This window comes from Dipteris shenzhenensis, chromosome 10, assembly GCF_047967505.1.
Source record: "Dipteris shenzhenensis isolate YYH24624 ecotype China chromosome 10, Dip_SZ_1.0, whole genome shotgun sequence".
NCBI lineage: Eukaryota > Viridiplantae > Streptophyta > Polypodiopsida > Gleicheniales > Dipteridaceae > Dipteris > Dipteris shenzhenensis.
This window is the reverse complement of record NC_141605.1, coordinates 3603623-3747801: the sequence shown is the minus strand read 5'-3', so window position 1 is coordinate 3747801 and position 144179 is coordinate 3603623. Positions and strand designations below refer to the sequence as shown.

General features: G+C 45.2%; 3 protein-coding genes across 7 annotated transcripts in view; 1 reads left to right on the top strand and 2 right to left on the bottom strand.

Annotated features, from left to right (window-relative positions):
• LOC147897277 (Rab5-interacting family protein) overlaps positions 1 to 237 on the top strand; it is an 18280-nt gene extending 18043 nt beyond the window's left edge. For 3 of the 4 annotated variants that reach the window (XM_087380592.1, XM_087380593.1, XM_087380594.1), the window contains exon 6: positions 1 to 237. This exon is cut by the window's left edge and continues 243 nt beyond it. The gene's annotated coding sequence lies outside the window, so the exon portion shown is untranslated. The other variant, XM_087380595.1, reaches the window with a different exon arrangement.
• Positions 238 to 25635: 25398 nt separating this feature from the next.
• Positions 25636 to 51878, bottom strand: LOC147897276 (putative calcium-binding protein CML21). Of its 2 annotated transcripts, none has more exons than XM_087380363.1 (5): positions 51680 to 51878; positions 34030 to 34268; positions 26674 to 26873; positions 26382 to 26562; positions 25636 to 26232 (listed from the first exon to the last, which is right to left on the bottom strand). In XM_087380363.1, exons 2-5 carry the CDS (start codon positions 34217 to 34219, stop codon positions 26126 to 26128), a joined length of 678 nt encoding a protein of 225 aa, XP_087236489.1. In that variant the 5' UTR covers positions 34220 to 34268; positions 51680 to 51878; the 3' UTR covers positions 25636 to 26125. The 2 variants fall into 2 exon arrangements, with proteins under 2 accessions (XP_087236489.1, XP_087236490.1); XM_087380364.1 differs by having other exon boundaries at positions 25641 to 26232; positions 26382 to 26556; positions 51680 to 51875.
• Positions 51879 to 71882: 20004 nt separating this feature from the next.
• LOC147897275 (RING/U-box superfamily protein) lies at positions 71883 to 143848 on the bottom strand. The gene is made up of 16 exons (XM_087380590.1): positions 143498 to 143848; positions 119657 to 119807; positions 97942 to 98039; positions 97763 to 97839; positions 97618 to 97668; positions 93031 to 93122; positions 92786 to 92903; positions 92053 to 92139; positions 91701 to 91815; positions 73617 to 73715; positions 73403 to 73509; positions 73252 to 73317; positions 73056 to 73143; positions 72904 to 72961; positions 72762 to 72825; positions 71883 to 72525 (listed from the first exon to the last, which is right to left on the bottom strand). Exons 1-16 carry the CDS (start codon positions 143625 to 143627, stop codon positions 72391 to 72393), a joined length of 1536 nt encoding a protein of 511 aa, XP_087236716.1. The 5' UTR covers positions 143628 to 143848; the 3' UTR covers positions 71883 to 72390.
• Between the last annotated feature and the right edge of the window lie 331 nt (positions 143849 to 144179).

Here is a 144179-nt window from a genome sequence, read left to right as displayed (position 1 = left end):
TTTCTACCAAGATACTCGTACATGAGAAATCAGGCAGGATGGCTTTTTTTTTTTTTTTTGGGGGGGGGGGGGGGGAGGAGAGAGAGAGAGAGAGCAGAGTCCATTTCAATCAGTGAACGGAGCAGCAGAGGCAGAAGTATTTCTTGTATCTGTCATAAATGTTTTAATTTCATATATCCACCTTTTTCGTTGCTGAAATGTTTACTATGCAAGCCTTGTGTATGCAAGAAGATTTGGTTTTTGTAAAGCCTGAATAGTCAATATTAGGTGATGCTTTGTAAGTGCATGCTTCTTTGTCTTTGAAGTTTTGCATTTTTGACGTCATGTTTTCCTGGTAGATGAGTATAAAGAAACTATAATTATATGTTATGTAATCCATTCTTGCTTGAAACTTTTGATTTTACTAGATTCCATACTTAAATAGGGGTGGAAGATTTGAGGTCATAATTAGGAAAAGCAAGTTCAGTTGTAGCATGAAAAAGATTGATGCAAAATTTAGGAGCTTAAAACATCAGCCTTACAATACTAAGACATTGCTTTGGAAAATGAAAAATGCGAGCTATCTTGTAGGCAGAATCTTCTACCCTCTTTCCCTCCTTCCCTTTTTCCCTTCTTCCCTTCTAATCTCCCACACTCTCTCCGTACTCGTAGCTTCTTAGATCTACTCTCCCCCTTTAGTGTTCAATGTTCTTGTGCATTGTCCATGCTCCCTCAACACTGTCAACATGTGATAACACACTCTTCTCCCATCTTCTACCATCTTTCCCTCTATCCTTTTGTAATCTCCCACTCTCTTTCCCTACTCATAGCTTCTCAGATCTACCCTCCCGCTTCCCTCCAAACCCCATCTGACTTTTACAAATCCCTCTCTCTCATATCAATCTACTCTTCAACCCTCAAACTCCTAGATTGGTCTACGCACTTATCCCTCTTAATCAATGAAGACTAGCTCTCCACTCTCTCAACCTTACCCTTATTCTTAATCCTACAACTTGTTTTGGATGCTACAACCTTTAACAAAACCTACAATCTTTTCTAAACCTTAAAATCCCAAATATTTATCAACTTTGATCAATCAATAACTCACACAAACTATCACATTCCATGCTTTAGCTTACACATCTCAATGGAATACAAACCGTGGCCGTACGCTACATTGTGTATGTATCTCTTCTACCTTGAGCTCTTCTTCACGCAAACTACTACTTTCCATGCTTTAGCTTACACTTCTCAATGGAATAAACTGTAGCGCCATGTTGCCTTGAGCTCGCATAACACGTGTAGGTGATAAAAGCATTAAAATATTGTTGTATCAAATATTGATACAACAATATTTTATAGACTCGTTTATGGATTGATTTACGGAGCTATCATTGGGTATCAAGAGCTTGCATGGACAAGCAAAAAGCCAATCGATCAATGATTTCTCTAGCAAATAAACATATGATGATTGCATTAATGGTTATGGATCCATTGTTTTTAATGCTTAGCTTATAAAATGTTGTGGACATTGCATTATTGATAGTGACACACTAGCCTACCAAATGGTCTCCAATTCAAAGCATACCAAGTATAACTAGCAATAGGTGTAGAAATCTAATAAGCAAAGCTTATAGATGCAATTAATTGAGAGGGCAACACAATGAGTAGACTATGCTAGCATTCCAATATGGAAAGTCATTAAAGCCTAGTGTTTAATAGCCTATCTTAGGGCCATAATCTAGGTATTAAAGTTATAAGCTTATTATCAATGTAGAAGCAAACTATGTAATTTTTTTAGAATCACAACCGCCATAAATTAGTAAAATATACTCTCAGAAAAATTCTCTCCAATTATTGTGAAATCAAAACTCCTTGAAAACCATTGGTGAATATTAACGCTTTTGGCACTATGTTGACATAATCTTGTGACAAATTTCAAGTTGATTGTGTTTGTAATATGTAAGCGCTAATAACTTAACTATCGGTTGACTTTGCCTTGCATATATTTCTTTGATATTATAAATACGTTAGTTGGCAAATGGGCATGCTACTAGTCTTTAAATAGCCCCATTAGTGTATGGATATCACTACAAATCTCAAGGATACAATCATTAAACATATAGACATGTAGTAATTCAAAACATGTAAATTAAAGTACCTAAAGGCTATGTCAATGCTACATATCATAATGTATTGTGAGAATCATAGATAAATCACAAGTAATCTAAATAGGTAATCTAAGAAAAGCATAAACTACAACTATATAAATCGATTAAATAGACAACTACATATCATAGTGAGCCTAGAGGTCTAGTTTATTCAAATCATAAACCAAAGCCATAGATGGGTGAAATAGATAACCTTTGCAAGTATAAATATGTCACTTATAAAATTACTACAATTGTATACAAGAGAAGTACAAGGCAAGCGACGCATACACAAGTATATTGTTCTAATTTGGTCATAAGATATATATGACGTGTATAGTTATTTAGTCAATTATAATTCTAGATCCTCATGTCAACTCTGTGAAGCTACAAAGACTACAACATACATGTAGTTGTCTTGTAATTGGCTTGATTGTTGCTTGAGCAGTCATTTTTCTTCTATGTCATCCATATATATATATATATGTGTGAGTATTGTACATAACCAGGGTTAAGGTACAGTGGCCTTTAAACCCTGTAAACCAAATGCTCTTTGCCCTTTTCTTCAAAGCCTTCCGGTTGTACCATGTAAATTTCCTCATGCAAATCCCCATGTAAGAAAGTTGTCTTGACATCCATTTGCATAAGCTCCATATCCTCTACTGCCACAAGTCTAAGTACACATCTAAGTGTGGTCATCTTCACAACCGGAGAGAAGATCTCATCCAAGTCCACACCACACCCTTCTCTTGCTTGAACCCTTTAGCAACCAAACGGGCCTTGTACTTAGGCACATCATCACCTGTGACCATCTTGTAGACCCATTTATATGGCAATGCTTTCACCCCCTTATTCACTCACGCACCCCTCATTGGCTTATCCTTCACATGCTTAGCCATACTCCCACAACCTTACATATCTTGATTCCATTACATGGAGATCCCCTCTCAATTTGGAAAACAGGCCTGAGGTTAACTCTCAACCCACAGTTAAGGCTGGCTATGGGGATGGGAAAAGGCCTCCCATTGGGGCCATGTACAGTTCCCAAGGGCTAGGCAAAGACCAACACAAGGAGCAACATTGTGTGGGGAAGCTGATCCATTTATATGATTGTCCCAGCCTTAGGTCAGTTGGCAACAATGGGATTATAGTGTAGCTCCAGTGTATTATGATTGTTGTATGAGCATTTAGTCTCTTTGATAGGGCATTAGGAGTGGAGATACAACTTGGATGATGTATTATGTTTCCAATATGGTATCTATATATGGAATGTTGCATAAGCTATCTCAAAGATGAGAAGTGAATGTGCTTAAGGCATCTAATTGATAGTCTGATCTAATTGATAGTGCTGGTGTTGCTCCCTTCTGCACCTCAAAGGCTGCTCCAAATATGATATTATGAGGGCACAAGGCCCTCCCTTTAATAGGGGATGAGCCCTCCAAAACTGGCCGACTAGTAGGGGGATTTGTATCGACCCCCCCTGACTGAATTTATGCAGGTAGCCCTATTTAAGGGCCCTTTGATGGCCCTCTTGAACTACTGCCAGGCCCCAAAGACAGCCCTCATTGGGCCCCACCTGTGGGCACATCAATGGCTAGGTGGTTGGCCCACCATAGTCTCCACCTCTGCCCCTTTGCTGCACCTTGTTGCAGGGTCTCCTTCACGCCATGGAGCTGCTCTACCAACCGTAATATGGCCTGCTTACATCATCCATACCTCTATGGATGTCCGCCATGTGGTAGCCCTGTTTCTCCTATGCAATCACGTCCTCTCTCCATGTGGACAGCATCTGGATCTCCTTCTGCAAGATCTTCCCTCTAGGAAGCCCTTCCATTGCCAGGTATCTCTTCATATGTGCTCATCATGCTGTCCATGTGGCAGCCCTTTCTTTTCACTCTTTTCAACAATATATTCTAGTGACTCCTTTGAAAGTCCAAAATTTATGCCTGTGCATCCATGGTCCTGAAATTGACGACCCCAAAAGTAGAACCACCCCATGCTGCATGTGCCTTTGGATGTCCTCATATAGTATCCAAGAATGGTGATACCTGCCCTCTCCATGTAGAAGTCCTAGCGTAGTCAGACATCTGTGGAGGGATGCATGACTGGTTATTCATCTGCTTGCCATAGGGGTTCTTGATTGTGTGTGCCACATTATGTATTCACCAGGTTTTAGACTCGATTGTGGATCCACCTTCCTATTTCTTTTGGTTAGTGGCTCACAGTGGCCTCCCAATAGGTTCATCGCTAGAGTAGATGAGGAGGGATGACACATGCCACTTCTATACAATAGGAGTGTTGAGGATCATTATGAGGATGGCCAAGGATATGCTAGCCTAGCCAAGCAACATATCTTCTCTATAGTGATGGTCTCCCTTGCAAACCTATGGATGAAGAGAAAACTACAAACCAGAGATTCAAATTTGTATACCACCCTCACGGGTTTGGATGCAGTACCATGTGATCTGATATGGATTGCTAGGGACAGCTCTATGCTCATTGCAAGCGTTCCAGGACAGATTTGGATGCCTATTTCTTGGAGTGATTAAACTTGGTGTGGGTGTTCCTAGAGTAGAGGCAACTCCCCTGAGGCCAACTTATCAAAATTCGGAGAAGAAATGCTGTTCGTCGCTAGAAAATGCAAATTTCTGTAGGTCAAAATTTGCTCATAGCTCCTCCAAACAATCTCGAATCACCACTAGACTTCGGGAGCAGCCTCAAGAGCTTAGGGCAAACAGATCAAGCCAAGAATGACTGAATTTGGTGTAGGAAAATAGTAGATCTTCTCTTTCTTGCACCTAAGAGAAAATCCCTTCAATGTTGACTCAATCCTCCACCATTTTAGGATTCTCATACATAGAAATGATTAGGGAAGCAAGGGCTATCCACTCCTACAAAAAGCCCCAAATTCTGATAGCAAAAAAAAGGGTGCAATAGGATGGCCGACCAACCTCGTTTTGGATGATAGCGGAGGGATGTGCCTGCACACACACACACACACACACACACTTACTACCCCTTCCTCCTTTTGTTTAAACCCTTGTTCCTTTGTCTTCCCACCTTATCCCCCCCCCCCCCCCCCCCAGCCAACCCTCATTCAATTCCTCTCCTTGATATTTCCCCCTTTTCTCTGACTCTCCATTCAATTCCTCTTTTAAATTATTTTCCCATTTTTTCCTCAAATCCGCTTATTTTCCTTTTTAAAATTTTCTTTTTTCCCTTATTTCCCTCATTTCCTCATTAGCACCCACGTAGATGATAGCACTTGTCTAACCATTATATTCATTGTTTTGAACAATATATTCTCTATGCAATCTACAAATCGGCGGTCCTTATTCATAAGTTCCCATCTTGCAATGTCTTGGTACGATATACGTTGGGCATGTTGTAGGCATGTGCATGCATGTAGAAAAGATTTGGGTATGCTAGTTCCTCGTAGCATCTGTCCTTGAAAATGCTCAAAGGTGAGAATCCCTCACTGGGTGCAATTGCTATTTTTTTGTCCTCATAGTTAATCACTTGCTGGCTCATGTATATCCCATGTGCTAGAGTGTCTATTTGTAGGTCCTTTTCTAAAGTGCCATGTTTGTTTCCTCGATCGTCATCTTCCTCTTGTGTTTCCTTGAGCGTATGCTTTGCAACCACTTTTGATTTACTGTGACATTGTTATCCTTATAGAGAGGTGTACTCACGAGTTCATTTAGCGCTCTTATTTTTAGCATAGGCTGAATGAGACCACTCATGTAATTGTGATTGTATTGTAGCCTCCTTTTCAAAGCTATAATTACCGTAGTAACGGTATCACTTAGGAAGCATGGGAGAACACACTGAGCGCTATCAACATCTACAAAGACCTTGATGATACTTCCATGCAAATCATACTAACCATGTAGCTGCGACGTGTCCTTAACTTCTCCAATAGTCGCATATTACCCATGCTGAAAATCGGGACTTTCTTCTTTCATATTTGTGTCCAACATAGTGGGAAAATCCTCTCATTGGTTCTTGTTGCGCTGCTACTCACTTTTCTCACTTCTTCCAAGATTCTTGCATTTGTTGTTGGCATTGGTTTCATCTTTGATTTGAAATTTAAACACTCACAGCAAAAGCATGCATGTTCTGGCATGTCTTTGATATTATTCACACAGGAGCTCAATGTCCTACTTGTGCAATGTTTCCCTTTCCTACTCACCTCAGGCCCCTCATTCACAACTACACCTTCTACTATTTCATCAACCCCATTCATCATGTTTTCCTTAGTGAATGGAGCCCTCATTTTGTGGATCTTCTTCATGATAAATTAAAGGGAATAGACTCTGTTTGGGTGCTTGCTCGTATATACATTAGCGAGTTCCCTTGTAGTGATGTGTGGTGATGATTCGAGTGGCACTACTCACTCTCATCATCCTCATGCCAATGCTTGTATGTTCGGGCTTTGTATGCAAAGGTGTTATAATCGTACACCCGCATGCTTCCTCTAACATTATCGTGTGGACCACACGATTGTTGTCTATGTGAACCTTGAACATTTTCTTGTAAACACCTTTGCTTTGTAATAGAATATAGAAGGAACAATTCAGCAATCTTGCAAAACGAGCCAAACTATTACAAACAATCGCCATTGAATTATCGGCATTGGTAACTAGTCTAACAATGTCAACATATTCAAATGAGCATCTTTTCAATGTACGTCAATATTAGCGAGATTGTACAGCACAATCGACGATTGTTGTTGTCACTTAGGATACATGACAAGAGGTTTTGCAAAAGCGAAGCATATGTGCAAGACGGGAACAAGATGAATGCTCATTATAAGGCTTGCCTGAGATGTGCAGTGTGGAAAAGAGGGTGAAAGCAGAGAGAGAGAGAGAGAGAGAGAGAGAGAGAGAGAGAGAGAGAGAGAGAGAGAGAGAGAGAGAGAGAGAGAGAGAGAGAGAGATGAGAGGGGATTATGTTACTGTAGCTGCATGTAGTTGCATTGGAATATGTCCAAATCTGGAAACATACATTTTGGATAGTAGATCCAAAGAATGTGGCTTTCCTTTTTGGCCTGCCATAGGTAGCCTTAGTGAAGGTTCTACTTTTAGATGCCGAAAATAATTTTGAGCATTTTCCAGATGTGTTTTTAATGCAAATTTTGTGATTGGTTGGTGTATTGACTTTAAAACATCTCTTTCGAATTTGGGTCTTTTTTTTTGTATGTGCATTCATTCCAATTGTTTCAAGATATTCATCTTTCTCCTCTTCTATTTGTTTCAAAACATTCATCTCTCTCCTCTTCCATTTTTCTCTCTCTCACTTTGGGTAGGCCCATTGAATACTATTCACCTTCCCCCCCCCCTCCTCTCTCTCTCTCTCTCTCTCTCTCTCTCTCTCCCTCCCTCCCTCCCTCCCTCCCTCCCTCTCTACCTCCCTCCCTCCCTCCCTCCCTCTCCCTCTCTCTCTCTCTCTCTCACACACACACACACTCTCTCTCTCTCTGTGTCTTTCTCTCTCTCTCTCTCTCTCATTCTCTTCTTCTTCTCTCTCTCTTGGCAGGCTACATGAATCAAATTCATCTTGTTTTGAATGCACATAATCTACCTATCCCAAAGAAATCAGTGCCAATATTTATGAAATGAGGGAAATGACTCGGGGAGGCATTTCCTTGCTGGGAAGTGGTTGAAAACCGATGAGCGATTGGAGCCAAGTGGCATCGAGGCTCCAAGGGAGGCCACATGTTGGTGCATTGTGTGTGTGGGGACAATGCAACATGTCAGTTACATGTTTAATTTGGGGTTTGTGGGTGGCGGTTTTTGAATTTGGCGATGATGGGGACTTTAGTTGTCAGTGTGCGGGTTGGGCGAGTGGGACGTGTCTTCTATTTGTATTGGTTTGGCGCATTGTGGTTGGTTGAGGCATTGCATGTTGGTGTCTATTTGTATTGGTTTGGCGCATTGTGGTTGGTTGAGGCATTGCATGTGAGAGTGAGGGAGTTTTTTGGCTTTCCGTGTTGTGAGTTGCGGCTATGGAGTGCATGTTTGATGGTCCGTCTTTCTTGCTTAGTCTTGAGGATGAGGTTGATGGTGGCGGTTCTGGTGCAGTTTGTGAGGCAGATGTTTCAGCTTCGGAGCTGTTTGGTGGTCATTTGGTTGTGTGTCTGAGTGAGGACTTAGATATTTGCAGGAAGTAGGATGTTGGGGATGTTGCATATGTTGTGGAGGAAAATTTCCAGGATTACGGAGGTCTTTTATTGTTGTTTTTTATGTGTGTTATGCGTCTTGGTTGTTTTGTGTTTGTTTTTAATGGGTTTGTGTTTTGTGCATGTACGCTGGGTGGTGGACGTGCTAGTTTGGCTGAAGTTTGGTTGATTTTATCCCATTGGATGAGTCTTTGGAGTGAGAGGTAGAGGAGGGTGGTCCTAATAGAAGCTTTGATAAAGATAATTGGGTGAAATGGAGATTTAATTCATGGCATGAGATGGAGGGTTTGAATGCTTCGGTGCCTATTGAAGATCTTGACTTGAAGCATTTTGGTGATCTATTGAGTCAATTCATATTGCAGCTTTGCAAGAAGAAGGGGGAGGGAGGGTTGTATCCTCCTATGGCACTAATGGCTCTTTTTAAGTCATATAATCAAATTATTCGAAGGGCTGAGGATTGCCGTGTAGCTGCATCGGGTGTTCTAGAAGTACCGTTCAATATTTTCAAGAATCCTTTATTTGGTAAAGCAGTTGAGAGTGCCATGAACCGTTCGATGCATGTGGAGGGTTTGAAGGAAACAAAGAAGAGTGATGTGGTGGGCTTGAAGGACAAGGTTCTAGTTTTGAATGATGTAGATTTTTCACCATTTCATCCTCATGGCTTGCAAGAATAATTTGCCTTCTATCTTGTTTTGTGTTTTGTTATTCGAGGAGGGAGTGAGCTATACTATGTGCAACAGCCGTAGTTTGTGCAACGGCATGATGGTCTCGGCGAGTTTTTGTAGCGAGTTTTTTGCATATGTTTTCTTTTGTGTTGCTTGGTTGTGTTTGTGTGATGTGTGCTTTTTTGATGGTGTTGCAAGTTTTATGAGTGGCTTACAAAAAATCATGCTATGAGTTTGAAGAGATACAAGGCAGAACACCTTTGTAAACCTTTGAAGAGTTAGGTTGATTTTGTTTTCACCTTCAATCAGTTGATGAAGCATATGCCTGGGGTTGTGGCTGGCGATGATAATCTACTAACATTGTGGAAAAAAATTTATGAGGCCACTTGATATTCCTACTCTTAACAACTACATAAAATCATGTCTATATTGTTTGCAATTATTTTTCCATTGAGTAGAACCCCTTAATATTGAATACACCCCTTAAGAGGAACATTAACCTCATTTTAGAGGTGGATGTAAAGTTCATTTTGAAGTCAACATTGGTGAGCCAACTCAATGGATGCCCAACCTTGTCAAAAGATAGGCTCACAAGGATAAAAGCATGATCATCAAATGAAATCTTTTTCTCATAGATTGTGAAGCAAATTTACACACAAAAAGAAATGATTGGGAACGAGCTTTTGGTAGTGCCCTAGCCTCACAAATACTCATAATGCAAACAGTTCAAACAACCATTTCAGGTAATTTTGAGCTCCGTTAGTTACCTTAATGCATTTTCTCCGAAATGCTTCAACATTCTATATCATGTCATTGTAAAATTCGTGCATCATAGAAAGAATAAAATAGTATCTCCCTGCATCATGGATGACTAGTCATGTCACTCTGCAACAATCAAATGCTTGTAAGTTGAGTCTAATGTCTAAATCTTTCAAGAACTCAAGGATGCAACATTCATTAACCACGAACGTGACTATATCTTTGTCATCGATTGCAGACCCACACATTTGACACTGATGGCAATCTCGTTCGTTCGTTTTTTATCGGAACATTTGTCCGAGTCATTCGGTTCTGATATTGTGTTTGCATTATTTTGGACTCAGGAAAGATAAGTATCCCTAATATAAAAGATTTCTGTCGTCGCGCAAGAGGACAACAGAGAATATCGCGATCCATGATAGCACTCGTTTCCTAAAACCTTACAGTATGGGATAGTAGCCTCTACCTACAAACTGCACCTAGCTCCCCCCCCCCCCCCCCCCCCGCCCCGCCCTTCCCCTCCTGCCTTCGCCTCGCGCCTACGCCCCTTGCAGTCCTGCTTCTTTGTCCCACGAGCTGTTGTTCATTGTGAGCGGAAACGAGCTATTGGCAGTGCCCTAGCCTCACAAATACTCGTAATGCAGACAGTTCGAACAACCGTTTCGGGTAATTTTGAGCTCCGTTAGTTACCTTAATGCATTTTCTCCGAAATGCTTCAACATTCTATATCATGTCATTGTAAATTCGTGCATCATAGAAATTATCTTTGAAGAACTGAGAATAAAATAAAATCTCCTTGCATCATGGACGACTAGTCATCTCAATCTGCAACAATCAAATGCTTGTAAGTTGAGTCTAATGTCTAAATCTTTCAAGAACTCGACGATGTAACATCCATTAACCACGAACGTGACTATATCTTTGTCATCGATTGCATACCCACACATTTGACATCGACTAAATGGACGGCAATCTCGTTCGTCCGTTTTTTATCGGAACATTTGTTTGAGTCATTCCAAAGGAGTCTGAGAATACACCATATGACTCTTGAAATGAGGACTATGGTGGATGAGGTTTATAGCATATAGGATTCAAGGAAAGGCCTTTAAGTTACAAGTGATGTTACATTGGGAGGCGCAAATGGTAAGTGGGTACTAAAGTTAGTCAATAAAAAGAAAAAGAATAAGGAAAAATAAAAATAAAAGTAAAAGAAAAAAGAACTTTAGGCTTAGGGATTCACACTTAAGCTTGTAGTCATCTTTCTTGTGCCTTTGTCAATCACATCCTCTCACATGTTCAACTTCCATTGTATCACCGTAATAAAGTGATATATGTTCTTTGTAGCAAATGTGAGTAGGACCACAATGACTTGGACATCTTATGTTTTTGTTGGGCCCAAGTTGCTTCAGAGAAAGTTATTAGTGAAGATAATTTGTCATTCACATGGAAGGTTCTTTTGTGACTTCCATTGTGTTTGGCATGGTTGGTATGACAGGTTATTGTGTAGCTTATATGAAGCTTGATGCCAAATCTCTCACTAATTAAGGAGGGCTCTTGTGTGGCTCCCAAAGTGGATTTTATATTTGTAATAGTAGGTTCTTAGGTAACTACCATGTATCTTGAAGAGGAGGCGGTAAACTCGATGTTATGCCGATATACTTTTGGTATAGTAGCTTCTTGTGTTACTGCCTCATTTTTCAAGATAGGTTCTTATGTCACTACACGATAGGAGGTAGATGATGTGGGGGTTAAAGGCTCTTGTGCCTAACCCCACTTATGTACCATACACACAATACCTATAAATATGAATACCCTGAAGATTAGGGTCGTCTTGCACCCACAATTCTGGTGTCCCTCTCTGGCTCTCTCTCTCTCTCTCTCTCTCTCTCTCAGACTTCCGTTGTGCTCCAACAACTGGTATCAGAGCCAGCCCATTGAGAAATTGGAGAGAGACCCTTCTTGCCGGTGTGCCCCTTCCTGGTGGTGGTGCTTGAAGGTTAGGGTAGAAGGTATTTGATGCAGGGTGCTGTGTGTGAGGGAGAGGGGTAGAGGATCCGCTCCACAAAGTCAAAGGAGGGATAAGGATTCCAGTTGAACTGGAGACACAAGCAGTGCAACTGTAGATAGTTTTTTTTCCTCTTTTGTTGCAGACACATGACGAAGATGCGGGTGCCAATCGCGGATAGCAGCGTCGAATGCAGAGAGCTCAGGGAGCTCGAGAATCTTAGTAGAGCTTGCTTTCTAACCTTCAGAGGGGCGGAGAAGCAACATGTTACTCGCTGGATGGAATCGCCCCTATAGGAAGAAAACTTCCTCAGTTGTTCTAGCAGGGTCGAGGCCAGAGGGACGTATCTCCATGCTACTGCTTTGGCACAAGCCAAAAGAAGGGAACTAGAGCACATTGATAGCACGTGTGTTGCTTCAAATCCATTTGATTGGATCATTACCTTGGCTGACATGGGGCAGAAGTCCACTGTGTCGGTACATGCATGGATGAAGTTCTCTTCGACCATGTCATCGTCCTAGTAGAAATCCTGTATAACAAAAAGTGGTTCACCATCTTCTTGACAATAATTTGAGACGCAGCTCGATGCAATAAGGAGACTATTTGGCTTGATATCCCCGTCACTTGAGCTGGCTCTAGACTCGAAAGAGGTGCCGTTGTTACATCTGATTGGAGTTGATCCAACAGAACTGTGAATACAGTGGCTATTCTCCCATTAACCAAGTGAGTTTGTAGATGGGCGTTAGAAGCAAGATGAGCAAAAAAATCATCGTGACTGCCATATTGGATACAGGGGTCGAGATCATTCTCTGCAGAGGAGATGAGAAACAGTTGTGATGGATGTATTATCAGTGATTGGGAATTACAGTTGGCATATGTCGAGGCTGTTTTTGGGGCTATTCTGCCGAAGCAGATGAGTGCTATAAAGGGCAGCAAGCATACAAGGAAGCTGCCGTTGCTGTTTTTATGACAAAACAGTAATTTTCGGGACTGAATCTCTCTTTCCTGGTGCGGAATTGCACTTTGTGTTGAACTGGAAAGTTGTAGTTCGCAGAACAAACTACAACTTTTCTTTTGGAAGCAAGTTGATCCGGTATACGCTGCAGGAGTTACAGCCTCTGCAAAACCATAAAAAGTTGCAGTCTACTGTCTGTCTGTGACCAATGTGCAGGAAGCTGTTTTCAGGTGAGAATATCTGAGAATCCACAAGGATTTGGCTCTTGAGGTCAACTGACAAGTTGTAGATCTTGTAAAGGTACAACTTTGTTGTTTATAGCTTTGGCATCCGGTCTTTCGGTGAAAAGATATCGCTGTTCAAACATAGGGATAGCGTGTTATCTTGCCCAAAGTGGATGTGAGGTATTGTTGTAGGAATTTCTCTTGCACAACAGTGAATTGGGAACTCACTTCAGTCCAAGGGCATTATTGGCATTTTGGCAAGTCACTTTGGCACATTTGGCAAGTGGTGAATGCTTGATTTTAATGCCAAAGGGTTGCACACGTGAGGTGATACATTGGTGATGTAGTAAATGCCATTTTGATGCACTAAAGAGGGCAATTTCATTCTCTGGTATAAAATTACAGAAAGTAATTTTTGCATTGGATACAAGGGATTGTGCTAAATTGCCAAAGAGCAAGTGCTCTCGTTTGATGCACAAGATTATGCACATTTTTTGGAAGCAATTTTGATGCCATACTTGCAAGTTTGAGGCAACATATGCCCATTTTGCAATTTCCTGGCACAAATTACAGAAAGTGGTTTCTTGGCCCATATGCAACAGGAAGTGCAAGGTTTATGTCCAAAGGTTCCATTTTTGGATGCTATTTGATGTGGTTTTGATATTCTATACTTCACATGCTGTGAAAGGGTTATAGGTTGCACAAATATCACACTTTTGGATGCATTGTTGAGGGGAATCCTCATTTTCTTGGTTGGCACTAGTTTTGGCATTGCATTTACAGTTTTTGAAACATGGGTACCACTTCTGAGAACGCTTTATTTCATGCTGAGATGTTGGATACACCAACTACTCTTATTGGCAAGGAATGATGTATCATGTTTTGGTACATGAGAGGCAGATAAAGCCTATAAAATGCAAAGGGATAAAGCCTATGGATATGGCTGTAGAGGCATGGGAAGAGCTAAATGAGCTTGCCCGCTCTACAATTATGCTCTCATTGACAAAGGAAGTTTGTCTTAAGGTCATGGATCAGTGCAGTGCTTTTGGTGTATGGTCAAAGCTATGATCTTTATGGAGAAAGCAGTCTCCTTATTGAGCAAGTGAATAGGGATGTGGATGCTACAGAGAGCTCCATTACACTCATGGATTGCAGGTCTAGTGGGAGACAAGTCCCTAGATAGGGAGAAGTCCAATTGTAGACCTAGACCTCAAGAGATTCTGCTATAGGTTAAAAAGAGAGTAGAAGAAGAAGACTAATGGTAAGAAGAAAGAGGATAAAGAGACCAAGGACAGACAGGTGAATGCTATCTTCGGTGATGGCAATGATGTAGATGTACATTATGCATCTACTTACCCGCATTCTTTTTTGGTAGCCATGGATGATGGCTTGATGTAGGACTGGATCTTGGATTCTGGACCTTTTCATGTTACTCCGCATAGGGAGTGGTTTGCATCATACGATGCTTGTAGAAAGGGATTAATCAGATTGCATGATCAGTCATGTGACATTGCAGGTGTGGGAGATGTCCATTTGGTATTTCCTCATGGTTCTACATTAGTGCTGAAAGATGTTCACACGTACCAAAGCTTACAAAGAATTTGATCTCTTTTGATTTGGATTCTTTGGGTTATCGTGTGTACTTAAGCAACTTAAGCAGTCAGTCTTGGAAGATCACTAAAGGACGTCTGGTCATATCTAGAGGTGTAGTACCAAAGTTATGGAGTAGTCAAACTCCATTATGTGACCACTTTTGGGTGTTAGGCTGTGAGGCATTTATGCAAGTACCTAGGGATACAAGAAGCAGGTTAAAACCTAGGCCTAGGAAGTGCTTCCTCTTGGGGTATGTACGCAGCCATGACGGCATCTTGGATGAGGATCAGATGCATAAACAATCCACAAAGACAGTGGTAGTTCGAAGAGTGGTGTTCCAAGAGGCTGGTCAGCCACTATATGATCCACGTGGAGGACTTTTGCCACTTGATGTAGTCCTAGGATAGCCGGTACCACAGGAGGTTAGAGAGCCACAGGTAGTGGCACCTCAGGTTATGCATGATTATGCAGTGGGACTCCCAGGTGCTCTGGATGCACCTTTTAGGAGCCCTAATCATGGGTGTATTGATCGGGCATTAGATGGTGATGATGCCAGTGATATTGGGCTACTATATCAACCATCTTATGGTGAGATTGGACCTCTAGATGCAGGTTCATGTGATGTTAGTAGGCTTGGACAGCAAGTTGAAATTCAGATGCAGCATGTACATCCATCCAGTGATGATGAGGCTATGCTGCAAGATGTTAGGCTTCAGTGGGAGTATGCCATGGATACTGTTCGGATAGGGATAGCTTCCAGTAGACCGACATATGGTTGACCATGATAGGAAGATGTGGGAGGTAGTTATTGACTTCCTCAGGTACTTGAGTGATACTCAAGTTTTGTGTATATGCTCTGATGAGCATGGAGTATCTGTTCTTGGTTGTACAGATGCAGATGTAGACACGAGGTTGTCTATGGCTAGCCTTTCAACTTGGCGGTTTGAGTATTGTCGTGTATTGATGGGCATTGGATATTATTTTTCTCCCCTAAAGGCACATTAGCCTTTAAGTGGGAGGTTGTGGGGGTTCAAGGCCCCTGTGCCTAACCCCAGTTATGTACCATACACACAATACCTATAAATATGAATACCCTGAAGATTAGGGTGGTCTTGCACCCACAATTCTAGTGTCCCTCTTTGGTTCTCTCTCTCTCTCTCTCTCAGACTTTCATTGTGCTCCAACAGATGATGTCTCTTTTGTGTGATCCTCTTGGACTTTTATTTTTCCTTGTCCTTATGTGTAGGTTCTTGTGGTACTACATTTGTGGTTTTGATCTTCAATATTTGCCTTGATTTTTCATGATGGGAAGGCCTGAATTTGATGCTTGCCTCTCCTTTGTCGTCGATGATGACAATTTTAGAGACATCGGCATCCAATATTTCTTCTACTCTTTATTGAGAGCATTGTTGTTGTTGATTGAAGACGATGATGAAGCTGCAATTGTTACACACAATATCTTGGTGGTGTTACATCAACCATTAGTCACAAAAGCTAATGACTTGGTTATGGTGAGGTGGGAAACCAAGAGGGCTTGACAGTGGAATGGTGGACATACAAATTAATGCCTTGGAATAAATGGGCCTAGCATTATAGAGGCATGCCAAGAGGGGACAAAAGATTAAGGTCCTTTGAAAGGAAACTTAGCATCGAAGAGGGTTCACATGGCATGCACTGAGCATGGGGGAGATCTCTAGAGAGAGGGATACACATGGAAAGAATTAGAAAGAGAAAAGTGAAGGAAGAAGCCATATCAAAAGGAGAAACTCTAGGAGGTGTCGAGCCAAGGTGGAATTCAATGCTAAATCCCTCTTTGTTAGGATTGCAACACTTGTATACCCAAATATAAGTGTTTCCAAGGTAGTACCATTAGGCCTTGAGAAGTACCCAATGGAAATATTGGCGGTGCCCTAGCCTCACAAATATTCGTAATGTAGACATTTTGAACAACTGTTTTGGATAATTTTGAGCTCCGTTAGTTACCTTAATGCATTTTCTCCGAAATGCTTGAACATTCTATATCATGTCATTACAAATTCGTCATGCATCATAGAAATACTCCTAATGCAGACAGTTCGAACAACCGTTTCAGGTATTTTTGAGCTCCGTTAGTTACCTTAATGCATTTTCTCCGAAATGCTTGAACATTCTACATCATGTCATTCTAAATTTGTGCATCATAGAAATTATCTTTGAAGAAATGAGAATAAAATAAAATAAAATCTCCCTACATCATGGACGACTAGTCATCTCAATCTGCAATAATCAAATGCTTGTAAGTTGAGTCTAATGTCTAAATCTTTCAAGAACTTGATGATGCAACATCCATTAACCACGAACATGACTATATCGTTGTCATCGATTGCATACCCACACATTTGACACGGACTGAATGGATGGCAATCTCGTTCGTTTGTTGTTTATAGAAACATTTGTCTGAGTCATTCCAAAGGAGTCTGAGAATACATCATACGACTCTTGAAATGAGGACTATGGTGGACGAGGTTTATAGCATATAGGATTCCAGGAAAGGCCTTTAAGTTACAAGTGATGTTACATTGGGAGGTGCAAATGGTTAAGTGGGTACTAAAGTTAGTCAATAAAATGAAAAAGAAAAAGGTAAAAATAAAAATAAAAGTAAAAGAAGAGAGAACCTTAGAGTTAGCAAAGGATGGGTGGTGCTAGTAAATGAATGTGGAAAAGTTTTGAGGGTCACAAGAAACTCATCCAGGCCCATTTTTGTATCATCAAATTAACTTGTTAGTGTAGAACCACTTATTGTTCTATTTGTGGACGAGTGCCTTGGGACACAGGGGGTTGATATGACCTTGAATGGTCCTAGACCTTGATGAAGTAATAAGGGTTGCATACCTTCTTGATAGCCATGAGGAGTATGAGTTGATTATCTCAATAATTTGGGCCTTCATCATAGTTTGCTAATTGATGGGAAGAGGTGTCGTCGAGACATCAATGGAGCCCCACCTTAGTGAGGAATTTTCTTCCCATGCTAGCAACATTTCTTTAAGGTCTTCGGTGTCCTTCATCGCAGCAGGTTCTTCTGGATCTACTCCATATTTAGGAGTAGATTCTTAGGGCTCTACTGCTATTATGGAGGTGGATTAAATGTTGCATTAAAGGAGTGGTTTTGTAATTCCTTACTGGGAAACCCATCAAGGCCTTTTAGCTACCCTTCCTTGCCCTTTACTGACCTTGTGGTAGGTTTTTGTGGCACCACTCCATTTTAGCAGCAGGTTCTTGTGCAACTACTAGCAGTGCATTCTTTGTTGTTGGTGTTCCAAGCTCAAACTTTTAGGGTTTTCACTCTTATTATTGTGATGTAGAAGGCTGAAGTTTCCCTTAAGACAGGTGACAAGATAAGGTGGGCCACTGTGGTGATGATGCTTAGGGATTCACACTTGAGTGTTGCCATCCTAATATCCTTAAGCTTGTAGTCATCTTTCTTGTGCCTTTGCCAATTACATCCTCTCACATGTTCAACTTCCATTGTATCACCGTAATAAAGTGATATATGTTCTTTGTAGCAAATGTGAGTAGGACCACAATGACTTGGACATCTTATGTTTTTGTTGGGCCCAAGTTGCTTCAGAGAAAATTGTTAGTGAAAATAATTTGTCATTCACATGGAAGGTTCTTTTGTGACTTCCATTGTGTCTGGCATGGTTGGTGTGATAGGTTATTGTGTAGCTACTATGAAGCTTGATGCAAATCTCTCACTAATTAAGGAGGGTTTTTGTGTGGCTCCCAAAGTAGATTTTATTTCTGTAAGGGTAGGTTCTTAGGTAACTACCATGTGCCTTGAAGAGTACGTGGGAAACTCGATGTTATTCTGATAAACTTTTGGTATAGTAGCTTCTTGTATTACTGCCTCATTTTTCAAGATAGGTTCTTATGTTACTACATAATAGGAGGTAGATGATGTCTCTTTTAGGTGATCCTCTTGGACTTTTATTTTTCCCTGTCCTTATGTGTAGGTTCTTGTGGTACTACATTTGTCAAGGTAGGTTCTTGTGGTTTTGATCTCTAATCTTTGACTTGATTTTTCATGATGGGAAGGCCTGAATCTGATGGTTGCCTCTCCTTTGTCGATGATGACAATTTTAGAGGCTTTGGCCTCCATTCGTTCTTCTACTCTTTATTGAGCGCATTATTGTTGTCGATTGAAGACGATGATTAAGTTGCAATTGTTATACACAATATCTTGGGGGTGTAACATCAACCATTAGTCACAATAGCTTATGACTTGCTTATGGTGAGGTGGGAAACCAAGAGGGCTTGATAGTGGAATGGTGGACATAGAAATTAATGCCTCGAAATAAATGGGCCTAGCATTATAGAGGGATGCCAAGAGGGGACAAAAGATTAAGGTCCTTTGAAAGGAAACTTGGCATCGAAGAGGGTCCACATGGCATGCACTGGGCATGGGGGAGATCTCTAGAGAGAGGGATCCACATGGAAAGAATTAGAAACAGAAAAGAGAAGGAAGAATACAGATCAAAAGGAGAACTCTAGAAGGTCCCAAACTAGGATGGAATTCAATGCTAAATCCCTCTTTGTCAAGATTGCAACACTTTGTATACCCAAATATAAGTGTTTTCAAGGAAGTACCCTTAGGCCTTGAGAAGTACCCAATGGAAATGTACCTTTCTTGTTGGATGGCATCATCTTTTTTCTCAATGCTGAGAGTTATTGTTTACATAACGGGGTGGCTTGAAATATTGAGGTTTTGTCAAAATCAAAATATATGATTTACCTTCAAAGTACCCTTGGTCCTCTAGTAGATCCTTTCAGACCTACTCTTCTTCTTTGTCATTCGTTGCTGAGGCTCTTATAGAGGTCACGAGGTGGAAGTAGGCGTTGATGCCAATGCTTGAATGTTGGTCCATTTGGTAGAGATTGGTGCATCTGGATGGGTTGATTCACACTACGGGAGAGCATGTATGATGTTTAATGCTTTTTTTTAAAAGGTGCATCTAACGTATTTGTCTGTGACAGTTGAAGATTTCAATGCAAGGAAAACAATACAATTGACCCATTGAGAACAAGAGTTAAACGTCGTTAGAAAGTACAAGACTACAAAGAAAACAAAGCATCAATAGAAAGCAAGAATGAAGCAAGGTATGATAAATCAAACTGATGCTGTAGTCAACATGAATGAGACAAATGATAGCCATGACTTAGGCTATGTCGTCCTTTTAGAAATAAACAAAGGGAACTCAACACAACTAGAAAGGATATCTTTGGAGAAATCCTATTTTCTCCCAATGTCAAGCATTTGCAAACCTGGATTCATCTAGGTATAAGTTTTTAGACAACCTCAAGAGAAGAGAAGCTGTCTGAGACATTCTCGAATTTGAAAGTGGATTCCAACCAATACTTAAGGTCTTCAACCCTTTGGATGATCCATAATGCCTACGGGCATGGATGTTTTTATCGAAGCTATACTTTTATATTAATATAAAATCTTGGTGAACGTTATACAAGCTAATTTTTTTAGTTTCACAATATTGACAAACATTGTATGATTTGATATATTTTCTTTTGAATTTCTAAGTAGAATATGTAAATCTTGGCGAAACTTTTGAAATTTTTGCATAGAAGTTTCAAATCTTGGCAAATGTTTGAAATTTTATTTTAATTAGGGCACATGAACTTTTAATGCCAATTTTGAAAGTTTCACTTCTTAACGAAACTAACATGAAAAAATCATCCATGCCTACGGGGCAAGTTGATGGTCCCTACATTCATAAGCATGGGACTAGACTTGGGGATATATACAACCAATGGATACCCTAATATGTGAAAGTGGAAATTTACCCCTCATTCTTACGTCCATCCCTTTTCAATTCTTTGCCCTAAAAATCTACAAGTGATAGATGTCGATGGTCCTCAATAGAAGAGAAGCTGTCTCAGACATTCTTGAAGTATTCAACATCCTTGACTGCATAACCCATGTCAAGCAACCATGAACTTGTGATGAAGCTTTCTTCAAAAAGCCTTGATGATGGTGGTGATGAATTTTGATGGACCAAAATATTAAGAATTCAACATTACAATGGCTTTAAAGCTTTTGGGTGTCCATAGGAGGAGTTTACTTTGCGAAATCTTGTTTGTCCATCAAAGATCAAGGAATATTTTTGGTACCCTCCTGCTAAAGATAATCACAATAAGGTAGCAACATTACACAGAAGGTTGTGATATTGTGTTTGCATTTTGGACTCAGGAAAGACAAGTATCCCAAATTAAAAAGATGTATGTCGTTGCACAAGAGGATAGCAGAGAATTTTGCGATCCATGATAGCATTCGTTTCTTAAAACCTTAAAGTATGGGATAGCAGTTGCTACCTGCGAATTGTACCTAGCCCCCCCCGCCCCACCTCCTCTCGCCCCCCTCATCATAGTTTGCTAATCGATGGGAAGAGGTGTCATCGATACATTAATGGGGCCCCACCTGAGGAATTTTCTTCCCATGCTAGCAACATTTCTTTAAAGTCTTCGGTATCCTCCATTGCAGTAGGTTCTTGTGGATCTACTCCATATTTAGGAGTAGATTCTTATGGCTCTATTGCTATTATGGAGGTGGATTAAATGTCGCATTGAAGGAGTGGTTTTGTAATTCCTTACTGGGAAACCCATGAAGGCCTTTTAGCCCACTGTTTTCTTGCCCTTTATAGACCTTGCGGTAGGTTTTTGTGGCACCACTCCATTTTAGCAGAGAAGGTTCTTATGCAATTAACTACTAGTAGTGCATTCTTTGTTGGTGGTGCTGTAGGCTCAAACTTTTAGAGTCTCCACTCTCATTATGTAGAAGGCCGAAGTTTCCCTTGAGGCAGGAGGCAAGAGAAGGTGGGCTATTGTGTTGATGATGCTTAGGGATCCACACTTGAGTGTTGCCATCTAATATCCTTGAGCTTGCAATAGTTCTTTCTTGATCCCATCTTTCTTGTGCCTTTGTCAATTGCATCCTCTCACATGTTCAACTTCCATTGTATCACCGTAATAAAGTGATATATGTTCTTTGTAGCAAATGTGAGTAGGAAGACACTGTCCTGGTAAACCGGAGATCTTCACTCTCTAACGAAGTGTACCCCCCTTGATGGTCTCGAGGAGGATCAACTCTAGGAGGGACTCTAGGCTCTGAACCACCAGTCTGATCCTAGGGACCCCATCGTCTGCCACCATTGAGCTACCGAATCTAGTGGGGACTCCAGCACCGTGCCCAACACTCTACCAATGGAGGAAAGGGTGGCTCTGTATTCCTTTGGGAGCCTCGGGAAGCGAGCATCACAAGGAATCTAGGAACACTGTGTGTTTGCGATGCTTTCAAGCCAATTTACTTTGTTTCTTTTTCTTTTTTTCTACCTGGGATCACTCTCCCTCTGAAGGTGTCACCTAGGGGGTTGGGGACTTCTATTGCTCTTGTCTGAAGGAGTGCTGGGCTTCGGCTTGCTGACTCTACCTATCTTGCGGGGGTGGGGGGGGAGGAGTCCATCCTTGACCACGAGGGCAATTTCGGGCTAGATGGCCCATTTGCCTGCCACAACGAAGACATTGTCTTGGTAAACTAGATGTCTTCACTCTCTAATGAAGTGTACCTCCCTCGATGATCTCAAGGAGGATCAACTCTGGGAGGGACTCTAGGCTCTCAATCACCAATCTGATCTTGGGGACCCCGTCGTCTGCTACCACTAAGCTACCGAATCTAGCGAGGACTCCAGCACCGTGCCCAACACACTACCAATGTAGGAAAGGGTGGCTCTATATTCCTTTGGGAGCCTCGGGAAGCGGGGCGTCACTTGGAATCAGGGAACATGGTGTGTCGTGTCAATGTCCTCCACTATGAAGCCATGGTACCAAGGGAAGAGGTATAGCAGATGCGAGCGAGCCAAGGAGGATGGGATATTGTTCCACAAGTGTGATGGCGGTAGCAGGAGAGCTAAGTTGGATGAGGAAGATTCTTCTTTCGTAGATGGTGACCACCTGGATGTGGTCTCCTTCTAGTGTTAAGGTCGCTTGGATCCACTCTCTCACTTGTCTTCTTGTGCCTTATGGAGCATGACATGCTCAAGTACCAGCTCTCTATATTACAGTATCAAATATGGCCATCATTGACCAAGTCAAGATTTTTATCATTCCGGGAATTGTGTATTGAATAAACAGAAGTTCTTATGAGGGCGCAAGATGTATTCAAGAACCAAAATTTTTTTATGAGGGCAAGATTCTATTTGGTCATTGCTAGCATTTTCTTTTAGGATTCTATTATACAATAGTTTCCATTGGGATTTATTTTATACAAGAACTCTTACGATTTCTCATGGATTATTATGGCCAAAGCGACAGTTTTTCGGTCAATCTGTAAGTTGTATGTCCTTTTGGAGTTTGAGAACCCTGTTAAGTTTATGTCTGACTAGCACGGTAAGTGTTTGGTAGCAAGATACTTTATGTATAAGGAAGCACCAGATCAATGAATAGAATTGCAGATATTCTCCAATGCACAGTTCTTTCCAAAGGAACTTCCAATTGAGGTTTACAATACTTGGAAGAGTATCGGTATGGAGTTTATCACTTCATTTTGAAAGATTTGAGAGGATTCTCAAAGAAAGAGGATATGGAAAGATTCCAAGAAAAAGTTTTATTACAGCTAAGTATCTCTTTTATGTTGATAAAGCTTGCCTTATGAAGATCCAACCCTTGTATGCGAATGAAGGAGAATCGTGGATTGTTTTCTTAAATTTGTTTTAGGGAAACACTACTCACAAATGAGAAGGCTTTAGAGCCTGATGCGCTCAAGTATCGGTACAAGTGATCATCGACCCGATGTTTCTTTCCCTTATTTGGGAATCAAAGGTGGAGTTGCAGCCAAAGAAGCTAAGGGGAAAACAACGCCCATGGAAGAAGCAATCCATCTTATTACAAAACTGTTGAGGTAATTTGCAAGGAAGATGATGCGCAGAGTATGAAAAAACTGATGGATTTCTATTATTAGAGTCTTATGATTGTTTTGGAACACTTTCCTTCCACCACCAGCATAAATGGTAAAAGTCAAGGCCTGTGAAAGGCAAAGCCATCAACTCCATAGGAAACAAGGGCATGGATTTGCCAAGAAAAAGGACCTAGTGCTCCTACAGAGCAAGAAACACTAAAGAAAAAAAAGGACCCATGGCTGCCCAGTGCTCTTAAAGAGCAGAAACTGCCAAGAAAAAGAAGGGCCTATGGCTACCGAGTGCTCTTAAACAGCAAGAAATGACAAAGAAAAGTAAGAATCTTCGTGAAAAAAGCAAGTGTTTTTAGATACAGAAAGAGGGACGTGTGCCTACCTAATGCCCTGGAAGGCCAATCGGCCAAAAGGAGTAGAGAAAGCCACAAGACCAATCTAAGTCAATGATAGGAAGTTATGAGATTCCAAGATCACTTTAGGTAGAAGAGATGGAGAAACCCTCTAACAAGAACAAATTGCATACCGTACAAAGAAGAAAAGCACCCAGAGCCAAGTTTATATGCATGTATCTTGCCAAGTACCAAAACTTTTATGCAATTGATGCCAAGAAAGAAGATATCCTTGAGTTTTACAGTTGTATCAAGAATCTTCTCAGTTGTCGACAACTAATTAGAAGCTAAGGGGATGTTACCAAATTGGTACTTCTCCCAAGACATAAAGAGGAACCTTTATTGCATTGATGATGGTTAAGAAAGTTGACTTTCGTTAGCTAGAATAAGCTTTGTTTTACTTTTGGTTTGCATTCGTAAAAGAGAACTCTGGGAATGCCCACAAGGGACTAGGATTAGTCCAAGATTAGAATGCATGCGCTAACCTCTAATGGATTGAAGCGTTGGTATATGTTTATTTCTGTGTGTAGAACCTTGAAGAGTGCAAAAAGGCCCTAAATTCAAGGGGCACGTGCCAAAAAGCAAGTTCCACAAGGCAAAAATTAAAAAGTGACGCCCCTACTTGTATGGGGGAGCCCACTAGTGCTAGAAAGTCCATCAAAGGTACTCCACATGGGAAAAAAAGTACTTTAATGACGGAGAAAAGCAGTTAGCTTTATGTAAAAAGTAGCCTAAAAAATAGGTCGAACTTTTGTAAAAGCACACAAGCTATGCCAAGTCTATAAAAGAAGGGCCTCAAGGCTCCTAGATGGATGGAAGAGTTGTACTCAGCTTCGTGCTCTTCTCAGAGCCAATTGTACAATGTATTTTCTATTGCAATAAAGACCTTCGGAGGGGGGGGGGGGGGGGCAACCCTTATTTATGGGCCCTAGTGTTGCGCGTGCTACGTCTCCTTCTCCTCTCCACCTATTCTATCGCAAAGAATCTTTGAGCTAAGTGCTGCAATTCTGATTTTCAGATTTCAGTTTGTGTTCTCTAGTTTCTGTCACAAAGTTCTTGTGAAATATTGCAAAAATATTGCATGGAAGTGTATGCTACTTGTGCCACGTGTCATTTTTTAAAACCTGGATTGGGAAAAGGGGAATCGGTCAACCTTACCCGAATTATTGGAAGGAAGTGCCCGAAAATGTGAAATTTGTAGAATACTTACTAAAGGTCAAGCAACAACAATGCATTATGGTGCTCCTCTTTCACCTCCTGCAATTATGGTATGAATTCTATCTTCCTATCATGGTCTCCAATCAGCATTACAAACTCCCCCCTTCTGTCCCCCTAGCCCCTTCCCGGCTTCCTTCCCCTCCCCTTCCCCTTCGTCCTTTGGTATCTACGTTGTATATTTCCAAATCTCATAACAGAAAATTTGACATAATTTACCAAATGATAACCCAAGATGTGGTCCCAAAAGGCCTTCGTGAAAGTGCAGACAATCCAATCATCCAGTAGACACACCAAACATTGTAATCTGGGAGACTGTTTTGCATGTAAAATCTACCTACTTCAAATGTGAAGTTTCTCCTAGATCAAATAACCTCTGTCAGATCCCCCTTTTAAGCAAGCAGAAAGAGCGTCATGTAATACAGCACAGATGTGGCATACAGCAAACAGAACCATCAATTGGTTCAAACAAGTTGTATCACAACATATCTGCAGGTTTTCTTCTTCCAAATTTTGTGCACGTAGAGAAATTTAAAAAAACATTAAAAAAGAACATTAAATCCTTTTTGCTGATTTGGACATCACATAAATCTGAAAATCTGTTATTTTAGGTGCATACTTTTTGTCTTTAAAAACAGAGGGAAGCTCCCAGGAATGATGGGCTGCTTTTGGTAACTCCCCATGAATATAATCTTTGGATGGGAGTTGCCAACTTTCCAGAAAGGAGGTTGCTTACAGATTACCTGGAAACATGGACATCTTTCCACCTTGTACCATAGAACGGCAGAAATGCCCACAGAAAATAACACGAATTAATCAATTTATAGCCCTGCTCCAGGAGAGCGAAGGGCACACAAATATTTAGGAATGCACATTGTCAAATGCATGAAGTTTGAACTATGCCGGAAAAAGAGCATACTATCGCACAAAAAATGCCAGCAGATTCTACTCTCCTGAAACCTGAGCATTCTAGGTCACATCCTCCAACTTGAATGCAGTCTGTGCTGGTGCACACTGGGGGCACCCTCTGACTTGAATTCGCTTGCAAATCGGTTCATTCGCTTTCACCATCCTCTTCATCTTTAACTCCAACCCAATTTGTAAATGCAAAAAGAAACTCTTTGAAAGTGATTAGCCCGTTCTTATCCCAATCCATTTCCTCTGCACATGAAAGGAAGGCAGCCAATATATCGCTCAGCATAAAGAGTTACGCTTATTGTCTGCATGCTGAGATATTATACTGGAAACCTAAAAAATAAGAGGACGAAAGCTTGAATCTGTGTCTTGAAGCATTAATAAATTTAACACACCAAATCTTCTTAGGCCAATCCTGCCTGCGTTCCTCGATCCTGGGGATGCTTCATCAATGGCTTGTACAATCTCCTTTTTACTTACATGTCCATCTCCATCTTTGTCGAAAAAGACGAAAGCATCAGCTATACTATCAAATGTGACCTCCAACTCTGGCAGTCCTAGGCGCAATTTCTGAATCTTTAAGATTAAGCAGACAAACTTACCGAAGAGAAATAGAAATACTGTCACTTGGAAACAGAAATGAAAGTTCAATTGTTACAGGCAAGGTCAAACTCATGATTCGGATACACTGCTGTTATCTGTGGGTGTTTGTAGAAGGTAGACGAGGGCCAGAAGCACAATGAACTCTTTGAAATCAATGCCACTACTTGCATCCATGTCACTCTCTGCATACAAGTCTTTGATTTCTTCATCTGTAAAGGACACTTTGAGCTCTTTAAAACACTCCTTCAGCTCCTCTAAATCAATGGAGCCATTTCCATCTTTATCTGCAGAAACCCTAATAATTGTTCAAATCCTCCATGGAGTACACAAACACAGAAAATATCTAATTATCATGGACACAAGTTTCAAAGAGTTCAATTTCCTATAAGAACATAAGTTACAGTATCTTGATAGTTATCAGGTTTTCATAAATCTTGTTGAACAGCTAGTATTGAAGCGTCGATGCAATATATACACCCTCGTAAGACTAGAGTACCAATCTTACAAATTAAGACATTTTATAGAACAAGAAAAAGAACAAAGGAAAGGGAGTTTGTAAGTGACTTTAGACAAATTCATGAATAAATGAGAAAAATAAAAACCAATAATGACGTAGTAAGTAAAGCTACACTTATATTCTCATCAGTACCCAAGCATAAGCTGCCATCAGGATTTCAAAAGATTCTTGGGTAAACCCAATGCTTACTAAGTTTAAAAATCGACAAAAAGTTTGATAGCAAAAAGGAAGAAACAAAATAAATGCAAAGAGAGAGAGAGAGAGAGAGAGAGAGAGAGAGAGAGAGAGGAGGATTAAATTAGGTTAAATTTCCTTCTCCCCCCCTCCCCAAAACAACAAAAAGAAAGAAGAAGAAGAGAAGAAAGACACAATGACTGATGCTAACACAACAGAACAAAGATAAACCAACGTACTTCTAAGAAACATCAACGCAAACACAAGGAAACAATTATTATCATTATTTTTAAATTAGTTTTTTATTTGCTTGTTAATAATAATAAAATAGTATAAGTAGAATTCACACTGATCTCTGTGGCTGCTGCACTTGGCTGCTCCCGCTGCCCCCTCCCCGCCATCTCCTCCCTCCCGCAGCCTCCCCCGTCTCCTCCTCCACCATCACCTCCCCTTCTCCCCCGTCTCTTCTGCCGCCTCCTCCCCCGACCTCCTCCTCTACCTTCTCCGCCCCCCCTCCGCGCAGCGAGGATCTGGTGATCCTTTATGGGTGCCCAGCATGGGCTCCCGGGCTCTCTAGGACCTGCTGGAAAAGAATACAAACTACATAAGAGATTTCTAATAGGGGAATTGGGGGTTAAGGCTCAGACACTCTACCCCATCCTACTGTTTTGAAGGGGAGGCACTATGCCAATTCATGGCTTACCTCACAAAGTTGAAAAGACAGATGCCAGCGTGATATCTCTGTTAGAAACGAGCCAAACAGAGGGTATCTCCCAGCGGAAGACTGAATAGATGGCCCAGGAATTCACACAGAAGTGTTTAACTATAAAATCCAAATTTCTTTGCTTGTGTGTACTCAACAAACATATGTGCAGAGCAATAAATAAGCAATGCTCCAAGAGAGAGATATAACCAACAAAGATATATTTCCGTGCACAAGGACACAATACAAAAGAGTCCAGAGTCCCACCAAACCGAGGTCCTCTGTCCTTACCTCTGCTGGTTGCTTGCTGCTCTAGTGGACAATGAATGAGGCCCCAAGGGGCCCCTTTTAAGGGGCTGGTAGCCCCCCAACCAACTGCCCTGGTAGAGGTAAATAGGCCGACCAAACAGCCTGCCCTAGCCAACCCACTCAGTCTGTGAAAACTGACTGGTGGGGGCACGTATTCTGAGGTATGGCTGGCCCTGCTTGGCTACGTGGCAGGCTGCCACTGGCCCAGGCAGTCCTGCCCAAACCCCAGGCCCTGTTTCAGGCCCAAACACCTCTCCAAATAAGAGCCTGCTATTCCGCCTCTGTTTTGGGCTGTTTCCAGCCCCTAGAGTCCGTACCGTGGCTGATGTCAGTGCCATGTCATTCTCTTCGCAAACCTGCTCATGTTAGGGTCTATTTCAACCCATCATCCATCTGGCAAGGTCTGCAACAAAATAACATACTCAAGAAATCAAGTCCCAAGCATCCAGATTACTTGGGCCATCAGCTTCTATGTGTAGTCCAGCGATATCCCGCTCTAAGTCACAGCATCCATTTGACTCTGAATTCAGAAGTCTTGTCGAAGAATCCTTCTCTATATCAGTAATACCCACAGCACACCTAAATGGCTCTAAGCACTCATCATTGTCCTTGACCTTCACAAAGGTTTCTGACTCCTCTTCTAACCATCTCTCAATGCCAGACATCCTCACCATAACACCGGGGTCTGCATACTTCACCTCAGAAACACCTAGAGATGTCACCAAGAAAAGTTCTTGTGACCACCACATTGGCTGAACTCTTTGACTGCTCCGACTCTGAGTTGGCCCCCTTCTTCTTCTGATCTACCTTCTTCTTTCTACAATCTTTTGCAAAATGACCTGGCTGTTCACAATAGAAGCACTTTTTCTCTTTCTTCCTCTTCTTCTTGTTTCTTCTTAGAAGAGTCCGTTCCATCATCAGACATGTCTTTCTTGGGCTTGCCTTTGCTAGGCTTACCCTTACCCTTGCCTTTGCACCCTCCTGAGCTATTAGGGCTTTTTCATTGGTTCCATCATATTTATGCTCCCAAGCTTCTTGCTGCAGAAGCAACGGTACCAGCCCCTCAAAGGTCACTGGTGCCACCCTCTGCCCTGCAATCATTGTAATCACAAACTGCTATAGCTCCTCGGAAGCATGCAACACAATAGTCATCCTTGTCGAACTTGTCCTTTGACCGATTGCCGTTAGCTGATCCTTCAGCACCTTCATCTGGACTGATGTGATCCCTCACCACCTTCATCTGGGTGATCTGATCCTGTGCTCCTAATAAATAAATTCTCATGCACATACACTGATCCAAAATTTCTCTTAGTCTGGGTGACCTAGTGCAAGTAGGGATCAACAATCAATCAGTATGTATGTATGTATGTATATAAACATGTTTCAAATACATACATCTATGTGTATGTGTGCGGGAGCGTGCAAGTGCATGCACACGCACCAAGTCTAAGCAACACCTTCAACCTCCACCACAAATTTCAACTCATAAACACTGTCACAACTTGGTTTGCGAACTCTCTCTTCATGGGACATGGAGTCGTCATTAAGAAAAGTTCCTCTCTTACCACATTGGCAGATGCCGTGTTGGACTGGTCCTCCTCCTTTGCTTGGTCAGCCTTTTTCGTCTTGCAGTTTTTAGCAAAATGTCCAGGCATATCGCAATAGAAGCACTTTCCCTTATTGTTTCTCTTCTTCTTGTTCTCCCTATTAGAAGAATCCCCATCATTATTTAATTGGTTGGCATCCTTCCTTTTTTGTGGTTTCCCTTTTCCATTCTTGCTTTTGGCCATGAAAGCATTTTCGTTAGCCATCGTCACTTCTGTCGTACTTCCTGAAATAACAACGGGCCCAATGTGATTGATCTTGCCCATTCTCTAGAGGTGAGAGTTGTCCCCAACACTTGGTAGCTCTTTGGAAGCTTGCTGACTAGAAGCATGGCCACCTGACTGCTATCCACCTTGTAGTCAACTGCTGCAAGTTGTCCCTGAGACACTTCATGCTTCCCCCATCATCATGGTGAACAGTTGATTCTGGAGCATGATGATTCTCCCTATGTTTTTTGTTTCATAAAGATCATGTAAGATCTCCCTGGCTTCATGTGCCGTATCTGCCAGTTGGATATAAGGTATCATAGCATCCGCAGTCATTGCAATAATGACTGCATCTTTCAGGTCCCACTCTTCACACTATCTAGATCTACTGCAATTGAGATCTGTTAAAACTTAGAAGACAAAGATGGAGGTTGCCAAACACTCCTGCAGCAGAAGATTGTGTAAACATTACCTAGAAATCACGCAGTGCACTCAAATCTCAATCCTTTGCCTTGTACAAAGAAGTGCACAATGTGCCACCATCTAGCAGACAAGGTATTGCCTAGATGTGGACCCCTGGCACCACAGAAATGTTCTCCTACCTCCTCCTGGCACCTTCAAAACACAGTCAGCCTGTGTGCTCTCCAATAGCTTAAGTGGGCTAAGTAGATGCCCTTCCTAGACCTCCTTATGGCAGACATCCAAAGGTGTTTTGTTCCCTAACCCCCTTGCTGCTCCTGTCTCAGCCACTGGATAAGGCACAAGGCACCTTGAATGTTCCTCTGCAATGCATTGCTCTTCACCCTGTAAAGTGATCTGCAGTCTAGACTGCTGAATCCTAATGCATCCATGCTGCTCTGCATGTAGGGGCACCTTTGAATGACTCTTGACCTCCCTGCTGCTCTACAATGCATCTTGTTGTGAGGCTCTATGAATGAGTGAAAGAGCCCAAGGCTTGGGCCCTTTATATAGAACTAGAATGCCCCCAAAAATTCCTCTCCCCAGATTCTTTGTCACGAGGGCGTCATTTCTGGCGCATGCATGTTGGCCTGCATGATGTGAGCAGGACCCTGGGAAAACAAAGAGCGAGGTCCTGGGCTCCTAGGTGTGCTAGAATCCCTAGCAAGTTGTGCCTTGGGGGCCAATGAAAGGTTTAGGGCCAAGAGGGGCCCAAAGTACCTTAGGAATGAAGTTGGCCATTGGTTGGGTCTTAAAAAGGTCCTACTAGAGGGGGCAAGGGGCAAATGAAGGGGGGGGGAATGCTATGTGGCATTTTCCCAACCTTAGATGCGTTTGACAAGGTTCAATGTGGGGGAAAGGGCAGAAAACTCACGTTTTCACGTGTGGGAGCGGAGGAAGAGACTTCGGACGCACAAATGGGCTGATTTTGACGCTTTTTGACACTCAGGGACTGCGCACAGCAGTTTTGGTCATTGTGTGGCTGTTTGGGAGTCCGTACGGCAGGTTGGGTGTCCATTTGCAGCTCTGTGGGCTGCTGGTACGATGAACAACCAGCGCTAGAAAGGCTTCAGGGCTGGCTGCTGCAATGCTTGAGGGCCTGGCTGCTCACAGGGCTAAGTACACAGGCCACGAATCGCTTCCTGAAAGGGCTGTTCTCTTGTTCTATTGTCTCTTTCTTTCCCTTTTCCTCAGCCATTGCTGTTGTATGAGCAGGCTAAGCCGATTTACAGACATGACAATGTATAATTGGGGGCTGAATTGCTCAAGCTCGTGTAAGAGCTCGTTTGAATGCTCCTTGATTGACCAAGGTAAGCTGGTTGTCTTCTCTTTTTCCTTGCTCAGATTGTGAGCTGTGTTTGGAGAGGCCTGGTTGGTAGGGTGATTTACAATGTATGCTTGTAGAGCAAGTTCGTGCTTTTAAGGATTGTGGGCAGGCTCCTTATGCTTTCACCCATTGTTTGGGTACTCCAGTAGCTCAGTGGGTGCCATAGTGTTTGTTGTGTTGTGATGCCAGTTCTCTTATGGGAATCAAGTTGATGTATCACGATATGTGCAACCCATAGGAGACTATTGGTCATGGCAGTCCTAGACAGTGGAGAAAGCTCCTGTATGCTTCCTTTTTCTGCTTTGAGCAGATAGTTGGCTAATTGTGCACTAGTGACAGCTGTGGGGAACTCAGTAGCTGAGTGGGCTGCTAGTAACAGTTCCAGGCTGAGTGCAGTCAATCTGGAATAGGGATGGATTCTTATTGCCAGGTTTAGTGAGAGTGGTGAACAGTAAAGGCTATGCAGGGTATGTGGATGCCCACTAGTATGTGGAATGCCCCAGTTGTAAGAAGGGGCGTATCCTTTATGTAGCCTGGATTTTAGGGCCTCTCATTTAATTAAAGAAATACCGAAAGGGGTGCCAAGGTTTGGGGCCAACCTGTGTCTTTGTCTTAGTGTTAGGGCGTTCTAGCACCCAATTTGTTAATTGTGTATTTGCTGAGTACTTGCTGGTTATTTGTGGTTTACTGCCCTTTGATTTATTGAAAGCCAATTTCATTCTTCCTGCAAACTAGCTCATCGAATATGACGGTATGGGCCAACCCAAGATATCAGCCCATAAATTGCACATTGAAACAAAGCGAGAGGTTGAGGCCAAGTGACACTATCCTCAGGTGAGACTATGTACCCTGTGTGATGTGCATGGATGGAGACAGAGGAGCATGTGCTCTTGGACCACCTTCATGTTGCGCTTTTCAGGTCACAGGGCACTCGTACACTTAAGTGACCAGTAACCGAATAAGAGTTCAGACAACAATGGATCACACAATTCTGGTATGCACACTATCTGAACAAACACAGAGGATGCCTAACATGAGGATGGCTACAAGACAAATGGGTAAGTTCCCCATCGGAGATATTTCCTAGTAGAATCATAGCACATTGCAAATATCTTGGATCCTTCACCCGTTCCATCTCTCGTACACTTGACCAGTAGCCGAATAAGAGTTCAGACAACAATGGATCACACAATTCTCACATGCACACTATCTGAACAAGCACTTCATAGAGAGCATGCCTAACATGAGGATGGCTACAAGACAAATGGGTAAGCGCCCCATTGGAGATGGCTACAAGACAAATGGGTAAGCGCCCCATTGGAGATATTTCTGAGTAGAATCATAGCACGTGCAAATACCTTGGATCCTTCGCCTGTTCCATCTCTCGTACACTTAAGTGACCAGTAGCCGAATAAGAGTTTTCAGACAACAATGGATCACACAATTCTCACATGCACACTATCTGAACAAACACTTCATAGAGAGCATGCCTAACATGAGGATGGCTACAAGACAAATGGTTAAGTGCCCCATCGGAGATATTTCCTTTAAGAATCATAGCATGTGCAAATACCTTGGATCCTTCACCTGTTCCATCTATTTCAGTTTTGTTTTCAGCTTCTTTTTTAGCTTACACTATATATATAGAGAGATGTACTACACACCTCTAGTTCCCCTACCTCAGGTTTTCTGGTCATGATGTATTACAGATTTCGGTTTCACAAGCCTTGACCTTTTTGGTCTTAAGCAAGCATTCATAAACCTTTCTTTCTTTTCTTTCTATATAAACGATTTATGAAGCCTGCCACTGAGTATGAGGGCTTCTCTAAACCTGAAACAATGACCAGTGTCATGCAAAGTCTCGAGACAAAGAAACCTCCACACAAATGCAATAACAAGTGTCCACAAAATATAAAATAAATGTAGCATCTGACTATCACCCTAAAAGTAAATTAATAAAACTATGGAAAACAACATGGTCGTGTTACAATTACACCCACAGCACATACTCTTAGAAAGGCTCTCAAAGAGCAAAAAACTAACACAATATAGAATACCAAAAACGGACCCCACCCAAATGTGCCTGCAAGCCACAATAAGTAAACTGACATATATTTATACTTGTGTTTTTAAAACTTACCAAATGCTCTGAAGGCACCCCTGACAGCCTGGAATGTCCTGTCAATCTTTGTAAATTTCATGATTATGCTGTTGAAAGATTTTATAGATCTCTTCCCAAAAGCGGCCCTCTCTTTCATCGCCATTACCATTCTCTTCTCAATCTTGGACAGTCCATGACTCTTGCCTTGTTTTCCAAAAGCTAAACCCATGATAACTTCCACCCTTGATTAACACCAAAGGAGGAATGGGTCCACCAAACTGTTTCACACCACAAAGAATACACTTTATAAAGATGGACCTTTAGAGGTATAAACAAACAAGCAGTTTACAAAGCCAGTACAAAGACTACACTATGCCGATATAATCCAAAGCTTTAAAACAGTGTGTTAATCAAGACTGGAACAACCGTCAACATAAACAGATCATGGTTAATGCCACTACAGTGACTGCTGGAGACCATGGGAATGACCAGAATGCAAATTAATTAGCAAGCTAGGCTCTAATCTCTTCTGCTGCCTTACAGAAAAATGCATTCAAAAGAAGCATACAAGAATAGTTTGCCAACAGAGATCAATTACATATAAAAATCCAGCACTAAGCAGCAAGTATACAGACTGCCAGACATAATAGGCCTACAGATTTGACAGATGAGCGGCATTATGAAGCCAAAAAGGGTGAAGCTGCAAAATTCACAAAGCCCAACTGTTAACTCAGATAAAAGAAGACTAAGACACTATAATACAGCAACTGCATTTCTCTATGAATATGCCGTAGAACAAGAAGGTTGGAGAATTTCCCAAATGAGACATCTATACGATATCACCAAAAGCTGACCGAACATCCAACTTTCTCTTAGAATGATGAGTTTCCTTTTTGAACTCAAGACAGATATAGACCACAAGCTTAATTCCCACACATCACACATTGCAAAAGAATAGATAATTAATGTAAGCTTCAAAGAATTCCATATCGCATGAAATATAAAGCTTCACACTTATCGAATCACTGCTGAGGCTTGCTTGCACGTTAATTAGGCATAAATCACATCTGAGTTTTGTGCTCAATGCCTCCCATAAATTGAAAAGTGCTATTCATTGCAAACCGACAGAGTCAACCCATAGCACTATGCAATAACTTATGTGGCATACATTTGATCCATGGCTATGCTGTAGACGCTAGAGGTGAGAGGAGGGTTCCTAGAGAAGCTATGGGGTCTGCTGCTGGAGAGCGGACTGTTGTTGTTGGTTCATGGCCAATGACGGCCTCTAGGACAAAAGGAGCTACTGCATGTATGCTGATGGAACTGATGTCCTAACTGCGGCTGAAGGTGAGGTAGAGGTGGAGCTACTCGTGGACATGATGGTACATCTATTGCCGCTGCTGAGGGGGTTGTTGCTGTTGCTGCTGCTCCTGCTACTCCGGATGCTCCTATTGTACTGTCAGGTGCTGACCATGTCACGTGTCACCCAACTGGGTCTGCAAGGCCCTGACCAACCCCGACCTGCCATGTGACAATTGGGTACCTGCTACACCTGCATGCTGTGCAACAACATGGGAGTCCTGGAATGGCTATCATACTCTACTCTAGACCTGCAGAGACTGTTTCTGGCCTGTTCTGCTGCCATACCGGCTGAAATCATCATGTCCCTGTTGGCTGACCTGTTGTACCTGTTGTTGTGGGCTGTGCAGTCTCCATGCCATGGGCTGCAATGCCTATGACATGATAGGTCCACATGACCTTTTCCTTATGTGAAAGCATTAATGGTCATGATGTAAATGTTCAATTTGATAGTGCCAATACTCACAGCTTTATTGACACGTCAATGGTGCAAGAGTTGAAGCTGCCCATGGTAGGCTGTAATGAAACCTTAAACCAAACCTCAAACTCAGGTTCTTCAATCACAGCCTTCTAGGTTAATTCACACTTCAAGAGACGTGGCCAAAGGAGGCTGGAATCCAAAATCGCAGTAGCAGGAGCCAATTCGCAGCTCTCTAGAACCAATTGCACTTGACGAAACACATTGTCTAATGGCTGGAAAAGTGTGCGACAGTTTAGGAAATCTTCAGCAAAGGGCTGGGCTGAAATCACAATAGAGAGAGAGTGTGTGGGAGGAGAAGGGCGAGAGAGAAAACACAGCCATAGGGGCCAGAAATTAGGGCTGGCCCCCCCTCGGCCTTTACTACAATAGAAATTTGTTTGTACAAGGTGGAGCAAGAGCTGAGTACAAATCTCAACAAAATTGAGAGCTCGGAGGCTCTTAATTTATAGACTAGGCTAAAGCTAAGAAATCAGGAAGCTGATGCTTTCCAAAAGCTGGGCCTGCTTTCTTGCCTAGAAAGGCGACTTTCCCAAAAGCTGGGCTTTTTCTCTAAAGTAGGCACTTTCTCCTAAGGTCTGGCACCTTAATTGCTTTTAGGTCAAGTGGGCCCTCGAATCAAGTGAGGCACCACTTGTATTGTTCTTTCCCCCTTAAAAAGTGGGGAATTAGGCACTCTCCAAAGTCCTACACATTGCACAAACAATATCCAACACTTTAACCCACTAGAGGTTACCCAGATGCATGCATTCTAGTTTTTGGACTAACCCTAGTCCCTTGTGGGTGTCCCCACTGTGTTATTTAACCAATGCAACGCAAAGGAAAACGAAACTTGTTCTAGTTAACCAAAGTCAACTTTCTTTGACCAAAATCAATATAAAGGATTTCTCTTTATTTCTTGAGAGGAATACAAATTCGTGACTTCCCCTTGGCTTTTAAGCAGTTGCCCTGAACTGAAAAGCTGATTAGTTATTGAACTTGATAAGGTACTTGCAGGCAGCCTTGCCTCTGTGTCCTTTCTTTTATGTGTGTGATACACATTTTGTTCTAGCTAGAGGAGCTCCTCCAATTCTTCTTGAACGTCTGTGGGTTCTAGTTCTTGATATTTTCTTTAGAAGACTCACGTGGAAAGCATTGTGGATCTTCCAATTCTCTGGTAGTTCTAGTCTGTATGCATTCATTTATTGGCTCACTAACTTGAAAAGGTCTAGGAGACAGCTTTGATAAATCTTTTCTTTCCCTTTCATCTTCCTAAGTCTGGCTTTCTCAAACTTAATAAGTGTTGGGATATCTCAAGGTGTATGCCCCAGGCACACCTTGGGTTCTATGTGTGTGTGCTAGAGGCACAGTTAGGTGCCCATAAGCACTGTTAGGTGGTGGTAGATGCCACATAGACTGATTGAGAGATTCTAGGAGCTGATTGAGGAGATGATTGTGGAGCTTGGTGGCTCATGTAGAGGTGCCTACATATGGACCTCACCCTTCTTCATTCTATATGCATTCTCTTGTTTCGTGTTCAGCTTCATGCTTTCCTTTCACTTCTTCAACATGGTATCAGAACATTATGATCCTCCTTGAGCCCATTTATGCCATGTCATCTTCTTCTTCTTCTTCTTCTTCCCACCTTCCTCTCCATTTTGCCCCTTTCTGCCCAACCACTTAGAAGGCTGAATTCTCCTCCTACAGGCGACCTCTTCTAGAGTCCTTCTGGCTGGAGAGACCCTTCATATAGGCGACCTTCCATGTCAGAGCAATTAGGGAATGGCGCCCTCAGACCCGCACAACAGTCGCTTTCTTCCTGACGCCATTTCGTGCAATACGACTTGTTGGAGCAACCATTTCGAAATTCCTCTAAGCCACGCTTGCACAACATCATGAGCTAGCCCCTGTCCAAATTTGAAGTGAAATGGTCCACCAGGGAAGGAGAAAATGCGAAAAAACCAGTCGACAATCAAGCTCCTGGCTATGGCGACGTGACGCGGCATTTCGACTTTCCTCTTCAGTGGCTCTTCTCTGGTATACCAGCTTTATTTCTACCTAAAAAGCCCTCTTTTCTTTGCCTTGAAGAGTGAGATACAAGCCCTCCACTCTGTTTTGGACAGTTTTGACAGTGTTGTGAATTTGGTGCTACATTAGATGCTACTTTGGCATTTCCGATACTTTAAAGTGTTGAATAGCATCAGTACAATTGTGGCTATAACTTTCCTTTAGGTTGTTATACCTGGATTTGCTTGGAATACTTTCATTTAGCCACCTCTATGAAGCATGCAAGTTGAAGTATCATTTCCATTATGATTTTTATTATGGAATTTGTCTACAAGTCTTTGCTACACCAAATGCTTGTACTTTGAAGCTTTTCAGCTTTTTCTAGCCTTGTAAGAGAGTAGACACTTCCCATTTTGGGTTAGACCCTCTCATGGCTACCTTCTTGAATATTGATAAGTTTAATGGTAAAGGCTTTCACACATGGCAGATGAAAATTAAGTTTGCATTGATGAGGGAAAACCTTTGGGGGCTTGTCAAACCTGCTTCAACTTCTTCTTCAACAGCCTCTAATGCTGGAGAATCCTCAGCTCCTACACGCCCGGCACGAGATCCTGCTAGAGAGGAGAAAGCCTATGGCATTATTGCTCTTGGCTTAGAAAATGACTATATTCATCACATTTCTGATATGGAGTTTCCTTCTAAAGCTTGGCAAAAGCTTGATATTCTTTTTGGTGCTAGCTCTCACATCTCAAAATTGTCACTTAAGATTGCTTTCTTTGAACTGAAGATGGCTAATGGCACTCCCTTGGCTGCTCATGTCAATCACATGCGGAGTCTTATGACTCAACTTGCTTCTATCAACTCTCCAATCACTACGGATGATGCAATGGCAGTATTGCTCAAAAGTATGCCTGAAGATTATGATCATGTTATCACCACATTGAAAAATCTTCCTAATCCTACTCTTGAAGGTCTTATTACTACCCTTCAAGAAGAAGAAAGGCACAAGGAACTCCGGAGAGGCAATGACACAGCCTATGCCATAAAAACTCAAATGGGCAAGTTTCCACCTTGCAAACATTGTGGGAAGACTAATCACCTCTCAAAAGATTGCTTCAAGATCAATCCTTGCAAATATTGTGGCAAAAACAATCACCATGAAAAGTTTCGTAAGTCCAAAAAGGAAGCAACTACAAAACCAGAAACTGCCAATTTACTTTGGGAACCCACCTTTCAGTAGGGGCAGCCTGTTTGACAGCAAGGGGTTCAGTTTCCTTGACTTTTCCCCTTTAGTTGATGTGCCTCCACAAGATGAGGCCTCCTATGATGATTATGCTTTTTGAACCAGCTCCACATATGCTAGAGGATCTCTCTTTTTTATGTTGAGTCAAGGTACTCTGCCTGGATAGTCCTCCAAAATGAATGGAATAAACTATTGTGTTCTTTGTAAACACCTCTGGTCACCATATGATGTAGGCCATGTGTATGTGTTTAGCTCCATGGTACCTCCTGCAGACATTGTGTGCATGTACATGCAAGGGAGATAACCATTGGGGGGTCTTATGTATCCCTTTGTTTGCCTCACACCCTTGGGAACCCTTGCTAGCATGAGATCCTAGCCATAGATTTATCCTTGACCACCATGAGATGGCTTGAGACACTATGTGACTGGATGTATCCTTGACATAGCCTGAGGCATTCCCTTGAGGGGGGGTTTTGTGGGGATATCTCAAGGTGTATGCCCCAGGCACACCTTGGGTTCTATGTGTGTGTGCTAGAGGCACAGTTAGGTGCCCATAAGCACTGTTAGGTGGTGGTAGATGCCACATAGACTGATTGAGAGATTCTAGGAGCTGATTGTGGAGCTTGGTGGCTCATGTAGAGGTGCCTACATATGGACCTCACCCTTCTTCATTCTATATGCATTCTCTTGTTTCGTGTTCAGCTTCATGCTTTCCTTTCACTTCTTCAACATCTATGTGTGTGTGCTAGAGGCACAGTTAGGTGCCCATAAGCACTGTTAGGTGGTGGTAGATGCCACATAGATTGATTAAGAGATTCTAGGAGCTGATTGAGGAGATGATTGTGGAGCTTGGTGGCTCATGTAGAGGTGCCTACATATGGACCTCACCCTTCTTCATTCTATATGCATTCTCTTGTTTCGTGTTCAGCTTCATGCTTTCCTTTCACTTCTTCAACAATAAGTACCCAATCTCATTCATGTCCCTTCTATGATTGTCCGCTGCTCTTTTGTGCTTTTCTCTAGGTTTTTTTTGTTGGAGATATCATAGTCAAAGAGTGTGTTGATGTGATGTGTTGGTGTGTAGTACTAGGAGATCTAGTACTAGTTCATGTGTGAGTCATGTGTGAGTGCCACATGTCACTATGGGACTTATCCCATATGCACTTGGTGCAAGTGTGTGAGCATGTAGCCTATAAGGCTTGTACTTCACTTGTCTCATTAGTGATGATGAATGAATGAAAGCCTTCGTGGATTCTACATCTGTCTACCATTTCTTCACTCCCTCGCTCTCTCTCTCTCTCACACACACCTTCATGGATTCTACATTTGTCTACCATTTCCTTGGCTCTCTCTCTTTCACACACACCATGTTTCTAACATGGTATCAGAGCAAGTCAACCCTGCCATAGCGCCCTGCTGGAGATATCATAGCCAAAGAGTGTGTTGATGTGATGTTTGGTGTGTAGTACTAGGAGATCTAGTACTAGTGATTGTGTGAGTGCCATGTGTCACTATGGGACTTATCCCATATGCACTTGGTGCTAGTGTGTGAGTCTGTAGCCTATATACAGGCTTGTACTTCACTACTTGATGAATAAATGAAAGCCTTCATGGATTCTACATTTGTCTACCATTTCTTCACTCCCTAGCCTATCTCTCTCTCTCCCTCACACCATGTTTCTAACATGGTATCAGAGAAGGTTCACCCTACCATAGCTGCCCTACCACATCATCCTAGATCTAACCCTAATTTTGCTGAGGCTCTTTCCTTCTACATCCGCCTCAGCTCTACCTCATTCTACCTCCTCCTTTCAGCTTTCTCAAACCGATTAGGTTTTCTGAGCAGCTGCCCTCATTGCTGCCTCCATAGCCACCTCTCCTTGCAGCCCCTCCCGCCATCCCTCGCCTCACCCGCCCCTCCTCCGTTTCACCCCCGCCTCCGCTCTCACCCCCCCCCTCGCACCTCCGTCTCTCCCCCCCCCCTCACCGCAGCCCCTCCCGCCTCCCCCCTCACTCCCCGCCTCACCCCCGCCTCGCTCCGCCCCCCCTCGCCACGCTCCACCCCCGCCCCGCTACCCCCTCCGCTCACCCCCGCCCTGCTACCCCCTCCGCTCCACCCCGCTACCCCCTCGCTCCACGCCTCCCGCCCCGCTACCCCCTCCGCTCACCCCCACCCCGCTACCCCCACCCCGCTACCCCCTCCGCTCACCCCCGCCCCGCTACCCCCTCCGCTCCACCCCGCTACCCCCTCTCTCCACGCCTCCGCCCTCCTCCGTTCCGCTCACCCCCGCCGCCCATTCCGCCCCCTCAACCATCGCCTCCCACCCCGCCCCCTCCCGCCTCTCCGCCCTCCCGTTCCACCCCCGCCTTCCCCTCCCGCCTTCACCCCCGCCCCCCCGTCCATTCGCTCCACCCCGCCCCCTCCGTCCCTCCATTCCCCCCGCCCCCCATCCGCCCCCTCGCCCCCGCTCCGCCTCTCCCCCGCCCCCGCTTCCGCTCCCGCCTCCCCACCTCACCCGTTCCCCGCCTCCACGCCTCCACCTCGCGCCACCTCCGCTCCCGCCACACCCAGGCTCCACCCTCCCGCTTCTACCCCCCCCCCCCCCTTTTTTGGGTGGCAGCCTCTTCCTCATCGGAAGCCTCGCAGTTTGTCTTGGCGGTATGGCGGCTCCCTGCCCGGAACCGGAGGCCCAGACGGTCCCTCCCTCTCCAGATGCCTACCGCATCATCCTGACAGAGCAGCAATCATCTCGGGTTCAGGAGTTTGCCAATGACTTTGCTCTTACCTCTGTCTATGGCAGAGTCATTGGACATTCCCCCTCCAGATCAGCCATCAGGGACTGGCTCCAGTCCACTCTCATGCTAGAAAACGGCCATATTGAGGAGGTGGCCCTTATGGGAAGGGGCATCTTCTGGCTTAAACTCTCCAGTGCGCGAAAGCTGCGAGCAACCTGATTGCTGGCTCCCCCACGTCAGTGGATGGAAAGGTTATCATGATAGTCCCGTGGTACCGTGGATTCAGCGCAGCAGATTTTGATGCCCGGTTCCGTATACCTCGCCATCCAGTGACGCTAGTTTTTTCTGGTCTTGCTGCTGAGCTGCGGCCGATTGTTAGGGACCTGGGCTCCCACTTCGGCTGGGTTATGCACGATACTTTCGCCGATGCGGTGACTACGGCAGGAGCCCCCCGAGTCCGTGTGGCTGTGGCGGATCCTGCGACTCTCCCGACAGTGATCGAGATCGTGACAGGTGCCGGCAGCATCACCCAAAGCATGGTAGTCACCGGACAGCCAGGACAGTGTCTGAGGTGTCACGGCTTTGGGCACCTGGCGGCTGTTTGCCCACGTTTCGCCAGCTCTTCTCGGCCTCCCCCGCCTCCCCCCTCTCCGCCCCCCCCCCCCCCTTCGGGCAGCCACGCCAGGAGGAGCAGAGGCAGCCGGAGCCCGGACCAGAGATAGCTGGCGGCTCGACTGAGATTAGAAGGAAAAGAGGAAAGAACAAGAAGATTTCTGATAAAGGCAAGGAGGCAGAGGTTACCCCGCCTGTAGCTGCACCTCAGAAACCCGACAGGTAGCCGCCCCAGGGACATGGGAGAGCATCTTCTTGGACGGTAGCCCGCCCTCCACAGCCTCAGGTCCCCCTCTCTTCCTCTCCCCAGCCTCTTCCCATCCAGCCCCAGCCCATCCCCCAACTGCACCCCTTGTCTCCCGACCCGTAGCTTCAGCCCCCTCGTCCTCCTCAGTCTTCTCCCCCTCCTTCTCAGCCCCAGTTCCAGATGCAGCCCCATCCCTCCCCCCCCCCCCCGCCTCTTTCAGCTCTCCCGCAGAGCTAGCTGCTCTGACGGTTCCTCAGCCGAGGGCAGCCCCCGCTCCCCCTCCTTCTTCTCCTCCGCTAGCCGCCCCTGAGGAGTCTGAGCTGCCTATTCCCCAGCCTCCTCCCCCTCCCCCTCCGCTGGCAGGACACCCTGAGTCTACACCACCACCGGAGCAGGCTTCTCCGTCCGCTAGCCCCTCAGTGGCAGACTCTGACGGGCCTCAGCTTCAGGAGAGAGAGCTCCCCCGCGACTTTTACATATCTGGCCCCTGGGACTACTTGGATGTGGCCGACCTCGGGACCTTCCCTGCTTGCCTCGACATCAGTATCTTCCTGCTCCGCAAAGGGGCGAATGGGAAGATAGCCGCCTTGGCCCCTAGGGATGGCCCTAGCTTTGCTTTCACGTTCCTCAGCGACGGCACCGAGACCTGGACAGACGACTCGGTCTGAGAGGCTCTCAGGGAGCAGACGCATGCTCAGATTTGCTCCTGGATAGGCCCGTCCGGTGGGCAGCTTCTCGAGACTCAGTGGTCCGAGGGTGACGTGCGCCTGCGGTGGCGCTGCGCCGCCAAACGATTCAGACTGATTGTGATCCTCAGGCCCCCCCTGTCTTGGCCCCTCCCCCAAGATGTCAGAGCCTGGACTCCTCAGAAACTCCGTGCCTTCTACGGGATGTCCACCTCAGAGATCTCGAGCTGGCTCGAGAAAGCTTTCGTTCATGGTACCAAAGGCCTCTCGCCTTTGCTGAAGGTGTTGAAGGACGGGCAGGACGACCCCGCCTCCCCCTCCAAACCTTCCATAAGCGCCAGTGCCTCCACTCCGAAATGTCAGCTTCTTCTTCGACCTCGACCGCGAGCAGACAGTTGTTCGCTGCCTCCCAGTCCTCACCATGAGCCTACACCTCGTATCCTGGAATGTGAACGGGTTTCACTCTTCTGGCACCCGTGGTCCTAGGAAGCTCATTTTGAGACAGGAACTTCAGCCAGCAGTGATTGGACGTTTGGATGTACTTCTGCTCCAGGAACACAAGCTTTCGGCGGCTCACCCCCGTAGATGCGGGAAGATCCTCCCTGGTCGCTCTCACACTTATTGGGAGCCCTCGATCGGCGCACTGGGGAGGAGTGGTGGTGTCTGTACTTTCGTGGGAGAGCAGCTAGCCCAGGGAGTTTTCGGTCATGGCACGTTGATTCCAGGTCGTGCCCTTTGGGTAGGCCTGGAATTGGAGGGCTCCAGAGTTGGAATCCTCAACATTTATGCTCCCACAGATCTCCGTTGTAGAGCCACCTTCTGGAGGACACTTACAGGGATTCTCCCAGACATGGATTCCTGGATTGTTGGAGGTGACTTCAACAATTTGGAGACCTTGGAGGACCAGCAGGGCAGAGGACCGGAGTTTACAGGTATGTCTCAGGCAGAGCAGTCCGCTTGGGACTCTTTTATCTTTGTGACAGGAGGAAGGGACTGTTGGCGAGACCCGTCCTTCCGGCGCTGGCACGGGAGCTTGGACTTCTCATGGGGTTTCCGCAGGGAAGGAGGTAGACTCCTGGAGAGGCTGGATAGATTTTATGTTAGTGATTGGGCCATCAGCAGAGGCGGTCAGGCCGGTATAGTTCCAGGGACGACACTCTCCAACCATGCGCCTGTGCTCTTATCATTAGATTCGGCAGCTCAGGCCCTTCCCCCCCGCTCATGCCGGATTCCCGACTCCATTTTCTCGAGGGAGGACGTGCGCAACAGTATTTGCAGTCTTTGGGATAGAGACTGGGGCGAGTGCGCGGATTTGGTTGATTCGGTGGCGCAGGCTCTGCAGGAGTCCAGCCGAATCTGCCAGCTCGCAGCCCTACAGGTTCGACAGGAGTGGTGGGGTAGAGAGAGAGCTCTTCGGAGGGACCTCGCCTCCATTCAGCGGCTCCAGCAGGCATCCCCGGGCTCGGAGGAGCTTCGGATCCACGCCCTTCGAGCCAGAGCCCTTCTTGAGGAGACACTCCAGCGTCGCTCAGAGTTTTCCTATCACGCCTCTCTCCTTTTGGGCTCAGAAGGGTGACCGGATGTGCAGGGAGTTCTTCAGGACACATGGCCAGAGAGCTGCAGGTGATCAGCTTCGGAGTCTCAGGACAGCGGAGGGACACATCGTTACGGATCCGGGAGAGGTCTTGGGATTGGCCACCGACTTCTACAAGACCCTTTTCCAGCACGAGCCGCTTGCTCCTCGTACTCGTCGTGCCCGTGAGGAGGTGTGGAGACACACTCCTTCCTTGGTCCAGCCTAGCATGCAGGTGACGCTGTTGGCACCGTTTACCACGGATGAGATGCTGGAGGCCTTGATGGCCATTGATGGACAGAAGTGCCCAGGTGAGGATGGGCTATCCCGGGCATTCTTCACCTCCTTCTGGGACCAGATCCATCAGCCCCTCCTAGCAGCTCTTCAGAGGATTTTCAGCAGCGGTTATATGCCAGAGAGCCTCTCCTTGGGACTGATTTGCCTCATCCCGAAGGGAGGAGATAGACAGGAGATCCGTCAGTGGCGCCCGATCACTCTCCTTACCACTGCCTACAAAATCCTAGCCAAGATGATCAGCGCCAGAGTTCGGCCTCTACTTCCAGACCTCATTCATGACACTCAGACAGGCTTTGTCCAGGATCGCAGTATCCTGGATAATGTCTTCACCTTTTCAGAGGCGGTGGAGTGGGCTCAACACAACGGATCACACCTTGCCATCCTACTTCTCGACTTTGAGAAGGCCTACGATCGGGTGGACTGGTCCTTTCTGGAGGGGACTCTGGAGCGGCTAGGTTTCCCAGCAGGTTGGATTCAGGGTATTTCAGCTTTGTACAGGACAGCTTCTAGCAGAGTCATCATTGGAGGCAGGATGGGTGAGCGTTTTAGCTTGGAGAGATCAGTGCGTCAGGGCTGCCCCCTTGCTCCTTACCTGTTTCTCTTCTTCGCCGAGGCTATGACTTACTACCTCCGGGCGAGGTCTACAGGGATCAGGGGTGTTCGCCTTCCCCTCCGGGAGGACACGGAGCTCTTGGACTCGGAGTACACGGATGACACAGCCCTGTATGTCCAGGACGATGAGTTGATGCTGGAGAGGGTGAGGATGGCCCTGGAGGTCTTCTGCTCGGCTGCTGGTGCGAAAATCAACTGGAACAAATCAGTTGGTTTTCTCACAGACCCCGGGGCGCGTTCTCAGTGGGGGAGGTTTTTGGGTTTCAGGTGGATCCCGCGGGGACAGACAGCTAGATACCTGGGTTTTCAGGTCGGCCTGGACATCACGCCAGCTCAGCAGTTTCTCCCGATGCTAGATTCCATCCGACGGAAGCTGGCTTTCTGGAGCACTGCTAAGCTTTCCCTTGCAGGTCGTGCCTTGGTAGTCAACCAAGTCCTCCTTGCCACGGCTTGGTATGTGGCTTCTTGTTGGTGTTTCTCGAGATCCAGTGTGGCGCAGCTTCGGAGGCTGGTTCGGAACTTCCTTTGGTCCGGGGAGGATGGCCTCAGAGATACCAGAGCCAGGGTTGCTTGGCAGACAGTTATTCTTCCGCAGGCTGAGGGAGGCCTGGGAGTCATCGATCCAGAGCTGCAGAGTCAGGCCTTGTTAGGCAAGTTAGTCATCCGCGGTTTGACCCCGGGGGGGCAGACGTGGAAGATGCTACTTCAGCAGGGGGTCGGTTCTTGTGTCCCGCGCCGAGATGGAGAGTGGCTCCCGTCCCTCAGGTGGATCTTCACTTCCGCCCCGCTTACTCAGCCCCGTTCCCCACTCGTTCGTAGCCTCCTCATGGTTTGGAGGCGGCTCCGCCTCAGTCTCATTCAGTCCCCTCCCCGCTGTCAGGAGGAGATTGATCGCCAGCCGCTTATCTGAATTGATCAGGCCAGAGATGCTGAGGGCCTTCAGTTGGGGGAGAGATCACATATCAGGTGGGATGATTGGATGAGGGGGCCAGCCCGGTCCCTTCGAGTTTGGAGGGACACGTACAGACATTTGGAGACGGCTGATCTCGCAGACGCAGCTAGAGGTGCACGTGGAGCCCAGGCGAGATGCACGGAGATCGACGGCGCGATCCCAGCTGATTGGTTGGTTCCACCTGAGCCTCAGATCCTCATGCCTGGTGACGACCGTTGGCTGGGACAGTTCACCCCCCGTGGCATCCCACTGGTGGTCGCAGGACGTATGGACGACTCCTCTATTTCTTTCTTCGCGGTTATGGGGGATGGACGACTCAGGAGAGAGGATGCACTCATCGACCCCCTACTCCCATGGCAGAGGGTTCGGATCGTAGGCCTTTTGGGGAAGGTCTGGCGTACCGATCCTAGCATTGAGCAGGATCAGCTGCACCTTTGGCGACTCTGGCTCTGGGAGGGGCGGGCCTTGTCAGAGCTTGATTGGGACCCAGGAGAGTGGAGTTGGCCAGAGGTTGTGACAGGACAGGGGCCGACCTCCTTCTTTGCCTACAGCACGACTTTGGGCAGGCGAGTTCTTGGGAGAATGCAGAGCCGCCCCCCCACCCAGCGGCCCAGTTGGTATGCACAGGGTATTTCCAGATTCTTTTTGCAGGCCTTCTGGAAGGCCTTGTGGGAGAGCTGGCGGCCGCGGAAGATCTCCTACTTCCTGTGGCTTCTCGCCCACAAAGGTCTTCCGGTGGGGAGCTGGTTGAGACAGATAGGCCAGGACGGACGCTGTCAGATCTGCCATGAGGTTGAGGAGTCACCAAAACACTGCCTGTGGAGCTGCACTCGCGCCCAGGAAGTGTGGAGGTGGACTTTCGGGATTCTCACTCGCGCAGCACCAGAGCTAGGCTTGATCACGTGGGGCGCGTTCTGTTGGTGCAGCACCGCACCTGGTCTACATCACTTATTCGAGGCATGCCAGCAAGACCCCACTTTCCTTATCACGCAGGGTACATGGGGGCCGCTCGAGGGTATCCTGCAGCACCTAGCAGAGGCGGATACAGGAGTTCAGGAGAGGCAGCCAGTCTGGGAGATTATTAGCAGCATAGTAGGGTGGCACATTTGGACCTCGCGTTGCGCGCAGATCCTCGGTGGCACCTCCTTATCGACTGCCCAGATCATGACTGATATTTGGTGCGAGATTATTCATACCCTCAGAGGCCAGTGGGACCAGATTCAGGGAGATTCCCGGTCCGGTCAAGAGAAGCGGAGACGCTTCCTCCGGGCTTGGAACACTCAGGGCCTCTTCTTCGAGCAGACTTCGCAGGGCCTTCGGTGGCGCTACTCACCACCCCGATGGCTGTTCATTCACACTCGCCTTATCGACGTGAGAGAGTGATTTATTGTGTTACCTTTTAGGGCTGTGTCCGATTTGTGAACACAGCCCGTCAGCTACAAGCTGACCTTTTGTATCTTGTTCTCGAAGTAATATAATTAGCACTGTTTTTTCGGCAAAAAAAAAAAAAATTGTTTCCAGCAGCTCCCCTTCAAAGGTGGCATCCACTTGTTCGTTACGTGTCCCGATCACCATTACCTTTGCCTTATCTATATTGACATGCATTCCCAAGTGTTCTCTCAGTGCAGCTTGCAAGTTCTCCCTGTTCTTTGCAAAGAATACCACATCATCTGCGTAGATAAGCATTAGCAAAGCATACCCTGCAATCCTAGCACCTTCCTTGCTGTGTCTTCTGATCCACTCCTCCAAATCATCGATAAAGAGACCAAGAAGCATTGGTGACAGGGGGCAGCCTTGCTTAACCCCTGCTTGTTAAAGCTTTCCCCGTGGAGCATGACCCATCCACTAGCGGTTGTGCTAACAGGTAGACAGCAAGGAAAAGATAGGACCCGCCTCAACTTCTTCAGCCTCTATCTCTACCTCAACCTCAACTCCCGCTACAGTGTCAGTTTCGTTTTCAGCTCCAACCTCAGCTCCCTCTATCTCTATCTCTACTTCGACTTCAGCCCCCGCTTCAGGCCCAGGGGCCAGCTCTAGTTCCAGTCTCAGCTCCCTCTACATCTACAATCAGTGACATACTCATGCCCATGGCGCCGGTTGTTGTTCCCTTCCCCTCTTCTCCTGTTACAGCTCTCGCACAGCTTATGACCCCTACTTCGGAGGTGTCACACACTGTGCCGCATTACGCTTCACTCTCCCCTCTCTCTCTCAGTCAGCCCACCCTCCCACACCCCGTTGGGACTGCCTCATCCATTCCACTATCATCTCCGTTCCTCACTCAGTCACTGTCCAGTTTCCGGACTCAGTCCCACTCTTTCATGCCACAGTCACCACAGTTTCAGCATGGACATGGGTGGGCGGATACACGAGAGGCCCGTGAGACCTTGCTCACGGAGATACATAGTTTTCGTGAGCGTGAGATGGAGCTGACTCGCTTCGCACGGGAGCAGGTCCGCTTCAACCAGGAGCAGAGCTGCATCATACAGGAGCAGGCTAGGGCCATTCGGGAGCAGGCGGGTCTTATTCAGGGACTCAGACATGATATCATGCAGCTCCGACAGGAGGTCACAGCCATACACACTGTCCCAGGGAGTACCCCGGTGGTCGAGGCACAGATTGCGAGCATGCAATCTTCTATTGAGGAGACTTCCATATGGGTTGACATGGCCAAACGAGAACCCGCAAGGGTAACCGTTTCGGCTACCCTCATGGAGCAGCAGCAGAGAGCCAGTAAGGTTCTCAACATCATAGTACGTGGGATCCCACGCACTGAGGCTACACCGATGGTAGATGCGACTCCGTTCATGGCCGCTACCCTGGGTGTGGCTGAGCACAGGATAGAGAGGGCACGGCGGGTGGGGAGAGATCCTAACCGAGAGCAACCCCTGTGATCATACAGTTCCATGACACTCAGGCACAACTTTCAGCTCTACAACGCAGGTTTATCCTTCGAGATCAACCAGCGATCTCTATGGATGAGGACTTCACACCTCTACAGGTTGAGAAGAGGCGCTCTTTGCTGCAGCAGCGGGATCAGGCCCAGAAGGAGGGGAAGTGGACAGTGGTACGAGAGGGACGACTTCTTACAGGTCGTCCCCGTAGGGCACCTGTCCCCTCCCCTACATAGGAAAGCGGAGTCTATGAGACTCAGATATCCGAGACCCTGTCCTGCACCATTTGGAACTGTAATGGTACCGTATGGTCAAAACCAGGGAGCTTCTCAGAATCCTATACAGGCCACGACATAGTCTTCTATACAGAGACACATCAGAGTCCAGAGCGCCCTCTTTCAATAGTCAGCGGATATACATGGGAGTTTGCCTACAGAGATGAGACGAGGGGTACAGGAGGAGTTCGATGGTCAGGTGGAGTTGCAGTTCTTTTTAGATCCACACTTCGGGGGATCATTTCAGTAGAGCATAGAGATACACATCCCAGATTTCTTTGGATCAGAATATCACACATGGACAGTCGGGATCTGTTTGTCGCAGTTTGCTACTTCCCCCCAGAGACCTCCCACTTTGCCAGAGATATTCGAGGTGATGATGAGACATCTCCATTTGCTGCCCTTTATCAGTCCATCGTTGACTTTTCTAGCCGCGAAGAAGTCCTTCTAGTGGGGGACTTCAACGCGAGGACAAGGGCCCATCAGGTACCACTTCTTGACTTCAGAGATGATTCCACTCTACTGCCAGATGTTGACCTTGAGGAGACAGGTATGCTACGGGTTTCGGCTCACAGGCGAGGTCCATTCTCATCTTATGGGCAAGCCCTATTAGACCTAGGCAGGATACATGATCTCATTATCTATAATGGTCTTGACAGATGGCCCGCTTCAGGTGGTTTCACATGCTTTCCACATGGGGGGGCCTCTAGTGTTGTTAATTACTTCATGGGATCCCCGGTTTTACATCTCGCATTACTAACTTCACTGTAGCACCTCCCCCCAGGGGCTGATCATACATACCTTTCCTTTCGCATCTCCAATCTATGTCCAAGAACATGCCCAAACTCATCTCCAAAGCACGACATCAAGATCCTTAAACTTACTCTTTCCTTGGCTGTTGCTTCTGCCGCTAATGGATGCATTATAAGGATGTCTAACCAAAACCGTCTGCCATATGCTGTCGCAGCCAGTAGAAAGGGATAAATACAACATCATGAGGGATGATCTTTCAAGATGGTCCTTCCCAAGGCATTCCCTTTTTGAAGCTGCTTCAAGGCAGTAGTCGGAAGCAGGCTGAGCAAGCCATCTAATCCATGACCGCACAAGGGATATACGTCCCCACCCTCCTCTTGCCATATAATTTACTTGGGCTGAAGTGAGGAACGTGGGCAATCCTGCAAGCACTTCCACCAACCAAAAACATCTCTTCGAAGTTACCATAGTAAGGGACTTGCTTACAAGAGCCCAAGATAGAGGCCATGCTAATACTTCTGAACCACAGAAGTACAGATCTTTTCCATGGCATCCAATCATCAACATGATGTCCTTCACATGTGGACTCGACTTGTATGGCGAACGACTTCGAAGGTGAAAGCCATTAAAGAACGAACATAATCAAACAGGTAAACTAGCGCACGTCACCCAATTGCATGCACATGGGGATGCCATAATTATATGTCCTCACGTTTTGAGGCACACAGAATTGTAGGTTAGAAATGGAGTTGCACTCAATTCTTGCAGGTTTCATTACATCACACGCGAACAACCAACAGCAAGAGTTGCCATCGAGTATCCGCACTCTTGGTGTCCCTTTCGGCGTAAGATTGAGAGGAATTAACAGACGCCTCAGTGCCAAAGTTAGGAATTCACAACCTCTAAATAAAACGCAGCTTAGCAGGCACGGTCCTTCTCTATCGCGCAAAAGACACGGGGAAGGGGTATTTAACGAGGAGTAGAAGCACCTTAAACTACTGTTAAAATGTATAATCGATCGTCAGGCTTCACCCCGGTGAGCCTATAGTGCTTGACAGGAACTCGATCCCCGGACGAAAGGCAAAAAGCGGTCTACAATCCGACGCGATCGACGGATTTTATCCAGAAAATGAAGAATGGAGCTAGCAAATTTCGGATGTTGAAAGCCCGCAAAATGACGATAGTGCATTGTGACGCCATAGCTCAGCCTTGGACGACAGGAAGACACTGTGCCGTCCGATCGTCCACGTGGCGCACCATGATGGGTTTTTTCATTCCTCCATCAATATTGATGCCTCTTCAATGTCCAGCTAGACGGATGAAAAGGGAGGTTAACTCTCTCAATTGTGTTTGGGACAAGTGATAGGACCCACCAAACCTTGTTTGAAGCCCATCGAAAAGCTCCATGTTTTGATAAAAAATACCAAAGTCCCAACCACAAATGTCCTTTGCACAGATGTCCAAAACGTGGATATCCTTTTGATGGGATAGACAAAGTTCGAACCCTGGCGCACACATCCTCATATGCCCATGCCTATTAGCGTGCGCATTCCAGTCACAGGCTAGCACGACCGGAGGGTCTAGGACTATGGTAGGGCCTAGCGCCTACTAGTGTCCTGGGGCATGTGGAGGTGTCCATGTACTAGTGATTGTAATCTTGATTGTGGGCTCAAATTATAGTGTAAAGAATCATAAGCGAGGACTTTGAAAATTGAAAAATGAGAAATTTCTCTTTCTTCTAGTCACAATCACTGTAGAAATAAAATCATAATCTCTAAGCTCCATTTCATATGGAATGGGAGGACCATGAAGGGATTCATTAAGATGCATGCTACTTGGCTACACACGACTAAGAACTAGGCAAAAAATCAAGTTGAGTTTTTAGAGATGAGCCCTTACAAACGCTCTTTAGCTTCTGCAACCAAAGGATGGAGGGATTCATTAAGATGCATGCTACTTGGCTACATATGACTAAGACTGGGCAAAAAATCAAGTTGAGTTTTTAGAGATGAACTCTTATAAATGCTCCTTAGCTTGTGCAACAAAAGGATGGTTGACCGAGGGTTGACCTACCCATTTCACGGATTTGCCACGCGGGGGAGAGAGAGAGAGAGAGAGAGTGTGTGTGTGTGTGTGTGAGTTTGGCTCAATCATGTCTAGTTAAGGGAGGGATTATGAGACAGAGCAAGGCTACCGAGAAAGCAACTAAGTTCACCATGTTCAATTTGTTACATGGAGGGTGATGCATCATAGCAATGTTCATGCTCCCCCTTTTAGAAAATCAACTTAGCAAAGGTTGCACATGTTTTTGGGTTACTTCAAGGTGCTAAGCTTACAAAGGAAGGTAGCAATTTTGTTTACAAAATCAGTGGTGCCAAATGCCTTGCTATAGGACAAATGGTGGATTCTACTCCACCGTCTTTATATATATTATCTGGGAAGGTGCAAATACGATGAGTGGTGCATAAAATTTGTGGTATCGACTATTGCCTTGCTATAAAACAATGTTGGATTCTATTCCATCTCCAAACTTCTATGGCGTGTAGTCTTCGTATTTGATATTTGAGAAGCTATAAATGCAATGAGTGTTGCATATTACATCACCAAAATATCAATTTAATTGACTTGTGGAAATGAAGGTGGTCCTTGTCAAGGGCAGCTATAATTGTGGTTGATGAATGAAAACAATTGCCCTAAATAAGTACTTTGGCATTTATTATGGTATTTCCTACCTGAAATATATTTTTGGTTTGAAATACATTACCTTTGAACACATTTTTAAAACTTTTTTCAAGACATGAACATTCAAATCATGGTGGTTTCCATTTGTTCCTTATGTGCTCCTTATGAGACAAGGATATCATAGAGCGTGAAGTTTAGGAGGTTAATATATCATGGAGCATCGAGTTAATCTTTCTCCTTTGTCATTTTTGGGATTGATCCCTTGAAAGCGAAATTTCGTTACCTTAAAATTGAACGTTCATACCAAGCCTTTGTCCTAAGGTGACGTGTTTGTCATGTACTTTTTCTTATCAGACACCTGATATGCAACAAGTGCCAAATTCGTTTCGTTGAAAAGAGGGAACGTGTTTCAGAGTGAAGATTATAACCAATTGTGTCGCAAAGCTAGAAAACATTCTATGTTGCCATGGAGCCACATGTACATAATAGCTACTACGAGAACTTTATGGTTTATTTTGTAAACATGTAGCTACAGGTCCTTTAGTCTCAACCTATTTTCCCTGATTGTTTTATTGAACCTTAGCATCTTCTTTTTGAGGTAGGTCCTTGGAAACAAAAAATGGATATTCTTTTTTTTTAACCTTAGCATCTTCTCTTCTCACATATGTTTCATAGTACTGTGGGAGACACATCAGCATATCATGCACACTTCCTTTATTGAAAAATGGAGTGGCAGCCCAAAGCTCTTGGGTGTGTGAGAATAGCTCTATGGACCACTATCATCACTAGCTCATTCTTTAGTGTTGCATGAGTATGGGCATTGTCTCTATTACTCCTCTTGCCATCATACCATGATGTTGGTCTAAGACCTGGGACACCCACAGCTTGTATCCAAATAACTTTTCCTTCTCCTCCCTTGCCGACTGGTTCATGCTTGCTTTGCGCTTCCAATGGAAAGTGCAACTTGTGAGAGCACATGTCAGAAAATGTTGTACATAGTTGTATCTATGCTCTCCCTTCAGCTTGGGATCAGCATTTGCATCTGGCCCACTAGCCATCTTGGTGAAATGGACTAAGGCACTAGCTGTTGACTTTCCTAGAGCCCCTTTCTCCTTTTTGTTTTTTCTTCGAGTAGAAACTTGTTTCACCTCCCATTTAATCATCTAGAGTGCAAGCTAAACAAATATGGAGAGAGGAGAGGATAACAGTGGAGTTGAGGAGAGCGGGCATAGCTAGAGAGCACACCACAAATGACTAACTATACAGTAGATTTAGTTGAAAATAAGGAATATATACAAACCCCTTTAGAGTTATAGGTCCTTGGAAACAAAAAATGGATATTCTCCATCATCACTTTTCAATGGACCTCTTCTTTTTTTATTTCCTCCCGCCCTAAGGCTCAGAGTCGAATAGCCTTTCATATACCACAAAGCGTGAAGCATTCCCACAGTAAATGGAAATGCAATTTGCCCTTGCAAAACACACAAAAAGGGGAGATGTCTTTCCATTTAACTAGCTTATCCTTCGTAGGCAGTTTGCCAGTGAGTACACGCCAAATAAAAAAACAAAAAGGGATGGTGTAAGGCACGGCATTCTTCTAAGGCATAACTTCCACATTGCAATTGAATCTAAAGGTCCTTTATGCCTCCAAAACATTGGTCTATAATGGGATGTTAGTGTTGGGGTCTGTAGCCAAGTCTTTGCGAGTAAGCCATCCCAAGCTCTTCTCGTTTGGAGCCATCCACCCATGCAGATCAATAGCCCACTGGTTGTCGGCCAGCCGCCCCTCACCCTCGTCAGAGTTGAGTGCAAAAACATTTCCTCAGATTCCCGTGTAGCTGCACCAATTGTCTTATTTCTTGCATTGTTAGAAAATTGTGACTATGTGGATTCCAAGTGCATGATCATGTAGTGAGCCCCTCATGAGAGTCATGGTCTTATTTAGACTGGAGCTACTATTGGTGAAGGCCCATTTACTTACCCAAATTTTCAAACCTAGAAAACGGTCGGCGATCAGTGCCCGGACCATTCAGTTGAGCTAATTACTCTTCGCCACAATGTAATGAGCCGGTCGAGAATCTCTAACTTCATAATCTTGAGATAAAATTCTGAGAGCAACACCTCTTGCTATGGGGCAACATGTCGTGGGTAAAGCCTACAACCCCTATTTTGTCCATCCAGTGCCGTGCCAACATAGCCTAGGGCTAAGGTGAATATATGAGAAACCACTTAGCATAGAAGCTATCGCATTTGGCTTTAAATGCCTCTAGTTCTAGACCCCTGACAAACTTTGGTGTAGTGGCATAATGCCAGAAGAATGCATGCCATTGTTCCTACCAGAGCTAATCAATAGACATACGTTCAAGATCTACAAAACTTTCCTTCAAGAAGTGTAAAATTGTAGAGAGAAATATCATAGCGGGAGAGAGGATATGCTTAAGCATTGTGATGTGAGGTATCCCAGAACGGAAAGAGGCTTTCCCCTCCATTTTTGGAATTTACTTTGGAATTTATTCTTGCACTAGTCCATATGCTGGTGCACTAAAAAATCTCCTCGGGTTGGATGACCACTTTGGAGGCCAATCTGAATGTAGTAGAGAATGGTTTTCTTTGCGATATTGATTCTAGAGCTAGAGACTTGAGCAAAGTCATTATAAATCTTCAACAGATTGTCTAGGTTGGCTTGGTCAGCCAGGAGAAGATTGGAATTGTCATCCACAAAAGAATGAGCGCAAAAGTGTGTTCTATCTGCTGGCAAAGGAAGCCCAGATATAATACCACAATTGATATGATGGTCTATCTACTAGAGAAGAGGTTCTGTTATGATCGTAAAGAGGAGGGTTGCCAAAGGGCAACCTTGTCTGACAGACCTTCTCAAAGGAAAACTATCATACAAATAGCCACTAAGGGAAATAGTGGCAGAAGCATTGCTGAATAGGGTTTACATTAGGCTACAAAAACCTTGCCATCACTTTGAGTATGAAATCCCAGGTTACTTTGTCATATGCCTTCTTGAGATTGAGGTTGAGGCATGAACTTTTGATTATGTGCAGTAGCGAAGTCGATTGCCAGCATGTTGAGTATTACATCATGAATACTTCACCAATTATATAGAAACCCATACTGAGATGAGAGCCATGCCAACAAACACCAGATTCGCTTTACTAGAGCTTTGTTTGTTTTCAACATTGTCAAGGATTTCCAGTCCCCCAATCACAGATGGTTGCTTGATTTGGGGATGACTTTGACAATTGCTCAATTAAGGGCTGGTGGCATGTATCTAGTTCTAGCAATGTATTAAGAAGCAATGTAAGATCACTCCCACACATAAATGTTGGTAAGAACCTACGAGAATCCCATGAGGACCTGGAGTTTTTGGCCTACCATGGGTGCCTATAGTAATGGGTTGAGGCTCATAAGGGTAGTAAAAATCTTCAAATTTTGCCATTGGCTAGCTTCCGTTGTATCTCATGCCATTGCGTGTGAGCCCCATCCATGTGTTGTTTTGCACAGTTGATGTGGAGGGGAAGAATGGTGTTCTGCGAGTGCAATGATAGGAAGAGTGTTGTTGAGTGCTTCGAATGAGGAAAGGCATGGAGAGCAGCAGGACATCAGGAAAGACATGGGTCTGTGTAGTGGGAGTGCAAGTAGGTTTGGTTATGAGCATCCTCACATCGGGAAAGAGATGGCCTTGTGCTGTTGGAGTTGGCAAGGCCTTATACTACAAGAACGAGGAGGTGCATGGATTGTTGATGGAAAGAGGACATGGCATGGTGGCGTGGTGACACGGGACTACGATTGCATTTGGGAGGACACGGTATAGGTAGTGCAAAGAACCCTTTCGTTTGTGATGTGGCTTATGGAGATGGCTCGTATAAAGAAGGATCAAGCTATAAACTGAAGCAATCAATCTCACAATGACACAATGCATTAACAATAACGTAACTTTAATCCTCTTCATCGGAACCACTTCTTGATCCGTTGAAGCCATCCAGTACATAAAAATGAACGAGCTAAAATTCATTTGGCAACATTTTGCACTTCGACGTGTAGTCTAGATCTAGACTAGAGCATCCTTAGAGGACATTCAACTCCACCAAGCCAAGTAAGCCATTGCCATATCACCCAATTAGTTCCTACTAATGTTAGTGTGATACTTGGCAGAGTTCTCCTCCTTGGATTTAGGATTGTTGCATTCATCTTGCACACACACACCACCCATGTAAAGTCACACATTGTTGATTATTGGTTCCTGCACATACACATCAGTCTTGTATAGCTCTTAGCTACTCTCTCGACAGACAGTTGTCATCACTTCACTATAGACTTGATGGTGGTTGCAAAAAAAAAACTTGCTTCTCAACTTGCTCGAAAAACTGGCTTCTTGCCCATCCCCATCATTACTGAGTGGAGATCACCACTTACAATTTTGGTGAATTTTGAGCTTTATTACGCCATATTTGTGTGGAGGTGATCCATGTAGTGTTGTAAATTTACTAGCAATTGAATGTCCCTATTTGAGGTTACTTCCTTAGAATTACACAATGCTAGGTTGCTTCATGGCTTCCCTTGTTAAGACCTCTAGATCTTAGACATGTTCCAAAGACATCATGATTTTGTTGGGACCTAGTTCCATGCCTTAGCTCTAATCTTTCATAGATTATCTTGGATGGATAGAGTCTATTCACCTTACGATGTTAAACTAGCATGGCATCAAAGTGCTTTGCGGTATCCATGAGTAAGATCCACGAAGCATTCAAAGGGCACCTCTAGTTGTCCCTCAAGGGGTTGTGATCACATAATGTTTCTACATTTTGGTCTTGGTTTTGAGGCCATTAATAAGTAACTCTTTCTTTCTTTCTTTTCGTTACCCCTCACAGACACCAAGATCTCGCACACCTATGCACACACATTGTATGAATGCACACCTATGCACACACACCCACCAACCCGTTCCCCACCTCTCGCACTTTGAGAACATTAATGGTTACAAATATGTTGCCGAGCTTCTAAAATAAGCCCACACAAAGCTCCATCGATTATTGAGGGTGCTCCTTATTGGGGATATTATCCAAAGACTAGTAAAAAGTGAGGGTGTGAGCAAACCTTTGAGTCAAAGCTGACTGAGACAACTATTAAGGAAATATGGCCAACCAAGAGCTTAGCATGATGATAATGAGATAAAACTCTACCTTGTGGGGGAAGTCACAACATTGGATGACCTCAAAGTTTCAACCACACCATATGCTAAGGAGTTTGTCCCTTATTGCAATGTGTAAAATGGTACATGCAAGCCCCAATTTCACCCAAGTAGGAGGATAGAATTGATATAGATGTAGATCCTTATGTTGAATCAGTGACATACATGTAAGATGTAACCCGTTTTATATAAGTAAACATTCAACATTATACTTTTATTGTTTTTTGCAATGAAAGGTAGGATAGTTCAATTTTTTAAATACAAGTAACATGATCCGTCTACAACGGGTTAGAGATCCACTCCGCTGGGTCTCAAGGTGGACCATTTGACACCAACATTTTAGCAATACCTTCATTAGCAATGATGGGTATTTAGGATGCTTCCGTGCATATAAACTTGGCATTCATAACCAATTCAAGTGGCCTCTAAATTTCATTCATAGCCATTTCAAGTGGCCTACATATTTTCCAAGTTTAGCAAAACCCATGAGTGGTCAGCTAGTTACCTACGATTCAAACTCATTACTTTCACACATGTAAAGGAAAAATACCCATGACAATTTAGGAGCTATGTATCTTTCATAGAAAGTTGTGTTACTTTTAAAAGTAAGGTCAAAACGGTTCCACAGAATTATGTACACATTGGGGATAATGCTTTTGCATGTATTGAGTATATCTTTAAAGAAGTAGGATCAACATGATAGACTAATCTTAGACCGATCCACTACATTCACATGTACCCCTAAACGTTTATAGGTAAATGTCACAATTTCAGTGATCTCAATGTAATCGAGTCTTTGAATATGAGAGTGGTCATCTATTTGTTACACAATCTTCTAACTTGTCCTGATGCGTAGACATAAAGAATGTGTGCAAATCAGGCTAAAGGACATAAATTACATTAAGAAACCTAAGTCCAATCTATTAAGAAGCGATGCAAAAAATGCATATCTAGAAATAAAACTCACTAAAACATGCATTTTGAAGGATGGTGGCTATTGACAAAGCATAGGCATCTACATCTATATCTCCTCGAGATTGCTTTTGCGGAACATTACTATAGCCTCGTTAATTTCGGCCAAATTATTCCAGAGTAGGCTAAATTGTTTCACATGCTCCTGTAATTCCATGCTTACTTTCTCAACCTTTATCTCTCTTTCTTTTAAGCACCTTGAGACATCTTCAATTATGCTCAGTATTGCCCTTGTGTGCCTCTACCTTTCTCCTGAGGGCTTTTTTCATTGACTCTTTCTAAAGATGAATAATTATTGCCTCCAACGGTTTATAATTTGAGATCCAAAGAGATCATGGAGATGAGTAGGGGACCATTGCGAAAACAATCAATTGGTGGACTTCTTGTCTTCTATTTTGATGAAACTAATTTACCTACTGGTGTAGCAACATGCAACACTCCCAATCACTATGGGGACACTCTGAGCATGAGTATCTACATATGTATGAAGTCTCTTCATCCTAAAGAGTGCCCTTGACATAGAATAAGAACTATCTGCATTTGTCAAAGAATCCTCAAGCAATTCCTAGGGGACCATCGTGAAAACAATCAATTGGTGGACTTCTTGTCTTATATTTTGATAAAACTACTTTACCTAGCAATACTCAATACTCCCAGTCACTATGGGGACACTCTAAGCATGAATATCTACATACGTGCGAAGCCTCCTAATCCTACAGAAGTGCCCTTGACATAGAATAAGAAATATCTGCATCCATCAAAGAATCCTCAGGCAATTCCTTTGTGGCCTCCTTTAAGGGATAAAGAACCCAACCTAGCCACCATAGATATGGAGTACAAAGTAGGTGCACCCTATAAGCCTTCACAGAGAAAATCAGAGCTCCTAATGCTCATGATCACACTGATACTCTCAAAGATAGGTAGCTATTTGCAAAGCGATTCCAGTGGCCACACTTATACTTGTGGAGATTAGCGCATAAGCATTTATAGTGCATTACGAAAAAAAGAAGGAGATATGAATAAAGGTGATCCCGGACTATGAATCTTGTAGCATTCATACGAAAATTGTATTTGTAGAGCTTCATGAATGCATCTATACTTACAATGATGGTTGCAATTTGCAATGGATGATGCTAGAACCATATTAAGCCTTGCACTTGCACCAGCACCATTATCATCGACATGCATGCCATACCTTGGACAAAGAAGTTGATTTGTAGCAGCCATAGTGGATAGGAGTCTCTCCTTTATTAAATTCTTACAATCCTCCCGAGTATTGAATGTTAGAAATGAAATTCCAACGAAGGGTATCCCGCAACAGAAGATTGATAGAGCATCCCGAGGAATTACACATGGTAGTTTTTCACCACAAAATCAAAACTTCTTATGTGTACTTCATAACCATATGTGTGTGCAAGCCAATAATTAGACAGTGCTCCAACAAAGATAAAGAATCCACAATTATATATTTCCATCCAAAAGCCGACACAATACAAAAAAGATGAGGAGTCCAACCAAGCCATGGTCCTCTGATCTTACCAAAAGTTCTACTATCTCCTTGGCATCTCTAGATCCCTGAGCCCGTGTCCTCCTATTGAGCTTGTGTAGACTCTCCATCCAATGATCCCTCCACCCTACTTCCCAGGGAGTTAGCCTACGTGGGAAACTTCCAGAAGCTTAGTCTGCAGCCCTCCAACACTCTTCTCTTCGCCTGAATGTAGGCCTAGAAGAGAATGGTGTACATTGTTGCTTGGTATTTGCTGCTCTAGGTAATGTCTTATGAGTTCAACATGGCCTCCCTATGTAGGGGCAAAGCCCCTCCAAAATAGCCAATTGGTAGGGAAGAAATGGGCCGACCCAATCAGCTCCCCACCCTACTTTTTCTCTCCCCATAAACCCTATGGTGGGGGCTCACAAGCAGAGGTTTACCTAGCCCTTCTTGGCCATGGGGTAGGCAACCACTGACCCTAGGTAAGCCTGCCCAAATAGCCATGATGCAAGCCCCCTTGGCCTGGAAAATTTTTCACAATTCCGAGCACCCTCTTCTTGCAGCACTAAATCCGCACTTGTGTGGGTCCCCTCCAAGCCTTAGATCTGCTCCTTGTGATCTAGCGGTCAATGCCATGTTTCCCTAGGGGCTAGATTTCATAGGTGGAAAGCTTCTCCGAGCTTAATCTCCAGCCCTCCAACACTCTTCTCTTCGCCTAGATGTAGGCCTCGAAAAGGCTTGTATATTTCTTGTTGTTGCTTGTTGTTTGCTCCCAAATGGTCTCCTTATATAGGGGCAAAGCACCCTAAAAAATAGCCGACTTGTAGGGGGAAATGGGATAACCCAATCATCCCCCCACCCTACTTTTGTTGCTCCCCATAAACCCCATGGTGGGGGCACACAAATAGAGGTTTACCTAGCCATGCCTTGCCATGCAGCAGGCTGCCATTGGCCCTAGGTAGGCCTGCCTAAACTGCCTTGATCCAAGCCCCCTTGGCCTCCAAACTCTGCCATGATTCCTAACACCTTCCTCTTGCAACAGCAACAAATCCACACCTGTCTGGGTCCCCTCCAAGCCCCTAACCATTTCATACAGCCAACTATAGAAAACTATACACCTACTGATGTCATCACCAAGTTTCCCTACTAGATTTCTTGCATACATCTGCCTTCTCTTGTCATGGATAGCCTCTGGGCAATTGTGCCTCAAATCTACCCCACATGAGGTGCCTTCTCTACCAAGTACTCCTCTTGTGCTTTGCTTTCTCTCACTACTACCCACATGGCAGCCACAATGCTACCCTTTGGGGGCTCACATATGGGGAGATGACCTATAATGTCCCATAGATGGGGAGGTGAGAGAGACAGAGAGAGAGAGGGAGGGAGGGAGGAACACACACACACACACACACACACACACACACACACACACACACACACACACACACAGAGTCTATTAATGTCCACTGGAGGCCAAAAGGTCTATGGGACAACAAGTAACCCTCTAGTACATCTCCTTTAGGGAGGGAACATGGCAGCTCCCAAGGAGTGCAAAAACAACCCTCATTATTTTAGAGTGCCTACATAATAGTCTGAAAGAGTAAACAACCATACATTAGTTTAAGACTAAGAGTCATTCGGTTTTGATTTAAACTCTCTAATTAGGGCTACGCCTTCATGGTAAACTACCCATTTTCCATCCTTTCTACTAGCCTTGACTTTAGCTAATTTAATTGCCTTATTCTTGAGTTGAGCCTGTGCAAGCTCCTTTGTTATCCATACTTTGGTACCCTTTAGCTTGTAAGATTGTCGAAGAAGCTTGATCTGCATATCTTTTGACTTCAGTGTAAGGATTGCATGACCTTTATAGTGCATAATAGAAGTTGGCCTGGAGTCATCATCATCCTGCTCATCATCCACCACCCATTCAATGTTGGGCAAGCTTGCTTTGATCTTTGTCAATATTTCACTATATGTGTCCTCCTCTTTGTACCAATCTTTTGGGAGTCCCCCTATTCTAATCTTCAGTGCATTATCACTTCTAGCTTCGTGTTCTTTGATCTCTGCTTGAATATCAGACTTACTTGCTTTGGTGTCCACCTCCACAATCAATTCCTTCTTAGCAATTTGTACTTCAATGAGAGCAAGATCTTTGACTATAGAGACTAGATACGGGGTAGGGGGGGAATCCTTACAAGATTTTACAGCCACATCAATTACTACTTGCTTACCAGGCCCTTCTAGAATGTGAAGTAGAGCCTTTACTTCTGCCAGTTCCAATTGTAGCTCTCTCATTGTCTGCTGCTGCAGATAAAAAATCTGATTTTGTTGCCCAAGGATGGGTCGTTTTGAGCCTTCTTGTTGGTAATTCTGTGCATAAGAAGAGGGTGTCATGGGTTGCAACTGTAGAGTACCGAGTCCTGATAGAGGTTGAAGGAGTTGAGGGGGACTGGGAGGAGAGGGTAGGTCAGTACATAATTGGCTTTTTGTTGAACCACCTAGCTGAACCTAACCCTCGGGTTGGGTTGGAGGTTTAGCACAACTCAAGGTTAGGGTTAGTGTGTTTGTTGGCTGCTGACGGGTTGCTGACGAGCGACGGGTTGTACGAATAGAGAAGTACGGATGGGGCTTTGCGGACTGGAGAGGGAGAGAGAGAGAGAGAGAGAGAGAGAGGTGGAAAGTTTGAGTAGGTGAGGGGGAGCTGAGGCAGAGAGGTTGAGCAGAGGGGAGGCGGAGGGGTGGTTGAAGTGGAGAGGCTAAGCGAAGGGGCTAGCAGGAGAGAGAGAGAGAGAGAGAGAGAGAGAGAGAGAGTTGGAAAGTCTGAGTAGGTGATGGGGGGCTGAGGCAGAGAGGCTGAGCAGAGGGGAGGCGAGCGGGTGAGGGGTGGCTGAGGTGGAGAGGCTGAGCGGAGGGGCTGGCGGAGGGGCTAGCAAGAGAGGCAGGAGAGGCTGAGTAGAGGGGCTAACAGGAGAGGCGGGAGAGGCTGAGCAGAGGGGCTAGCGAGAGAGGCGGGAGAGGTTGAGCGGAGGGGCTAGTGGGAGAGGGAGACCTAGGGCAAGAACTCCGTTGACAGTGTCAAAAATAGTCCCAGACAGAGGGGTGTGTCACAAGTGGAATAGGTGGAACAAAAAATGGTGGTTGCTAAAAAAAACTCCCTTCTCAACTCGCTCGAAAAACTCACTTTTTGCCCATCCCCATCATTACTGAGTGGAGATCACCACTTACAATTTTGGTGAATTTTGAGCTTTATTACACCATATTTGTGTGGAGGTGATCCATGTAGTGTTGTAAATTTACCAGTAATTGGATGTCCCCATTTGATGTTACTTTCTTAGAATTGCACAATGCTAGGTTGCTTCAAGGCTTTCCTTGTTAAGACCTCTAGATCTTAGACATGCTCCAAAGACATCATGATTTTGTTGGGACCTAGTTCCATGTGTTAGCTCTAACCTTTCATAGATTATCTTGGATGGATAGAGTCTACGCACCTTACAATGTCAAACTAGCATGGCATCAAAGTGCTTTGAGGTATCCATGAGTAAGACCCACAAAGCATTCAAAGGGTACCTCTAGCTGTCCACCAAGGGGTTGTGATCACACAATGTTTCACGTTTTGTTCTTGGTTTTGAGGCCATTAATAAGCAACTCTTTCTTTCTTTCTTTTCGTCACCCCTCATAGAGACCCAGATCTCACACACCTATGCACACACATTGTATGAATGCCCACCACTAATGTCTAGGCCTACGCATGACCCTAGACCCAAACCCTCTAGGTTTCATAGTATGGCTGACCACAATCACAACCCATGGTTCCGGGATTATGGCTGATGCAACATTTCCTTCCCCTTAAGAATGGTTTATGTCCTCAAAAACAAAATTGAGAAACCTCCTCTGGATATTGCTTACCCTTTCCCATGTTGAACTCTCTTCAGGTCTATCTTTCCACTTAACCAGACATTCTTGCCATATTGTGTGTCGCGTTCTTTTTTCTTGTCTATTTAAAATTCTTTCTGGTTCATGTGGTTAAGATGCAAGTTCAATGAGTTTAAGTAGGACTTCATTTCCAATGAGATTATCATCATCTCCTAACTTTCTTTTTAGCCTACTAACATGAAAAACTGGGTGTACTCTACATCCCTCAGGTAAGGCTAATTTGTAAGCAAGTTCTCCAATCCTCATAAGTATTGTGAATGGTCCACAATACCTAGGAGACTTCTTCGGACATTTACTTGTCTTTAGAGATTCTGAAGATTTAGGTACCTTAAGGTAGACTTTCTCATTTACTTCAAACTCCAACTTTCTACAGTGGGGGTTTGCATAACTTCGTGCTCTACTATCCTGAGCTCTTCTTATGCTATCTTTAGTTAACTTAAGTGTTTGATTCAAAGCTTTAAGAAAGTATTTGGCTGCTTGAACCTTCTCTTTTTTGGGTTCCACTATCATTCGGTCTCTTGGTTGAAATCCATACATCATCATGAATGGACTAAAACCTGTAGCTAAATGTTTGGCATTGTTATATGCAAATTTTAATATGGAAAAATACAGTTCCCAATCAATTTTCCATTTACTTACATATGCTCGGAGCATATCCTCAATGATCTGATTGACCCTTTTAGTTTGACCATCACTCTGTGGATGATCCGTAGTGCTTATATTCAATGAAGTTTCTAACCTCTTAAACACAGCCCTCCAAAAATGGCTATTAAATTTGCTATCTCGATCACTAACAATATCGATTGGTAGCCATATAATCTATAGATATGCTCTACAAATAGCCTAGCTAATTCTAGAGTTTTAACATCTTCATTGACAGGAATAAAATGAGCCATCTTGGTCAACCGATCCATAATTACCCACACTGAGTTGTGCCCCCTCTGTGTCCTACAATGAATTCCATGGAGATGCTTTCCCATTTGCCAGATGGAATCTCCAATGGGTGTAGGAGACCTCCTACCTTAAGGCGTTCAGCCTTATTGACTTGGCATTTTTGGCACTTCAATACATAATCTTGGACGTCCTTACCTATTCCAGGCCAAAAGAATTGTCTTTTCAGAAGCACGTATGTCTTTTGAATTCCCGGATATCCAACACTCGGACTATCATGACATTCAAAAAGAATTTGGTGCTTAATGTTATTATTATCTAGGACACATACTCTACCCTTGTAGAGCAGGTAGCCATCATCAATAGTATAAGTTTTCTACTTAAGTCCTTCATCACCAACTTGTGGTGTGTCGCCATTTCCATGCGACTCCACAACGAAAGCATCTCGATTAGTTGGACCCTATTTCTAATTGCTTTCCATATTTCAAAGAAGTGAGGATCAAACTCACATTTCCTATATGTCAATTGTATATCAAACTCTTGCATTAACTCAGCCCATCTAGCTTTTTTACCTTTAAGCTCTAGCTGATTACAAATCCACTTAATGCTCTACTCATCAAAGATGATCTCAAAATTTTCACCATATAAGTAGTGCCTCCACTTTTTAAAAGCATAAACTGTAGCATATAGTTCCTTCTCATATGTTGAGTAATTCCGTTGGGCACGATCTAACTTTTTGCTTTCAAAAGCCACTGGTCGATCTTTTTGTATAAGTACCGTCCCAACAACAAAATCATTGCCATATGTCTCAACCACGAATGATTCATTGGGATCCACTACTTTTAAGACAAGAGCTACTCCTATAGCTACTTTTAATTTTTCAAAACTTCTCTTTTGAGGTTCATTCCATAGAGGTTTCGAGAGAGAGATCTCCAAGGTGATGGAAAAGGAAAGAGGACTCACGAGATGGGGATCACTCGGAAACTGTCGCTGGGAGAAATTAGCAGGAAGCCCTCTTATTCAGTTGGTGTAACATTGGTATCAGAGCGGGTTGTGATCACGCTTCTGTTGATACAGTTGTGAATGCAATCAAACTAGAAGGACCACGCAAAGTGTCGCAGATATGCTCCAAGTGAATAGGCGGTCCTGACCACTACAGCAGCCCCAAATCAGCAGAACTCCCTTGACTGTTTGTTGTTGCCTACTGCGTCGTAATAAGAACCAAGTGAAAGAAAAGCCAGTTCTGAGAACGACGGCCATTTCAAAGACTCGGTTGGCGTGATACGACAAAGACGTGAAAGAAGGAAGTGGTTTTGGAACACGTCGCGCCATTTCTGCTGCTGCTACTACTCAGAAGGAAAGCGCCGATGCAGCCATGTAGAATATATGCAGAGAGAGCTTATGAGTGGAGAATAGCTTTTAGGTGTTTGGCACTTCTTTCATTATTGTCTTAGTCTACAGTCCGAATATGTCCAGCAAGCGGGCGCAACTTTGAAAACACCTTCGAGAGCAATTTGCAGATCAGCAGGTCATCTCCGCTGGTGACCGGAACATGACTTCCTAAAGACCGTTCGTATATCACTGCTCAATCGACTGAGGAAAATCAAACTTGCAGCGCTCAACTCTCTGATTCTCGACGCCGTTTCGTCGATTCGTCGCTTTGCTTTTTATTTTCAAAGTTTTGACAGGCCACATCATTCAAAGGTCTCTCAACCTTTGAAAAGAAAAGAAAAAAAGCCACATCATTTCTTCTTTTTTACCCCTCTCTATATGGATTCTTTACCTCTTTCTTTTCTAAGGCCCTTCAATCCCAAAGTGTCCTAATCCTTCTTAGCCTCACCAAATTCAAAGATTAATGGTCGAAGCGAGGACTTTGAGTTATAAGAAAGCGAAAGAGGTCGGAATTAAAAGAAGATTTTGGGGATCGAGTTCGAGGAAAGCGGAGGCGAGATCAACAATCAAAGAGAAGCGCATCGACTTCAAAGACATATCCAAAGCCTCGAACAAATACCAAGGAAGTGGGCATCACATTTTTCTCTCTGACATAAAGCGCTTTGCTTTATAATTTTTGGAAAATACACATCGTTAAAATGACAAATCCAGAAAAGAATGATACGATTAGGGAGGCCGAGGAAAGGGCTAGAAAAGGAAAAGCGATAGTTGGGGAGGAAACAAATGAGGAGGTACAAATTGAAACTCAAGAGGATAACGTGGAAATGGAGGACATAGACTAGAGTGATTATGGAATTCCGTATACGAAATTCCCTAAACTTGAAACTCGAATGCAAAATATAGAAACATAGCTAGGAGTTATAAGTGATACATTGAAAACCCTAGCTGAAGCCATAACTAAGTTAGCTGATTCTCAATCGGTAACTATTACAGAAAAATCACCGATTCCTCCTAATCAAGTTAAGAGGTCCACCTCTCGACTTAGAGAAACCTCTAATATCCTTAAGGACTTGAAACCGCCAATTTTCAATAGGGAAGAAAAGGAGCATAATAAAGATGCGATTAATACGTTCTTGCAAAAGTGGCAAGACTTCTATCGACTCAGGAATACCTCTCCTGAAAATCAAGTCATGGAAACAAGTCTTTTCCTTGGAAATAAAGCCTACAAATGGTGGATGAGACTCAGGGAAAATGGTAGAATTCCTAGGTATTGGACAGAGTTTGAACAAGCCTTCTTAAAAGAGTTTTTATATGAAAATGAATTAGAAAGAGCGTGGGAGGCTTGGGATAATTGCACTATGGGAAAAAACACTCTAGTCTAGTACATAGTGAACTATAGGGAGGCAGTCCTTAAGCTGAAGGGAATTGATGAATTCCAAAAGATAAGGGGTTTTATGAGAGGTCTTAAAGACACTTATAAGGTTGAGGTGAAAATAAACCTTTGAGGAAGCTATTAAGTATGCCCAAATATACGATGATATGACGGGGAAATTCAAAGTTGAAACTTCAGAACAAACAGGTTTTGTTCCAAAGTTTAATAACTTTTCCAATTTGAAAAGGAAGGGGCACTTTAAGAAGGAGGTTTCTTAGGTACCACCTATGAAACCTCAAACACAAAATTATCCTCTCTTGAAGAAAGAGGATTGCGAAAGTGCTAGGCAAGAAAATCTTTGCTTCAAATGTTTGAGCAAAGACCATGCTGCTTGGAATTGCCCTAAAAATAAACAAGTGGGAGCTAAAGCCCCAAATAGACCTCCATAAAAACAAGTGCATGCGGTGCAAGTCTTGCCGCTTAATGGTACTGAAAAGTACACTGAGATAGAGATCTATCAAGAGAATAGCACCCGCATGTGATGTCTATCATCGGCAATGTAGCAGCCCACCTTTGGTCCTCATGATTTAATGAGGATGCATGGAAAAATTAAGGGGCAAAGAGTAAGAGTGATGGTTGATGATAGTGCAACACATAATTTTTTGAACTACTGGTTAGTTAAGAAATTAAAGTTGCTCGAGAGTCCCAGTGCCCATAAATATGTGATTTCTTTGGCAAAGGGAAGTGATAAAAAAGTTTGGGACACCATGATACATGGTGTAGAGGTGGATATTCAAGGTGCCTTGGATTTCCAAATCATGCATCTAGACCGAACAAATGTAGTGCTTGGTCGAGAATGGCTATAAATGTCACACCAACTGAATAAGAGGGCTTCTTGCTAATTCCTCCCAGCCACGGTTTCCCACTGATCCCCATCTCGTGAGTCCTGTTTCCTTTTCCATCACCCCAGAGATCTCTCTCTGGAAACCTCCCCCTATCCCAATTCTTGCAAAGTGGCCTCCTCCCTTGGTGCCATATGTCCCACAAGGGACCTTACCCTTCTAGCCCCCTCATGGGCTCCCCCTTGCACCTCTTAACTAATGTCTAGGCCTAGGTGTGACCCTAGACGCAAACCCTCTAGGCCTCATAGTATACAAGGACTGTTAAGCCCTCTGGTTTCCCGCCTAACCACACAACCCATGGTTTCGAGATTATGGTTGACGTAACAAGACCACTTGTCAATACATACATGATCGAAACACGAGCCTGATGATCTAGCCAATGCATGCGAACTTGTCCTCCTATGCCGATGGAGCCACACTAGTCCCATTAACTTTACGCTTTTCACCTTTTATGAACTCATAACCAAATACAGGACCAATCGGATAAATCGAGATGTCTCTACCGAAGCTCTCGATCACTTGCTTCTTATGACTTTGAGGACTCCATGCATGATTGAGGTATATGCTTGTAGAACTCTTTTCTTCTAGCTAGAGAGAAAAAGGTGATGGGGAGCATATAGACAAGCCCTAGACTAGGTACAAGGAAAGGTTGAGAAGTGCCATTTTTAGATTGGTCATGGTTTTAAGAGACTTTCTACGAAAAATGGCGTGTTGGGTTATTAAATACCATTATCAATTGAGACTTCTTATTGGAAGACTACAAGAGAATGGGGTTTCATAAGAATTTTATAAGCATGATAGCTTCTCCTTCAAGAAATTTGCAACTATAGTGTGAATGAATAATAGCTCATCGTAATCCGCACCTTGAATTCAAGGCATTATTAGTTCAAGGGGTTAGGTGCCCCTTTGTCTGCCACTTAGCCATTACGTGTAGCTATAGGATAAAGAGAAGTCAGAGGTAGCATAACAAGTCTTGATATACCGAGATAAGAAATTCAATGGTGACATGAATGTCTCCACTCATCTCCCAAGTTTATTATCCCACCTTCATCAATAGCTTCTTAGAGGTTGTTAGATACCTTTAGTTCCCCCTAATAAAGGTGCTTCCATAATGTATACTTTTGGCCTCATAATGAACCTTTCCTTCTCTCAAGGATGCACCAATCCCATGGCCATACATATTGCTTACACCATGGGCACCAAGAAACAACAAATAAAGCAAGCTTTTAGTGGTAGTATTGATCTTTGTGGTCATCTCTACCCACAGAGACAAGTGCGTGCACATTCCCATGTTTGGCTCATGAGGAACGCCAATACAATAGAAGTGATCATCATCAATCCAAGATGATTCAAGCCATCAAGGAGCCTGGATTTATAGCCATAGCCAAGGATGTGAGAACAAAGCCCGTCTTTGGGTAGCTTGGAGTTTTCTACTATACATTTAGGTACCAAAGCAATGAAACCAATGCAATCCAACACCATCAATTTTTTAAACATCTCATCACTTAAGACCTTTTATTAAGCACTTTCAAAAGAATATCCTACCTTGTAATTGTAATTGTTAAACATGAGTTCAATGTAGCACCATTTTTGACAAAGAGAACCTACATCACCATTTTTCACAAGACTTGTAGCAATTGATTTCTTGCCATTAACAAACGAAGGCCTCAACTTAGGCCCAAGGGCTCTACAATAAGTAGATTAAATGTTAACTTTCTAGGTTCACACATGCAATTAGCACAAAATATTTCTACACCTTATTTAGCAATTTAGCAATTCTTAAGGACAATATTACTTGTATTGATGTTGTAAATTATGGTTTTGAATTTTATTTTATTATTGCTCAAGGGTAAAACAAATACAGAAGGTTTCACAAAACACCTTGCCTTATTTTAACATGAAAGCTGATTTCTTTTAAAAAGATGAGTGATCACAACCATAAATGAGGGGGCATGGGGTGCCAAAGCATTGCCCTTTTCCCGAACCATGAAAGACGAGCAAACTCAAAAGGAATACTACGCTCAACATAAAGAGTGCACAAGAAAAGCCAACGCATGCAAGCTGGTGCAAACTCCACCTATATTTTTTGCTTTGTATCCACTTGTCCCAAGGTTTCCATAAGATGTTGATTGAATTGGTTGTGCAGCTAAATGCTCGAATTTCTCAAGTTCTTAGACCTTGGAGTTATGTTTGTTTTGTGTTATGTTTCCCAGCATGGGACCAAGTATCACCAAAACTGTGTAGCTCCATCTTTGATCTTTGATTCTACATATGTGTTTACCTTAAGAAGATTAGCAAGCATAACTGATTCAAAGAGATAGCATGTTAATAATTCATGTCAAAATGCTTGTAACAAAAGGAAATAGTAATGAGGTCGAACAATCACAAAACACATTTGATTAGGCTCAAGCTGCACGTCAAGTTGTGAGAAAGATTGACCTTGCTACTGTGTTCCTTTCTTTGCACTCTATGTTTTTAAAAGCTCCTGTTGTACTATAAAGCTAAGCTATGTTATTCATCAACGGGACGTATGAAGTAATAATATTTGTAGTGAACCCACAAGGCTCTCTTAAGCATAAGGGAATGAAATCCTATGCTTCATTTTACAAAACCCCTGCTTCGTTAATTATGTATCGCAGTTCTTATTCCCCTCACCAGAAGCTAGATGATTGAGGCTTCACCCTCCCTCGGAACAAAATGTCTTCATTGAATCGGACATTCTCTCTTTCCTGGAGTGTTTTCTTGATGGCACGGATAGCCTACCTGACAGGATAATATTTTTAGGAAGGGAAAAAAAAATTGCATATAATTATATTTCCAGACACTCAAAACAGGATGGCACAACACAGCAGCAACTAGGCATATCATTAAGTCTGTCTGGACCGAGAGCTAGGTTCACATGCATGGTTGTATTTCTGTGCATGAGAGACTTTGTGTAGCTGTGTCCTACATAACCGGCCATACCAACAGTCCTCCCTTCCAGCTGCATCAGGTGGGAGTTCCTGCACATGAAAAACAGTTGCAATGAATTCTCTCCTTAAATTGCACACACTCCTGCTTGCCTATCATCCAGAACATCTACGATGTATCCATGTCTGCTCGAATCTTAACTTTCGATTCTATACATATTTGACTCCTACCAATATCCTTTAAACTTCCCATATGCTCCATTTAAAAAAGTTGCAAATGTCTGTACTTCTATCACAGCTCAAAATTTACTGTATTTCACAACACTCACATTTTTTGGAAGCGACAAACGGTATTTGTAAAAGATATGTTGAATGATAGAATCTGCACATTGACTGCAAAACGAGGAAACATTATACATGGGAATCACAAATTCTCACACCCCATAGCACAAGCAGAGTATTAGAAATTACTTGCAGAAGTATGATCCTGCTGTGAAGGTAGGACGATTTGCCGGCAAAATCGGCTTTTCTGCAAGCATACAGACCTTGACACTGTAAGAAGGACAATAATTCATCTTGAAAAAATGGTTTGATGATGGATAATGAAAGGTCTTTGAATTTACCGATTTCTCCCCTGTCCATCTTGTTCAGCCACTCAAGTACCACATCTTGTACTTCCAGCCTTTGTTCTGATATGTATCGTTTTGTCACCTGCTGTGTCAGAACAGTGAATAAACCATCCATACTTGTTTTTCCTCTAGCACAGACAAGCAGTCATCAAATTGAAGAAACAAAAAAGGTAAATTAGAAACGACTCACATCCTGCTCATAGGTGTTTCCTCTAAAAGATCCAGAGGGAAGTTCTGATATCCTTCGTTCGTTCATCTGAAAACCCAGGAGGTTGAATGTCATCCCCTAGCCATGAAATCTTTATACAAAGAATTACAATAGAAAAAGAAATCAGACATACTGTCTTTAACATTCCTGGTCTTATACAACCAATCACCACACCATTGGGCCGCAATACATGTTGGTTATGCCAATACATATCACAAAATACTTGATGGCATCCTGCACCTGTGATGACGAACCCCGCAATTTTGTCAGCTTCCAAGGGTCAGATCAATATATAAGCATATAGACTTACAAAATCAAACACTTCAGCGAAAGTTTGAATATATTACATCTCTGTGGTACATCTATGTCCAATCTCTCAGGCATGAGTGCATTGCAGGCTGAGCACGTAAGATGGATAGTCTGTGGTCCGCAATGAAAGACAGAATCTGGCCACCATTTCAACCCCCCCAAAAAACAGCTTTATTTAAAAAATGGACAAAACATACTGATGAACTAGTATTCGACAATCAAGTCAACATGATCCGAGTCAAGATGTCCACTTAAATATGATATGTAAGATCACCGTAAAAAATGTACACATTATCAACACAGCCCTATATTCCTCAGTCTAAAGAAGTTACAATGAACGCAAAGATTCATGTAATGAGGCTACAAAGTGAATCAAAGGAAAATTTCCCCTAATATAGACCCAGCTTACAGCAATTAGTATGAAAATAATAATAAAGCAATTATGTCTCCCTTGAAACCACTAACATTCAGAAAAATCATCTGTCAATTTCCATCTAAGATTATAATGCAAGAAAAAACATAATCACAGCAGGTCTCAGATATTATAGTGTTTCAAGACATTGAACAAGAAGAATGCAATGCTGAAGAGGATCATCTAAAAAGCTCAACAACGCGCATAGACTGGATTTGTAGACTATGCACTTTGGGAGATAGAGAGAGACAAAGGAGCATTTCCTATGTACCTCTCCTAGAGGACGGTATCACCGCCTCTTCCTGGAGGGACAAGGTTTCGGACCTCTTTCCCGGCTGATCAGGACCAGGTATGTGTTGGCCTCTATCTGATGGAGATGTCATGACGAGAAATCACTAATCCGTGAGATTAGTAGAAATCAAAACATTATTATATATTATACGCCAATGGTGTAACATGTATTTGTATTTATGATGGACACCGACCGATTTGTTATGGCAGTGGATCATCTCAGCAAACTAGTCGAGCTGAGTCACTGCTTCAGATGGCATCAAATTTGGACATGTGATACTTATTTTATTAATAAAGATGTGCACACACGTGTCTAGGTCCTAGGGGCAATAGGAAGGGAAGGGTGTGTTAAGGTGCATTGAATGATAGATGCATGGGTCATAGGATAAGGGTAGGTGTAAATGGGAAGATGGAACTTGAGTGATCTCAAGGGACATTAATGAAAGGATATCACCCTTTCATTGTGAATCTCCACTAGCATTCTCTCTATTCACCTTGCATTTATCCGCCATCTCTCTCCCACCTTGCATGTAGGTTGAAAAGAGAAACAAGTACTCTCACAAGGGCGCTCTTCCCCCATTGGAGGGCCAATTGGCATTCAAACTCTGCATGCATTGCACACATTCGCATTCTCAATGATTGAATAGTCCATTATGACAAAATTAGGGACGAAGAGGGTGCTGAATTTTGGGGATGAAGATTTAGGTAACCCCTCGTAGAGAGCCAAATTTCAATCTCGAGAGAGAATAGAATTCCCAAAGTATTACGGAGCAAGAGAGGTGGATAAAATCCTCAATTGGATTCGCCATTTTGAGCTATATTTTGTCCATGAAGATGAGACCGACCATGAGAAGCTTGCTCTTGCCACATTGCATCTACAGAAGGATGCTTTGATATGGTGGTCCTTATCACAAACCGGAAAAGAGCCTATTCTTCAATGGTCCAAGTTTGTAGAGCAGCTTAAGGCCGCTTTCATGCCCCCGAGGCATGAAAAAGAATTGACCTTGCGCTAGGAAAGGTTCAAGCAATTCGATAACAAGAGTAACGCTAAATTTACGGCTAGGTTCTGGAAACTCTCTTTAGAGTTACCTGAGAAGAATGAGGATGATAAAAGAAAGAAGTATTTAGCAGCCCTAACATCGAAAGTGAGGTATGAGGTTAAAATGTTCAATCCAACCACACTGAAAGACCTCACTAAATTAGCTGAGATTACTGGGAGGAAATTGAATCCTCGTAAACCCTTCAACAAAGGAAAGGAGAAAGCTATTGTACAAAATGTTACCAGCCAATCACGTCCTGGATGGATACCATTTCCTTCCATGACTCACGATGAGAAGAAAAAGCTAATTAAGGAGGATAAGTGTTTTGGATTAGCTAGGGCATCCATGGCATAAATGTCCTGACTCCTACTCTATTAGCCAAACTTGCCAATCAATCCTGTAAAATGGAAAGGCAAAGCATCCAAGCAGGAGGGTGAGGCTTCTACCTCCTCATCCCAGGACTCTATGGCGAACATAAAACCAAGAGTAAATGCTATCCATTCAGCCGACACTAGTGTATGGATGTGTGAACTGAATATATTCTTTGTAGAGTATGGATAGAGAATAAGATTTTTCTCCTCCGTGTAGAGCGTCTTATATGATGAATAGGGCTGAAATAGAAGAGTTGAAAAAAGAGATTGATGATCTATCGCCTCTATAGATTAAGAAGCTGTTCATCGCAAAATCATCTATAGCCAAGGTCCACCTAGTTCAATGAACCATTTGGGTGAGAGAATCGTTTTAATACTAACCAGTTTGTTGAGAATATGTTTCAGCTTATTGAGCAGGTTACTATAAAGATCTTGGTATTAAGAAGAGGATTCTGAGAATGAAGAGGTACTGCAGTGGTACTTCTGCATTTTGAATATTCAGCATCAAGAAGAACCATAACTTGAAGATGAGATTTAAGTTCTAATTCAGAAGAGATTGTGTACTACCAAGAGAAGACTATTTGTAGATTATGAAGAGGAGATGCAAATGCAGAAGTAAAAGAGAAAAGCGTATGCAAGACAAAGAGACAAGAGAGGATCCATAAGAGGACTTCTGCCCATTCAAGCAGAAGGGAGTGTCATGATAAGAGAAATCACTAATCCGTGATTAGTAGACATTAAAACATTATTATATATTATACACCAATGGTGTAGCATGTATTTGTATTTATGATGGACACCGACCGATTTGTTATGGCAGTGGATCATCTCAGCAGATAGAACTAGTCGAGCTGGAGCCACTACTCAGACGGCATCAAATTTGAACATGTGACACTTATTTTATTAATAAAGATGTGCACACATGTGTCTAGGTCCTAGAGGCAATAGAAGGAAAGGGTGCATTAAGGTGCATTGAATGGTAGATGCATGGGTCATAGGATAAGGGTAGGTGTAAATGGGAAGATGGAACTTGAGTGATCTCAAGGGACATTAATGAAAGGGTACCACCCTTTCATTGTAAATCTCATGTAGCATTCTCTCTATTCACCTTGCACTTATCCGCCATCGCTCTCCCACCTTGCATATAGGTCGAAAAGAGAAACAAGTACTCTCACAAGGGCACTCTTTCCCCATTGGAGGGCCAATTGGCATTCAAATTCTGCATGCATTGCAACTGACCCATGCTGCCCTCATATCATCTATCTCCTCCTCCTCTACTCCGACATGCCCAAGGGCATACTCGAATGCATAGAAATCTGTGATGTGTCACTGAGCTGAATCTACCTGTCTCTCGCGAACCTGTTCCCTCTTGTTCCTTGATTTGACACAATAGGGTCTCTCTACTGGACTTCTCGAGAATGCGAATGTGGGGATGAGACGAGGAGGAGGAGGGATGCAGCCAAAGGCACAGGAGCCAGACACGATGCAGAGCACGTACGATGGAGGTTCAACCCATCACAACTTTACTCCCACGGGGTCGTCTGACCAAAGGCGTCACTCTCAATATGGCCCGCCGATGGGATACAGAGATAACGGAGACCACACCCACAGCCACAATACCCAACAGACATAGATACGAGATATTTTTGCAGCCAACGGGCACCATGGTGTCTAGCTATGTGTTCTGACTTTGAGACTAAGCATTAGCTATTAGTTTTGAGTTTTTGTTTTCGAGCTTAGTAGCTACTTAGCAAAGGGTCTGAGTGAGCCCTTTGCCTCGTATGAGTTACTATGTTATCGTACTTTGTCTCATAGCCCCACGAGGCCTCTGTAGAATCCCGTAGGATAGAATAGATGCATCTTGCAAGAGGTGTGAGAGCACAATGAAATCTCTATATTGATTGTGAGAGAGAAGACTCTCTTTTATAGAAAAGGGGAAAAGGTAATACCTTCCCTACATAGTGGCAATCAGCCCCTACATCAGTGGGAATCAATCCCTACATCAATGGGATTGCCTTTGTCTTACATCATCACTTAGGTCACACACTAGACACATCATAGCACTTAATGTGCCTTTACAACACACACAAACACACATGTAACTCCCCTAGATGCACACATGCACCATAGAGCAAGCCCTTGATCATACTTATCCCAACATGCCTCTTGCAGTGTCAAGGATACATCTAGTCTCATAGTTTCTCATGCCATCTCATGGTGGTCAAGGATAAATCTATGGCTAGGATCTCATGCTAGCAAGGGTTCCGAAGGGTGTGAGGTTCACAGAAATGGGATAGACAAAACACATATCACATGGTCTACATCATATGGTGACCAGAGGTGATTTACATAACATATTCTTTTTGGAGTACTACTCCAGATAGAGAACCTCAAAATTTGACCCAGTGATGACAAACAAAAAAGTGCTTAAAAAGCATAGTCTTCATACGAGGCCTCATCTTGTGGAGACACATCAACTGAAAGTAGATTGGCAGTTTCTGACTTTGTAGTTGCTTCCTTTTTGGCTTTACAATACTTTTCATGGTGATTGTTTTTGACACAATGTTTGCAAGGATTGATCTTGAAGCAATCTTTTGAGAGGTGATTAGTCTTCCCACAATGTTTGCAAGGTGAAAACTTCCCCTTTTGAGTTTTTATGGCATAGGCTGTGTCATTGCCTCTCCGGAGTTCCATGTGCCTTTCTTCTTCTTGAAGAGCAGTAATAAGACCTTCAAGAGTAGGATTAGGAAGATTTTTCAAAGTGGTAACAACATGATCATAATCTTCAGGCATACTTTTGAGCAACACTGCCATTGCATCATCTGTAGTGATTGGAGAGTTAATAGAAGCAAGTTGAGTCATGAGACTCCGCATATAATTGACATGGGCAGCCAAAGGAGTGCCACTAGCCATCTTCAATTCAAAGAAAGTAATCTTAAGTGACAATTTTGAGATGTGAGAGCTAGCACAAAAAATAATGTCAAGCTTCTGCCAAGCTTCAGAAGGAGACTCTAAATTAGAAATGTGATGAATATAGTCATCTCCTAAGCCACGAGCAATGATGCCATAGGCTTTCTCCTCTCTAGCAGGATCTCTTGCCGGATGTGTCGGAGCTGAGGATTCTCCAGCATTAGAGGCTGTTGAATAAGTAGTTGAAGCAAGTTTGACAAGCCCCCAGAGGTTTTCCCTCATCAATGCAAACTTAACCTTCATTTGCCATGTGTGAAAGCCTTTACCATTGAACTTATCCATATTCAAGATGGTAGCCATGAGAGGGTCTAACCCAGAATGGGCAGTGTCTACTCTCTTACAAGGCTAGAAAAAATTGAAGAGCTTCAAAATACCAGCAACCAAATTCCATACTACAAAACATAATAGAAATGATGTTTTCACTTGCATGCTTCATAGAGGTGGCTAAATGAAAGCATTCCAAGCAAATCCACGTGTAGCAACTTAAAGCAAAGCTGTAGCCATAGTTGTACTGAAGCTATTCAATACTTTAAAACATCAAAAATGCTAAAGTAGCATCAAACTCACCACATTGTCAAAACTGTCCAAAACAGAGACCTGAACTTGGAGGGTGCAATTCTCACAGCTCATAGCTCTATTCAAGGGGATTTTTATGCAGGAAGAAGGGCCTTATACCAGAGAAGGGCTACCAGCAAGGAGAGGCGCAATGTTGCGTCAGGTCGCCATAGCCAAGCTTGAGAAGACCGACTGGTTTTTCGTCTGTTGCGCCTCCATTCCTTGTCCAAATGAGCTCAGATTTCAACAGCAGGTTCCCTTCAGTGTCGTGCAGCTCGGGCTCAGAGAAATTGACAGAAGGATAAGCACAGAGGCGGCATTGCGTGAAATTTCGTCAGAGAGTGTGAGTGTTGGCGTTTCACGTACAGTCGAAATTTCACCAAAAGCTTGCAGCTGGAAGTTCGCCCATACAAGAGGAGTTTGCAGCTCAAAGGGTTTGGGCAATGGTCGTTTGTAGGCAGAGAACAGAGCTCTCAAAGATTTTGGGAAGGAGGAGGAAAATAGAGAAGATGAAGAAACTTATAGTTTATGCTTGAGATAGCATCTAATGCTAGGCTAGGCTAGATCTAGAACCTAAAGCTCTGATACCAAATGTAGAATCCCGTAGGATAGAATAGATGCATCTTGCAAGAGGTGTGAGAGCACAATGAAATCTCTATATTGATTGTGAGAGAGAAGACTCTCTTTTATAGAAAGGGGGAGAAGGTAATACCTTCCCTACATAGTGGCAATCAACCCCTACATAAGTGGGAATCAATCCCTACATCAGTGGGATTGCCTTTGTCTTACATCATCACTTAGGTCACACACACTAGACACATCATAGCACTTGATGTGCCTTTATAACACACACAAACACACATGTGACTCCCCTAGATGCACACATGCACCATAGAGCAAGCCCTTGATCATACTTATCCCAACAACCTCCCAAAGACGGTAATACATCTCTCTCTCTCTCTCTCTCTCTCTCTCTCTCTCTCCTCCGCCTAGCTCTCTACCTCTCTCCTCCTAGCTCCACCACTCCAAGCAGCGCCCACAGCAACAGGAGCGGCGGCTCACACAACAGTAGCAAGGCGGCGCACATAGCAGCAAGGGTCGGGTCATGCACATAGCAACAAGGGGCGGGTCGCGGGGAGGGGGCAGATCCAGGGAGCAGTTCGCCAGCCTAGGGGGGCCCAAAAGCAGCCCACTCTCAGCCCCAGACTGAGCTGAGCCCTGGCTCAGTTTGGGGTGTTAGAGACAGCAAAGGGCCCCCCAAAATACTCATAGGCCACCATGGAGCTCTCGAAGGCCTCCATGGAGAAGAAATCTGCTATCTTAACTCCTAACTCGAAACTTACAACGAAGAAACTCTCCTTTGCTGCCATTACTGGTTTTGCCTCGACTCCCTCTCCTTATGATTTGAACTATCAAAGGCAACGCAGCAAACTCACAGGCTTGAACCTACAGGAACAAGTTTACTATCTACAACAAGAACTCAGAGAAACTAAGGCTCGACTCGCCTCTATGGAGATGAAAGTTTTTAATATGGAGAACAAAGGAAAACAGGAAATCGTACAAGAAGTATTGCAGATACAAAGTGAAGCAGCGCTCGAACCAAACATGGTAACCAAAGTCCAGGACTTAGTTACCACTCAGGTCAAATCAGTAAAACAGAAAATTACAGCAAAAATGGACAACAAAATCAACACATGGGATGTTTACAAGAACAGGAGAAAAGGGCCAGCAACAACCGGATTCTACGCATAGGAGGATTACCTGTTACGCTCAAGTTGAGGTCACATGACCTCGGAAGGGTCAGTGGACATTTTCCTTTAAAGGATCAATGTTTGTATTATACTTATTTGGGCTGGTCAAAAGGATTAAAGTCAAGGTTCTTGATGAGGGTGACTAGATGGGTCTAAGGCTATGGGTCTTAAATGCATTAAGTGTGTGAAAGCGCCTAGGGGCAAGTGAATTAATTGATATCCCAAGAGAGGGGTAGAAAAGATGCATTTAAGAGGTACCTAGAATGAAGACATGTGGCATACTAGATCCATCTAGGGAATTGGGGCTTGGTGGATTTGCAAGCAGGAGCTTTGACGTGCGATTTTAATCTGCAGAAAGCTTGCTAACACCGAGAATTGTTTGGAAGGATTAAACTTGTGTCTGCACCCGTGATTGACGGTAGGCTTATGAATTTGGAATTGGTTGTACGTTAGGTCACGAAGGTGCAGCGAAGGTTGATGTTCTTGTGAAAGCCCGTCCTAGCAGCAGTGTGTGGGACATCGCCAAAAAAAGAATTCGAGCGTCGAACCAGGGTGTCATTTCAACTCAATTCTCGCTACAGGAAGGCTTTGCCAGTGAGCTCTCTGTGTATGAATGGGCCCTTTTCTATGGCTGCAAGCAGGAAAATCTGGAGTTACGGAGCAAGAACGACGGCCCGTCTCGGAAGCGAACACGAGGCTTCCTTCTTTGAATATTTTGGATCAAGGCGTGAAGAGTCATTGAGCGAAAGTTGCGCGATCAAGACTATTGACCAGGGAGTCTTTATTTCATTCTTTGCCCTGTTTTTTTTGTTTACTTGGTTTGCGGCTTTTAGAAATTTCGAGATTGGATAGTGTAGATGAGAAATTCCAGAGTTTAGTTTGGAAAAACAGTGGGTACATACAGTGTGTATATCCAATTATTTGAGAGTGCAGGAAATTCCCAAGTATAGGGAAGTGTTGCCAATTTGCATTTACAGTTTATACTTGTGTTAAAATAAATTTTCTTTAAAAAAAAAACCCCAAATCGACCTAAATGGAAGTTGAAGAAGAAGCTTCTAGGGTGGACCACGTAGAATCGGGAGTACGGCCGACCCCGCCGGTGTCGGGCAAAACAGGCCATACACTGTCTGATAGAATTGCATTATTGGAGGATGCCTTGCAACACATTTTAGCTCAACAATTGTAAGGCAATCCGAGCTCAGAAAAATGGTTCATAGTATGTCTACTAGACCATCTCATGAAGAGAAAGGTAAAGCTCCAGTGGAGCCTGAAACCAATGTTCATACGGTCGAGCCTAGTAGAGCTAAGGTGCCTAATATTGCCAATTATAGGCCAGATAAGTATTCTGGTCGGATGTCTGATCGTAGTTCTGATATCATAGAGACATGGTTACACAAATGGTACGAGGCCTTCGCCATTTGTGAAATCAAGAATGATATGAAAAAAATATGTGAGGCCACCCACATGTTTAATGAGGCAGCGGATAGATGGTGGATAAAACAACAGAAAGATGGAGTGGCATCTACTACTTGGGAGGGGTTGAAAAATAAATTAGAAAACACTTCTTACCTCCTGACGAAGCATCCCGAGCTTGGGATCAGTATCGAAACCTTCGTCAGAGAAATTTATCAGTGGTTGAATACACTGATAAGTTCAGAGAAAGTGTAATGAAAGTTTATGAACCTCTACCTCAGTCGGTGCAGGTAAAAGATTTTATCTTTGGACTGAATGATTTGATCAAGATGGAAGTTCGGGCTAAGTATGCGAATACGCTAGATGAAGCAATTGCCATAGCCCTGAACTATGAGGATGCCAAAGGAAACAGACCAAGTGGGTATGAGTATCCGAAGAAAACTGGCTTTAAGAAGTGCCTCACAGCCTAGTGGCCAAGACAAGCAAGCGAAGCCAGTTAAGATTCCTTCTAAACCAAGTACCACCATTTGAATGAAAAGAAAAGTAACACCAATGGCAGCCTGGGCTTGATCAAAGTATTCTTTGAACCCAGAGAAAAGAGAAAAAGCAAGGAGAGAAGGCTTGTGTTTTAAATGCCTTCAGCCTCATCAGTGGAAAGATTATCCATGAAACAAGGATTGTCGGATGGTTGAGATGGTGATCTCAGAATGCGACGTGGAAATGAAGAAAAGTCCCAGAGCAGAACAGATGCAGATTTAGCTAGCGGGATCTTCTCAAAGGTCAGTACCTGTTTTGTTATGTGTGTCTGTTGCTAAGCTAGTAAACAATGCACCTGATAATATCCTATCAAAGCCCGCAGCAACGGGTATACAACCTTTAACGATACGGAGTTAATTAGGATGAAGGAGCAAGTAGCCAATCATGACATCATTGTGTTGTTTAACTCAGCGCGTCAATGCACAATGTAATTAACTCCAAGCTTGTAAAGAGGCTGAAATTAAAGACTAGCCCATCTGGCTATGCATACACAGTCAGAATGGCAGACGGAAGTTCAACTAAAGTATGGGACTAAAGGGTTACTCAGTTGGAACTTCAAATTCATGACTATGCAGAGAAGCTTGATTTTGAAATGACAAAGCTTGCTCATGCACATATAGCCTTGCGTAAGGCTTGGCATTCTAGGAAGAATCCAGCCATAGATTGAAAAAAGCATTTATCAGTTCAAGATGAATGATGTGCTATATGTCTTACGAAGTGAAAAAGATATACCTCAAGGACCGTTGGTTTCCGTAATGGAAGTTCGAAAAGCTCAAGAAGAGTTTTTGTTTCTTTGTATAGCATAGGTAGAGTCAATTGATGGTCCTTCAACTAGCACTCATGTTACCCAAGATGGGGAGATGGCCAAGTTAGCTGATCAAATAACAAAGGAGTTCTCTCTGATTATTTTAGGGATGAGTTACCTTATGGGTTACCTCCAGAGCGGAATGTTCAGCATACGATTGAACTTATCCTGGGGGCAGAACCTGTAAATAGACCTCCCTATAGGTTAAGTTTTACTAAAGAAGCGGAGGTGCGAAGACAACTGGAAGAATACCTCAAGCTGGGGTAGATTCAGCCCAGTTTCTCACCTTTTGCTTCGCCAGTGATATTGAAGAAAAATAAAGATGATACTTTCTACCTCTGTATAGATTATAGAGCGTTGAATAATATCACTGCTAAGCACAGGTATCCGATGGCTCGGATCAATGATTTGCTAGATGCATTGCATGGGGCCATAATTTTCAGCAAGATTGATCTTAAGTGTGGCTACCATCAGATCCGTATAGAGCCGAGGATGTGCATAAAACTACTTTTAGAAGCAGGTTTGGACATGCCGTTTGGACTTACCACTGCTCCCGCTACATTCGTCATGCTTATGAACAATTTACTACGCCCGTATATCGGGAAGTTTGCAGTACATTTTATTGATGACATTCTTGTTTTCAGCAAAAGTATTGTTGAGCATCATGAACACTTAAGAATAGTGTTTAATACTTTGAGGAAAGCCAATCTCTATGTAAATAAAAAGAAAACTGTATTGTGTATGGCAAGACTTGAATATTTAGGATTCATTATTACTCTTGATGGCATGCCATTTCCTGTACTCAATAAACCAAATCCACCATTAGTCAAATACTTAGCGCGGTAGAAATGGATCCAACGAAAGTGGTTGCGATACTGACTTGGTCTATTCCTTAGAGTTTGACCACTTTGCGATCATTCTTAGGATTTGTCCAATTCTATCAAAGGCATATCAAAGGATATTCCGAAATAGTATCGCCACTGACTGATCTGACCTTAGATAAAGTACCTTTTATATGGGGATAGAATCAATATGAAAGTTTCAACACTGTAAAACAAGTTGTGGTCTCATGACCGGTGTTAAAAATAGTTGATTTCCAGAAACCGTTTTTCATTGAAACCGATGCAAGTCGCATTGCGGTAGGAGCAATTCTTCTCCAAGAGAGAAGGCTAGTAGCCTTTGAAAGCAAGAAGCTTTCTCCCTCTCAACGAAATTGCCCAACTCATGAGTTAGAGTTGTATGCTGTTATCCATGCTCTGAAAACATGAAGACATTATTTTTACGGATTAGAGTTTTATGTTGATGTTGATCACGATACTCTGAAACATTTTTGTAAACAATCTGACTTGAGAGGCCGCCAAGCTAGGTAGGTGGGCAGAACTCATGCAGGAGCTGATACACATTCCATCTGCTGAGTGTCGCTGATGATATCAAGAACCGTATGGAATCCATCTTTGCTACTAGAGCATAAGTTTCATCATGATGTTGACATATTGCTGTGCAAATGCTCAACTAATCTAGCTTTGTATCTTTGAATATTGCCATCTGGATTGTACTTCACTTTGTATACCCATTTGTTTGCTATGGACTTCTTTCTTGGTGGAAGGTCGCATAATTACCAAGTATTATTCTTATACAAAGCATCAATTTCTTCATTCATAGCAGTTTTCCATTCTAGCTTGTCTACTGCATCTTTAAAGTACACTAGCTCTTTTGTGGCCATGATGGTAGTCATAAGAGCATAGTTGGTGGTTTCAACCCGAATTGCTTTACCTTTAGAGACTTTAAATCCAAACCCAAAGACCCTCATTCTTAAACTGATGTAATGAAAGCCACTTTCTCAAACATATTATTAGAATCTAGACGTGTGCTATAATAACTTCGAGCTGAGATGCCATGTGCACTCCTCGACCCTCTGGTGTATCCAGATATTGTAAGTCATCTTTTTTGGTATGTGCTTTATCCCATAGATCCATCAGGTCACACACACACACACACACACACACACTCTCTTTTTTTAGTGAAAGCCATGATTGTTTATATTACAAGAAAAGCCACCTCAAAGCGAGGAGCTAGAATTTACATCAGCTGAAAATCTCTGTATATGCTAAATATACATCATGATGGATGTAGCGAGTCTGCAAGCAGTCAAAAAAAGATTGCTCTCTCTCTCTCTCTCACATACTTTTTTTTTTTTTTTTTGGGTGAAACCAGTAACTATATTATTAACATGAAATCAATGTACATGACATTAGACTCCAAAAGAGAGCCTAATGGAAGAACTAAAAAACAGTCAGAAAACACTTCAAGGCTAGTAGCATCCAAGTCCCTTGCAGCATAGCTATCATATAAAGATTGCTTGAGGGACATTCTGAAGAAAACATATGCCTGAGGAAATTGTTGACCCATCCTAGAATGCAATCTCTGTGTCCAAATGGTCCATAGTACCCAAAAACGAGTTGAGTGAAAGAAGAGGAGGAATGGAGACATCTGAGATGAGAAGCATCCAAACATCCAGAAGAGTTTCCGGAGTCTGATAGAGGGAAACCGAAGCCGCAGCAAATGAGAGACATGAGTGATCAATATCTGAGAGTGCGGGCAAGACCATAATAGATGAGGAACTGTCTCGCGGTGATGAGAGCAACGGGGGCAGGAAGGGGAAGCAATGCGACGTGCTGCCAATTTCACCCCAATGGGAAAAGCTCCCACTATACATCTCCAAAAGAAAAGCCTCTGTTTCAATGGCAATTTGGCTTTCCAAATTTTCATAAGTCGTGATTGCCACCAAGATAAAGGCCTATCCAAATTTCAAAGAGTGTTGGCATGCTTATCAATCCATGGCGATGGAAGAAGAAATCTGTAGACCATCGAGGAGGCCAGATAATGCATTGAAAGCGAATAGGTAGCAGGAGATAAGGAAGTCAAATTCCAGTCCAGTAATCTGTCCTGTACAAACAGTGGAGGAACACGAACAAATGGCTGCAACATAGTTGAAAGTATTCTCCAAATGGACCTATGATGCAGACCCAAGGGGAATGTCCTGCAAGCTTGTGGAAATGAAAGCATATAACCTTGTTGATCCACAACATCTCCAACAAATCTTATGCCCAATTTCATAAGATTATATGCTTTAATAGGTGCCTGTAAAGCGAGAGGCGATTCAAACACCTTGCTCCAATGGATGCTTTCCAAGCGAAAAGAATTACCATGATGAGAAGAAGCACCTGTCCATTTAGCATAAGAGAGAATTCTCTTCCAATCATGAATAAAAGCAGTAGAAACAGGACAACCAGGAATTTTCCCCTGAAATGTGGTCATGACTGCTTCCCAGTGATCTGTAATCCAATGCCCATATGCATGGGACGTCATGTTTCCACACATAGCTGCTAACATAATAGCCCATGGCTGTTTTTGCTGAAAAAAATCAGCAATCATAGTGCTCTTTCTTGCCAACATATGAACTTGAAGATTGAGAATATTCAGCCCCCCATGTGTCTTAGGTGAACAAATAGACTGCATGGGTAGTAGTCGCAAAGCCTTTTTATGAGATTTGCTTTTCCAAAATATCTCCATAGCCTGGGACATATAGGAAGCCAAATGCTTAAAAGACCAGGGAAGAAGAGGCAAATAAAATTGCACATATGCCATAATGATGGACTGTACTATCTGAAGTCGAACATATAGAGGCCAAGTGGACAAATGCCAGTATTCCAGCTTCTTGTTGATCTTTTGAAGCACCCATTTGAGCTATTGTTGCGGGGTAATATTCCAGCCAATGGGATACCCTAGATGCCTCACAATAGTATGGGAAGGGATAATGTGGCCTAGCCAGAGAAGTGCATGCCAATCAGCTTCTTTCAATGCTAGAAGATTTGATTTCTGAAAGTTGATATGCAGTCCAGCAGCTATGCCAAAATCATTCAGAGTATGCATCAAATGAGAGAGGTCACTTTGAGAATTCCTTCGCATAAAGTATGAATCATCAGCATATGCCTGTGCAAGGAATGACTGTGCCCCTGGAATTTGCAAGCCATGAAGCTGCCCTGTATCTACAAGATGGTCCATATGCAACAGTAACGGATGGGTAGCAATGGCATACAGTAAGGAACTAAGAGGGCAACCCTGTCTCACTGAGCGGGTCATGGTCCAGGTTCTTGACAACCCACCACCAAGCAAACACTGCGCAGTGGCATGAGAATAGAGCCAGTAAATAATATGGACCAGCCGAGGGCCAAATCCCAATTTATGCATAGTCTGAGAGATAAAATCCCAATGGACAGTATCAAATGCTTTCGCAATGTCCACTTGCAGAATGAGAACATCTTGTTTGGAATATTTGGCATACTCAATTGCAAGCAAAGTATTGGAGATATTGTCAGTAATCTGCCTTCTGGGAACAAACCCATACTGCCTGGGATGAAGTCCTGCTTGCAAGATGAAGCGAACCTTGAGGACAATCATTTTGGCAATGAGTTTGTAAATAACTGGCATAAGAGATATGGGCCGCCAATCAGCCATCGTCTCACACAACCTTTTTTTGGGGATCAATTTGACAAGGCCATGTTTCCAAGAAGGAGGAAGAGATTGTTCTGCCCAAGCATGATTGATCATTAGAAGAAGAGTGTTCTTGAGATCACCCCAAAATGCATGGAAAAATTCAACAGTCAATCCATCCCAACCAGGAGAGCTGCCTTTACGTAGATGACTCAAAGCATCATCCAGTTCATTAAGCATAAAGGGCTGCTCCAATGCATGAGCCTGTTCCCGAGACAATATAGGCTGAACATGCATAAGAAATTGAGACCTGGCTGCATTCACTTGCATCAAATGATCAGGCTGAGGAGAAAAGAGATGCTGGAAATGACTAGAACATTGCGATTCCAATTTTGATTTGGAGGTGGTCCAGGTGCCATCATCTTTCCTGATCCTGCAAATATCCTCCTTTCGCCTATCCGCATGGAGGCTTTTAAAAAAGGCTTTGGAGGAGCAGCCCTTATCCAAAAGGGGTTTCATGCGAGCTCGGATTTGCCACTTTTTTAATTTGCGAAGATCATTTTGATGGATGATATGAACCGCATAAGCACAAGAATCCTGTTCAGAAGAGGTAAGCTGCCTATGAGAATTGATTACATCCATTTGTTGCTTGTGAGATTGAGCCCATTTCAGCTTAAGCCCGAGGTTTCCCATGTAACTCCGTCCATAATCTTGAATAACAGCCTGCAAGCGATGAGCAAGACTGATCCAAGAAAAATCCATGTCCTCTTGAGCATGTAAGAGGAGGGGGCGGACAGCCACTCTCACCATGTTCTGCAATTGTTGATGAAGCAGATAAGCACTATTAACATGGAGTAGGCGACGACCAAAAAAAGGCATATCATCTGTCAAACGTGCTATAGATAATGCCAAGCATACTGGAAGGTGATCAGATAGCAAGAGGGAATGATCAACCCATAGTGCACATGTAAAACTAGCATACTGTTGAGCATGCAGCAAATACCATCTGTCAAGTCGAGCCCAGTAATGAGTAAAGGCATTGTGATGATATGTATAACCCATATCTCTATCCCTTGTTGAGAGCCATAAATCTTCTGCATGCAAGAATGAAAGCATATCTTCCCAATGTCGAAGCTCAGTGGGGATCATATGAGAATGATGAGTGGTGTTGTCTTGAATGGCAGGCGAGTTATTAAAGTCTCCACACAAAAAGGCATTGGACAGCCATGGATATTGTTTGAGGGAGGCCCACATTCGAGCTCTAGTCGCAGAAGTTTGAGAGGCATAAACAGATGCTATTTCATAGAGATCAGCATGACAGATGCATTTGATCACCATCCATCGACCCTGGGGGTCATTGTAAGCAACCGTGGGCTGCATTCATGTTTTACCAGCATGCAGACCCCCGAAAAGTGCATTGTACCAGCATAAAAGATATCATAACCAGCATAGTGGCCTTGCTGGCCAGCCAAGAAGTGTTGGTTGTGTTCCTGTAAAGAGATTACATCGGGGTGCATTCTATGTACATAGTGCTAGAAAAGTCTCCACTTACTGACATTGCAAAGACCCTGAACATTGTATGTAATGCAAGTAATTGAAGTAGACATAGAAGATATGTACAATCAAACCAAAAGCATAGTAAAGGTATAAGCTATCAGGCCTCAGCCATGACATCAACATCCACCTGGCCTCCTGGATCATTAGCTCTATGATCCTCATCATTGTCACAAACAGGGATGCCCCTCTTTAACACATCAACCCACAGTTGAGAAGTGAGGCTATCAGCAGGGGTAGAGGTCTGACCAGGGGTGGAAGTTGAAGCATCCCAATGGCGAGATTGTAACGGTCATGGTTTGAGTGCGAATACCTTTTTGGGTTGCTGCCAGGCACCCTGGGGAGAGGCATGAGATTCTGAAATTTTGCCCTTTCCTTTATCCTTTTGCTTGGCTGAAACCTGAACCACATTTTCTTTGGGAGGGACAAATTTAGATGCCACATCACCCAGCTTGGTAGGCATAGCCTTAGGCCCCGGGCCATAAGTTGGGGGGGAAGTATTTTCTGGAGCAATAGCTGTAGGTGGGAGCTGATGCAGGACACTGTGAGGCTAAGTGGCCAAACTTATGACATGTGAAACAAGCACATGCAAATACTCCCCAGTTCAAGTCAAAATATTTTTCACCGAGGGGAACATCCTCCACTTCTACCGCAATGGAAGGAGGGGTTGGGTGATCTGTATCCCAAAGAACACAAAACCGATTGCGATTACCCGAAGGACGGGGTGGGCATACAACTTGCCCCAAAGTAGCTGCCAAACTTGGTAACTCAACCCTCATATAATCTGGAAAATCCACTACCTCAACCCATACAGGGCAGTGATGTCGAATGAGACCGTGATGATCCTTATTTGGCAACCATGGCATGACATGCACCATTTGTTTGCCATAGAATAGAGGTGACATCTCCAATATCTGCTGACGATATGAGGCATCCAAAAAGTGCACTTCATAAAAACCTCGAGAGGCAAAGTATACTCCTTCAACAAAGCAACCTCCCAACAAAGCCTGAACCCACTGAGCCACATCATTTGCTGAAGGTAACTTCCCTGGGAAGAAAATGATAACTGCTTGCTGAGAGAACTTTCGAAGAGGAGCGACCAATGAGGGCAGCTTTAGAGGGCCGGGGGAGGTTTGGCCCACTCCTTTCGGCTGTGATGAAATTCATCTTTGAGCATGTCAAAAACATAGTGAGCATCTACGGAATCTGCAGTTGAGAAATCAACTTGCTGTCTTTTGGAGTCCCATGTCGATTCCTTGCGGAAGTAACTTTTAAATTGGTCCTCCATTGAGGTAAGCAGGGCGGGATTGATGAAATTGCAGAAAAGAAACAAAATTGTACGGCAGGGTTTGTACAGGCAAAGAGTACGGACGAAGTACAGGGCAGGAGTACGGACTGTACGGGTATACGGGAGAGGCTGTACGGAGGAGGCTGAGTCGTACGGGGATGCTGACGGAGCACGGTGGACTAAGCTGTACGGAAAACAAAAGTGAGCGGGGATGCTGACGGAGCACGGTGGACTAAGCTGTACAGAGAGGGACGGGGGGTACGGATATACAGCAGGGTATTCAGAGTAGAGATGGGGATGACCATTAAAAGAGGGACAGATACGCTCGGGGCTGCGCAGGGAGGAAGCGGGCTGCTCGTACGGCCGTACGGTGGACGTACGGCATCCGTACAGTTGTACGGACAGGGCGCAAGCTTGTACGGGAGCTTGGCGAGGCTGAGCAGCAGGGATCCTCTCTCCACGGGTCGTCACACACACCTTCTCTCTCACACACACACCACTCTCTCTCTCTCTCTCACACACACACACACACACATGTACATGTGCATCTGTGTGCATGCCCCCACCCACGCGCACACATGCACGTAAAACACGCATGCATACAAGACATCAAAAATGTGGTTTTCCAGTCATCTATGTACCTTCTGAGCCATTGGGTCCTACACATTGTGGACAACGATCAGAATCCCACTCTTCACTGTCATCATCCATATCATCACTGCTTGATGAATTGTTTTCACCACCATCTAGCTTCATCTAACCACATGCAAATTCAATATCAGATTAAATATTGAAGAAGAAGCACATACGCTACATGGGACACAATTAGAATATCATGTGCTAAAAGGGTAATTTGATATCTCGTCTAGTTCCCAGAATTTCAGAAAACCCAAATTCACAAAGGAAGCATAAAGCCAAATGCTAGTCCAGTGTGGTGTGCATTGAATGCACTTGCAAGCCTTGATGATAAATGTCATATTAACATCCACTTACAGAATCATTGCCTACAATTGCAATTTGATCCAGATTTGCTATATCTTCAAGCGCTCTTTTTAATGAAGGAAAATCTTCCAGCAATTCCTGAAAGCAGGAAAATTTGCATTTGAAACCTAAAGATGTCAAGACCTGAGCTGCTCACTTGTTTTACTAGCAGTCAGAAAGTAACCAAATAGAAGCAACCTGGCATTGGAACCAAACACATCCTTTTAAAAACAACACTATCACTACAAGGGCTCCTTGGTCTTTTAGATGGATAGCCACTCGACTTATACATCATGTCACTGATTTCTTTTGAATCCCATGCAACGTTGATGTGTACCAAACAGGGTGAGTAGTGTGACATCGAGTTTTAGTACCTCTATATTTGAAAGTATGGCATGTCTTCAATCTCTATGCATTCAAAACATACAAACATATGTGGGAGAGGATAAAGAGGATAGCAAGGGGGTGAAGGAACGGGGATGGGGGAAAGGTAAGTTTGTCCATAATCTACTGCAGAGTGAATAGTGAGCCCTAGGTGCAAACCACGATATGAATGTATTCACAAGCGCATTGACACAAGCCAGCACTATAACTAGGTTATATGCCAGAATGATGAAAAAATGATAATGACTCAACTTTAAGAAAAACTTGACAATCAGGCATGTTTATAAATGTCCTACTACACATCCACAAGTTCAAGCCTGAGCTTTCAAAATATATGCTGCAAGGGATTTGAATATGCTACCTCAACCAGATTGTGCAAAGTATGATTTCGTTTCACAGAAACAACAGGTTCTCGGCATTGGGGGCACTTCCACCTGGACAATGTGTTCTTTTTGTACCATTGTGAAAAGCATCCATTGCTGCCCAAAACTCAAAAGTGAGTACATTCTAGTAGTTCCTTTTTGCAGAATTTTTGAAATTCAAGCCTGATAGATACATGCCACTGCAAGTTATTTGCTTAAACATGGCACACTTTGGGAAACTCACCAAAAGTTATGCAGACAAGGTGCAACAGAAACAACATCATGCCAAATGCTGAGGCATATGCAGCATTTGAATTCATCAATGTTTTTTGATACCTGCAAAGACAGTGAAGACATAGTTCTCAGTGCAGGCTCGTAGTTACTGAGGCCAAAAGTCTTGGCAGGAAGCTTACCAATTGAATCGAAACAGTGTGATTAGATAAAGTTGGAGTCCAAGCCTTTCTTTTGCCACACCACATGGGAGTGTGTGTGTGTGCGCGCACACTATTAAGCTCATAAAATGTGCATATTGTACATAGCAACTGTCAAATGGGAAAGCATCACTAGAATTGTGACAATGCCTTAGAGTCATGCAGCTTAGGAAAAACAAATCATGGCTGGATAACACAGGGAAACTGAAAGATATGGGGACTAGAAGTCCTAGGAGAGTAGTTGGACCTGAGATCACCCTCTTTGGCTCTGACAAATGAAGGTGCATTGCTCTTCTGCCCTTGCCTCCTACCTTTGTCATTTGGAAGGCTGGTTTGTGAAATCTCACTACGTACACATGTAACAGGCCTTCAGTTTCCTAAAGGGCAGTAGACCATAACTTGCATTGCATATTCATTACTCACAGCCACATTGCATCATTTCCAACCACTTAACTTTAAACAATACCACTTAGAAACAATTTGAGAAATAACTAGATGGAGGCTAGAGTGCCCCTGCTCAATAAAACCAAGTACAAGACACCACATTGGCCCCAAACTCTTGGCACCCCTTCGGGTATTTATTTATTTCTTTAAGAATGAGATTTGTACATACAGCAAGGGCTCACCCTTATGCTCTGCCCCACAGGCAATTCCTTTGTCCAAGCCAAACCTTGGCTATAACTTGCATTCCATCCTAGTGCACACACTAGTACCCAAGTGCCAAGGCAAAGCTAAGGCATTCACCATTTGTCCATGATCAACTATAAAGGTGTCCAAGCATTCCACAAAGACTGTAACCAACTGTAAGTGACAAGGCATCAATACACTTCCCAAAATGCTCAAGCAGCCTCAAGGCATCCAAATGCAATACACTGCCCCTATGGCACTCTCCCAGGCACACTCTCTGCAACTGAGCGTCTGCTTAAGCCTGTAAGGTCCAGAGGAGCTCCAAACAACAAATGCAACAACAACAAGCTTCCAAAAGATCACCAAATGCAATCACATGAAAGGGATAGCGACAAGAGAACTCAAACCAGCTTCAACTGACTTCAATCTAGCTCTAAAACACCAATAGATCCCGTGTGGAGGCTAGCAGGAGGAACTGGCAGCTTAGGAGAGGGGAAGGAAGAGAGAAAGGAAAGCTGGGAGCTGAGAAATGTGAGAAGAGCAAGGCTCACGGGTGCAGAGGCTTGGGTGAGCAAAGAAGGGCTAAACTTCCACGGCAAAATCCACCTGCAGCTTGGAATTGACCCGTGTAGCTTAGGAATGAGTGCTTCAGAAAGCGTGCAACAGCAATTCAGCGATCAAAAACACCTCCGGATGCGGGCAGCAGCCTCAAGGTACATGCAGCTGTCTCGGGAGGTGAGCAAGCATCAAACCAGGCCCGTACAACAGCCTAGGGACCTTGAAATCTGTGTAGAGTTGTCCGTACAGCAGGAAAAACAGCCCGTACCACATCAACGAGAGACGTGCAAATAACCCGTACAACAATTATGATAATCCCGGGGATGATCCATGCTTGGAAAAGTTGCAAGAGTACGCTCCCGTGAACAGGCGAGCCTGCTACAAAATTACAAATAGCATACCATAACCTTGGGGGTTCACATATACACTATAGTAAGTACCAAAGGTCAATGGCACCACCCAGGAACCCGCTAGTGTTCTTGATCAATCCCGGTAGGAGGCATGAATGAATTGTTCTTTTACGAGGAAGAAGGCATGCCTGCTCACAAGATCAGGGGACTCTAATATAGAGAGGTGGGCATGGCAATCCCGACTCTTCGCCACATGCATGCTATTGGGTCCCCCCCAAAGTGGTTCATCATCATCAGCGCAGGAATGATCAACGTATTCACCGAAATACAAGAAATTTCACAGTGCAGGAACAAGCCAACCAAGAAAAAATCAATTGGATGCAGGTCGAGCTCGACAAGCTGAAAGTTGCATTCGCCTCGCTCTCAAAAAGTCACATAAGCTAGGAAGATTTGAAGGCCATTGAGAGAAAGCTCGTTGGATCAGGGAAGCGAGCCATGGCCCAACAGATGATCCTCCACAACCTTGAGACAAGCTAGCCCACCAAAAGCCAAACCACCCCTATATGGGACCCTCTTCTGAGGAGATCACCAAGCTACGAACTGAGCACTTAGCAACCATGGAAGAAACGACCAAGTTACGGGCCAAGCATGCAGTAGCAATAGAAGAAGCCAAGACACTGCGTATTGAGAATGCTAGGTGCATAGCAGAAGAAGATACGAGAATCACATAGTGCTAAATTCAAATCCAACTTGTTTTCTTAATGTCTACTGGTGTATAGAGAGAGAGAGGTGCAGCCCAAAGATGGACCAAAACCATACACAAAATGTGTGCATACTGTGACAAAATCTAGCAGCAGGGAGTGCTTTTGACTAAGCTTTTGAACCATTCATGCAACGCCTACAAATTCTCCCAAATGTACCATGAACTTTGAGATACATCTAGTTCAAGCATTGTGTCTAGCATCACAAAAGCTAAACAAAGACAAAGCCAGTGTTAGCTAATGTTTGGATGGCACTCCCTAAAGCTATGACCATAGCTTTTGCACTCAGCAAAGCTAAAAAATGACAAAGCCAGTGTTACCTTATGTTTGGATGCTTATGTTTGGATGGCACTCCCTAAAGCTATGACCATAGCTTTTCCAGTCTGCCCTGCTGTCCCGCAGCTCCAATCTGCTCCAGTCTGCTGCACAGGTCTGCAGCACTGTTTGCATGCAACGCAATAATGCCATTCTCTAAGGTCTTCTAAAAAAGAAGTAAAAATGGAGTGCTCTTGACTAAGCTTTTGAATCATTCATGCAACGCCCACAAATTCTCCCAAATTTAGCATGAACTTTGAGATACATCTAGTTCAAAGCATTGTGTCTAGCATCACAAAAGCTAAAAAATGACAAAGCCAGTGTTACCTTATGTTTGGATGGCACTCCCTAAAGCTATGACCATAGCTTTTGCACTCAGCAAACAACAGGCCGCTAGGTCTCGAAGGAAGAAGCATCAATTTCTAATGATGATTATGAGGACGAATAGCAAGGTCAGATACTGGATTTCCATCAGTCCAAACTCAGTATATCATCATCGCATCAGGGGGAATCAGTATAGGTTACAGGCTGCTTGTCACAATTGAGTGGGAAAGGGATCTTAAGAACCATCCTTTCAGTTTTTCCAGAAAGGATCATCCCTTCATCAGGGCAACATTAAATGATAGGGTCATCGCAGTTGCCAATACTTTCATTCTTCTAAAGAGCCACGCCGGCCCCATATAGATGTCAATAGCTTTAAAAACATGAGTTCTAACTTTTCTGACTTCAGTCAACCATGTCACAAAGCCATCAGCAAAAACTCTCACATGTTGCTCCTATGCCTTATCAAATAATGAACTTTATCTGAGCTTATTGGAACCCTGTGGAGTAGACATAGCAGGAGGGAGCTCACGCCTGCAAATCTGCACAATGCTTTGGATACACTGCCAGGATCCCACAACCTCATCAGCACACACCGGGTTGCTGAGCCTATTGGACAAAGAAACAGTGAGAACCGATATAGAGTGTGTGCCTTGCCCCTGAGTCTACAGGTTGGACCTGTGCGCCTTTAACATACCCAGCTCCCCTTGCACGTTTAGTTTTACCCCAGCTTTTGCATGTCAATCCCTAACCTTCCTTTCTTGGAAACAAATGGGCCTGCAAGTATAGTCAGAATATGGATAATTGGGGAAGGCGTTTCCCGTTCAAAGGGCAGCCTATAGATACAATACAAATTAGAATGCATGATATAGAAGCTAGCAGATGGAGAGGGCTTGTCAAGATTCGCGAATCGCAATACAGAGTTACAAGTCTTCACTCGTGGTTCAGAAAGGAATGAGGCTCTGCATGCTTAATTTCCATGAATGAGGCTCCACATTCTCCATTATATAAAGAAGCAATCACAGGAAGCATATTGGCAGACTAGCAGCTGGCAAACCAACCCTTAACAGCTGACAGAATAAAAGCTGCCAATAACACCCACATTCAAAACAGTAGACACCAAGGGCTGCCTTGGGATGGTGTTGCATTAATCAAGGAGAGGGACAAGAGGCAAGTTGACGATACAGAAAGACAGGAGTCATCAACTGCTTGTGGTGAATTCCCAGGATAAAACGTTTCTACCAATCATAAAACATGAAGGGCTGCAAAGATGAGCTAGCAAGTACTCTTCATCTAGAGCTAGCAATAACTTGTAGTATGCTACTGTGTATTCATTCCTCATCAGTTGAACGTGCAACAATTAATGTTGAGTTATTGCAAGTTTACAAAGGAATACTCTCATCAACTACGGTGATTTCCACCAGATCCATTTGGCATTTGGGTGCTTAAAAGAGAAGAAAGCTTGTACCTTGGTTCTTTCCCTAGTTTCTGAACCCAAGAATATGTCTCTGTCAAGGCACTGCACCAGGAAACTCAAATAGTTTATAGCATATTCAAGCCGAAGTTCACAACCGGGCAACCCTAACCCTTGTTGATGAGAAAAGCATTATTACCTCCCAGGTTCGTTTCCTGTTACATACTGCATCCTGAGAGCTACTCCTCAATATTTGGACAATATATAGCGGGCAGCCTGAAAGGTCACATTTGGCATTCAGAGACCGCCGTCTAAGGCAGAGGAACGTCAATTCTCACTCCTAAGAAAAAGAAATCTAAAGAGCTCACGAAAAATAACCTGAAAGATGAGGCCCAAGGACAACTTCATCGCCTTGCTTAATAATTGTCAATTCATTCTTCCCAAGCGCTGTACCCTTGACAAGTGTCCCATTGTCACTGCACGACACCAAGGGTTTTGCAAAAAGGTTGGTTTAGATGTACTAATCAGCATAATGGGTGGCTTAGATGTACTAACCAGCATAAGAAAAAAAGTATAACCAATTTCTAGAGCATACTGCATTTGCATATACAAGCCTTCACTTTATCCCCATCTGAATCTTCCTGAACAGTAGAGTCAATTCGCAGGTTATAAAGACTAGAACAGTAGAGCCACTTTGTGACTACATTATAGGTTGAAACGGGCTATTCTGATGGTTCCCAGGTGAAACAAATTTATGTCACTTATTAATAAATATCAAGAATTGCAAGGACTTTGCTGCCTATTATCAGTGATACTGGCAGCTATCCTTCAAATTCGGAACTTTTCAAATGATCCATTTGTGAGTTTTAAGCATGTACTGTATGTTTTCTTCTGAGAAGGAGTTGGTTGCTGTCAATGAGATAGGCCGGTGAAGTCACCTTGATGGTGAAAGCATGCCTCCCCTGTGTCAGCCAAGTCATCAAAACATGTCTGGACATAATGTGGCTAGAGTTATGGAGGTCAGGTTAACCACATGGTGTACCCTTGTTACAGTTAGGGTAGTCTTAGGTTTTAGACACCTAGCCTAGAGATTCTTGGGAGTGGGGCCTCCTGAGAATACCCCAACTAGGAAGGAGCCCGTCGTGATTCCCTAACAATATCTATACGCGGATGGGGCTGCATGGTTTGGGACACCTAGTCTTACCTGGGAGATCACTGGTCCAGGGTTTGCCTGACCTCTAGCTCAGGGTGATCCTTGCGAGGATCTACGGTTGGGTGGTGATGCGCTAGCTTGTGTTTATATTCTAACCTCTAATGGTGTTTGCAAGTAGCTTGTGGATAGTGGATTGTGTTGATCCCTTAGGTGAGCGGTGTTCCATTTGGTATCAAATCCTACTCTATCTACCTGCTTCAAATTGTTTGCCTGTTTCTTTAGAAATTTTGTTTTTTTTCCCCCCCAGTAAAGGATTTGAAATTCGAATTTGTATGTGCATAGGAGTAAAGCTCTTCTTCCAACCCATTGGAAGATACATAATGTTTTCCACATCAGTCTGGTGAAACCCTTCATCGGGGAACCACCCCAAGAGACCCATCTGAAGTGGAGAACAATGAGATCCTTTTGATCCCAGAGCAGATCATTCTCCACAACTTCACCACAAGGAGACGAGGAAAGACTCGCAAACAGTACCTTTTGAAGTTCAAAGGACTCCCATCCACAAATGCCAAATGGATGGACAGAGCTATGTTTCATGAGTTTCTTGAAATCCTGGATGCTTATGAGGAAGCATTTCAGTTGAGGACAACAGAACAAAAGACGGAGGCTTCAACAACACGTATCCACTTGCTTGGTAATTCTTCTTTTTGTATTTCAATAAGCATGCTTGTAAAATAATAAAGAAATGTTTTTCCTACTGTGTCAGTTAGGTTAATGAGAACTAGGTCTAGCATACCATGGGTTTTGCAAAAGAGCATGTGGGTCTATGTATGGATACCAAAGGACTCACTAACTCAAAAATCAAAATATCTGATCATATGGAACAATAGATCAGAGGATGACGACTTCTGAGAAAACAGTGATAGTTGTTCTCCACCTTTCATTATAAGGACATAAATATTTGTTTTCGAGGGGGGAAGAATGTTACATCGCAAGCTAACTATGCTTAGTTTGCACTTGAGCTCCTAGGGGCTAAGGTATTGGTTAGGGAGTTTCGCACTAACAAACCAAGGACAAGTTTAGTGAGAGGTTAGGATTTTAAAATTAGGCTATTATAGCCAAAGGAATTGGGGCAATAGAAGCAGACTTGTGAGGCTCAAAAAGCTACTCTAGGCTGAGGACATCCCTTAAGGGTGTGTTTTGGTGGACTCCAATTTGATGAATGGCAAGGTATGGGATGCCACGACTTACTAGCCAACGACTAGGCACACCTGATAGTCCTGACCTTGAGCTCGGGGGTGGCCCAAGGGCATAGGTATACGAGCTGTGGAGGTGAGTCCAATTGATATGACTCTATGTTGTTGTATCCTCAGATATTCATTAGTTAGAGGACATGACGGCCTTACATTTTTCATGGCCTTCCGCCATTCAACATTGCCCTTGGCATCATGTATTGATCAAAGAATGACCGTTTCAAGCCTTCATAGTTATATTTCCTCTGCCCCCCCCCTCCGCCATCTCTTCCTCCTCTGTCTCCCTCCCCACCCCCCTCCTCCGCCTCTCCCCATCATCTCCTCCCCGCCGCCATCTCTTCTGCTGCCCGCCTTCTCTTCGACCTCCCCCCTGCCTTCTCCTCTGCCTCCTCCCCGCCGCCTACTCTTCCACCCCACACCCCCTGCCATCTCTTTCGCCCCCCCGCCTTCTCTTCGGCTTCCCTCCCGCCTTCTCCTCTGCCTCGCGTCGCCCCCCGCTCCTCCTTCCACTGCCGCCCGGCCTCCTCTTCATCTTTCCCGCCTCCTCCCCGCCTTCTCCACCTCCTTCCCCCCGCCTCCATGCCATCCCCGGTCGCCCCACCACCCCTTTCCCGCCTTCTCCCTCCTCTCAGCCTGTCCAATCCTCTTCCGCTCCCCTCTTCACCTCTTCTCTGCCTCCTCCTCTGACATCTTTCCGCCTCACCCCGCCCCTCCTCTTCGCTTCCCTATCCAGGTTTTTATTTTTTCTCTCCCTGTAGCGGGAGCTTTTATGCTTGTTCGGAAAAACAAAATCTTGGTGGTGACCCTTGGTCTGGCCAGAGGGGCAGCACCCTCGAATCCCACAACTGTTAAGTCCTTCTTTCTGCAGCCAACAAACAACAAGTATAGCATGCAATTCAATCCCTCCAGGACAAGGCGATCGTGGGCACAATTATGGGCCTCACACCCACAAGAAGATAGGTGCGAGAGTGGATCCAGGCGAGCTTGGCACTAGAGGATGCCCACATTCAGGAGGTCACCATCTATCTGGCTGAGCTCCCCCGATACTACCTCGACACTTGTGGAGCAGAGCCCCATCCTCCTTGGCCCGCATTTGGTGTACCTCTTCCCTTGGTACCATGGCTTTACAGTGGAGGACATGGACACGACACACCATGTTTTCCGTTTTTCGATTACGCTCCGTTTCCCAGGGCTCCCAAAGAAATATAGAGCCATCCTCCCCTCCATTGGTTGAGCATTTGGCACTATGCTGGAGTCTCTGCCAGATTCGGCCACATCAGTGGTGGCAAATGACGGGGTCCCCACGATCAGACTGGTTGTTGAGAGCCCAGAGTCCCTCCCAGAGTTGATCCTCCTAGAGACCCTTGAAGGGGGTACACTTCACCAGCGAGTGAGATTTCTGGGTTACCAGGCCAGTATCTTCGTTGCAGACTAATGGATCACCTAGCCAGAGATTGCTCCCGCGGCCAAGGCCAAGCTCCTCCCCCTCCCGCCCCCCGCAGAGCAGGGCAGAGTTAGTAGGCCAGAGCCCAACACCCCCTAGACAAGAGCAGCAAGAGTCTCAGACCCCTTGGGTGACCCCTTCAGAAGGGGACTGGACCCAAGTTAAAAAGAAAAAGAAACAAAGCAAACAGGCTTGAAAGCGCCGCAGGCAGAGGGCTAGACGGAAAGAGAGAAAGAAAGAAAGAAAGAAAGATATATTTACGTCCATGAGAGGTCTCGCGGGCCTATGGGACAAAGTACACAGAAAAGTGAACTCATACAAGCCTCAGTGGGCTGAAGCGAAGGGCCCTTGCTGAGTACTAATCCATACTAACAAGTCATAATCATGTAGTCAATTGCAACTGCATAGTGGGCCAGATCAATCTATCCAGTATCAGGAACAAACTGAAAAACAAGTCAGTCTTGGCGCTGGGACTCAGAAACAGAATTAGAAACCGAAGCCTAGTACAGTGATGGCTCGTTGGTGGGATGCGAAGATGTCTCGTATCTATGTCTGTTGAGCTGTCTCACACTGCGGTGGGGGACGTGGTCTCCTCGCTCTTTGGACTCTCTGAGCTATGTCCAGAGTGACCCCTCGTCTCTGTCGGTTCCCCCTAAGGAAAGCTGTGATAGGTCACACCTCAATAGAGTGTACTCTGGAAACTCTCTATCGTGCATGTGGTCTCTGCGCCCCTCTCCAGTGGTACTGTGCCGGCTGCTCATCCAAACTGCTCTCATGTCGGCTAGCTCCTCATCCACTCCACCGTGTCCTAGGGCTGACTCAAATGTATAGAAGTCTGTGACAAGTCACTGTGCCCGGTCATCCTCTATGTTCTATGGTGATCTGGCCATACCTTGATGCTCTTTGATCTGTCGCAGTAGTGCCGATGCATCTCCATCAAATAGAGTCTAATACAGACCTGGTCATGGAAATGGATCAATCGTGATAAAGGGTCGAAGCCACTCCCCTCCAAGCAGAGACAATGGTAGCGCCCCCGGATCTCGTAGTAGGCTCGGCAAACACAAAGAAAATGCACTCCTCTGTCTTAACCACCCCCAACATACATAGCGTGCAGACCCACTGCTCTCTAGGTATACATATTGCTCTCCCTACCTCGATCCTCAACTAATGGGACGAAACCAACATTTGACCAATGGCAATCCTCAGTGCATGGGAGGCTCCTTTGTCCTCGAGATACTGGGGTCTGATAATGAATCCCTCCTCTGATACTCTCAAGAAGTGGTCGCAGTAAAATTGGGTCTTGGTGGGGAGCTCCTAGTCCTCCCCCCAAGTCCGAGATGTATGAAGCTGGAGGAGGTTAACCGTATGATACGGTTGATATCATCTCGCGGGATCGACTCCGGAGGTGCATCCATGCTGTACTACAAGGGAGGAAGCATGTCCATCTTGATATCGTGCATGGCAAGCCATGTGGATATGCGTGCATACCATGTGTCTGCCCCGCTCTCTCCTAGCTCAAGAGGTTTATGATTAGAGCGAGCTTATCCCAGGATTGGCAGTTTGGATTGCAGCGTCTACGAGATCCACAGGGCATCATGCACATTGAACCACATGAGATTTTAGACCTGACCACAGGTTTCTACAGCCAGCTCTTTCAAATGGAGAGGATTTATCTTGTGGCCCGAGAGTTAGTTTGGGACCACGTTCCAACAATAGTCTCACAGGATTTGTGTAGGAGTTTGGAGGAGCCTTTCACGGATGAGGAGCTTTGGAAAGCCCTCAAAGCTCTCCCAACCCAGAAGTGTCCTAGCGAGGATGGCTTGACTCTGGCCTTCTTCCGATACTTCTAGGAGATCATCTCCACCCCTTTCCGCCTAGCTTGCCAAGAGATCTTTGACACGGGCTCCGTTCCTCAGTCCCTGAGCAGGGGGTTGATTTGTTTGATCCCGAAAGGGGGACATAGGTCAAACATCCGGCAGTGGAGACCAGTCACTTTGCTTGATACTGCATACAAGATCCTCGCCAAGGTCTTGAGTTTGCGGTTACGGCCCCATCTCATCCACAACACACAAACCGGGTGGTTCATTCAAGAGCGCAACATCGTGGACAAGATCTTCACGTTCAGGGGACAGTGGATTGGTTGAGGGAGGAGTCACAGCCGTTGGCCGTCCTTCTCTTGGATTTTGAGAAGGCTTATGACAGGGTGGAGTGGTCTTTCCTGGAGGGTACTATGCAGAGATTGGGTTTCTCAGACAGATGGATCAGAGGAATTTTTGTGCTTTATGTAGGGATCTCTAGTCAGATGCTTACTGGTTAACACATGGGCGAGTCCTTTCCTCTCTCTCACTCGGTCCGCCAGGGCTGCCCCCTCGCTCCTTTCCTCTTCATGTTTGTGGCTGAGGCTACTTGAGATCAAACGTGGCGGGCCTCACAGGGTTGAGGCTCCCAATCAAACAGGAGGAGGAGCTGCTAAACTTTGAGTTTGCAGATGACACGGTCTTGTACGTAGAGGGCACCACAGCAACCTTAGAGAGAGTCAGGGGAGCCCTAGCTATCTACTGTGAGGCCTCGGGTGCACAGATCAACTGGACAAAATCCATAGGTTTCTTCACAGGCTCTGAGGAGACACAAGAGATTCAAGAGTGGGGAAGCAACTTTGGCTTCCGTTGGATACCGCGGGGCCAGACAGCGAGATACCTTGGATGCCAGGTGGATATTAGATCGTCCCAATCCTCGAGAGTGTTCGGTGCAAGCTTCTCTATTGGAGCTCAACCAAACTCTCCCTAGCGGATCGTGCCTTAGTGGCGAACCAGGTCCTTCTTGCCACGGCCTGGTATATTGCCTCCTGCCGGTGTTTTCACAAAGCGTGCATTGGGCAGCTCCGACGGTTGGTTCAAAACTTCCTTTGGGCAGGATCGGACAGCACGAGGAATACTAGAGCCTGGGTCGCTTGGCAGATGGTGACCGCAGGCATTGGGAGGCTTGGGTATCATTGATTCGGAGATGCAGAGCAGAGCCCTCTTGGGCAAGTTAGTTGTGCGTGGCCTCACCCCAGGTGTAGAGCCTTGGAAGCTCCTCTTACAGCGAGGGCTTCTCAGGAACACCCCACGCACTGGGAGGTAGTGGCAGCATTCACACAGATGGATCTTCTAAGAGGCCCCCCTCACAGGAAAGGGTTCCCACTTGATGAGGATCCTCCATAGGGTCTGGCAGAGACTAGCAGGGGGCCTCATTCGTGCCCAGTCCCGATGCAGAGAGGAGTGCGAGCATCGGCCCCTTGTTTGGCACCAGAGATCAGGGATCAGAATCTGTGTATGCTCGGGCAGCAGACTCACATTGATTGGGCACAGTGGGACAGTGGACTGGCCAGCTCCTTTGGCAGATGGAGCAGATTACCCATGGAGGCAGAGGTGAGGTTTGGTGCCTCAGCGCATTTGCGAGGGGGAGGGCAGCGGATGAGAGAGATTGACCTAGCCATCCCTGAGTCCTGGTGGGAGGGACTTCGCATGTGGATGGACAACAGATGGTTGGGCCAGTTTTCTCGGACTAGTGTCCCCTTGAGGATGATGATGCAGCGAGGCAGCATGCAACCTGGTTTTTTTCTGTGTAGGACCTAGAGGCCTACTACATGCACTCACTAAGAAAGACCCAGAGATGGATGGGAGTCTGGATCGGATTCATTGGCAGATGATCAGAGTGGTGGGATGTTTGGGGAAGGAGTATCCCAGAGCAGGATGCCCCTAAATGGCACCTCTAGCTTTTGGACGGTAGGCCCTTGAGGGATGTAAACTACTCGCTGCTTTCTATCAATTCAGACGGATTTTGCAGAGGCGTTTGAATGAAATGATTGCGAGTTGCCAAACACATATACTTGAACTTAAGAGTTTGCAATTAAGCTGGAATTAAGACTTATACAGCTTAAACACAAAGTGACATCATTGGAAAATTGCAATATGATTGAGGGGCCAAGACGGGCCCCCCCCCTTATCCAGGCTCACTTTATTCTTGAAAATGGAGATACAAGACCAAGGTGCAATGCACCTTCCAAACATATGGACTCAGTGAAAGCCTAGGACCTAGATACAAGACTCAAGAGCATATGTACAAGGTAGACAACAAAAAAAAGAGGACTCTAAGCTCAGGTTTCAACTCTTGGCTTGCCCAATCCACAAGGAAGAAGCCTGCAACAATCATCACTTACATCCAACATTAGAGGCAAGCACTAGTTTCTAAAAAGATAGTAGAAACAACATGAAATAGTGCTGTAAATGAGATAAACTTGACAATACAGGCTCCCTTCGTGACTTGACCCTTTTGTAGATGAAGTCCTTGATGCCTCTGAAGCTACCTTGGGTGAGGAGAGTGTGGAAATGGGGCTGGAATGAAAACAGCTTAGAAAAAACAGCCTGTAGGCTAGAGAGAGAAAGCCTTTATGTAGTGATAGCTGTAGAGAGAGAGTGCCAATGCTGATCCCAAGGGAGGGGATGTAAGAGAGGAGCTGCTGCTGTTCCAGAGGTGCACAGAAAGGCAGATTTCTGCAAAGGGAATGGGCTGGAACAGTAGAGAGAGAAATTCTGCAGTAGAGAGAGAAAAACTGCAGCAGGAGAGAGAAAAGGGCTGTGGCTGCTCCAGGCTAGGAGAAGGAGAGAGGATGCTGCTGCTGTTCCAGAAGAGCTGAGAGGGGGCAGATTTCTGGAGAGGAGGGGCTGGAACTGTAGAGAGAGAATGTGCTGTTGTAGAGAGAGAAAGTGCTGCTGAGGTGAGAGAATGGCCTGGGGAGAAGCTGGCTGCACCCAAGGAGCTGGAGAGGTTCTGCTGCATCAACCAAAAGGAGGGAGAAGAAAAGTGACGAATTTTTCATGTGTGGAATGAAGGGGAGAGCCCTTCTTTTATAGGCTCAGCCCCCCCCCCAGGCTTAGAGTGGAAGGTGGACACTTGTCCCAGATTTTTGGTGGGCTGCAGTCCCAAAGAGAACAGCCCACAACCTGCCCCAAATCTACTAGATTTGGGGCTAGACACTTGGCTTGCATGCCCTGCCACTTGCCATGCATGCTGCCACATGTGTAGGACAGGTGGACTGACCTGCCAGCTCAGATTCCATGTGGCAGTCTGCCACGTGTCACTCCCAAAAACCCTAAAATTTCAAAGTTGTCAGAATTCAATTCTGATCACACCCACGAGTTCCTAATAGCTTGGACTATCTATTGACGTACTCTAAGGTCATAATTGAGCCATACTGAGCTCATTTGTTTGTCGTCTTATCTTGTATCTCCATTACTCTTGGCATGCTGCTAGGCCCACACCCAAAGCTCAGGAAACATTCTCTTGAATGGTTCCTAGGTCAGTATGCAATCTGTGCATTTGATTGGTCCCATGTTTGGGTACTCAGGTGGGGTGTGGTTTCCAGATGTCCCTCTCAAAGAGAGGCCATCACTCTTGTGGGTCACTAATGCCCATAACCCCAAGCAAGGGGGTCCACCCTCAAATGCTAGACCTAGTCTCCATTGTCCGTAACTGAACAGTAGGAAAACATTTCATTTCTTAATAAGCATACTATTGAAAAACAAAAAGAAATAGTACCAAGCAAGTGGATACATGTTGAAGCAGGATGGCATTCCCTCCGTCTTTCATTCGGTTATCCTCAACTGAAATGCTTCCTCATAAGCATCCACGATTTCAGGACACTCCTGAAATGTAGCTCTGTCCACCCATTGGGCATCGGTGGATGGGAGCCCTCTGAACTTCAAAAGGTACATCTTTCGAGTCGTGCCTCGACGTCTCGTAGTAAAGTTATGCAGAATAATTTGCTCTGGGATCAACAAGATCTCAGTGTACTCTACTTCAGGTGCATCGTCCAGTGTGGGCTCTTGAGGTGGTTCCCCAATGAAGGGTTTCACCAAGCTTACATGGAAGACATCGTGGATCTTCCAATGCTCTGGAAGTCTCAATCGGACTGAGACATCATTTATTACCTGCAACACCTGAAAAGGACCATAATATCGAAAGGATAGCTTGAAGTAGATGCGCTTTTTGCCCACTTTGGTTTTTAACCGGGCTTTCTGAAATTTCAATAAGACCCATTGGCCTTCTTTCACTGCAAACGCCCTCCGTCTTTTATTTACAGTTGCTCTTTGTTTCCCCTGTGCCTTTTGAATGGCTGCTCAAACCGTGGCATAAGCAGAGTTTCCCCTGTGCCTTTTGAATGGCTGCTCAAACCGTGGCATAAGCAGAGTCATAATCCTCCACGAATTGATCAGCGGCAAAGATTTTCTCTTTTGTTTGCATGAGTGGAGTTGGTAAAGATCTACCATATACAATTTCGAAAGGAGCTTTTCCAGTGGAGGAATGAATTGTGTTGTTATAAGCAAATTCCACAAGAGGAAGGAATTTCTCCCAAAAGGTTTGCTGGTCATGCACAGCAAATCCAAGAGTGTACTATTCGTAACTTCAGTTTGGCCATCCGTTTGAGGATGAAAAGCTGAGGAGAAACTTAGAAGAGTTCCAAGGTTCTCAAACAAAGCCTGCCAGAAGTTACTAGTGAACTTTGAGTCTCTATCTGATACTATAGACTTGGGTGTGCCGTGGTGTCTAAAGATGTGTCTAATAAATAAATGGGCAACTTCAGGTGCCTTGAGATTCTTTCTGCAAGGAATGAAGTGGGCTTGCTTGCTGAATCGATCTACTATCACCCAAATCATGTCATGATTTTGATTGGTCCTAAGAAGTCCATGGTGATGTGTTCCCATGGTCTCTCAGGAATGGGTAGGGGCTGAAGTAAACCCTTGGGTTTTCCTCTCTCATACTTAGCTTTTTGACATGCGAGACAAGCTGAAATGTAGGCAGCAGTGTCCTTTTTCATGTTAGGCCAGTAGAAAAATGTATCCATGGCTGAAAAAGTGGCCACAATACCCCTATGACCAGCATGGGGTGGGTTATGGCTTTCCTCCATCACTTTAGATCTAAGCTGCTTTGTGATACATAGTTTGTTCTGAATAAATAGCCATCCCTGATGTGGTAGGCATGATGGGTGCCTCCATCTTTCAAATGTGCCCATGGCTGAGCAAAATCAGCATCTCCCTCATAGAATTCTTTGAGGGCTGTTAGCTCATCATGATAGGGAACTGAAATATGGTGAAGCCGTGGTCTACGAGAAAGGACATCAGCCACTACATTCTCTTTTCCAGGAGTATATCGTATCTAAAAATAAAATGATTGCAGAAAGGTAGACCATTTCATATGTCTCTCTCTGATCAGAGGTTGAGTTAGAAAATATTTAAGACTTTCATGATCAGTTTTTACAAGAAAATCTATCCCTAAAAGATAATGTTTCCAAAGTTTGAGAGCATGAATTACAGCTAAGAGTTCTTTTTCATAGATATCATATTGAAGTTCAGCATCTCTTAGCCGTCGGCTTTCAAAGGCCATAGCATGACCATCCTGGGTAAGAGAAGCCCCAAGGCAATCGCCACTGGCATCAGCTGCCACTAGGAATGGTTTCCTTAAGTCAGGAATGATAAGTACAGGAGCTGTAGTCAGGGCATGCTTTAGAGCATTAAAAGAGTCCTTTTCTTTTTGGGTCCATCTGAACTTCAGATTTTTCTTAGTAAGGTCATGTAGAGGAGCTGCAAGTTCAGCAAAATGCCAAATAAAACCTTCGGTAATATGAGCATAGGCCTAGAAAAGACCTTACCTCATGGGCATTCTTCAAGTCAGGCCACTCTACAATTGTCTGTATCTTGGTTGGGTCCATACGGACACCTTCTCGTGAGATAATGTGACCAAGATAGTAAATCTCAGAAAGAAAGAACTCACTTTTCTTCTCATTGATGTGAAGAGCATTTTCAGCTAAGATTTGAAATACAATCTTTAGATGCTCCTTATGCTCTTCCTCATTCTTGCTGAAAATGAGGATGTCATCAAAGAAGACGGTAGTGAACTGTCTATAGTTCCTGAACAACCGTTCCATCAGCCGATTGAACGTGGCTGGGGCATTGGTAAGGCCAAATGGCATTACCATATATTCATACAGCCCAAATGTGGTTCGGAAGGCTGTTTTATGAATGTCCTCGGGTACAACTCGTACCTGATGGTAGCCACTCTTAAGATCTATGCGGCTGAAAATTTCAAATCCTCCTAAACGATCAAAGATATCGTCTATACGAGGAATCGGGAAACGATTCTTAACCGTCTGTTTGTTTAAGGCTCTATAGTCTATGCACATCCTGAAGGTTTTATCCTTCTTTTGGACTAGTAAGACAGGAGAGCAAAAAGGAGAACTACTGGGTTGGATCAATCCCTTGTCCAAGAGTTCTTGGACTTGCTTGAAGATTTCATCTTGTTGAGATTAACTAACTCTATATGGGGGTCTATTTGGAGGTGAAGACCCTCGAACTATGTCAATTTTGTGATCCTCTGGTCTCTCAGGAGGGAGGTGACTAGGAAGTTCTTGAGAGAAGCAACTAGAGAATTCATGAAGGAAATCTAATCTTTCTTTTGTGAGAGGATCAGACTTTTCTTCACTTGGTTGCTTATCGCGTACAAACACTAGAAAAGAACATACTCCTTTCTTAAGCAAATTGGAAGATCGTGCATGACTTACCATAGGAATGGTGTTTCCTGAAACTCCCGCTGTAATGCTCACATCTCTACCCTTATGTTGGAGGGTTAGAATATTCTTCACATAATCGATTCGGGGGTTGACTTGCTTGTGCCAGGGCATGCCGAGAATTACATCTGATCCTTGAAGTGGTGCCACCATGAAGGGTAGATGATCCAAGTACCCCTGGATGTGTACCCAAAGCTTGCCGATGATGGGGTACACCTTCTCTTCTTGGATCTTGAAGGCTGCAGTTGCCTCCAAGGCTTCTCCTTTATCCTCTGGGGCTATCCCCAAGTTCTGTGCCATCTCATGAGAAATAAAGTTGTGAGTAGCTCCACTATCGAACAAAAACAAAGCGGATTGATATTTTACCTGACCCCATGTTTTCAACAAACTATGGGTGTCGTTTACAGCTCCCTTTTCTAGAGGTGCTTCCACATTGTTAACTACCAAAACTGGCTTTTTGAGGGCTGCTTCTGTGTTGCTGCTGTTTTTGGCAGCTTGAGGGCATTCGTAGAAGTTGTGGACTCGTCGATCGCCACACTTGAAACACCGCCCTTAGGAGTAATACTTTTGCTTCTGTTGTGGAGACAATGAGCTGAAAGTGCGGGCTGCTTTCTTCGAAGGAGGCTCGTTGGTTGACTTTTGCTCTTTTGGTGCGTCCTTTGCTGTCTCCTTACCCTTTTGTTCCTTGGAAGAGGTTCCCTGGGACTTCCCCTTGTTGTTGCTGCCGTTCCGCTTGTTGGAGAAAGATTTTTTCTTCTCCACCTTCAAGGCGATGTTGATGGTGTCTTCGAGAGAAGTAGGAGTGGCAACGTCCACCTCATGCTGAACGACATACCGTAGGCCAGCAAAGAACTTCCTTTGCTGCTCTTTTTTATCCTTCCTACTGAATGCTTTAACTTTTAACAAAGTATCCCAAAAACGATCGACATACTCACTGACTTTCTCTTCTTGGCGTTGGCGGAGGATGTCCCACTGCACCATTGTAACTCTCTTAAACTCCTTAGGCAGGAAGTGCCTCATCAAGTTCTTCTTGAAGCGCTTCCAGGTGTGGGCTTCCTGTCTAGTGTTGACCATAGTTGCCCACCAGAGTGAAGCACGGTCTTGCATGTGCAGGACGGCAAACCAGATCTTCGCCTTGTCTTCGTACTCGTCCCCCTCAAAGAAATACTCGAGGTCTCGGATCCAGGCCAGCAAGACCTCGGGCTTGTCCTCTCCCTTGTACTTGGTAAACTTGAAGAGCTTATCTCCAAGAGGTACCTTATGCTTTGCATACCTTCGTCTCCGTGGACATCTCGAAGGAGATGGACTCCGATGACGCCATCTACCTCGAGGAGGGGAAGAAGAGGATGATCTTCCCTCCTTGTTGGAGTTAGTGTTGTCCGCACGGCCTCTTCCTTGGGATTGGGGCCCTATGTCATGAGTTTCTGCTTGGTTGCTTTCCAGCACTTGAACCTGTTGAGCGATGTTTGACAAGAGAGCACTCAACTCATGCAGGTTAGGAGGAGGGTCAGGTCCATTGGCTGCCATGATGACAAGATGACTCAATGAAGGAGAGACTCAACAAGAGAAAGCACAGAGTACAGGACCATTGCCTAAGCTTTGATACCAATGTAAACTACTCGGTGCTTTCTATCAATTCAGACAACGGATTTTGCAGAGGCGTTTGAATGAAATGATTGCGAGTTGCCAAACACATATACTTGAACTTAAGAGTTTGCAATTAAGCTGGAATTAAGACTTATACAGCTTAAACACAAAGTGACATCATTGGAAAATTGCAATATGATTGAGGGGCCAAGACGGGGCCCCCCCTTTATCCAGGCTCACTTTATTCTTGAAAATGGAGATACAAGACCAAGGTGCAATGCGCCTTCCAAACTGATGAACTCAGTGAAAGCCTAGGACCTAGATACAAGACTCAAGAGCATATGTACAAGGTAGACAACAAAAAAAAGAGGACTCTAAGCTCAAGTTTCAACTCTTGGTTTGCCCAATCCACAAGGAAGAAGCCTGCAACAATCATCACTTACATCCAACATTAGAGGCAAGCACTAGTTTCTAGAAAGATAGTAGAAACAACATGAAATAGTGCTGTAAATGAGATAAACTTGACAATACAGGCTCCCTTCGTGACTTGACCCTTTTGTAGATGAAGTCCTTGATGCCTCTGAAGCTACCTTGGGTGAGGAGAGTGTGGAAATGGGGCTGGAATGAAAACAGCTTAGAAAAAACAGCCTGTAGGCTAGAGAGAGAAAGCCTTTATATAGTGATAGCTATAGAGAGAGAGTGCCAATGCTGATCCCAAGGGAGGGGATGTAAGAGAGGAGCTGCTGCTGTTCCAGAGGTGCACAGAAAGGCAGATTTCTGCAAGGGGAATGGGCTGGAACAGTAGAGAGAGAAATTCTGCAGTAGAGAGAGAAAAACTGCAGCAGGAGAGAGAAAAGGGCTGTGGCTGCTCCAGGCTAGGAGAAGGAGAGAGGATGCTGCTGCTGTTCCAGAAGAGCTGAGAGGGGGCAGATTTTTGGAGAGGAGGGGCTGGAACTGTAGAGAGAGAATGTGCTGTTGTAGAGAGAGAAAGTGCTGCTGAGGTGAGAGAATGGCCTGGGGAGAAGCTGGCTGCACCCAAGGAGCTGGAGAGGTTCTGCTGCATCAACCAAAAGGAGGGAGAAGAAAAGTGACGAATTTTTCATGTGTGGAATGAAGGGGAGAGGCCTTCTTTTATAGGCTCAGTCCCCCCCCCCCCCCCGGCTTAGAGTGGAAGGTGGACACTTGTCCCAGATTTTTGGTGGGCTGCAGTCCCAAAGAGGACAGCCCACAACCTGCCCCAAATCTACCAGATTTGGGGCCAGACACTTGGCTTGCATGCCCTGCCGCTTGCCATGCATGCTGCCACATGTGTGGGACAGGTGGACTGACCTGCCAGCTCAGATTCCATGTGGCAGTCTGCCACGTGTCACTCCCAAAAACCCTAAAATTTCAAAGTTGTCAAATTCAATTTTGATCGCACCCACGGGTTCCTAACAGCTTGGACTATCTATTGACGTACTCTAAGGTCATAATTGAGCCATACTGAGCTCATTTGTTTGTCGTCTTATCTTGTATCTTCATTACTCTTGGCATGCTGCTAGGCCCACACCCAAAGCTCAGGGAACATTCTCTTGAATGGTTCCTAGGTCAGTATGCAATCTGTGCATTTGATTGGTCCCATGTTTAGGTACTCAGGTGGGGTGTGGTTTCCAGATGTCCCTCTCAAAGAGAGGCCATCACTCTTGTGGGTCACTAATGCCCATAACCCCAAGCAAGGGGGTCCACCCTCAAATGCTAGACCTAGTCCCCATTGTCCGTAACTGAACAGTAGGAAAACATTTCATTTCTTATTGAAAAACAAAAAGAAATAGTACCAAGCAAGTGGATACATGTTGAAGCAGGATGACAAGGGAGGTCCAGTGGGATCCGGGAGAGTGGTTCTGGCCCTCCAGGGGCAGCCTTGCCGAGCAAGTGGACGAGGTGCCCTTCTTTTCCTACACCACAAAGATTGGAAGGAGGCTTCAGATCGACTCTTTGATTTGGACCCCTTCAAGGGAGAGGCATTGGGTGGCCCATAACCTTTAACCTTAGTTAGTACTAAGCCAAACTGAGTAAACCTAACCTTACCCAATCACTAACCTAACTAAACCTAGCCAAAGTAACCCAATCCACTAACTAGCGAGACCTAACCAGACCTAAACTAACCTAACCAACCAACCCATCCACTAGCCCACTGTAGTTCCCAGCAACCTTAGAGGCTAAGGTTTGCAGGGTAGGCAGCGCACGGGCGCGGATGGTGGCGTAGAGATGGCGCGCACGGGCGGAGTGGCCGCACGAGCGGAGAGGCGCAACAGTCGGGAGACACACGGGAGCAGATGGTCAAATAGGATGGACGGTGACGGTAACGGAGGTCGATGGTGACGGGCAGAGAGGATGGACGGGTGACGGTAATGGAGGTCGACGGTGACGGGGATGATAGCAGGACTGTTGCGTTATTCTTGTTGGTGATCGGACGTAGGCCGACGATCAACACTAGACATTTTGCCATATAGGATAGCCCTCGTACGACGACTTGCTCGTCATCTGTCCCACAGCTGAATTGGAGCTGTACGACCTGTTATCCATCTGTGCCCCAGACGAATTAGAGCTTGTTGGGATTGCAGATCTTATTGCTCGAGGTGTTCTACTTTTGCAAGGTCTAGCGTCCGTCTGCTTCGTGGAGACTTTGTTTGAGAAAGCCGTTCATTCCAAAAGCCCTCTATTCCTTGCCATCAACAACATGAGAAACGACCAGCCATTCCTTGCCAGTCATGTTGCACGTTTTGGCCTGGTTGTCTACCAACACCTTGCTTTGGCTATGTTATTCACACAGTTGGTGTAACAGGTACTGAGATTCGGAGTGAAGGGGTGAAGGGGAAGCAAAGGTGCCAGAGTCGGGGCTCTGATACCAATGAAGTGAAGGTGAATGGGGAAGTGAGAGAAAGCCACGGAAGGCAGGGGGAGATAGAGAAGGAATAGGGGAGGGAAGTAGAGAGAACAAGACTAGAAGTACACAAGTGATGAAGGAAGCAAGGAGAAGTGGATTAGACGTCAAATCAATAGCCCCTTACAATCCTTTTGGGTTAACTTATATAGTCCCCCACAGTTCCCACATTTCCCTACTATTCTCCCATCTATTTCCCCCTTAAAATCCATCTTTTTCCCACCTTCATTACAGATAGGTGGTGGCTCAAGGTGTCGAGGAGCATGGGCTATATCGGCTCAATGCTCTGCTGGTGCACGGGGACACGAGTGGTTCAATCATTTCAACTATGGCACTCTCTCCGAGATGCAAAAGACAAAGATGATGGATGGACTTCCACCGATTGCACGCAATGATCATGCCTGCAGGGCTTGCGTGGAAGGCAAGCAACACAGGGACAAGTTCCCAGAGGAGGCCTCATCACGGGCCAAGAAGCTGCTCGAGTTGGTTCACGCCGACATCTATGGCCCAATGTCAACAAATTCATTCGCAGGTTCGCGATATTCTCTCTTACTTGTTGATGATTTCAATCGCATGACATGGGTATTCTGCCTGGCCAAGAAATCTCAGGCTTTCGAGAAATTCAAAGACTGGAAGGCCCAGCAGAGAAGGAGAGCCAAAGCCTTCCGCACCGACAGAGGGGGAGAATTTACTTCTACCGAGTTCAATGGATTCTGCAAGAAGCAAGGGATTAAGAGACAGCTCACGACAGCTCGCACATCTCAGCAGAATGGAGTTGTTGAGAGAAAGCACAGGACCGTCGCAAAGACAGGGTTGACCATGTTGCGAGGGAGGAATCTCTCAAAAGCCTACTGGGGTGAAGCCGTGAACACTACCATTCACATCCTCAACAGAACCAAGACCAAGACTGTTGATGGCAAGACTCCATACGAAGCTTATTATGGTAAGAAGCCCATCATATCTCATTTGAGGGTTTTTGGTTCTAAAGCATTTGTGCATTCACACAAAGATGAGCGAACAAAACTGAATCCCCATAGCCGGAGCTGTATCTTTGTGGGATGCAGCGAAGAGTCCAAGGCCTACCGCCTATTCGATCGGACAAGAAGAAGATCCTTATCAGCAGGGATGTGATCTTTGAAGAGACCGAGCCACAGCCTGCCGAAGAGGTTCCAGAACTTCCAGCGTTACCCCCACCCAAAGTCACCATCCATGAGGTGGAGCCGACTAAGATCCCGAGGAGGAGGAGGAGGAGGAGGAGCATGCCATTCCAAGGCCACCTCCCAAGTCAACTTCATCCAAAGCACCTCCATCTGAGAAGAAGCTACCTCAATGGTATTTGAAAACGTTAGCAGACTCATGGGTCACGGACATACCCGAGAGTAGTTCCAAAGCGCGGTGGTCTCAAAGAAACATGAAGACTCCCTCTGTGAACTTCGCTTTGATAGCTCAACTTGCGGAACCCCGTTCCTTCCAGGAAGCGAAGGATATACCAGAATGGCAATGACACCTGGGATTTAGTGCCCAAACCAACCAAGCAGAAGGTCATCGGGACTAAATGGGTGTACAAGCTTAAGTTCAAGTCAGATGGGAGCTTGAACAAATACAAAGCAAGATTGGTGGTGAAAGGCTATGCACAATCAGAAGGACTTGACTTCGACAAGACCTTTGCCCCCACAGCTAGGATGGTGACTATTCGGACAGTCATTGCCTTGGCTGTTCATCATGGTTGGCCTATTTTTCAAATGGACGTCAAGTCTGCATTTTTGAATGGTAACCTGGAGGAGGAGGTATATGTGGCATAGCCACCAGGATTTCAGATTCTAGGATCCCCATCAAAAGTCTGCAAACTGAAGAAAGTTTTATACGGGCGAAACAGGCCCCTAGAGCTTGGTACCAATAGATAAGATGTTTTCTTTCAGAAGATCGGGCTTCAGCAGAGTCCATTAGAGGCAAATCTCTATCTCGACACAGTGGGGGATTTGAGGCTGGTATTGATTCTATATGTGGATGACCTCACCATTACTGGGGATCATACGAAGAAGAGTGCTCAAGTCAAGAGACTTCTTATGGAGGAGTTCGAGATGATTGACTTAGGCATACTTCACTACTTTCTTGGAATTGAGGTGAAGCAGGGAAAGAGCGGTATCTTTATTTCACTGGAGAAGTATTGCAGGGAACTGCTCAAACGCTTGGAGACGAAAAATTGCAAAGCAGTAGTAACTCCCATGGAAACTGGTCTGAAGCTAAGTGTGCGTGATCCATCTCAGCCGGTTGATTCATCACTATACCGACGCTTGGTGGGGAGTTTGCTTTACCTCACCAATACTCGACCAGACATTTCCTTCGCAGTTGGATTGCTCTGTCAGTTCTCTGCCACACCCAAGAAGGCTCATTGGGACGCAGGTATGAGGGTGCTAAGGTACTTGAAGGGTACCTTCACCTACGGCATCACTTATACCAAAGGCATTGAGTTGGGAGGTTTTGGTGATAGTGATTGGGCAAGTGACATTGATACCTCGAGATTGACCTCTGGATATTGTTTTTTACTCTCATCAGGAGCCGTGTCATGGCTGAGTAAGAAACAACCTACTGTCACCCTTTCATCTACAGAGACGTAGTACAGGGCTGCTTGTACAGCAGCATGTGAAGCATTGTGGCTCAGGTGGACCTTGGAGGACATGAATGTGCCCAAAAAGATGCGGCTGCAGATATGTGCGACAACCAAAGTTGCATAGTGATCGCCAACAACCCCGTGTTTCACGCACGTACGAAGCACATTGAGGTCCACTACCATTTTGTTCGAGAACTCATCGACGAAGAAGTCATAGAGTTGATATACTGCCCAACTAACGACAACATCTCAGATGTCTTCACGAAGGCGCTTCCCAGGTATCAGTTGGAGCACCTCATTTGACGCATGGGGATCGGCCCACAGTTATGACATTGAGAGGGGGTGTTAGAAGGTTGGTTGGTGGGCTGGCAGGTCGGTGCCTTGGGCAGGGAGCCAACTCCTTGATCAGCCAGATTGAGGGGACCTAGCCCCTCCTATAAAAAGCCACCTCCTTCCCCCCTCATTCCTCATCACCTGCACTTACAGCCTTGCACACAGGCAAGCACACAGGGAGAGGAAGAGGCTCAGCATCATTGACAGCACTTGGGCTGTTTGTACACGCTCACCCTTGAGCTTTTGTTTCCCACGATTGTGGAGGAATATATCTGAGTTTTGTCCTATCTCTCTTTCAATTTTTTTGAGTGTTGTATGAGCTAGATAGGAAGTGAGGTGTGAGTGATTCTATCCTCTATTTCCAACAGATAGAGCTCCATGAGGCAGCCCCTCCTGATAGCCTCATTCCTCCTCCTCCGGAGGACAGTGTATGGCAATAGCACAGCGTGGAACATTTGGGTTGCTCGTTGCAGTCTGGTGAGCATCTGGTTCCACCCTCGGCTACCTTGGTCGCCATCTGGTAGGATATCATCTACACCCTCCGCTCCACCTGGGAGAGTGGGACCACAGGCTCTAGGGCGACTGTCGCGAGGCGCGCTCGATTCTGCAAGGCTTGGCCTGCAGGAGTTTTTTACATATTCACTCTGCGAGGGATTCGCTGGTTGTATAGTCCCCCACCTGGTTTGTTAGCCCCAGTACCAGAGGGGATCAGAGATCCCCTAGGCGGTGAGCTGGGTTTCTCTGGAACAGGCCAGTTTTTTCTTCTTTCAGCCTTTTTCCAGGTTTTCCATACTCAGCACCTTCGGGGCTGCTGTTTTGTATAAATTTCTTCAAGCATTAATAGAAGGTTCCTTTCTTTGCAAAAAAAAAAAAGCCTTCATAGTTACTGCCCTGTTATTTTCCCTCATAAGCATATGCCAAATCTATCTTAAGTCTCCTACATTGCAGTGTACATGTTGGCCCTATGCTCAACTCGAGAATGCATATACATTGTTTCTTCTCCATCACATCTTCTCTATGACCCAAGAATCTTTCATCCAGCCGATGTGCCCATCAAGTTTCCATTATAAGAATTCACTTCATCTGCCTCGGGGGGGCTCATCCTATGGTTCACCAGGCACGTCAGTTTCAACCAGTTGCATTATGGCATGTAAGGTTTGGTCTTTGCAAATCACCAAAACTTGGTTTCTCAAGAGATGGTGCAGAAATGAACAACTCAGTGCTTGCCTTTCGAAGGTGGGACCATCAGAGACATGAAAAGTCCTCTGTTGGTGCATAGTGATGTGATTGGGCCAATGAATATGCACTTTATTGGTGGTGCTGCATCATACGTTATCATGACTTCTTTCAAGTTTGTTGGGTGTTTCCCACGAAACAGGACGTCAGGAACTTCCATTTCAAACAGATTGTAGCACTTGTTGAAAATGGGTCAAACACTTTGAATCGACTGGAAAGAGTACATGCAGCATAAATTCATGGAGTTTTGCAATAAAGTGCCATTGAGCATACATCCTTCCCAAAATGGGGTAGCTGAAAGAAAGAAAAGGACTGCGCACACTGCAAGCTCAAGCACTACATTGGCAAACAAATTGTGGGCAAAGGTTGTAATTAGAGCCAATCCACAAAAGTACTTATGAGTAAGAGTCCATATCAAAAGTAGTTTGGATATATATGTGTGTGCAATTATTTCAGACTCAATGGATGCTAAAGATTACCTCTATGCACACACAATCCAAGTACAACGACGGCTTGACAAGATCAGAAGTCCATGAAGAATAGCACTGAGTCAATGGTCAATTTGAAGTAAAATGTGTGAGCAAAGCATAGCCTATTCTCTCATCAACACCCACGCATAAGCTTCTACCTAGTATTGAGGTTTCTTGGGTACACACATGCATACCTGTTTTTTTGCTGTTTTCAGCTGGTTTTTGGCATACATACATAAATATAAGTCATGCATTAATGCATGTATATAGCTCGAGATTAATTCAGCAATGCAAGTTCCTTTCAGGCCAGCTAGCAATAAAGCACTGCTTTTGTGGCTCTAAGAATGTGACATCCAAAGAATCATTCCAGTTTAGCAGTTAACCAAGCATGTATATTTTTTGTAGGTTGAACAAAAGAATTTATTAGAACTGCAGTGACAGGGTGGGGGACTAACTTTATGAAGAAGAGAATTCTAACCTCAAGTTTTGAAGAGAAACCCGTCCAAATGAGTCTTTGAAAACTCTACAATGAGATTTACTGATTTTCTTATGGCCTTCTACGTCTGACTGACCAACAATAGTATCATCTTCCCAGATCTCTATGTTTGGGTATAATTTCTCCACAGAAACTGCGAACAAACAACACGACAACTGAACACTGTACCTTATGATCCCAAAGATCTGTCTGCAAAAAGAGCTACAGCATCAAACAGTCACAAAATGTCCCAAAACCCTCCTTTTCTTTAAGTAGCATTCTTTAAGTAGCATATACTATGAACCATCAGATGCAACAAAAGAAAAGCTTACACTGATTGCACATCTCTCAATCCACAAGCTCACAGCTACCTAAGGATAAAACATAAAAAAATAACACTCCTTATTTTTCTTGCATGACTCTCAAATCATAGGACGTTGGAGAAGGAAGTCTTTATAATTTGAGAGCAGGGCCAGCTACAAAGTCAACCTCTCCTAGTAGAGATCGCAAATTAAACTTTTTTCATCTGAAAACAATTATTTAGGTTTATAGTATCTTGTCTTCAAGTCCTGGTTTCAAGTCCTTAAGTATGTTAGAGGTTTCTTTAAGTCGAGATGTTGCATGCAAAGTTGTTGATTATGCTGAGAAAACAGATGCTGGACCTCGCAACGAATCTTAGCTTCAGGCAATGAAAGACCACTTTGAGGAAAAGCAGGGGTTCACCAATTATTGTGGAGACCTAGGGAAGGTTGACTAGAGGACAGTGGTTGAGAGCCCGGAGTCCCTCCCAGAGTTGATCCTTCTCGAGACCCTAGAAGGGGGCACACTTCGCCAGAGGGTGGAGATCTCCGGGTTACCAGGCCAATGTCTTCGGTGCAGACAGATGGGTCACCTCGCCAGAGATTGCCCCCATGGCCTCCCTCGTGCACCCCCCCCCCCCTCCACAGAGTAGGCAAAGTCAGCAGGTCCGAGTTCAGCGCCCTCTCAGGCAGGAGCAGCAGGAGTCTCAGACCCCATGAGTTACCCCCTCAGCAAGGGATTGGACACAGGTTAAAAAGAAAAAGAAACCAAGCAAGCACGCCCGCAAACGCCACAAGCAGAGGGCCAATCGTAGAGAGAGGAACGGGGTTGACCGAGAGGCCTCGAAGGAGGAACAGCAGGAGCCACCTCCTCCTCTGCCGATCCTCCAGCTTCGGAGGTTCAGCCTCCGCACCCACCCTTGCAGCAGCAGCGAGCCCTAGGAGCTCCAGTTGCGGCGATGGCAGAAGCCGCAATCACTAGTTCTACGAGGACCACGGAGGAGCCGATCTAGAGCCCCGACGAGCCTGATCAACAAGGAGGGCCTGACGTCGTCCTTATCCCTCCTCCTCCCCCTCTCCCTCCCTCTCCCCCCCCAGACCCCTCCCCCTCCTCTTCACTTCCCCCTCCTCCTCCAGGCTTCCCCCCACCCCCTCCCCTCCCCTCCCCTTCTATGGTCACTCTCACCACCCGCCCCCCTCCCCCTGTCCCCCGCGCCCCTACCCCTCCCTCTACCACCGCCTCCCCTCCACTTTAGCAGCAGGTTCTTTTGCTTCGACACCCCTACCAGCAAGAAAGGGAACGATGACGCCCCCTTCTACTTCCTCATCATAGCAACAGCAGCAGGTCCGTCCAGGGAGGGATCCTAAGGGACGAGGCTCGTCCTCCCGGTCAGCAACTCCCAACCTCCATCCTAGGCGTCCCTTACCACCGGACTTCTACAGGTTAGGACCTTGGAACTATCTGGAGATTCCGGACTCATATGCTCTACATTGGAGGTAACTCATGATCCTTCAGCCCGGAAGGGGGGTTTGATCAATGCAATGGGACCTCAGACACACCCCATTTGGAGATTTCCGTTTGCCTCCACAGAGTTGGAGAAGTGGTCCCTAGAGGTGTTTGATGCTATTTTGGGAAGTCAGATTACACTCATGATGGACGAGTGGATGGGGCCATAGGGACAAGACCTTTGGTACGCCCATGGCGCAGAGGTGAACTTCCAGTTGAGCTTCACGCACGAGGAGCCGATGTTCGGTTTGGCGACAGGAGTTATCAGATTGGCGTTGGCCCTTAGGTGGAGAAGGACCCTTCATGAGCGTGAGTAGGCTTTGAGGAGAGACCTCGCCTCCATTGAGAGGCTCGGGGAGCAGGACCTAGTTTCTCAGTGGCTTAGTGACAGATTCGAGAGCACTCGTCTCGAGCTTCATGACACGGAGTTGTTGCGGGCTGAGTTCTCCTATCACTCCTCTCGGGCTCGATGGGTGCAGCAGGGGGACAGGATGACGAAGCAGTTCTTTCATACCACTGGGCCCCGATCGGCAGGCACACAGCTTCAGCGTCTCCAAGACTCGCAGGGCATCATGCACACTAACCTGCAGAAGATTCTGGACATGACCACTAGATTTTACAACCAGCTCTTTTAGACGGAGAGGATGACCCCAGCTGGTCTTGTGGCCCAAGAGCTAGTTTGGGATCACGTTCCGACGGTAGTCTCGTAGGACTTATGCAGCAGACTTAAGGAGCCTTTCACAGATGAGGAGCTCTGGGAAGCCCTTAAGGCTCTCCCAACCCAGAAGTGCCTGGGTGAGGATGGCTTGACTCCGGCCTTCTTCCGGAACTTCTGGGAGATTATCTCCACCCCTTTCCGTTTAGCTTGCCAGGAGATTTTTGGCTTCTCCCACAATCCTTGAGTAAGGGGTGGATATGTTTGATCCCAAAAGGGGGAGATAGGTCAAATATCCAACAGCGGAGGCCGATCACCTTGCTTGATACTACATACAAGATCCTCGCCAAGGTCTTGAGTTTACGGCCCATCTTTCCGACATCATCCATGACACACAGACTGGACAACATCTTCACGTTCTGGAAGGTAGTGGATTGGTCTAGGGAGGAGTCACAACCAATGGCCGTCCTTCTCTTGTACTTTGAGAAGGCCTACGACAGGGTTGAGTGGTCTTTCTTGGAGGGCATTATGAGGAGATTGGGTTTCTCAAACAGATGGGTCAGAGGAGTTTCACCCAGGGAGCTCTAGTCAGATGCTCATCAAAGGACACACAGGCGAGGCCTTTCCTCTCTCGCTCGGTCCGCCAGGGCTGCCCACTCGCTCCATTCCTCTTCTTGTTTGTGGTAGAGGCTTTGGGCTACTACTTGAGATCACAGGTGGCAAGTCTCAAAGGGTTGAGGCTCCCAATCAGACAGGAGGAGGAGCTCCTTGACTCGAAGTTTGCAAATGACATGGCCTTATATGTTGAGGGCACTACAGCGAGTCTAGAGAGAGTCAGAGGCACCCTGGCTATTTACTGTGAGGCCTCGGGGACACATATCAACTGGACGAAATCCATAGGCTTCTTCATAGGCTTTGAGGAAACACAGGAGATCCGTGAGTGGGAGAGTGACTTTGGCTTCATATGGATACCGCAGGGCCAGACATCGAGATACCTCAGATGCCAGGTGGGTATTGACATCACAGCAGAGCAGCAGATTGCCACGGTCCTGGAGAGTGTTCGGCGCAAGCTTCTCTATTGGAGCTCAGCCAAACTCTCCCTAGCAGGTCGCGCCTTAGTGGCAAACCAGGTCCTTCTTGCCACGGCCTGGTATATCGCCTCTTGCTGGTGCTTTCATAGAGGATGCATTGGGCAGCTCCGACAGTTAGTACGAAACTTCCTTTGGGCAGGCTCAGACGGCATGAGAAACACTAGGGCCTGAGTAGCTTGGCAGACGGTGATCATGCCGCAGGCACTGGGAGGCTTGGGTGTCATTGATCCGAAGATGGAGAGCAAGGCCCTTCTGGGCAAGTTGGTGGTTCATGGCCTCACCCCAGGTGCAGAGTCTTGGAAGCTCCTCTTACAGCGAGGGCTTCTGAGGAACACCCCATGCACAGGGGGACCATGGCAGCCTTCACATAGACGGATCTTCTCAGAGGCCCCCCTTACGAGGAAGGGCTCCCCCCTAATGAGGAGTCTTCACAGGGTATGGCAGAGACTGGTAGGGGGTCTCATCCATGCTCCGCCCAGATGCAGAGGAGTTTGAGCACCAGCCCCTTATGTGGCACCCAGAGATCAGGGATCAGGAGGGATGTATGCTCGGACAACGGACTCACATTGGTTGGGCACAGTGGAACAGTGGTCCAACAGGGTCCTTTGGCCGTTGGAGCAGACCACCTATGGAAACAGAGGCGAGGCTTGATGCCCTAGCGTATCTGTGAGGGACAGGGTAGCGGATGGGCGAGATTGACTTAGCCATTCCTGAGTCCTGGTGGGAAGGACTTCACATTTGGAGAGACAGCAGATGGTTGGGGCAGTTTTCCCGTACTGGTGTTCCCTTGAGGATGTTGATGCAAAGCGGGAGCACGCACCCCAGCTTCTTCCGTGTAGGACCTGGAGGCCTACTTCAGCCACTCATTGAGAGTGACCCCAAGATGGATGGGAGTCTTGATGGGATACACTAGCAGATGATCAGAGTGGTGGGACGTTTGGGGAAGGAGTGGCACATTTACCCTCCCAGTATCTCAGAGCAGGACGCCTCTAGATGGCGCCTTTGGCTGTGGGAGGGTAGACCCTGAGGGAGGTCCAATGGGATCCGGGAGAGTGGTTCTAACCCTCCAGGGGCAGCCTAGCTAAGCAAGTGGATGAGGTGCCCTTCTTTTCCTACACTACACGGATTGGCAGGAGGCTCTAGATGGACTCGTCGAGGTGGACCCCTTCGAGGGAGAGACATTGGGTGACCCAGAGAGTGCCCCTAGATGTGCGCTCCAGGTTTTGGATGCGGTTGTGGTCTAGCTTGCCGCCGAGGAAGATCTTTTACTTCTTCTGGCTGGCCGCCTGTCACGATCTATGACGTATTCCTTTCTCTATTTCTAGACTTATGGATGGTTTGATGAATGGACACTTGTGGAAGGGTATGCCCTTTCGACGGGACACTTCCTATGAGGCACAACCCTTGCACTTTCGACGGGACACTTCCTATGAGGCACAACCCTTCACAAGAGACATTCTATTGAAGAGACATTCCTATTGTAATGTACCCTCTCATCAAGGGTCACACCCTTCACAAGGGGTACACACCTCTTCATGCACATACACTTTGGAGTACACACCTTTTCATGTGTGACTCTTCACTCTCTATATAAGAGAGGCCCAATTGTATGGATGACACACTACAGATACACTACAGACATTCAAGTAATACAATTATTCCTTGTTCTCTGCTATTTCAGTCTCCTTTCTGTTCCTTAGCACATTTCTAAATATAGTAAATCTAGGATTTCTTACAGTGGTATCAGAGCAAAATTCGCTCCTGCTTGTAGGAAATGCCCCCCACCTTCTAGCGCCGATCTGATACATCTTTTCCGCTAGAAGGATATCCGTACACATTGTGCATGGAAGAGATGGAGAGGATGAGCGTAAAAAATTTTCGCGCCAACCCTGCCTAAAGTCATCTATGGCCTCTCCATCTCCCACACATCACGAGTTGATGTGAATGGACACGACAAAAATCGTGTCTTTTCAGGTGCTTGGGCTGTCCCAAAACCAAGGGACGCACCTTTTCCACCATCGGATACACCTTGTGATGAAGAGTCTTGACTCCTCACCCAAGGGACACACCCCATCGTGGACAAAAGGACACACCTATTCATGTAGGGACACCCCTTTTAAAAACAGGGACACACCCCTTCATGAAAAGGTGCACCTATTCCAAGGGTCACACCCCTTCGAATAGGCACACCTTTTAGGCACCAAACACCTATAAAAGGGTACCTAGAGGGGTTAAAATGGAAAACCCAGCCCCAAACCTTAGGTTTACCCTAGCTACCCTAGGGTTAATTAAACCCACCATTTAATTTTTGGGCAACCACCCAACCTGGGCAGCCACCAACGAAAAAGGGGCGCACCCTTTGACGTCCGTACGGATTTGCATGCAGGCTCGCCTCCACCGTACGGATTTCCACGCAGGAGCTGCCCTCAGCCCTCGCCATTTCGCTGTCAGCCCACGCAGGATCTGCCCTCAGCCCTCGCCATTTCGCTGCCAGCCCGCGCAGGTTCACTTCCAGCCTTTGCCTCGCCATCTCGCTGCCAGCCCGCGCCCTCTTGCTGCCAGCCTTCACGCGCATTCTCGCTGCCAGCCCGCGCCATCTTGCTGCCAGCCTTCACGCGCCATCTCGCTGCCAGCCGCGCCTCACCTTTTTCGCTGCCAGCCACCTTGCCTTTTGCAGCCCACTGATTTTGCAGCCCTGTTCCTTTCCAGCCTGCAACGTGAGCACAACGCCAGCCAGCCACTCGGTCGCAAAACAGCCTGCAAACAGATTTTCGCCATGACAGCAGCAGCCTGGTGCGCCAGCCCCTATTGCGATCCAGAATCGGGTACCTGCAGCCTGTTGTGCCATTGATAGCCTGCTCTCCTTGGTTCGCTACATTTTCCTGCCAGATCAGCAGCAGTCTCAGCCTCCTATCGCGATGAAGACAGCCTGTTAAATACCAGGCCTAGATCTGCGATCTTCTACGCAACAATTTGGCAGATTAAATCATTGCCAAGTGGAGTCTTTCCATTCTGCTTTTAAGGATTCTCTTGTCATTATCAAATTACAGCAAATGAAAGACGCTCCCTTAAAGCATGGAAACCCCTGGTAATTCACCCGGCATTTCAAGGACACCTTAGGCATCATCTACCACACAATATCGTGTTCAAATTGCACAACCAGCCCATTTCGGAGCTTTTGCATCCTGGGTTTTCAGTGTCACGTGCCCTCCTAGTGATTTGGACCACATCCTATATCTTCTGCATGAGGCACCTCAGTTACATTACTTCCTCAGCACACTACAGGTTGTGTTCCACGAGTCACGAAGATACCCAGAACCCGATATTCCTCAAGAGTTTGCTGTCCATCTTTGGAGAGAATTTTACCCCTCACCTTCAGCATCTCCAGGGTACTCTCCACCTCCTTCAGCTCCCAGATATCCTCCTATATAGGTTGTACCTTCCCCAAGACAGTATTTACACTCTGAAGGCACTCCTCCTGGATATCCTCCATTTCCGACAGCAGCTCTTTATCCCTTCTCAGATCCATGGACTCTGCAACCTACTCCTGTCCTCTCACGAGCAGTAACACCACTTTCGGCATCACCAGTGTTACCTCAGACAGGACCTCCTTTACCAGATTTCCACGGGTGGTTCCATCCTGCCTCACCTGCCCCCTCCAACATGAGCAACCTCAGGGAGCAGCCCGAATCTTCTTCCAGGAATGGTACAAACTAGAGCGCAAGTTCGCGCTTTTCTCACAGGGATCTCCGATATGTCGCAACGCTCGCGTGAAGCCTCTCCAGAGATCAAAGACTCAAGTCCAAAAAAGACCCTTGAAGTCAACGTACAAGGCGAATCACTACTGCAACTTCAAATATCCCAGCTTCAGGACAGCATCTCCGACTTGGTCCAGAAAATCCAACAACTTCAAGATTCTCGCAGTACCACACATACAGAGGATGATGTGACGCAACCAGACAACTATGCAGATTCATTCCCACTAGAGGTAGAAAACACTGAACTACGTGCCCTCTACCGTTTACTTCAAGCTTCCAAAACTAAAAGACTTGACATCAAACTTCCGGAAGCCTACACTGGTCAACGCAATCGTCGAACAGTTGACCAATGGCTCGTAAAAATGCGCGTGTATTTTGATACTGTTGACCTCACTGAAGGCAAAAAGATCGCCTTGGCAGCCTCCCTCCTAAAGGATACAGCTTTTCTATGGTGGCAAAGATGCTTAAAGGACGGCAAAAGTGTGTTAACATGGGAACGTTTTGAACACGTGCTTCGTAAGCAGTTCATACCTGCCAATGCGGACTTCCAAGCACGTTCAAAACTCCGACAGTTGGAGCAAACGGGCTCCCTGTCTTCCTACATCTCTCAGTTCACCACATTGGTGCTGGAGATTGATGGTTTAACTGAGGATGATCGCCTTCATGCTTTCATCTCAGGCCTAAATCCCTCGTTACGCATTGATGTCCTTAAAGCAAACATCACCACCACAGCTGGCGCTATTGCTTACGCAGAGCGCATCAAAACACAGGGAAGCAGAGTGCTAATCGCACACAGAACTCTACTATGGCCAAAGGTGCTCGCCCTCAAGATAACACCAGGTTTCGAAAAAACTCCGGTAATCAAGGTCAGCGACAGTCTCAAGATCCCTAGAAGACTCAGAAATCATATGCTGGATTCCAACAGAAGCACTCCTCCAAGGATCGCGCCTTTCTTCTTCACAAAGTCATTACCGACATCCCCAACATAAAGGTGCGGCCACTGACAATAAGAACAACTCCAGCACAAAAGGACTTTGTACCATCTGTACAGGCGACCATAGATGGTTCGATTGTCCCAAGCGACCAAAGCAAAATTCCAATATGGAACCTAGCACTTCCCAAAGACAAGATGCTACCCCAGCACGAGACAAGAAAGGCAAAGCTGTTCGAATGGCGAATACCATCCACCTGAGCCTTGCCAGCAACCCCGAACCTTCCCTGGCCACTCAAGTACTTTGTGTTCAAGGATCGATTCGTGGAACAACGGTCACTATCCTCATCGACAATGGCTGTTCTCATAACTTCCTAGCTAGTTCTATGGTCGACAAACTTCGGTTGACCACCAATCCTAGTCTCATGGACTATCAGATTGAACTCACAAATGGAACTACTTTCTTGTGCAACACCAGGATCAAAAACTTGTATTTTCGCATCCAACATTATACGGACAAGTTGAACTTCGACATCATGCCTCTTTCTCCGTACGATGTCATACTCGGATAACAATGGCTCTATGACTATGATCCATCAATCAGTTTCGCAGCCATACTATCCAGTTTGTCCACCAAGGAAAACTTATTGAGCTATAGGGACTCTCCTTCAACCCCAGTTGCCTCTGCCCTACAAGTAAAGAAGTGGGTTCGTAAATGTCAAGTAAAGACTTCACTTCTGTTGGTTACGGCAGTCGAGGAGACACCAACTAAGGATCCTCCTGAATACCTTAACCAACCTTTTTTCCAGCCCTACCTGGTTATTTTTCCACAGGAATTGCCAAAGCAATTACCACCTCGATGACCAGTGGATCACCCAATTGAACTTATTTCCAGCAGTAATCCACCATCGAAACCTCCTTATCGGGTTTCTTACACTCAAAATGAAGAAATCCAAAGACAGGTCACCGAGCTACTCGACAAAGGTCATATTCAGCCCAGTCGCAGCCCTTTTGGATCTCCTGTACTACTTGTGGAAAAAAAGAATAAGTCAATGCGCCTTTGCATCGACTACCGAGCCCTCAACAAGCTCACTATAAAAAACAAGTATCCATTGCCTCGCATCGATGACCTCTTCGATCAACTTCTACATGCAACACAATTCTCAAAGATTGATCTTCGTTCAGGTTATCATCAAATTCGCATACGAGAAGGCGATGAGTACAAGACAGCTTTTCGAACAAAGTATGGACACTATGAATGTTTGGTCATGCCTTTTGGGTTAAACAATGCCCCGGCCACATTCATGACACTAATGAACGACATCTTCAGGCCTTTCCTCGATAAGTTCGTCATCGTTTACCTCGATGACATCCTCATTTTCAGCAGATCCCTACATGAGCACAAACAACATCTTCACCAAGTTTTTGAAGTTCTCCGTGCAAATTCTCTCTACATCAACATTGAGAAGAGTGAGTTCTTCAAGACCCAACTCGAATATTTGGGACATGTTATTTCAGCTCAAGGCATCTCTGTGGATCCCAAGAAGGTCGAGGTAATCCGAAACTGGCCTACTCCTAAGAATGGTCATGATGTCCGCTCTTTTCTCGGATTGGCAAACTTCTACTATACAAAGGTCTATCAGTTTTCCGCAATCGTAGCTCCTATGTCCGAATTATTGAAAAGCACAGCAATTTTTCAGTGGCTTCCCGAAACAGAGTATAGATTCCAACAACTCAAGCAAGCACTCACTACCACACTAGTTATGGCTATTGCTGACCCAAACCTTCCATTTGAGGTCATGACCGACGCTTCCGACATCGCTACAGGAGCAGTCTTGATGCAAGAAGGCAGAGTTATTGCTTTTGACAACCATAAACATTCTGATATCCAAACCCGATACCCGGTTTATGATAAGGAGTTTCTTGCCATTGTACATGCTTATCGCTCTTGGAAACATTACCTCATGGGAGCCGACTCTGTGGTCAAGACAGACCATCACTCTTTAAAGTATATCTTTACTCAGCCAGTCATGAACGCTCGAGATCTGGACGACTCCGATGCTACTTGGCAATCTGATGAAGACTTACAGCAGTACCCTCACATTTTACAGCAGTATTTTCAGAATTTACAGTGATATTTTCTGCATCAGTTCATTATCTCCACCAGGGTCTTCTTTTGAGTGGGAGGGGATGTCATGATCTGTGACGTATTCCTTTCTCTATTTCTAGACTTATGGATGGTTTGATGAATGGACACTTGTGGAAGGGTATGCCCTTTCGACGGGACACTTCCTATGAGGCACAACCCTTGCCCTTTCGACGGGACACTTCCTATGAGGCACAACCCTTCACAAGAGACATTCCTATTGTAATGTACCCTCTCATCAAGGGTCACACCCTTCACAAGGGGTACACACAGGGTTTAGGGTTTAGGGTTTAGGGTTTAGGGTTTAGGCACCTCTTCATGCACATACACTTTGGAGTACACACCTTTTCATGTGTGACTCTTCACTCTCTATATAAGAGAGGCCCAATTGTATGGATGACACACTACAGATACACTACAGACATTCAAGCAATACAATTATTCCTTGTTCTCTGCTATTTCAGTCTCCTTTCTGTTCCTTAGCACATTTGTAAATATAGTAAATCTAGGATTTCTTACACCGCCCACGGAGGCTTGCCCATCGGACCGTGGTTGGAGTAGATGCGAGTGCAGGGGTAGTGCCATTGTTGCTCCGATGGTATCCTGGAGACTATCCCGCATTGCCTGTGGAGCTGTCGTAGCGCAGCAAGGATTTGGATGGGAGCCCTCAGGATCATGACACGTATGCAGAGTCTTCATAGCGACTAGAGAGGACATGCGTTTTAGATTGATGAGATCTCCCCAGCCTACCGGATATAGAGTCAGAGCATCCAGAGGATTGCACTCTACGAGGCAGTCCCCCTTGACAGTCTAGCTCCTCCTTCTAAGGAGGACAGTGTTTGGGAGGTGGTAGCCAGCATCACGGCTTGGAACATTTGGGTGGCTTGCTGCAGTCTTGTGATGGGTGAGCACCCGGTTCCACCCGCGGCTACCCTAGTTGCCATATGGTAGGATATCATTAACACTCTACAGTCCACCTGGGATCGCGTGACTCTAGGCTCTAAGGCGACTATCGAGAGGCGTGCTCGTTTCTGCAAGGCTTGGCCTGCAGGTGTTTTCTACATCTCACTCCGCGAGGAATTTGCTGGCTGTATAGTCCCCCCACTTGGCTGTTATCCCCAGTTCCAGAGATCCCCTAGGCAGTGAGCTGGGTTTCTCTAGAACAGGACGGTTTCTTTCTTTCAGCCTTTTCCGGCTTTTTCATACTTAGCACCTTCGGGGCTGTTGTCTTGTATGAAATCTTTCAAGCATTAATAGAAGGTTCCTTTCTTTGAAAAAAATAAAAATAAAAAATTTATTGTACATTACCATGCAAAGATGTAGACTCATAAGACCTAGAGCCGAACCCTGAAAACAGACTATCACAGTTTTGTTCTTCACGTGTGAGCCCTCTAAGATAGGACAAATGTGCGACTTCCTAACATCTAACAACCTTCCTTTGCAAGTCTTCAAAGCGCCAAACTTGCAAGACCCTGGACATAGGATCCTTGACATTCAACCACCCTCATAACAACATCACGACACCAGGCCACTTTATAATGACCACAAGTTCATTCTATTGAGCAAAGACAACAAGATGCCCATTGGGACCCTTGGCGGGACTATAACTCTAAGCTCAATTCACTTCAATGCGTTATCATTTACAATTACCATAGGTACCTCCAGTTCCCCTACAAGGAATTTCTGATCTCATGGTGTATTTCTGACTTGGTTTTCTCTCTTTCTTTCTTTAAAGGTTTCCATTGTTTGTGCTCTATCATACCATTCAAGCTATGCAGAGTTTACTTGCTGAACAACCCAACATCCCTTCTGATGAAGTGCGAATCATCTTTGAATATTTCTATGCTGGATATAGCACTTGAAAGTACACCTGTACTACCTTTTGCAGTCCTTTGTGAGCACACGAATCTGTCCAGCTCTTCAATCAAATGATTTTAATGGAGCTCTCCGCTCCCCCCCTCTCGTAGCCTCTCCACCCCCCCCCCTCGTAGCCTCTCCGCTCCCCCCCTCTCGTAGCCTCTCCGCCCCCCCTCCCATAGCCTCTCTGCCCCCCCCCTCCCGTAGCCTCTCCGCCCCTCCTCCCGTAGCCTCTCCTAGCTGGGCTGAACCCCCAGCCCAACTAGGGGGTAACAGGAGATATGGCCAACAAAGCATGGCCCAGCCTACCTTCCTCCTCTTCAAAAAACCCTTCCACTCCAGCAGCCTCCAGTAACAAAACCAGATACTCCACAGTGGCAGCCAGGACGCCTTCCCCATATGCACATATATATGAACGAGGTGGTCTTTTTGACCGACCAATTCTTGGATATCATGAACAAATTTACTTCCTATAGGATCAAGTGAGAGAGCTGAGGATGCAGCTAACATATGCCATAGCTAGAATTCAAGTCTTGGAAGGACCTGGTAAGAAGGAAGTCATTGACAAGGTTACAAAGTCATGCAATGCTTCCCCCCCTACCCCCCAACTAGTCTCTGCAGTCAAGAATCTAGTTCATACTGAAATGCAGACAGCCAAGCAAGAAGTGACTGTGGAGTTTGATGCAAAGGTCAACAAAGCGTGGAGTTTGATGCAAAGGTCAACAAACCTGATATTCAGGAAGAGATTAAAGAACATGCATCTAGAAAGGATAATGCTTTGAAAATCAGAATTGGGGGGCTTCCAAATGGATGGTATAAAGAAGATATGGATAGCCGAGGAACTCACCAAGGCTCAACTGAAGGATAAGGCAAAGGAATTAGCAAAGGTTCGGGCTGCCAGGAAGGATGGTAAATGGGCAGTCTACCGGGACGGGATAGCACTCATTAGAGAGTTTAAATCTAAACATAAGCCTCACATCCAAACACACGCAAGTGTTTAGAAGAGGGTGGCTTGCTAGACCATGCCTCTTTGTACTCTCTAAATAAATGTAGCTGCTTTTGCACTCCTTGGGAGCTGCCCTGCGCCCTCCCTAAGCTGATGTACTAGATGGCTTTCATGTTGTCCCATAGACCTCTTGGTCTCCGGTGGACGTTAATAGACTTTCTTTCTTTCTTTCTCTCTCTCTCTCTCTCTCTCTCTCTCTCTCTCTCTCTCTCTCTCTAACACGACGTAAGAGGCGGTCTTTCCTCTCACCGATGATGGAGGAGGTGCTTCTGCCCTTGCCTGGTGACTCCTATCTGAGGGAAAGTCACCTATTCCCATCAAAGACCCTGATGTGTAGCACACATATGCGACATCTCTCTATGACGCCCCATTTCAAACACCACTTGATATGTCCGCCCTTCCCAGGCCCACCACATGCATTTTTTTTACGGCACAAAATGTGCAAGTTGCACTATGCCGGCTCCACAATCAGAGAGCCCAAGATCACGAGGGGCTACGCATCGAGCACTTCGCACATGGACAGGTCTTTGCCTTGATCCTAGCTCAGATGTTCAATCATGCGCTATGCCACGGCTCCCCCCCTGCTTGGAGTACCACCACCACTGTGTCGACACATAAAGCAGGAGACCCCATGGATACTGAGAACTATTGTACTCTCTCATGATTGGTCATACACTGGCCAAGATTTATGGATCAGTACTAGAGAGAGAGAGATCCGCTCCTATGCAAAAGCACACATGCAGCGGGCGCGGGGATAGGTAGGTTTTCGGAGACAACACTCCACCTTTGATCATATCTTCACCTCCGACTCCAACTCCATACATTATCAGACCCCAGGATCTAGAGGACAAACGAGTCTCACACGCCCTGGGGAACGCCTGTTAGAAATCAACCAACAGAGGGTACGCACAGCAGAAGACTGATAGAATAGCCCAGGAGCTCACACAATGTGTGTGAGGTGTGGAATCACAAACTTCTTAAACTTATGTGCTTCAAATAGATGTGCAGACTCATCAATAGACAATGATCCAGCCAGATATAGAAGCTACCAAAAGAATATATTTATGTCCAAAACTTTGGACACAATACAAAGAGAGATAGATCCAAAGTCCCAATAAAGTGTGGTCCTTTGATCTTACCACAACGTACTTCTACTATCTGCCGGATATCTCTAGACTTGAGCCCGACTTTGCTGCCTGCCAAAACCGACTTTCCTGCCCCCCAAAACCAGTTGGCGGGGCTCACCTTTTGAGGCTCTCTTGCAGACCTATTTGGCTGACCTGCTGGCCGACCTCCACCAACCTGTGGGCTATAAAACCAGGGCATACGCCCTTCAAACCTTGTGGGGTCCAGGCCCCCATAGTCTGGCCCTGTTCCAGGCCTGGTAGGCTGGCTGTGACCAGCCCTACCAGCCTCCAAACAGTTGACTCCAGGTTGCTGGCTGCCCTCTCCATGCTGCGCCATGTACAGTGCTTGCTGCAGGTTGTCTTCCTGCCCACAAGCTTCGCCACCTGGCTCGCCTTCTCTCCTGGGATACCCTGCCATCATTGCAAGTCTTTATCAGGCCCTGAACTTGCCCATCTACCTTCCACATCAGGCGCCTTTGATCTTCTCTGATTCCTGTCCCTATGGCAGCCATCTTGCTGCCCATGTGGGCATCCTTCAGATCCTAGGTCCACCCCCCCCATGCTCTCTTCATACAGCGACTTATAGATGGGGAGGTGACCTTTCCAACACCCCTTGAACTTGCCCATCTACCTTCCACATCAAGCACCTTTGATCTTCTCTGATTCATGTCCCTATGGCAGCCATCTTGCTAACCATGTGGGCATCCTTCAGATCCCACGTCCACCCCCCCCCATGCTCTCTTCATATGGGGGCTTGCAGATGGGGAGGTGACCTTTCCAACACCCCTCTCACCGACACATCTCGGCCCAATGCCAACATGTCGATGACATTGCCCCAACAGCTCCCATGATGAAACCCGCTGGCACAATCCGGTGTCAATTCCGGTTCCTGGCTTTTCAACTTGTGGCTCCTACTCCTCCAGGTCCGGTCCTAGCACCCGTTGGCACCGCCACCTTCAGTCACGTTCCTGCCTTCGAACTAGAGCAATCCAAACGCCACGATCTTCAATTGTCCCCCTAATAATGAGTGAACAACCTAGAGTCATCCAGGCACCATGCTTTGAGGGCCTGTCTCAACCCGTCCTTCCTTTGGCAAGGTCCGCAACAAAAGAACCATCTCGAGAAATGAAATCCCAAGATTATTTCCAGATAACCTACTAAGCTCTCAAGCAAGTACTCTTCTAGCTTTAGTACACCTTGTCCATCACCTTCTAGCAATCTGTGTCTGAGATTTGAAGAAGCACCCACACTTCCCCTTCTGCCATCGAAGAAGGCTCATTCCTTCCAATTTTGCATTACTTGAGACATATGAAGAGCAGATTCTATGCTATAAAGGCTTAAATTGAGAACATCAAGTACATACCAGATCAACCTGTGTGCTTGCTATTCCATGGAATCTACAATCGTGACAGTATCAACAGCCACGCACTTGAAGATTCCAAGCACTCAGGTTGATCTGGTCTGAGATTTGAAGAAGCACCCACACTTCCCCTTCTGCCTTCAAAGAAGGCCCATTCCTTCCAATTTTGCATTACTTGAGACATATGAAGAGCAGATTCTATGCTATAAAGGCTTAAATTAAGAACATCAAGTACATACCAGATCAACCTGTGTGCTTGCTATTCCATGGAATCTACAATCGTGACAGTATCAACAGCCACGCACTTGAAGATTCCAAGCACTCCATGCTGTCCTTCACCTTCACTAAGGTTTCTGATTCCCTGTCGGCCCACATCTCAATGTCCGACATCTTCACTGTGGCTTCTAGGTCGGCATATCTGACCTTAGTAACACACGGAGATGTCATCAAGAACAATTCTTCAATTGCCACATTAGCTTTGGCTTTTATATCACCATCTGAATCTGAGTCGAACTCCTTGTTTTTCTGGTCCGCATTCTTCTTTCTAAAATCCTTCGCAAAATGGTCTGGCGTGTCACAATAGAAGCACTTCTTTCTTCTGCTTCCTCTTCTTGGAAGTGTCCTCGTCATCTCCAGAGTCATCCTTCTTGGGTTGGCCACCGTTAGGCTTGCCCTTTCCTTTGCCAGCGTTATCCCTTGCCAGCAACGCCTTGTCATCGTTATCGTTGTTGTAGAGCTTCTTCCTGGAGAAGTAAGTCAGAGGTTTAGTCCTCTGTCCTCCTGTCACAATCATAGCGAAGCTTTTGAAACTCCGTGGTAGCCTCCTCAGTACCATCAAGGCCAACTGGCACGAGTCCACCTTTTGACCAACCGATGCTAGTTGATCCCTCACCACCTTGACCTTTGTCAAGTGTACCGAATCTCCTTCATCCATATCCAAGTTGTAGAGCTAATGCTGAAGAAGCAAGATCCGTGATGTGTTATATGTCTCGTATAGATCCTTCAAAATGGCCCACGCATTTACTGACGTCGGTCATCTGGATGTGAGGAAGCACAGAGTCCACCATTGTCCCTATGATCAATGACAAGGCGTGGGCATCTCTATCTTCCCAAGCTTCGAGCTCCTCTCCATCTATTGGCATGAGTATCCTCCCATTGTTGTCCACCACATCCTCCGGCTTTGCCTCTGTTCCCATTGTCAGTTTCCACAGTTTTCGAGCCACTAAATGACTCCGGATCTTCACCTTCCAGATAGGATAATTAGTCCCATCCACTTTCCCAAACTCTCCAAAGTTAGGGATGGTGAAAGAAAGAACTCAAGGAAGAGAGAGAAGGGGCTGAAGAGGCTTCTGCTTCTGACATTGCCATCTCCACTGCTAAACCACAGCCTTCTCTAGACCAGAACTTTGTACGCACCTGATTGAACCTGAGTCACCCTCCTTCTCCGTCCTCCAACCGTGGAAGTCAATTCCCAAGAGCCTCTGAATCAGGTTCGTCCTTTAGCAAGGTCCCTGCCTTTACCCCACTAAAGCGTGGTCCTTTGATCTTACCACCATGTACTTCTACTATCTGCCGGTGAGCCTGCGTGCTCCACCTTGAGCATATGTAGACTCTCTGTCCAGATTACAACACCTTGCTGGCCTGAGATACAGCGAAGGTTCAGCCCTTGAGAGCCCAGTCTGCAGCACACCTTCTACTCTCCTTCACCTCCAGGATGAGGCCCAAGGAAGTGTCTTCTGGCTGCTCCCTTTTCTGCTGAGCTGCTGGATGCCTTATGCCCCCCCAAGGACCCCTTTTATAGAGGAGAAACCCCCTCAAAACTCACCAACCAGAAAGGCCTTCTGGCCGACTTTGCTGCCCCCCAAAACTGACTGGGGGGCCTCACCTTTTGAGGCCCTCTTGCAGGCCTATTTGGCCGACCTGCGCCTTGCCTCCCCACCAACCTGTGGGCTATATGGCTATGGCTATGGCGATGGCGCCCCCCTGCCCTCTCCTCCCCCCCCTTCCTCGAGCTCTCCTGACCTCCCCTTGCCTCCTCCCTGTCGACTCTCCAAGCCATCCCCCCCTTCTTCTTCCCACTGCTCCCAAATCGAACTCCATCTAGCTCCCCCCCCCCCACTGCTTTTGCCTCCCAGACGATGACGTGGAAGATCTTAACCGGCTCCCTCTACCCTTCGATTGGTCATGCAGCTGCAGCAACAGCCTGAACGAGCCAGCCCGAGCTGACATTGGCAGCATTCCACTTTCCCTTCTCGTTCCCTAGGCGGGCGGAAGATCCCGCCTTCTCTCCTGGGATACCCCGCCATTATTGCGCCATCATTGCAGGTCTTTGTCACGCCCTGAACCTGCCCATCTACCTTCCACATCAGGCACCTTATCTTCTCTGATTCCTGTCCCCATGGCAGCCATCTTGCTGCCCATGTGGGCATCCTTCAGATCCCAGCAGGTCCACCCCCCCCCCCATGCCCTCCTCATATGGGGGCTTACAGATGGGGAGGTGACCTTTCCAACATCGCCAATGGACAGATATGGGCCTCGTCCCATTGGCTGAGGATTGAGGAGCATCTTTCACAATGCTTCTTCAAGGTTTGAACTTTAAATGGGCATTACATTTTAAATTTTGAAGTTTAAACTTTAGACTTTACACTTGAACTTTTAAGTTGAATGGATCGTGATTAAATTTGAAGGCTGTACTTACTAATGTAGGTTGTAGGCTGTATGCTTGTGACCGACTAGTCACCGGGCTGGCAGTTAATTACCAGCCACTACAGTGGCCCGCAATTACTCACTTGCCAGCTACCACCACTGAGCTTGCATGATCAGGACAGTGCAGTTAATTACCAGTCATCGGGCTTGCATGCTCAGTAGAGTGCATGATTAGAGGTGATTAGGCTTCATGATTTATGTTTGTAGTAATACTGCTCGATGGTGGTGACTCTCATTAGCCACATCTGTCGTGGCTAAGATTTCATTGGGCTGGCAGTTAATTACCAACCACTGCAGAGGCTTGCAATTACTCACCTGCCAGTTACCACCACCGGATGTTTGCTTCATGATTACCAGCCATCTTACCCACCATAGACGTGGCTGATCAGAGCCACCACCACCGGATAGTAATAACCACAAAAGTAAATCATGCACTTGTCATGGTCTTGTAGGCTTGTGACTTGTCATCTATAGGCTCTAGGCTTGTGACTTCTCACCTGTAGGCTGTTGTCTCTTGAATTTCAGAGTGCCCACTGTGTATGTGTGTATCTAAGGTATGTGTGCACTGTGCTTACGTAATATATATATTATATATATATAAAATACATATTTATAGGTGTTTCTAGACGAAACGCCTGTAAAATTCTAGAAACGTTTCTTGTGACACTGTCCCAACTAGAGATGATCAATACAGCACTCCCACCCCTCCCAACGCACGAACACCTCGTATCTCCCAGGTCTCATCCCAAAATGCCATCTCCCATGTATATCCACTGACTATGGGCAAAGGGCACTTTGGGCTCTAGTGTATCTCTGTATAAAAGGCTATCTCCCGACTTGTGTATGATTCCGAGAAATTTTCTCATAACGTACCCTCGTAGTTCCAAACACTGCAAGTCAGGGTTTTCGGTGTTCTGAATCTCATAGACCCCGTAGGAGGCCACCAAATGCCGTCGAGGACCTATCAAAAACCGCCCCTCTCGAGCTATGGCCCATTTTCCCTCCTTGCAGGCCACATCCCCTTGCTATAGGAGGGTACGCCTCTCCTCCACTTAAACGGGTGTAAGATCCTCATCAAGGTGGATGTCTGGATGATCACGTAAAATTGAGCGTTACTACGAGGCATGCCTATACATGTATGGGGTCCTTCCCAATACGCCTGGCCCCATCGATCCCATGTACCTGAACCCCAAGGGTGGAAGTCGCGAAGCCAATCACCTCATCTATGGGGACTTTGACATTAAGAGCCTTACTGGACCTCTATTGCTGCTCCAAAATGGTGGTGGCCTTTGTAGGTTCCCTTTTCGCGACATCCACCCACCTAAAGGTCTTTGCAATGGCTGACTGTATGGTGGCTATTTGTGCCTCAACAGCCTAAACTGCGGGCCCCTGTGTGTCGCTGTCAATATGGCTGCCATCTCCTTTCGGCAGAGCTGTGATATCTCCTAGCCCAAACTCTGGATAAGACGATCCTGCTTTGCCTCTCATGTTGGGCTGGTGGTGTATCTTTAGGAAAACATGGTCCTAGGAATCTGACGGGATCGTGTGACCATGGAGTGTGTAAGGGTGGGATGTGAAGGGGGGGCTGGATGATGGGGGGCAGAAGTGGGGCGTGATGAGGAGAAATTTGGAGTGTAGGTCCGACAGGGCCGACTGAGAGGGGGAAAGATGGCTGGGTTAGTGGCGACTTTGGACAACCCCTAGAGTGGTCAAGACACTCTAGGGCTGTTTCTTGGCAGCTTCTTGGCGGTTTCTTGGCCGCCCTATGGTAGATTGGTGTGAGCGCAGCGGGGGCTAGCTGATTCGAGGACAGTGGAGCCCCCCTGTATAGATTGTTGAGGTCGAAGAAGGCCCGAGAGGGGGTTGTGTGACTCTTTGCTATAGCACCCCGTGAGGGCTGTTGAGTGTCGTAAAGGGCCCATGGGGGATGTGTGGCTAGTCGTGACAGCAGCAGGGAGTCCGCGGGTGGTGGGACAGTGAGAGGGGGCATCCCTGCTTCACTCCGATCGTGCTCTCTATCTAGTCTGACAAAGCTTCTAGGGTACGTATTAGCCCCCCCGTATAGACTGTTGAGGTCAAAGAAGGCCCGGGAGGGGGTTGTGTAGTTGTTCGTGATAGCAGAACCCCCCGTGAGGGCTGTTGAGTGTCGCGGAGGGCCCATGGGGGATGTGTGGCTAGTCGTGACAGCAGCAAGGAGCCTGTCACGATCTGTGACGTATTCCTTTCTCTATACCTTAGACTTATGGATGGTTTGATGAATGGACATTTGTGGAAGGGTATGCCCTTTCGACGGGACACTTCCTATGAGGTACAAATCTTCACAAGAGACATTCTATTGAAGAGACACTACCATTGTACTGTACCCTCTCATCAAGGGTCACACCCTTCACAAGGGGTACACACCTCTTCATGCACATACACTTTGGAGTACACACCTTTTCATTTGTGACTCTTCACTCTCTATATAAGAGAGGCCCAACTGTATGGATGACACACTACAGACACTCAAGCAATACAAATATTCATTGTTCTCTGCTATTTCAGTCTCCTTTCTATTCCTTAGCACATGTAAATCTACGATTTCTTATAGAGCCCACGGGTGGTGGGACAATGAGAGGGGGCATCCCTACTTCACTCCGATCGTGCTCTCTATCTAGTCTGACAAAGCTTTCGGGGCGCATAGTAGTCCCTCATGTGTAGAGGTGGAGTAGATCCAACCGTATGATATGGTTGATCTTATCTTGTGAGATCTGAAGGGACAGGGCATCCAAGCTGTACTGGAAGGGGGGAGGCGGTCCATCTGAATACCAAACCATCTGAATATAAACCCTTCTCTTAGCTAGTCATCTAGATGACTCTAGTGCCACCCTCGATAGTCTCCAACTGGGTAGGACCCAAACCCTATGAAGATATGTTACTGTCTGGAAGATGAGAGAAGCCCTATTGTGATAGTGGAATCCCCTCCTCAAAATGATATGATCGTCTCATCCATCCTATGTGAAAGAAGAGCCTGTCTCTTTCGGCGCGCCAATTGATGTGATATCCGTTGTGCCTCCGGTGTCATGAGATGCCCCAAGGCCCACTCACGTACAAGGTGAGATCTCATCTCTCGGCACTCTTCATCAAACCATGGATTCTGGGGCATCTTCCCGGCTGGGGGACACTTTTCAGAGCGAGTCGTGGGGAAAGACTTGACAGCGGCAGCTTGGACCATTAATACCAAAGTGTGTATCATCTCCAAGGGGGGTCAGTAGCTCATGAGACAAGTGGCTCATATACTAGGGCATGAACCCAGTTGGGAGCCTACGGGTCTCGTCCTATAGTTGGCGTGGTGGTCGATATGCTAAATGCCAAAGAAGAGTGATCCACCCCAAGGGGGGGAGGCACTATGAAATCATGCTGAATGTGATCAGGTAAGAAACAATGAGCGCTCCAAATAGCGGCTATCTGTGAAGGCCGTTATATACGATCAAGTCATGCACTGCTCCCATCTCAAGTAGGTTTCGGATATCCTATGACCTGTGGTGCATCCTCTAAATGCCTCGCTATCCCAAGCTCTACTGGATCAATCTCCGGTACTCTAAGAGGGTCAGCTCCGAAGTCAAGCAAGCCAACCTGTTTGCTGCACATACGTGCAATGAAGTCACCCAGGAGGAGAATCCCCCTTGCCTGGACAGCTCCGTGATATCATCGTGTATGGGTTGTGGCCCTCTATGGTGACCTCATGCACTATGATGATGTGTTCAGGGGGAAGTAGCATACAATGAAAATCGGTTGCGTGTCACGTGCCTCGTACCCACATGTGGTGTGCATGCTCCTCCTTCCACATCAAAGATATAACCAGTCTCAAGTGTGATCTAAATAGAACTGCGACTCCACCAGTGCCTCATATCCACTGTCTCTCCTCATCTCTCTCCTATGAGCTGAGAGTCATATGTGTTTGAGCGAGATATGCTTTTTCAAATCTCGATTCTTTCCTTTGCACAGAGAGGCCGAAGTTGCACAGAGAGGCCGAAGTTTGCCGCCAAGGCTTTGGCTACTAATCCTGCATGGATAGCTCTACACCTGTCACCGTGGGCAGCCCTCTCTCTTGGCTCTCATGTGTATTAGTATAGGAAATCATGTTTCTATTGTGGTGTACGAGTTCTACCGCAACCATTGGGTAGATACGGGCCCGTCCCACCAATTGAGGATTGAGGCAGGGATAGCCACAGGTACCCATAGGGAGCAGAGGCTAGTAGAGGTAGAGCCAGAGGAGTGTTCCTATGCACTTGCCCAGCATACTATGAGATTGGAGGACGGTACCACTGTCTCTTTCAAGAGAAACGTGGTTTTGGGCCAAGTTTGTGTTTGCCTCTACTTGATCGAGATGCCGCAACACAGAGAGTCTCTATTGCAATAGATCAAGTAGCAGGAGGTCACTTAAAAAGCTAACCGTGCCACGAGAGGATAGTAGAATAAAACTTTAGGGTTTGCAACATCAATACAAAAGATTGCAAACCATCATATGCAATTTCAAGGCTCAAGGCTCCTCTCTGCTAGAGACAAAGTGTGCTTCTCAAGTCCTAGCTATACGTACATATATACATATGTATGTAAGTATGTATGATGTATATATAATATATTTATTTGTTTGTTTGTTTGTTTATTTGAATTTATATAAACATACATATATAAATAATTATTTCATATATATGAAATGCAGGTCCCTTATCTCTTTTTTTTCAATAAAAGCACGTACTTTTATCTTGCAAAATCCATTATCTAAAAAATATCGCAAATAAGACCTCACAAGGTGACTAGGCATTGGAGCTATTTTTACTCCTACACCTAATGAGGTAGAGTTTTGGAAGAAGGTCAAGCTCCACACTACCTATGGGAAGAACTTTGTGTTTCGTTTTTATTTTAGGCCATGTACTCGTAATTTCCTAGCCTCCCAACGTTGGGATAGAGTCATGGTCAAGATCATAGCATCCGTCTATGCCAAAGGGTACCCAAGGGTGACTTGATTGTATGAACCAACGTAGAGGTCTACCTGCCGATAGAGTGGTCCCTTTGATCCGCTATACAAGCATTAACCTCACCCACAGGCATTGACTGGATAGATAGAGACGAATGGATTTTATAGTCTTCAAGAGTTAATTATTCACTTGGTTTACAAAGCCTGTCTCAGATAGGTAACTTCACTCGATTCTCCACGTTAAAGCCACACTACAGTTGGGTTAAAAAATTAACCGTAAACAAATTGATGGCTAGACGTACAAACGTATGTATGCGTGTATACGGTGTGTATAGTTCGTAAGTACATAAGTACGCATAGAGATACACGCAACGTATGTATGGATTTGTCTTATATGCATTACCAAAGAGATCCAAATAAAGTCGACTCAGTCAACCTTACCAAGGCGAACCCAGGGTCCAGCAGCCTGATTAGAGTGGAAGACACCGTCGAGTGAGCAAGGCTCTTGAGGACATTCTGTGTCATCGGCGCTCTGGCATGCTGATGGCGCGATGATTTCTGGCTCCTGCATGGTGCAGCAATCCAAGAGGAACCAGAAATCGTGTGAAACGAAGGGATTCTAGCTTTGTCGCAGCTAATCTTCTTTGGAAGCCAACTCTATTATTCAATCAACTTTTTCCTCCCGTGATTTACTTTTTTTATGGCAAGGAGATGCTTGGGCCCCTTGAGCCACGTGTCATGAATCTAAGCCTTTGATCTGGTTTCATCTTATGCCCTTGATTTAGTTTGATGTAAAAGCTAAGCTTTTGACTAAAGTACTAAAAGCATATAGGTGCTTTTCACAATAACAAGACTATATAAACGTTTCAAACCTATTCGATTTGAAGAGATAGTCCACTTGATTTGCAAGTTTGGGCTTATTGGCATGTGAAGCTTAGGATATAGATGCTTGCAATAATGAGTTCCAAGGCTACAAGGAATGGAATGATCACTATTGCGGGCCTCTAAAATGTAAGCCAAGGGAAGAGTTTAGACCAAGCAAAGTATCTATGCCTTAAAGAAAGATTCTAGAAGATGGTACGATAGAATCGATAGGTATTCTGTTGATATGGGATACATCAAG

Coding starts and splice junctions, on each gene's coding strand:
- LOC147897276 (XM_087380363.1), bottom strand. CDS start 34,219: ATGGGTTTAGCTTTTGGAAAACAAGGCAAGAGTCATGGACTGTCCAAG. Junction 26,874..34,029: donor GGGTGCCTTCAGAGCATTTG/GTAAGTTTTAAA, acceptor GGGTTTCTGCAG/ATAAAGATGGAAATGGCTCC. Junction 26,233..26,381: donor GATTGGCCTAAGAAGATTTG/GTGTGTTAAATT, acceptor TTTCATGTGCAG/AGGAAATGGATTGGGATAAG.
- LOC147897275 (XM_087380590.1), bottom strand. CDS start 143,627: ATGCAGGAGCCAGAAATCATCGCGCCATCAGCATGCCAGAGCGCCGAT. Junction 73,716..91,700: donor AGGACCCAATGGCTCAGAAG/GTACATAGATGA, acceptor AATGGTGGCCAG/ATTCTGTCTTTCATTGCGGA. Junction 72,826..72,903: donor GCAGGATCATACTTCTGCAA/GTAATTTCTAAT, acceptor CTCGTTTTGCAG/TCAATGTGCAGATTCTATCA.